The 144,179-nt window shown below is 36.6% G+C and overlaps 9 protein-coding genes across 12 annotated transcripts in view; 5 read left to right on the top strand and 4 right to left on the bottom strand.

Moving 5' to 3' along the window:
* Window positions 1–2,579: 2,579 nt before the first annotated feature.
* Window positions 2,580–31,858, top strand: LOC144350021 (uncharacterized). Of its 2 annotated transcripts, none has more exons than XM_085508663.1 (3): window positions 2,580–2,665; window positions 25,492–25,632; window positions 29,329–31,858. In XM_085508663.1, the coding sequence occupies exons 1-3, from the start codon at window positions 2,614–2,616 to the stop codon at window positions 29,571–29,573; spliced, it is 438 nt and encodes a 145-aa protein (XP_085364789.1). In that variant the 5' UTR covers window positions 2,580–2,613; the 3' UTR covers window positions 29,574–31,858. The 2 variants fall into 2 exon arrangements, with proteins under 2 accessions (XP_085364789.1, XP_085364790.1); XM_085508664.1 differs by lacking the exon at window positions 2,580–2,665 and adding an exon at window positions 18,620–18,796.
* On the top strand, window positions 7,753–10,970 carry LOC102806722 (uncharacterized). Its single transcript, XM_085508660.1, has 5 exons — window positions 7,753–7,993; window positions 8,725–8,788; window positions 9,515–9,843; window positions 10,025–10,264; window positions 10,603–10,970. The coding sequence occupies exons 1-5, from the start codon at window positions 7,973–7,975 to the stop codon at window positions 10,885–10,887; spliced, it is 939 nt and encodes a 312-aa protein (XP_085364786.1). The 5' UTR covers window positions 7,753–7,972; the 3' UTR covers window positions 10,888–10,970.
* Window positions 31,859–32,670: 812 nt separating the features above from the next.
* Window positions 32,671–33,739, top strand: LOC146733888 (uncharacterized). The gene is made up of 2 exons (XM_085508665.1): window positions 32,671–33,046; window positions 33,388–33,739. Exons 1-2 carry the CDS (start codon window positions 32,996–32,998, stop codon window positions 33,682–33,684), a joined length of 348 nt encoding a protein of 115 aa, XP_085364791.1. The 5' UTR covers window positions 32,671–32,995; the 3' UTR covers window positions 33,685–33,739.
* A 5,050-nt stretch (window positions 33,740–38,789) lies between these two features.
* LOC100371513 (uncharacterized) lies at window positions 38,790–51,389 on the top strand. The gene is made up of 3 exons (XM_002733758.3): window positions 38,790–38,917; window positions 50,110–50,256; window positions 50,976–51,389. Exons 1-3 carry the CDS (start codon window positions 38,863–38,865, stop codon window positions 51,215–51,217), a joined length of 444 nt encoding a protein of 147 aa, XP_002733804.1. The 5' UTR covers window positions 38,790–38,862; the 3' UTR covers window positions 51,218–51,389.
* An 11,334-nt stretch (window positions 51,390–62,723) lies between these two features.
* Window positions 62,724–66,838, bottom strand: LOC146733889 (CD59 glycoprotein-like). Its single transcript, XM_085508662.1, has 3 exons — window positions 66,582–66,838; window positions 64,434–64,574; window positions 62,724–63,268 (listed from the first exon to the last, which is right to left on the bottom strand). Exons 1-3 carry the CDS (start codon window positions 66,634–66,636, stop codon window positions 63,024–63,026), a joined length of 441 nt encoding a protein of 146 aa, XP_085364788.1. The 5' UTR covers window positions 66,637–66,838; the 3' UTR covers window positions 62,724–63,023.
* A 27,347-nt stretch (window positions 66,839–94,185) lies between these two features.
* Window positions 94,186–104,388, bottom strand: LOC100367366 (uncharacterized). The gene is made up of 5 exons (XM_085508666.1): window positions 98,841–104,388; window positions 97,720–97,948; window positions 97,372–97,562; window positions 97,040–97,273; window positions 94,186–95,686 (listed from the first exon to the last, which is right to left on the bottom strand). The coding sequence occupies exons 1-5, from the start codon at window positions 103,949–103,951 to the stop codon at window positions 94,786–94,788; spliced, it is 6,666 nt and encodes a 2,221-aa protein (XP_085364792.1). The 5' UTR covers window positions 103,952–104,388; the 3' UTR covers window positions 94,186–94,785.
* Window positions 104,389–112,063: 7,675 nt separating this feature from the next.
* Window positions 112,064–121,348, bottom strand: LOC100367521 (ubiquitin-conjugating enzyme E2 J2-like). Its single transcript, XM_002735232.4, has 5 exons — window positions 121,226–121,348; window positions 119,197–119,315; window positions 116,606–116,749; window positions 113,104–113,323; window positions 112,064–112,307 (listed from the first exon to the last, which is right to left on the bottom strand). Exons 2-5 carry the CDS (start codon window positions 119,313–119,315, stop codon window positions 112,077–112,079), a joined length of 714 nt encoding a protein of 237 aa, XP_002735278.1. The 5' UTR covers window positions 121,226–121,348; the 3' UTR covers window positions 112,064–112,076.
* A 266-nt stretch (window positions 121,349–121,614) lies between these two features.
* LOC100367674 (beta-1,3-galactosyltransferase 6-like) lies at window positions 121,615–133,112 on the top strand. Of its 3 annotated transcripts, none has more exons than XR_014931748.1 (2): window positions 121,615–121,728; window positions 124,183–124,314. XR_014931748.1 is itself a non-coding variant. In XM_078009652.2 (2 exons), exon 2 carries the CDS (start codon window positions 132,071–132,073, stop codon window positions 133,052–133,054), a length of 984 nt encoding a protein of 327 aa, XP_077865778.1. In that variant the 5' UTR covers window positions 121,625–121,728; window positions 132,046–132,070; the 3' UTR covers window positions 133,055–133,112. The 3 variants fall into 3 exon arrangements, 2 of the variants coding, with proteins under 2 accessions (XP_077865778.1, XP_085364793.1); XM_078009652.2 differs by lacking the exon at window positions 124,183–124,314 and adding an exon at window positions 132,046–133,112 and having other exon boundaries at window positions 121,625–121,728; XM_085508667.1 differs by lacking the exon at window positions 121,615–121,728 and adding an exon at window positions 132,046–133,112 and having other exon boundaries at window positions 124,202–124,337.
* A 1,990-nt stretch (window positions 133,113–135,102) lies between these two features.
* LOC102809757 (uncharacterized) overlaps window positions 135,103–144,179 on the bottom strand; it is an 11,003-nt gene continuing 1,926 nt past the window's right edge. Inside the window, exons 2-12 of the mRNA XM_085508668.1 lie at window positions 143,743–143,844; window positions 143,285–143,339; window positions 142,075–142,103; window positions 141,780–141,807; window positions 141,316–141,344; window positions 140,755–140,782; window positions 140,518–140,546; window positions 140,014–140,041; window positions 139,781–139,809; window positions 136,091–136,123; window positions 135,103–135,174 (exon numbers count right to left, since the gene is read on the bottom strand). Coding sequence (XP_085364794.1) covers window positions 136,091–136,123; window positions 139,781–139,809; window positions 140,014–140,041; window positions 140,518–140,546; window positions 140,755–140,782; window positions 141,316–141,344; window positions 141,780–141,807; window positions 142,075–142,103; window positions 143,285–143,339; window positions 143,743–143,829 — 375 coding nt within the window. The 5' untranslated portion in view covers window positions 143,830–143,844 and the 3' untranslated portion in view covers window positions 135,103–135,174. The remainder of the gene's footprint in view (window positions 135,175–136,090; window positions 136,124–139,780; window positions 139,810–140,013; window positions 140,042–140,517; window positions 140,547–140,754; window positions 140,783–141,315; window positions 141,345–141,779; window positions 141,808–142,074; window positions 142,104–143,284; window positions 143,340–143,742; window positions 143,845–144,179) is intronic.

Consider the following 144,179-nt stretch of genomic DNA (forward strand, 5'->3'; position numbering starts at 1 on the left):
GTTTTCTATGAAGCTGCAAGATTGGCTGGAAAATGTTCGTGAAACTACCAAATCGTCTGCAAAGTAGTACATTTGGCTAAAAACCAAAAACGTTGTCTGGAAGGTAATGGCAGTTGGTTTGAAGTTGGTAAAAGTCTGTAGAAGAGTAATAAAAGCTGTCTGAAAGCAGAAAAGTTGTTTAAAACTAAATATTCTCTGGAAAATTCTTAACGTTGGCTGCAAAATAATAAAATGTGGTTAGGAAGATTGTAAGATGGATATTGAGTAGAAAATGTGTTCAAAGCCTCCTAAACAGTTGATTGAAAAAGAGTGAAAAACGACTCGAAAGTAGTAAACTTGGTTAGAAAGTAGTGAAAGTTTGTAGGAAAACTATAAACGTTGTATGCAAAGTAGTCAAGTTGCAATTGACTGCTAAGTACTAAAAGTTCTCTGAAAGTTAGGGAAAATTGTATTGAAAGAGGTTAAAATCAGTACAATTTATGTGGACATCAATAGAATGCTGGAATGAAGCAAAAAATAGTATGGAATAAAAGATGTCAGCAGTTAACCTTTTTAGAAATTAGTAAAGATTGTATGGACAGTAGTCAACCCCTTTTTTGGAAATTAGTAAAGAATTTTTGGGAAGTAGTTAACCTTTTTTTGGAAATTGGTAAAAACTGTATGAACAGTAGTAAACCTTTTTTGGAAATTAGTAAGAATGTTTGGTAATTAGTAAAGATTATTTAGAAAGTAGTAAAAGTTACTCGTGAAGTAGTAAATGACAGCAGAAATGTGTGAAAGATTGTTTTAAAATAATATTTCATAAAAAATAAATAGTACTCGCTAGAATTTCTCAGTAATTCGGGACAACCCAATCTAATGTTTGTCGCAATAGTGAGTAACAGAACGTCTGCTGTAGCCTGTATGGAAATTCTAAAGACTGTTATTGACACAAACATGTGCAAATTTACGATAGAACATGAATTTTAGCCTGCAAGGGCAAGTGAAAAAAATTGACCGAAGTCGCTAACCACCCTTTCCTAGTATAGCCAAACTTTGATTGAGATAACTGTCTTCAAACCCACAAATGAAACCCACGCCACGAAAACCGATCTTATTTCTCGTACATTGTTACAGTAAATGTTTGTTAATTAATGTGTCCCGTGAGCGTGGCTGTCGGTCAATTTTAAAAGCCAGCTGTGATTAGCTGTGCGAGATTTGAACGGGATTTCTATTGACATTGTGTCAGATCTTTGTGGGCTTTCCAAAACTTTGAAAAAAATGTTCAGAGTAACACACCAGTACAATTCTACTGTATGTTATAAATATAGCACATGACGTCATTATAGATTATAAAACATTAATACATGCTGACAGTATGACACCTATTGATGAATGAAGGTCAAATTTATGAGTTTTTCACTGTTGGAAGAAGTCATGCAGATGGTATATTACAGAAACGGAATCTAGCTCTAAATGTAGGTGATCCTACGAAGTAAACAACACACACAACAACAGATTCAATATAAACGCTCACATGTCCTGTACATAGAATTAATTTTTACATGTAATTTTGTTACTGTTTTTTGTTTTTTTGTCAGGCAGATTTTTCATATAGGAACTTCGTAAACCTACGAAACCCTCAGATTTAGTGGTCAAAGGTTCGGATTAACCCGCTTCAAATGCTGAAAAGTACACACACGGGGTCAGTTCGTGACTATGACGTCATATCAGTAGTTTATACGTGCTATATTTGATAAAACTAAAAATAATTTGATAATAAAAATAATTTGATAATAAAAATAATTTGATAATAGCATGAGTCAAGTTTAATTAAATTGGTTCATGTCTAATTCATCACAAAATATGAATGTGTATTGTTTATCTTTATGTATTCAAATTTGCATATTGACGAATGTTATGATTGTTATATTGGTAGAAAATATTTCATTTCTGTGCTTTTATTTTATTTATTTTCTTAAAGGTGCAAACTTCACTGATGTGTATCAGTAATATAAATAACCCTGATTGCAAGCAACATGGTAATTATGCATGAATATATATCTCTGTGTTTATACAATAATCTTGGTATTAAGCTGAAACACGTTTTTCAAAATAGACATGCTTAAAAATAAACAAATAAGCATTAAAAGTAGTTCCGGTGATATGCGCTGGGAGGTGGACTAACACGTTGTCGAGAATATCACATTTTGGGCATTAATACAAGTTGGAATATCTTACTAATATTTGAATATTGCGTTCTTTGATTTACATTCACGCATCAAAACATTTTGTAATTAAATTTAATTATTAGTGTTTGAAAGAAAGACGTTTTAGTATCTTTGCGAATTGATAAGAGAGAAGTCAGTCAGACTTACGATTAGCAACATTGTTTATTTAGATCGGCGTCGACGACACCGTTAACGTCATATTTATTCTGTACTCTCCGAAATGTAGTTGTTTGATGAAACATGATAGAATGGTCACGTAAAACAAAGCATATGATCTATTTTATAATTGTTTCAATGTAAGGATACAATGTTATATTAGGGTGTAAACCATCACCAATATAAAGTCACGTACAGTTCGTTGGACTATATCAACGGGCGATGTACTCTTTCACTCGTTCATAAAATGTCACAGGCAATATTCGGTTGTTTACTGGTGCTTTTATTTACCACTGGTGGTGAGTACATAACAAGTTGTATGTTCTCTCCCATCTTGATGTTCTATACTACATATTTAGTTGCATTTCTTGTTCGATAGCTGAGTAAGACCAGTTGAGACGGTTCGAGGTGGTCGGGAATTTTGTGTAATCGATTGCTATGTACAGTATGCGTGTAGCAAAAGATCTCACTAACGACTCTATATGATTAACCACATTTCTATGGATCATCGTATGTATTGTTAAATAGTAGTCCAACATTAAATATTACGTTTTTTTTTTAAGTTTTATAAACTACGTCATTTCTACATCACGTGGTAAATCGTTCACGTCTTGCCTCCCATGATGTCACCGTATAGCAAATGTCGGCCCGGTCTCAAAAGCGAGTTTCACATGCTTTGGCAATATATTCACAGATTTAATGCAATTTCAAAACCAATTGAAAAAAAAGGCCAGATAGTGTTACATGGTACAGCTGATTGGGCGATAAATGTAATCGGGGTGTCGCATTTGAGGACTTTGCGCCGATTTATTCAATTTTGAAATAGTACCTCTACCACCGGTTATCTTCAATTTCGTGGTCAATCTCCCTACTATAATTTTTTCAGCAGTTATTTTACCTGAAAACATCCTACAACGGGTAAAACAACCAGAAATGCTTAATTTAATCCGACTACGTTGTGCAAGGTGACGTTACTGAAACGAAATTGTGAACTCTCGGCGCCGTGGCAACAAAGACATTACAAATAAATATTTATATTCTAACTGAAACGTGAGGTTCCCATTGGCAGATCTAGATTGAATAGTATTGGAACGTTTTTAAGGGACTCCGTTTGGCTGATTGTAATCAACTGCCATTGAAATTTGTAAATAAAGATGAAGGAAATGCTTTTGTTACGATGAGAGTACTTATTCAGCCACCTGTTGCTATGTACATATAGATGGGAAAGACTGATTTCACATTAATGGATTTCTGAACATCCCCGTTTGTCTTGTTTTCTAATAAATATTTTAAAACTATTTTGGGCTTGAACTGATTTGATTTTTCGCATCTGACAGCCATATACACAGAGCTTCTAGTCAATCTATAGAGTTAGCAATTTATTACATAAACTAATGCCTTGACAACTTTGAAAGAAATTAACTTCTCTGACGCAAATAAATGAAATTTTAATTTTTCGGTAAAATACTATATATATGTATTAAACAATTGAACCTAGTATTCATATTTAAAAAAAAACGCATCCACATCATGCAGCCCAGGGAACCCGATTTTTTTCAAACGTTATCCCGATCTCTAAACTACGAAAACTAGGAATCCTGAAAGGTTTGTCGTCTGTAAATATTGATACACGCAATTTCGTATCCTTGAGTGACAAGCCAATCTAGGGGATACTTTATTTGTGTCGTGTCTTGTCATCCTTCAATAACCCTTGATCATTGAGTGTCAATTATACGAACTATGACCAGTACTCCGTCTACTACATAGAAAGATGAGCGTGATAAGGCATATTTTCTGTCCTGGCTAGACAATTGCGTACTTGCCAGTTAGTGTTAAAGAATGTCGCTCTCCTTGAAAACCGTTAATTAGGTCGAATTTTTATTTTGTAGGATTTCGCCGTGTAACCAGTTTTATTTATCAGATATTTTCATAAAGCAATAGAGATTTCTACAACATAATTTCTACCAGTTTTTTGTCAAGTGATTTTAAATATGTTTTTTTTTTCGTCCATAAATGTATATTCAACACTTCCAAAGATACTGGACCAGAGAGATAATTATTAAACATTTACGTGATCAAAATGTGTATATATAGTCCCCGGGATATAGTCATGCATCATTCTGTTATAGTTTCCTATGTGTCGGCAACTACCTGATTATGCAGGCACGCGGGAATTGCCAATCCTGTTCGAAACTTTGTCGGAATTTCATCATTTTGTTGTTGACTGCACTTCAGCAGACCGGTTTGGTTTTACCAAGTAACCTCTGAATGCCTACAAAAAAAATGAAAAAAAGGTTAATATTTGCAGCAATTATCACGCAGTTTCAATCTCTTGCCGCTACTGTGGCTCATCCTCGGGCGCCCGATCGCCTCCCTGTGTATAATAAAACAAGTACCGTTGAGGGCAGTACAACACACTAATATGAACACTCCACTCGCCATTAATCTGATGTACCCACGCATTTTTTTAAGCGACGCAGTACGGACAGTCAAAACTCATACATGTGATTTCCATTACAGGAGCGCATTGGATTGTTGGAAAATCAATGTTTATCAACACAATGTCGTAAATGCGCAGCGTGATGGACGACCACCATCCTTTATGATGTTTGTACGGACTTCTTTAAAACAGGGCTATACATGTATTATAAAGAATCACATTCAATATTTAGTATGCTGGTCAATATTTACTTGATATATTGTGATTTTACTACCAGAAAACTGTACTCTGTTAATATTGAGGATTTATTGAGGATTTAAGTCTACGTCATGTTGTCCAATTTACATTCACATTAATTATTGACCATTTGCACCCATGAAGATTTATAATCTGTTTTATCATATACCTCGTATTTCCCAGCCTCGTAGCGCTATGGGAAGTCCTCCCACCAGGGCAATAATTTCCTGTATCACGTCTGGCCCAGTGCGCCCAGCTTTCATAATTCAAAACAAAATGCGTCATTCTAAATTAAGTCATGTGTTTAAGGTCACGCCGTCGTAAAATTGTAATTACATTTATAAAACCATTTATGGACTGGATACGGTTTTTGTGGCCCGATGTCGTGCGGCGGGGCGCCTGAGCGTGCGAAGGCGTATAAAGATGTCTCAGTTTGTACTTGTCGATCTGCGCAACAGTCAAAGACGCCATCCTTTTTTTCATATGAGACCCATACCTCATACGCATGCGTGGCGCGACGACCACTGCCCTTTAAATCCAATATATTGTCGCACCATACTTGTTTTATTTATGTATTTATTTATTCTATTAAACTATGACCACCCAATAAAAAGCCTGGTACTAAGACTTTACATAAGCGCCATAATGCTTAGTGACGTCACTTGTCAACTGTACTATTGAACCCACACCCACACTCACCAAACATTCAAATGGTGTTGCAAGCAATGTTATTAGCATTGTAAATATAGATCACAGTCCATAGAGGGACTGTGTATAGATATATGAATGTACTGAATGTGTCGCTTTGTATAGCGTTTGAAATCTGATCTTGTGTCCACATTTAACCTGTTATTGACGCAGTGATAGTAGTTTCAGACCGTTTTACATTACGAAATCCTCAGCAATACAAGGCATTAGTGAAGCGAAGAATATTTCATCAATAAAACTATTATAAAATAAATTCTTTGCTAAATTACTTTTATTTGTTATCTTTGAATGTCATTTGTTATCTCTTTTTTATTGGGTGAGAATACCGCCAAAATTATCTCGATCAGTTATTATTTCATTATTTCGTACTTATGTGTTATGTCAATACTAATGTAATTACATTATTTTTATATTTTTATCACATTATTTTGCAATGATTTACTTATTTCAACATTATTAGATTATTGTGTCATTATTTACATTGTTGGTCTTTATTTCAACATTATTATTACATTATTTCACTGTGAAAGGAACGTTGTGGCTTCGACGATGGCCTACAGACGGCTAACTTTGTAACGTTCCATCTAGATCAGACGGCGCCCTCTCGTGCTACAATTAAGCGTATCAGTGAGACAACACAATGAATTGCATGTGTGACCAATCACAGCACCGACCAATCACAGCACCGACCAATCAAATCCGTGTCACATATAGCTTTAACAGTTTATTTTGTCACTTTATAAAAATCTTGATAAGCACGACAGTCTTAAGATCACCCACAACAATAACATGAATGACAATGAAAAATTATACAATTTTCTCGCCAAAATTAAAGATTAATAATCAATGTTAATTATCTGATAATTCATTGAATTCAAATGATTGACGATAAAAAAAATGTAATTATATAATTCGAAATCTTACTCAACGGCGAAATTGGAAATCTTACTAAACTTAGTAGTTAACGGTTACCAAGCAGAGTGAATGAAAATTATATAGTCTTAATATATATTTATATAAAGTCCACAATTCAAACTGACATAAGATGTTTCTATTGGGCGATGGAATAATATTGGAACATTTTCAGATGACGTCATTGCGCACTGTGTCCGTTGATTGTCCGATTAGGCTGAACTGCCAATTTATAAATATTTATAAAGATAAAGGAATAGCTTTGTTGTGCCTAGAGTATACAACGGAAGGAACAATATCAAGGCAGGGCTGCAACATGGAAAATTCAAGAACTTTGCGAGACGATATCGCACACGTGATCTGAGACTGACCCAACCGTGACAATTTTATAATTTTTTCTTAAGGTAGAAAGCCTACCCATAAATAAAAATACCTAGAATTTATTCATTTTCCAATAAATTGTAATTCCGGGCAAAATAAGAATACTTAGTTAGTTGGGGTCACCAGCTTATTTTTTGAGAAAATGGTGGTTGTATTTTAAGTGGATATTGGTCATTTTGTCAGTATTATAGCGCTTTTAGCATAGGTTCATACGACACAAATATTATGCCATATCTCAGACTGGTGACATAGGTTGAAAAAATTATATATTGTGGATAATGTGGTACTTTATGTTCACCTCAATAATTTCAAAAAAGTGCCCAAAAATGCAATTTTTCCTTAATATTATGGGATAGTTCTAAAAATAGAATCTTGGTCCGAAAAGAAATTACCAATTTCGCGTCAACGCATGAGATTCTACGAACTCGCTCTTCGAAGAATTATCTTAAAAACCATAAAATTGACACAACTGTGCCAATAGCCTAACGGGATTCCGCGATAAATAATGATCCATATTCAAGCATCGTACATGGTGTCCCCGGACAGTGTCCTGACTGGTCACGTTAGTCAGTCATGTGAGGTAACATTGGTCGAGGTAACATTTTGTTATCTGAATTCGATATTTTATATACTTCCTTTACAATGAGAAAAGCAATGACGGATCTGCATGTTAGTAAAGGAAGTAAGCTTTAAAGTTGTATTGTCTCCAAAATATTATAGAAATGTATTGATGTGCTTATTTCAATGACCTATGTTAAAATCTTCCCACCTAAGTTGAAAGCGTGAAAATTTCGCTTTATTTCTCGCTCCTTCTTCCGAAAATTTCCGACCGTATCCGGACATTTGTTTATGGTTCCACATTCAACAGCTTAGGGAGCTTCATTATACAGTTGCCCGGGACACGGATTTGTGTAGCAGACGATAAGATATGGCTTCCGTAAAACAGTTGGTAAGTTTCCGTTCTGTTAACATGTTTTCTCGACGAAATTGTAGTTTGATTTAACTGTTCATTATATTAATCGGCAGTACCGCGATGGAAAAGATCTGAACGTAAAATTAAGGTTATTATAAAATTTGACTTGTCGAACGATCGCTGACGCGACTCGGTTCAGTTGTTACATTCCCTGTAAATTGTATTTCTAGGATGCTCAATCTTTATCGTGATAATGTTTTTTATATATTTCTCACAACATTTATGGCGTGGGTAATGATTATAGGCAGACACGGAGTTTTTTTTCTGGGTCTTGTACACGGGATGGTCCATTTCCGGCCCGGGATTTCCTGTCAACTTCGCCGTGAAGACGTAGTCATTTATTGAAAACGCAGTGTATTTCCGGCCTTTCACTGATCGTCGTAATTCTGGGTTAAAATAAAATTATTAAAAGTCAAGATTCAGTTTTCTTTTTGTGTGTACTTTTTGTATGAGAATCACCGCCCTGTCCTGTTTACTAAAAACTCTATGACTGCGCCGATCGAGATCATTTTTTGCATGGTGTCCGTGTTGGTAATTTTTTTTAAACGTCGAAGGCATATAACATTAGTCATGAACTGGGGATCATAGAATATAACTCTTTTCATTGTTCACGTCAACTAATCATTAGTACTGCCGAAATGTTTTCAGTTGAACCATGTTTTGTATTATAGGTTTCCACATCTAACACTTGAACATTTTATTTTCAGAATTTCAGAGAAGTTAGCGACGTTCCTTTTGAACCCGGCCATTTTTTTGAGATAAACAGGCGAGGTAAGTTCAGTGTGTCCAATATTATTTTTTTTTTACCCGATACCTTCCCACCAACTTCTAGGGGTTGTATTTAAAATAGGTCAGTCAGTCTGAAAACTAGATATTATGTTTAGTGCAAGTTATTGAAAAATAATGTTTGCAAGTAATGTCCGTGTCTGTGTTTTCATTTCTTACTTTATTTTACTTTTGCAAAAGAATCTAGCAGAAACATATGAAACATAATACTGGTTCATAGCTCAAGACTGATTGATCCAACCACTGAGGTGTGAAGTGCTCATTCCAGCTGAGTTTATAACATAACATAACTTATCTTTCACACCTCTATTTTGTACTAATGGTACACAGGATACACTATTGAAATTTTTTAATTGACTACTGTAAATGAATAATTTTTTTATTTTTACCAAAGCATAATCAATATGGTAAAATAAAAACTTTAGTTTACATGCAGGTTTTTTTGAACTCGGAAAATTATATTTTTGCCAGCATTTCTTATTTATTTCAATAATGATTATGATTTTCTACTCAACAGACTGAAGACTGATTTCATTGCCATATGAGTTAAATTTTGTTTCTCTAACGGTTCCCAGCAACTATAAATCTGATTGCTTTGTCATTTGATTAGTACATTTTCGAATTTATACACGATTCTTTTCTCCAATATTTTTTCTTGTTACTATTGAGATGACTTACAAATCAAATAACATTTATTACTCCTCCTTGCAGAAAGAGAACAGCAGCAGGTAATAGATGAAAGAGCAACAAGAGGGAGGGCATCAGGTGGAAGGAGAGGAAAGTCATGTACAGCAAGAGGAAGAAGAGGTGGAGCAACAACTAAAAGGAAGAGAGGCAAAGAGGATGATAGTGCAGTGACAGAAACAGGGGAAGAAAGTTATGGTAGAGGACGTGGAAAAAAGAGGAGTGATGGTGGAACAGAAAGAGGAAGGAGAAATGGTAGCACAGCAGCAAGAGGGAGGGGTAGGCATAGGCGAGAACACACTGATATTGAATCCAGATACGAGAGATTATGCGAGGATCGACAACTCCATTTGTCTGTGAGTTTTTTCCTGGGTTTTGCATTAGTCTGTGCTTCCTAAATTCTGGAATTTTATTAATCATACATATTTTCAATGTGTGTATAATACATTATTCTACAATAAAGCACAATATACAATTTTTTTTTGGGCTGCTTTAAAAATATTTAATATGAATTTTTTTTCTGTTGCCTTCAATCAGACAAAAATATCTGAAATGAACACAGATGAATTAAAGTCCTTATGTTTAAGTATGGTGGAGCGACAGCCTGGTTTAGTGTTCAATGTGATGAAGGAGATAGATAACAATGGAGACAGTCAAAGGACTACTAGAGACGACGTACCATCCTGGTGTGTATGCCAGTACTGCCAAGAAATGCCCACAGAGGCCGAAAGACAGTGCTGCGGATATACACCAAATGGTTGTGTGACAAAATGGCCAGTAAGTGAAAATATGGTCACTCGTATACAATTGTTGGCAATTCAGGGCCATGTAATCACCAAGAATTCAAGGATGGTGAGCTAATATTCATGTACTAGTACTTCAAGTTTAAACCAAAACACAATACCAGATTTTTCAGGATAGTAGTGAGCAAGTGTTTTCCTGTTATTAAATACAGATTTTGGATCATAATTATTTAGTCTTAGCTATACCAAAATTGCATTTTAGTCAACCATAGAACAATGAATGCAGTGCAGTTTTAATCCCAATATGCTACCAAAATAGCTTATTCTGCAACTGGTCACTAACATTGAATTACATTGTATATACAATTTCAGGAAATGCAATTGTATTGTCTGGACAATGGTGTATTGTCACTTTGTCGAGGATACAGGCGATCTGTATTTGGGTTAACTATTGCTGGAGAGGATAGAGATGAAATTGATGATCCAAATAAATCCTGGCGACATGCAGCATATAGGCAGTTTATTCTTTGGCGGCATGGAAAGATTGGGAGAGACGACAGAAGGGTGATTCCCAGTTGTTGTGTGTGGGAAATTAGGAAAAAATTTCCCAATCCACATGGACAGTATGTTGGTTTTTTAGCCAGCAGGCTACGTTAACATTTACATTCATGATTGTATTGTTGCACTGCACAATATTCCTCTGCACCTAGTTACCAATAAAATATAGTTGAAATATTTAACTGTTTTGTATATTCTTTGTGTATTTTTTGGTGAGCAATAATGTCAGTGGCTACAATATGAAATAAAGCAACTTCAAAAGAAAAATATAAAAATCCCAGTTTTAATTTTTATTTACAAAGTTACAATACTATATTCCAGAGATCTATTGACTTTTAAATCTGGACTTTTGGTTTTGAACAATATTGCTGGTGGTTGGTGGTGGAATGGGTGCAAGCGTTGCTTGAATATGCCGGGGATCACTTTCACCTAAAAAAGATCTTCTGTTCATGGGAAGTTTGTCTTTCATTCTGGCTTGGAGTATCATGCTGACAATGTCTTTTATATAAAAAAATGATTTTTCAGTCTTCCGATGAGTGACAGTCCACCTTTGAGATTTCTTGCAATATTGCCTCTGCCAACTGCAAACAAACATAAATAAAATGTGTAAATTAACACTAAAACTAAACTCACTGATTAGTGAGTTTGTTCAAAAATTCTTATATTCTCAGTTCATTTTGAACAGTGTAGATTTTGTTGTTGATTGCAAGTCTTGATCCACATTTTTGTGATGGGTATTTATGCAACTTGGGTAAATTAATACAATAATTAAGCTCAGCTCGCTGAACCAATGAAAAAGCTGTTTACTTTTTCATTAGTAACAATGAAAACAAACATACTTCAGAAAACTGAAACCTGCCAGACACTGCTCGCTACAAAGTTACGAAATCATACTCAGTTGCTGTAAGTTTTGTTCAACTGAAGCTTAGGAACTATACCTGCTACACTGCAACAATGAATCAAACTGGTGACAATAATTAAAAATATCACTGTCTTGATGGTGACTAAACCCTGCCATCTCTTGCCATGGTTAATTAGACACATGCACACAATGTGGAATCTTTGAATCAAAGCCTATCCAGAATAAAAACTGAACATGCACACTGCATCAACTTGTTCAGAATGATTAAGATTGGATCAGTTGAGGTGTTACAGAATGTGAACAATTCCGCATTGTGCAGTGATAAATTACTCACATTGGATTGCCAGCTTTATCATATCTGTGTTCCCGGTTTTTGTGTTGCTGGTAATCTATAGCGGCTAAATAGCACCTGGCTGCATACGCTGGGTAGCTATGAGATAACGGAAATTAGTTTTGATCATACATTCTGTGGTTATAAGTCAGCAAAAATCACCAATCAGACCGTGTTATTCATAAATACATGACCAATTTAGTCTACATATAGGTATGTCCATAAAAGGCTATTTATATATATAGAGGTTAGTGAATGTCATATTCACATAGAAATCATAATATATTGTTGTACTGTAAATTATCATGTCAAAGGTCTAATTGCTGCCTACTTTGGTTTTTAGAAATACCAAGCATTATATAAAAGGAAGTATTATGCCTCTTACTCAACCCCTGGTCCATGGATACTCTATACGTGTAGCTTTAGAATCAATAAAATAAGTGCTTTTCTTACCTGAATGAATACCTCTTAGCTGAATAAACTAAAATTAGTTCTTGGAAATTCTCTAATTCAGCAGTTGTTCTAAAAGGAGATAGAGAACATAAATTAAAACTGAATGGTTTCCCAAATAATACATTATCTACTGACAATTTTAACAGCAAAACCATTAATCATGACAGCAAAACTATATTATTACAACAGAAACAAACGATAATCTGGGTTTACATGTACTTCTATTGGTGGAGGGGCAATCTGATTAAAATCTGATGTAGTGTACGGGCTTTAATTATTTTGGCTATAAACTTATTTTTATTTTATTTTTTATTATATTTGTTATTAATGCCCTTTTATTTTATTATTTTACTTTGATTTTGATTTTGTGATTTTTTTTTAATTCCGCCCTACCTACATCTGAGCCGATGCCTATGTAACGAGATTTCAACGAGACCCACTATCGACGATTTTAGTCAACGAATCACAGACCTCCTTCTATAGTGCACATGATGACGTCAGGTAGCAAACAGACTCAAATAAAATGGCGGATTATATAGACGTTAGCGACCGAGAATGACACCCGGGGAATGACACGGCTTTTTCGGTAAGTTTATCATTGTAAAATGCAACGAAAGTCATTTTTATGTTAATATTGTGGCTCGAATGGTTCGATCCTTATTTTGCATAGTTATTCTGGGAGTGACGATTTTGTTTCCACCGGTTCGACCGAACACCGGTGTCTTTTTTCAGTCGCCTGCCCTGGAGACAGGTGATGTTTTGTTGACGATCGGGCCAAAATCGTCTCCGGTATTGAAGCCGTAGCTGTAAATATTCATCAAATTGTATCAATGTTTTGTACATTATACAATAACTCTTTATTAAAGTAATTGAGCTGATTTGGACTGGAATAAAATATTTTTTTTATTTGGAACACATCGCATTTGATCAGGAAATATTATTTTGCTCCAATTTTCTGCGTCGATGCCGTGGGCCGGTGACCGCTATACAATTTAAAATCAGTTTGCATTGTTTACTATAGCTGTTTACAGTGTTCTAATCATTACGATTTACTTATTTTTTTGCTTCCATTCTAGATAATTATGCTCAGTGATGTAAAATTGAAGCGATGACTGAATGAACGAACCTTGGCTGGCGAAGATGTATCTGGAAGTGTACACATTTGTTGGAAGTGAAAAACATATTCAATGTAATGACAAAAATTGTAAAATGCTGTGGAATTTCTTTTGCAAATAAAAATATACTAGCAATTTTCTATTAATGGTTTATTCAAGTGGGCAAAATATAATGTATAGATAGATTGCCCGTATACACTGAAAAGTAAGCAACCGACAGCCTGTATAAAAGGGGGTCTGTGATTGGCTGTTACTTACGCGAGATTTGAACGGGACTTACATAGGCGTCGGATCAGATGTAGGTAGGGCGGAATTTTAAAAAAATCAAAGTAAAATAATAAATAAAAAGGGCATTAATAACAAAAGTAATGAAAAATAAAATTAAAATAAGTTTATAGCTAAAATAATTAAAGCCCGCACACTACATCAGATTTTAATCAGATTGGTGGAGGGGGTGCTTGAAATAGAGAAAATACGATATTTGAATTTTCAATTATACAAGTTACATATTCATACTTTACCTGAAGTTGACATAATAAGGAATCTTCTGAAGAAGATAGTTGTCATATATCAGCTTCCTCAATGCTACATGAGGCTTAGAACTGGGTGTCAACCAATCCTTTTCTCGTGTCCCTTCTGTTATTGGCCCATGTGCACAGCATCCAGTATCATCATGTTCCAGGGCTGGCCACTCATGTTGATTCGTAATGTGAAATAAAACACTTTTCCACTTTGACTGAAAAAATATGAAACTAGGTGAAACTATATATACTTTTAAATTTAAGAAAAAATGTTTATAGTTCAAAATCAAGAATAAAAGTTTTGTAAAAATGTGCAAGAAAAAATATACTTACAAGAAAGCTCAGTGGAGAACCACTACATTCCCTTGAACAAAACCAAAAATGGTTTACAATGTCTTTTGACCAGGCCAATAAAATGTTGTTTCCTTTCTCCTGTCCGACCTGCCAAAAGAAACAGGATAGGTTAAAATATGAAACTAACATGTATTAACACAAACCGGTAGGCTGGTTGGCATCAAAATCAGTTTTTGGCTGTTGCCATGGCAGCAGTGGGCCAAAATTCTTTTTTTAGATTTTTCCTCATTACTAGGTTGAAGGTGTGACCAACCCGCCAAGTTTGAGCGAAATCAGTTAAGCAGAAATAATCACAAGAAATAATATGTGAAAACACTAAATATCACGGACACACACAAAGCCACAAAAGTGATTATAAGGGCAATCCTAGCGGAACGAGCGGATCGCCAACACATATCATTCCACAAGAAACAATAAAAAATACTTACTTTGTTAATCTTCTTTCCTAGATTTTTTGCTGCATGCCAAATATCATAGCTGTGTTTCACTTCAGGGTAAACCCTTTCTGTGAATAAACACAGTACAAAGACAGTAAATCATAATGAAATAGTTATCACTGAATAGTAGACAAAGAAGCTATAAGGGTTTACCAATTAGATACAAGAAAATGTATAGAATTGTAAGTGGCTCAATGAACATAAAAAACAAGTTCTCTGGTTTTGGGAAAGCACATCCATAGTTCCTTGTGTTTTCCAATTGAAAATAATACAGCAGGGTATTTACAAACAATTGTTTTTCAAATGTTCAGTTAGGCTGGTTGCAACTTAATACTTACTCATAAAAGCAGTTACTTGGGGATGTGCATCACTGATAACTTCTTTTACTTTTATCCCCTTTTCTTTCAAAAAATCCATAGCTCTTTTAAAGGCTTCTTTCTCCATGTTGGTGGACTTCAATTCTGTCTCTCTTTTATCTATTATTATGACTGCCACAATATCCAGGGTTTCATATTCCATTACGGTATATGTACAAAACTGAGCATTGTACCCTGGAGAATCCATTCTACCATCACCTAAGCAGCAAAAAAGTATTATGTTATTTTTTGGCTGTTTTGGGGAATGTTTATTTACAACTTATAATCGTGTTGAAGTGTTATACAAGTGATATTACAGTAAAGATGGGTATTGCCTTTGTGTTGAAGAAAAAAAAGAAAGAGTGGTCTTTAACTTCTTGTAGGCTACTCTGCTATAAAATACTAGTATTATTATATAATAAACTGTATTGTAATTTACAGTTATACTTTCCAATGATTGAATAAATGTTATCAAAACTACATATTTATGACCAACTTACCTGCTATAATAACTTCTTGATCTTTGATATTTTCTAAGACTTTGTTCTGTAAATCTTCCCAGTATTTTTTTATTTCAGGAATACAATAATGTTTTTGAATTCGGTGATGCGTGGACTCATTCACACATCCTACATTCATGAAGTCTAATAATCGTTTTGTCTTTGAATAATTGTTGCCAGACAATACTATGCAAGATGACAAAATGAAATCAGCAGCATTGACCTTGTTCAACAGCGGTTGTGACAACCATTTATGTCCAATGTGGCCATCAGTACATACCTAAAATTTATAAAAATATAAAATAATTCATTTACTTCACAATAAAAAAACTGATGAACAAAAAATAGTTGTGGGGCTCAAGTTAAATTTTTATCTTTAGTAGCCCAAGTGAGCTACTGTCTATCTGAATAGTTGTCATCTGTATAATTCTGTTCTGGGAAATCTAAATTATAATCCTGACTGACCCTTGCATTGAAATGTGGGCTACCAACTGTAAAATATGGGAACCCCCCACACGAAAATTTTTAATCTGTGGAATAATAGCAATATGCTATTTCATAAATCACATATTATATTACATGTACCATTTACAATGCATATTACATATATATTTACATACCCACTCCATGGTGAGGGAAGTCCCTATTTTGGTAAAGTCTATTTCATACGGTTTCTTGCAACCTGGCTCTGGACATTTCTCTGGAATCTTCATCTCCACTAACTGTTTCAGACACGATTCGTACACAATTCCAGCTTTCTGACTGATAATAATCTCTGGATTGTTTATCTTAATGCAATGAGTCTCTGTCATCTTAGAGGGTTGTGCATGACAAATATCTTGCTCATCACTGTCAGAAACTTCTGAACTACTGTCATCTTCATTCCCTATAACCTGAGATGCATCTATACCATTCTGACTAGAAAAAATGTAACGCAACAAAATATTATCTGTAGGACCAGGAAAAATACATTATAATGACACATCAATCAAGATATGAGATTATAGTAACTACCACTTACTTCATTGACAAATCCATCAGAAATTCAGAGTGATCCAAGTCACTGTCATCCAAGTCACTGTCCTCACTCTCCTCTGTGCTACTAGGATGATACGTCTCATCATGCCTATCATCTTGAAAGGTTAGCGACATACTAGATGGGACAAATAAACAGATGTAATAAATAAAATACCAGTACTGTAAAATACTTTATTTTTACTGGGATTTTAGGCATTGTGTGTGGATCTAATTTTCACTGTGTTTTACCAAAACATAACGTAAAGAAAGTAATTTGATTTAGCAGAAAATGCCTCCAGTCAAAATAGTGAAAATAAGTACAATCAATGAAAAACTCAACAGTTATAAAACACACCATTAACTGAAAATAAATTTAAAGGGTAGACTCTAAAAAACTAATAAATAATACTTTCAACATGGGAACTTACTCAGAAACATTATGGCAAAAATCTTCATCATAAGACAGGTTCTCAGGTGCTGTCTTTCTTGAACATATACTACCGGAATCCCTACAAAAAAATTCCAAGCTGTAACATCAAACTATATCAACAAATTATAATTTATTAACTCGTCAAATATCTCCAGTGAATGGACAATAACTTTAATACTTGCCCTTGAGGAAATTCTTTTAAATACTCAATTCCTGACAGACATTCATAATCGTCACTGAAATAAATAAATAAATAAATAAATGGTCAGTAAAATAAAACATGTATTGCATTGTACACGCCATCATTAAACTCCTCGCTTTCCAAAATGACCACGAATGTGAAAAAAATTAATTTATTAAATATTTACGAAAAACCTACAGCGCACGTTTCTTTTCAATTGTACTCCTGCAATGCACGGAAAAATTGCATGGAAGCCCATCACATGTGTAACTCGGGAAACAACACATATCCGGTAGAATTGTTGTGAATCGTCCTATTCAAAAAACAAAACAGCTGGGTACAATCCTTTCGTAACAAACACTATTTCCTTGCCTGATGATATATTTACCTTTGACGTGAAATTGTTGACGCGTCTAGGTCGAACGCGAGACAAGCTGCATGAGGAGGAACCGGTGTAGACAACATGAATCTAAGACAAAAATCAAGAAACAAAAATAACATGTCGCCATCGATTGAAAAAAAAAATCGGCTACGAGTGATACTGACTGACGTTGGCTAAAATCACGCTGTACTCTGCAAAACATCAGCTGAGCTTTCCTCGGAAGCGTTCTTCATATTGTAAACCAAAAATAAAACATTAAAAGTACAATAAAAACTTACCTTTCGTTCCGATCAAGTAGATACTTAGCAACGTCGCGGTGATCGACGACATGACATCCACTTCCCTGGCTTGCAAGCTGAAGCCGTAACGACTCCCATCGATCAAATTGATTTCCAATTTGCACTCGACTTTGCCGGTTGTTTTTTTGGATTTCACTCCGACGTCTTTTCTTCGCCGAATCAGTTTTATTAAATGGTGGCCTGCCTCTCTTCATAATTGCAGTTGCACGTGAATTTTGAACCAGATTAGATTTTCCCGCAAGACGTGCACAATACAATGGCCGACAGCAAAATGTAGTACTCCCTAGGTTCGCGTGACTGCTCACTCACCCGAAGCAGTACACTAAGCAGCATTGCATCATGGGATTTATAGTCTCGAGACTAAAAATGACTTAGGCTCTGAGCATCATTTTTCGCAAGAAAGAAAATGCGATTTTACGCGAACGCCGCGCGTGTTTTAATTGGTTGATGTAGCAAATTGACACATTTTCAAAGGCCTTCAAATTAAAATAAGAGACAATACAACTTTAAATGTGTCGTTCTATGACTCTTGTGTTACGAATGTGTACGATAGTCAGCTATAAACCGCCCTCAGTGCTGTAAACTGGGTAGGAAAACCAGTGTTCCTAAGCACATCATTGGCCGGTTCCCGCCTTTAGCGTCACCTGTTACTAAACCCTACGAGCTATATTCGCAAAGGCGTCGTGAACCAGCGAAACCACACGTTCACTGTGAATGCAGGATGTTGTTCTTGGTGCTCGGGATTTTGTTGACCATTTTTGTACAAAATGGTGAGTATTTATTGTTTTAAACATGAAACTGTCCATCCCCCGGGGCCATCTAACGACTGGAAGTATGTATGACCTCGACCATGCTTTGACCATGAAAATCTATTTTTACCTTAATGCCTCGCCCAACATCGTACACAAACAAAAATGATCTCATGAAAATTATGTACACAATCTCTTTCACTTTCTACAGTAGTAATTTGTCCATTCCAGTCAAAACCCGGGCCAAAGTCGGAGTTTAGGCTACGTTTGGGCATGGAACTATAGTTCCATGGTTTGGGAGAGCTCGTTCCACTGTCACTTGTTGATTCTAAAACCTAGCGCACACAGAGCTGTCATATCAGCCAAATTCATTCGTGTAGTTGTTTGCTTACGCGGTTACCGCAGAAACCTTCCGTGTCCGCACAACTTTACGCGTAATTTTGGCCGCTCGTGGCGAAAAGGTGAATATATTATATCGTGTTTGATATTTTTAATGTACTAGTATTTTCAATATTCTCAACACGAAGTTCTTTCTAAGCTTTCTTTCTTCTGATTTTTTTTTATATTAGTAACCATTTCTCTTTTTCTGAGGATTGAGTTCAGGGTTAATAAAAATTTACTATGATTGAAAAATGTATTTGTCATATCATCTGTGCACATTTAAATTAATTAATTTAAATCATTGTTTTGATTTGCAAAATCTTAGTTAATTTACAGTTTAGAACCCGCCTGATGGTTGAAAATCAATGACACTAAAACTGACACACCTTTCATTGACACATTTAAATAGGTCATGTTTTTGTCTGCAATTGCATGGAATTTGTCTTTTTGACACATAATCCTACCCTACCTTTGGGTTGTCTGGTGTTTTTCACAGTTAACTTTGAAAAAGTATCAATGACATTTTCAATGACCTTTGTGTGTTTGTGTGTGTTGGGGGGGGGGGGGTATTTTTTGAGCACACCTTGTATTTATTGGCTATTAACTAATCACCAGAGCATCACAGAACTCTCAAATGGAATCTTCATCTCTTACTGTATATCATAATTCAATAAAAAGTTAGGAAAAAATATAGGTGCCTGGGAACACAAGCCGATATGTAATTTTCCTTGTGTATGTGTACTATATTTAATTTTAGGCAGTTGAAACAGCATGGAAAACTAGTATAAATGGGTTGATATGTTAAATGATTCTTTTTTTTCTCATTCCTTACTATCAGAAAGGGTGCAATTAGACCTGTTTTTTGTGAGAAAAATAAATAAAAACATTACTAAAATACATTTTCCTTTTTTAGACAAATGAAATGGCAACTTCAATCAAGTTTTTATGATACATTTAAACTGAATTTTTCAAGTTGACTATGTTCTTTCTTTCTAGAAAAATAATTAGCAAAAAAATAATTGCTCTATTAGTAGTAAATTTATAGTAAAGTTTCAGTAATGTAGTGAAGGGCAGAAAAATAAATGTTAGAATTCAAATTGACCTCTCCAGAAATGCAATTGTGACGTCATGTTAGTTCTTAATTAATATTGAAGAGTTAGTTTAAGACTATCCAATCAACAAGTGCCTCATTTTGAAGTGGGTGGTTGTAGTTGCTATGTTTACGTAAAGGCATGCACATACATTATGGACATAGACAATGTTCACCCCACCCGCATTGAATATTTGAATATGAATAAAAGGTATTTAGAATTTTTTATAATTACGTTCATTAGCAAAACCGTGGCTTTGCGTCTTTCATTGTGTAACAAGTGTAATGTTTGGTATTATATGCGCTTCTATTGGAGATGCACTTCAAATAGAGCAAATACAATCGCTGTTCCTTGCAAATGATCTTGCTTTATTAGGCATGTGTCGTCAATACAATGAATGTCACGTTTCACTTCAAACCATGGAAACAAAGGAAAACCCAGACTGTATTAGACAAAATAAAATAAATTTTGTGTTTCCAGTAAGCGGTTAAAATAATATTGGGTTGGTAGTTTTTTTTTTAATTTTAATAGTGCTTGACAATAACATCAGAAATGTGTGTTGCTTATATGCATACTATAGTATGTAATTTGATTACTACATGTATTTAGTTGTCAGATAAGAAATTTTACTTGTCCCGGGCTGTAAGACTAGCTTTGATGTAGGTTTTCTTGATAAATTTGTTTCATTCACAAAATAAAATCAATGGGATTATCAATTAATTAAATAATTTGCATAAACATAAATTTTTGGCTCATTCGCATACATATTGGCGGGTAAGGTAACTGGAAACACCACATTTATATTGTTTGTCCTTATGTACGCATACATACCTAATAATCTGCTTTGTAAACACAGTTGTTATGCCTTCACTTATGTAAATATTTGCCTTGAAAAATGTATTCAAATCTGTGCATTTCTATCCTCACTTACTGCAGAAGATTACAAATCCATCAATCAAATTTTCTAAAAAAATTTCATATTGTCTCATTTTGTATACCTTTTTTTAATGGCGCTGAGTTTTACGTCATTCATAAAATACTGTATATGCATATTGTATGCATATTTTGAAGGAATTTATTTATAAATTATTATTTTGGTGTTATTATGTAGCTATGTAGTATGTAATAATCTTAAAAATTCAGTTGAGCGGAGCTCATCATATTTATAATGATTGTCAGTTGTCGGAATTCATCGTCCGTGTCAACTTTTTACCTTTTCGAATTCTTGAAAACTACAAGCCTTATTGCTTTGATATTTAGTGGACCTCTCTCAGATTTTCTTTAAATTCTCTAATTTAGATAAAAACCGCAAGTCTGATTGCTTTGATATTATACACAAAGGTACTACATGTGGACCTCTCAGATTTGTTCATTTCATAATGATATCTTTAATTCTCTAATATTTATGAATATTTTTGTCATATTTGGTAAAAAGTGATATTTTTGACTTCTTGTTGAAAACCACAAGTCTGATTGCTTTGATATTATACATAAAGGTACTAAAGTTGGACCTCTCAGATTTGTTTATTTTGTGATGATATCTTCAATTCTTTAATTGAAATGTGCATTGCTAACAGCAGAGCTATCTCAGCTGAAAGGCTGCTTATTACAATTTGAATTATATGCATTCACATGTATGGTTACTGAGACCAAGTTATTTTACTGTGATATAGATGAGGATCGAGAAAAAGGAGAAGAATATTGTTGCTATTGAAGCTTGTGCAGACTTTGATTTTGAAGTGGATTGTTTGTACCATTGAACTTGAATCAACTGACCAATTAAATGTACAACTAGTGTTGTTGTTGTTGTGCTTGGATAAATTTGTAAATCACCAAGTGAAAGTAATAGAATATTAATTAAATAATTTATGATTTATATATATCAATCATGCTATTTAAAGCAATCATAGTATAAACAAAACATTACAAAAATAGGCTTAGGCCAGCTTTCAGGGCCAGTGATTTTTTTTTTAAATTACTGACCCACTTTCCCAGCAGTGACTTTACTTGAGTTTTATACACTGTATGTTTTGTTTCATGACTTGACCATGCACTAACAATGCACACAGCCTGACAGAAAGATTGAGTACCTATGCTATGACTGATTTAAGGGTCAACTGCACTTTTTAAAAAACACAAGGTCAACTTTAGTCTACTTTCACTTAATAGTGGTTTTGGAAGAAACATTTTGTTAAACCAGTGGAAAATTGTCTCTACGGTATTTGGAAAGAAAGAAAAACATATTAATTAAAAAAATTTACACCAATATTTCACATGGGAAAATTTTATATTGTTTTGCTCTGAGTTCATTAGACTACCAATAATAGAATAGATCTGAAGTGTTATGGACTGACCTCACCTACTGATAAATCTACTCATGTATATTTGCATGGAGTCAGCCATTCAGTGATGACTACATATATAGTTGCATAGCGATTCAGAAGGCCATTTTAGGCTGGACGCCAAATTACAAGTTTATTGAATTAAAATGAAAATGAATGTTTATCAGTAATTTTTTCATGGACAATGCATCTTCAGTTAATAGCTTGTGTAAATTAGATAGTGATTTCAAATTTACTCTGGTCAGCTAGGCTTCAAAAAGAAAAATTATGTGACTTGCACGAAATTGAACCCCATTGTGCGTCCATGTGTCCGTACGTGTGTGCCAACCTGAATCTTGGACATTCCTGGACCAATCACAATCAAACTTCACACATACATCATACATTATATTTATACATATGCACATCAATTTGTTCCACAATCTGATTCATTTTGTTTTAATTAATGCTGTTCCAGAGTAATATTCCTCAATATTGACAATCAAATACAAGATGTCATCATAATCAAGCATCATCTTGTTGAACCATACTTCTGACATGTCTATGTTCAAAATATTACTATAAACGAAACTATATATATCTTAAATTTGATAACTAAAGGGGATTGTGCCATGCATGGTTTATTTTCCTAGTTTTCAAATAATTCACTCAATTATAACAATTTTTCCTTCATTATCATCTTGTGACAGAGATGAGCCTTAAATGGCTTGTTTAAATTATAAATTAGCACAGACAGCTCTATATAAATAACAAGATACTGCAATGAAAACCTAGTCTGTAAATAATAAATGAAATTGTTATTAAATTATTTTATTACAAATAAATGCGATGACCTAGATCTCATTGTGAGTACAAAGATAACAATATCTTGAATAATTGAAACTATTGAAAACATGTCGCCTGGTTTTTTGCTCAAAAGACCTTAGGTCTGCTGAGTTGTACCAATGGTGCTCTTTCCAGCATCATGTGTCTGCATGGGTGGATGCCGGTGATTTCTCAAAAACCATTTAACTTGAAATTTGTACATGAGAAGTTGATCTGTCCAAAACAACAACTATACAAGTTATAGATGCAGGGGTGTGGGCACTTAGGAGTGAATTTTTTTTTTTTCTTTTTATTATCCAAACAGTTTTGGCTATAGACTGTTAATATTTCATAGCATTATGAATAGTGGAACATACTCATAAAACGATTTTAATATATAGAAAACAGGTACAAACCATTCTTTTTTTGAATGCTTAGCCAGATTTAGCAATGCTGTACATAAATAATCCAAAAGAAACATATTGAAAAAAAGTAATGACGGAATCTCCATATTATGCACTATATTTAACTTTTTACAAAACGATAATAGGTTTAAATTTGGAACTGTTACAGCCATTTTATTAATTATGAGCATTAGCAACCTTCTTACTGAGTTAATGGCTATGCAAATTAGCCATTATCTCCACTTGTGTTTTTCAGTTTACCAGGGACATTCAAATCTAAATAGCTCTCACAATTCTTGTTAGTCCTCGTTCAGACGTAGTCCCAAAACGGGGACTTATGTTTTGCCCTGTGTGCGTCCTTGCATCAGTCATCACCTGTATTTCGAACCTGCAATGACGAATTAAGTTCAAACTTCACTCGTACATCACACATTATATGGGACATATATACATGCATTTTTTCCATGATCCGATTAACGATAGCCGAATAGCGGCCATTTTAAGGCCGAAAATGCATCAAAATCGCACATTTTCAACATTCCGGACCCGGATCTCAGTTATGCATGGACGGATTTTGTTCAAATTTGGACATACATTAAACATAATAGGACCTTGATGCACGTCATTTTTGTTTTTGAATCGGGTTTGAAATGGCCGACTGGCGGCCATTTTGTTTTAAAGAATTAAGTTCTGGATCCGTATCTGAGACATGCCTGGATTGATCGAGTTCAAACTTCACACACACAAGGTACATCATGTCACAAATATGTATGTGCATTTGTTCCATGATCTCATTAACGATAGCCAAATGGCGGCCGCTTTAAGGCCGAAAATGCATTGAAATCGCACATTTTCACCATTCCAGACCCAGATCTCAGTTATATGCATGGACGGATTTTGTTCAAAATTGGTACATACATTAAACAAAATAGAACCATTTTGTTTTAAAGAATTCAGTTCTAGCTGGATCCGTATCCAAGACATGTCTGGATTGATCAAGTTCAAACTTTATACACACATGGTACATCATGTCACAAATAGATATGTGCATTTGTTAAGGCCGAAAATGCATCAAAATCACGTATTTTCACAATTCCGGAACCGGATCTCAGTCATGCATGGATGGATTTTGTTCAGATTTAGTACAATGTGTTGTACATATGCAGGTGCATTTCGGATTATTGTTTACCATATTTTCATAACAAGACTCTACAACATTATTAGTCCCCATTTGGATACAGTTCGAAAACGGGGTATTATGGATTGACCCTTGTGTGTTCGTGCGTGCGTGCGTGTGTCCGAACCTGTATCTTAGATATGCCCGAACCAATCACATTTAAAGTTCACACATACATCATGCATATTATTATACATATGCACATCAATTTGTGTCACAATCTCATTCAAAATGGCCGAATGGTGGTCATTTTTGTGCTAAAAAATCATCAAAATCAATGGATTTTGTTCAAACTTAGTACATAAGTGGATGTTTGAACAATACAAATCTAGGTTTCACATAACTTGTATGGTCATTTTTGTAAGTTCTTTTGTTCGTAAGATGTTTTTAGCACAAACACTTCATCATCTTGTATGTACACTCGCTTTGTTTTAAAATTGAACGACATATTGACATCTGCCATTCTGGTGTGATTACAGTATGTGACCCTTTAACTCGAGTCAATAATATTTTTCAGCTCATGCCCTGGACTGCTACTACTGCACTAACATAATAGACAATAATAATGAAGACTGTATGAATCCATATACCTGTGATGACAATGACCTTCCAAACAATGGTTCTTATGAAGCCTGTGCTACATTGACTTATTACGCTGGTGAGTAATATCAATCTTATCCAAACTCATTTTTTATACGTGGTATCAAATACTGTTAAGGTAAAAATGACTTGCATGTATAAACAGGTGAATAGAAATGCGAGTCTGGAACCAAAACTAGTGTGTCTTTCTATTATGTGATCAGAATTATATATACCATATTTTCTCCATTAGTCGTGCTTGCGCGTAACATAATGAGATGTGTTTGTAGCAACTAATAATATAATACCAGGGGTTCTTCCAAACATGGGAACAGTAGCGCAGCTTCCTCATACCCCACGTTTGCGCCCTCTTACCAAACCTGGAACAGTCAGTAAATTATGATCAGTTATAACAAATATAGAGTGTTACCGATGGTAACAAAAATGTACTCCCTCTTAAAAAAAAATTTCTAAAAAAAACCTGAAATACCAACCGTTAATAATAATAATCTTTATTGCATAATCATATCTTTATTTGGATATTGACTCAGAAAAAGAAAATTCCAATAAAGACAGAAAGCTGAGGAAGTTAAAAAATGGAAGCACTAAAATTGAAAAGAATAAAAAAAAAAGGAGATAGTTCATTTATTTAGGGGCAGCTGGTAGTTTTTTGAAATGATTTTCTCTGGCACTGAAACAATTATAGATGTAGCTTGCTATTTTTTTTATTTTTTGGCTGTTATTGCTTGTTAGCATTGTAATCAATTTATTGGTATTTGTGTTGTTGCAATGTATTTCCTTCAACATTTCAGTTCTCTCATTTTCATACAGCTTGCATTCAAGTAAGAAATGCATTTCGTCTTCAATCTCATTTTGGTCGCAAGCAGTGCACTTTCTACCACTGCAAGTAATTTTATTGTATTCTCCTTTCTCTACTTCTCAATTATGGGCACTAATTCTCAATTTTGTCAATGCTGCTCTGTTTTCCATTTGTTACTGTTGTTAGATAATTTTCATACTGGCAATTCTTCTTCAGCAGTCTATATGTTCGCAGCTTATTCTTTTGGTTTTTGTTTTTATTATCATCATGCATTTGTTTTTGGCTCTTGTTTTTGAATACTTTTTTGAGTTTAATGCAAATTGTGTTAGACAATATTTAATCATTTGTTTTATACTAGTCAGTAAAATAGGTCTACCTAATTGTAAAATACATGCCAAATTACTGGCCTCACAGTTGTAATAATGTAATAAAATTTTAACCAATAATGTGATAAAAATTCAACTGATAATGTAATAACAAATTACCAGTAATGTAATAAATAAAACCACAAAATAAGACAACAACTTTTACCGATAATGTAATAACAAATTTAGATATTGTAATGCTACACCACTGGTGCAAGCCAAGTGTACTCCTGCCTACCCCCCCCCCTACCCCCCAGTGTTGACTGTTGCAACCTCGCAATACACCTGTCTATCCCAGTGTTGAAGATAATATTTGGTAATCGTAGTCCTAAATAACTATTAAAAATAGCTAGACGTTTCGAGCAATGGCTCTTTATCGATAGCATAGAAGATCGATAAAGAGCCATTGCTCGAAACGTCTAGCTATTTTTAATAGTTATTTAGGACTACGATTACCAAATATTATCTTCAATATATCATACTTATCAGTCCGAGCAGCGTTTATTTATTTATAAACTACCCCCAGTGTTGACTATTACAACCTCACAATACACCTGTCTACCCCAGTGTTGACTGTTGCAACCTCGCAATACACCTGTCTACCCCCAGTGTTGACTGTTGCAACCTCACAATACACCTGTCTACCCCACTGTTGACTGTTACAACCTCACAATACACCTGTCTACCCCCAGTGTTGACTGTTACAATCTTGCAATACACATGTCTACCCCAGTGTTGACTGTTACAACCTCACAATACACCTGTCTACCACCAGTGTTGACTGTTACAACCTCACAATACACCTGTCTACCCCCAGTGTTGACTGTTACAATCTTACAATACACCTGTCTACCCCAGTGTTGACTGTTACAACCTCACAATACACCTGTCTACCCCCAGTGTTGACTGTTACAATCTTGCAATACACCTGTCTACCCCAGTGTTGACTGTTACAACCTCACAATACACCTGTCTACCCCAGTGTTGACTGTTACAACCTCACAATACACCTGTCTACCCCAGTGTTGACTGTTACAATCTTGCAATACACCTGTCTACCCCAGTGTTGACTGTTACAACCTCACAATACACCTGTCTACCACCAATGTTGACTGTTACAACCTCACAATACACCTGTCTACCCCAGTGTTGACTGTTACAACCTCACAATACACCTGTCTACCCCAGTGTTGACTGTTACAACCTCACAATACACCTGTATACCCCAGTGTTGACTGTTACAACCTCACAATACACCTGTCTACCCCAGTGTTGACTGTTACAACCTCACAATACACCTGTCTCCTCCAGTGTTGACTGTTACAACCTCACAATACACCTGTCTACCACCAGTGTTGACTGTTACAACCTCACAATACACCTGTCTACCCCAGTGTTGACTGTTACAACCTCACAATACACCTGTCTACCACCAGTGTTGACTGTTACAACCTCACAATACACCTGTCTACCCCAGTGTTGACTGTTACAACCTCACAATACACCTGTCTCCTCCAGTGTTGACTGTTACAACCTCACAATACATCTGTCTCCTCCATTGTTGACTGTTACAACCTCACAATACACCTGTCTACCACCAGTGTTGACTGTTACAACCTCACAATACACCTGTCTACCCCAGTGTTGACTGTTACAACCTCACAATACACCTGTCTCCTCCAGTGTTGACTGTTACAACCTCACAATACATCTGTCTCCTCCATTGTTGACTGTTACAACCTCACAATACACCTGTCTACCACCAGTGTTGACTGTTACAACCTCACAATACACCTGTCTCCTCCAGTGTTGACTGTTACAACCTCACAATACACCTGTCTACCCCAGTGTTGACTGTTACAACCTCACAATACACCTGTCTACCACCAGTGTTGACTGTTGCAACCTCACAATACACCTGTCTCCTCCAGTGTTGACTGTTACAACCTCACAATACACCTGTCTACCCCAGTGTTGACTGTTACAACCTCACAATACACCTGTCTACCCCAGTGTTGACTGTTACAACCTCACAATACACCTGTCTCCTCCAGTGTTGAGTGTTACAGCCTTGCAATACATCTGTCTACCTTTTGTCTTGACCGTTGTAATCTCGCAATACACCCGATTCATGTCATTTTGTTTTTCACATTTGATTCAAAATGGCCAACTGGTGTTGATTTTTCTTTAATGATTGCTGTTCAGGCTATATCTCTGATATGCCTTGACCAAATATTATATATGTATATATATTGTACATCATTTTGTTGTTTGATGATCAGTGTTAGGATGGCCGAATAACAGTTATTTTAATGTTTAAAATTTGTCAAAATCAAGTATTTCTGCCATTCCGAAACCGAATCTTGCTATATTATCAACAAATGTCATACAAATTTGATACAGATACTGGACATATGGCTTTGATTCATGTTTGTGTCAATAATTGCTATTTTAGTGACATATCTCTGTGATGCCTTGGCTATTTTTAGTCAAACTTTTTTATATTTCATAAACTTGATAACTCTTAGGAACTACTAGGTTGCAATTACTTGTTGAACTTGATTCTACTAGGACTTATTTGATTTTTCAGAGGGTCTGTACATTGTAAAAGGATGTTACCGAAGTACTGAAAATACTGATCTTTGGACCTACAGTGATTGTATTGGAGAGAGAATTGCGTTATTGGCTTACGAATGTAATCTGGAACATGATGGGTGGCGATGTCTTGAATGCTGTACAGAAGATCTTTGCAATGAGAGTGGTGTTTCCATGACAACCTACAGTGTAACAACCCTTCTTTTCAGTTTGGCAGTATATTTAAAACTACATGCATAAATGATGTATCGTTCATGTCAGTTCACATCGTTTGTAAAGTTTATATAAGTTAAGACTACTCTAATTAGTAGCTGTAAGGCTCAGAAGAAAAATTTCTATATATCTGGTTGTCATGCATTTTGAATGATAATTGTATGTGCCTTTCTGTAATTTTTTTCGGCAAAATTTCAGGAAAAATTTGCAAATTTATGACAATTTTAAAATAAAATAAAATTATTTTGGCAAACAAATTGAGCAGAAATTTTCTCATTTTTCATTTTTGCCTAACTATTTAACTAAGTGTTATCTTTTGATAATGCAGACCAAACTTTGGTTTTGCCTTGTATTTAAAATAGTGCCCTTTAGGCTGCTTTTACCGATGCCACTAAATTGAATGCCATCGGGGCAGAAAATTGTTGTCGTGTTGCTAAAAACACGCCTATGCTTCCAGAAGTGTCGGTAAGCCAGGCCCCCTAACTCCACCTCTAAGATATTGTTTAACTGTGCCACACGTTCGTTAAAGTTACTTCGAGCTGCTGTGACGCGAGGGAAAACCTGACACACGATAATGACCTTGACGTTTATGCGATCATGCAAATGACGCACCAAGTTAATTAAACGTGACCCTACATTGGATGCAGACAGTGATGCTAAATCATTTGTACCCAACTATAAAATAACCACGTCTGGGTTGAAATCCTGAACGACGTGTAAATCGAAACGCCGTATCTTTTCCACTATACGCCCTCCGACATCATGTAGTTTTATTTCTGCCGAATTACTCAAATTGAACGAAAGCGGCAAAGCGCGTGCGTTGCGTCCACTTGACATGGACGTACTCAATCGCGCCACAAAAGAATGACCCAAAATTAAAACTTTAGGCTTCATGATGACTTAAACAAATGTGTGAAAGAATGCCTGAAACCTCAACGGTGGAACGATAACCCCAGGTAAACCAGAACTTGCCTTAACAATGTCGAAAATACGGCTAAAATTGTAGAAGAAACAACTGCAAGCCGGCAAGTCGACGGTGTAGTTCAAAAGAGGTAGATCAATGTTGCTGCCCCCCTCTAAGGCACAATTAAACAAGAATGCGCCAGCCATAGAGGGCGCTCTCCAACTGGTATTAAAATACAATTGCATGTATATAAATCTGATTATCTGTCTATAATCTATGCTATATTTATAGACATACTTTATTGTAAATGTGTGGCATGATTTCAATGTGTTTTAATTAAAAAAATTGTATTTTAATTAAAAAAACATCTTTTTAATAGTGTAATTTTCTGCTAGATGATCATTAGGAAATGGTTTAATTTAAAAAAAAGAAATGCACACTGACACACTGAAGATTAAAAGGATTATAGTTGTGTTCACGTTACACAACTAAGATTTGAGCTGATTTAGGCTTATCTAGCATATTTGCATTTCGGATAGACCTAATTACGTCCACGCACAGGGAGGGCCAGTCGCTAGCACGGTTTAAGAGGCGCCAACAGTCGGTGACCTTTGGCAAGCCACTATTTACAAACAAAAATGGATGACACGCGCGAGGTTCTATTTCTGCTGCTGACATGTTTCGTTCTAATTTTGAAGCGACGTGCACAGGAACGCGAGATAAGACGGACCCAACTTACTTGGATGTACAGAAACAGTATACAACGGCGTAACAGAATACAGATGTCGGATAAAAAACTTAATTCCTTTAGTTTTTTTCCAAACCCCCCTACCCCCCCACTGAAACTTAATTGATAAATATTGGTCATGGAGTCAGACTACATTCACCATTAAATACAAATTGATAATTGGACAGTAGTATTGCATAGCAGTTGGCTGTCGGGTGGGTGTAAAAAGATTTTACAAATGCACCTCATTTGACGCACAGATTTACACTCGAACCAAACCATTTTTCTGTTTTTTTTCCCCTTTTCGGTTACTTCTGTCCATGATTGGATAGAAAAAAAACGAACTACAAATACTCTAAGATTTTTTTGACTTCATTAAAAAATAAAATCGTTTTTGTAGGATGGAAACTTTTTGAGGTCAAAACCCCCCACCCCCAAACTAAAGGAAATAAGTTTTTTATCCGACATCAATCTTTTGACGTCGTCCCTTAGCCCGTGCTAAGCGTTCACGCACGTTTTCTTGGCACGGGCTAAGGAATTTGACCTCTTAGCCCGTGCTAAGGAGCTGTGCGCGAACGCAATTAATACGAGAGACTGGCTCTGTTGTATTATTATATTGTAACTCAACTGATCTTTGTTGTTACTACACTTGAATAAACATTTTCAATACATAAATCTCAATTCAATGCTACATGTCAGGTTTTGTCGTTAATTCCCAACCGGTGGAGAAGCAGTTGGAAAGCACTCGTTCTCGTGAAACACCTCCGAGATGAGGGTTCAACTCCTTATGAGCATCTCCAAATCCCTTGGATTTTCACTTTATACTCTGATTGGTTTCCCTTCCCATATCATGATCAAATTCAGAAATGTGTAACTGTGTCGTTTGTTTTGCGCCTTCGTCAGAAATGGACTTGGCTTGTTGATAAGAGAGCGTGTGTTTCAGTAGGTAATTTGAGCACCCTAATAAAATCGAAATACAATGAACAGAAAAACGCTCCAGTCATGACACTGAATTTCTGTCAATACATAGAAGTGGAGACTGATTTTATTTGACACACAGAATATTTATATTTTATAATAATAGAATAAAGTGCTATAACAGGGAAGCAAATAGATATGATTTTATACAATTGTATTAAACAATTGTAGAACTGTGGAAAGTTGGTATCTGACCGAGAGACGAACTTATTTATTTTTGTCTATGCTCATGGAAACATTTTAAAAGGAGGCGCCATTAAAAAGTAAAAAAAATGTTTTTCAGCAGCAGAACACAACATTACCAGCAGTTTCTCTTGTTACAAATAACAGAAAACAGTGAACAGATACAAGACTGAGTGGGCTGGGCTATTCCATTTTTAAAAGAAGCACTATTAAAAAGCGCGGCATTTACTCAGCAGAGTTTGTTTTGTTTAACAATAGAATCCACCAACAGTTGGACTTTATTGTATTACCATAACCAACACTGATTGGACCACGTAGAATTGAATATAAAACATTCGATCACGTGAATTTGGTGCTTATTTGTGAGAACAGTGTAGCACGTTGTTGGGTGAACTCCAGAGATCCGCCAGAATAATTAATCATGTCCGCTCAAGAATTTGCTGCTCCGGAAATTGACTGGGATTTGGAAAACTGGTTGTCCCAAATTGATGTGGACGACGCCGAGGACTTTAAACTGAGCGATATTCAAAAAGAATTCCGTTTTTTTGCCTCCAGTTGACAGCAAACAAGTCACCGAATACCAGCAGACAACCAGACAACTCGCAGCGCTACAAAATGGGGCGTCAAAACATGGAATGAGTGGAAAGAGCAAAGCAGATGACTGATCTCGCTGGGATAAAAGGTTATCATACTGGGCATTCAGGAAAGGTACGTATTAGAATTTGCACTTTAGTAATGCAATGTCGATTTCCCCGCTGACGAGAAATAGTCATAACTTTATGTCGAAAATAATCACTACTCGTTAACTCCATTTTTTCATGCAAACTGTTTGGTGGAATACCATTTAAATATTATATTCACTGGCACGATATGTCGGATTCATTTCACGCGATAAAGATTTAATGCAAACGGCTTTGGCGTGTTTCAAAAAAGCTGAACGATTGAACGTACTATAACAATATATTGATATTTTACATTGCTATGAGGTGGACTGTTACAAGCTATTGTATTTTCATATTGATACATTGTATTTTATTTTAATTAAACAGGTTACACAGGCAACCACGCTGTTCCGGCAAAATTTCGACGAGCAGCTAATAGCAGAAAGAACGGGTCACTCCAGTCTAGCAATTAGAAGCTACAAGCGGACGAGCGACGAGCAGACGAAAGCGGTGTCAGACGCATTGCAGCCACCCAAACCGAAAACTGCGAAAGAAGCGAAAACGCATGACATATCCACCACCCCAACAGACGAGGACAAATATAATACCACTGTCATAACCGATTCTTCCCAAGTGTCCGTGAATTTTGTAAAAGGAAATATGAAACTTGAAATACGTTTTTAAAATGTATCGTATAATCGTCATTGCGTATTTAAATAATTAAATGAAAATTCCACCTTGTTCTTTGTTTTCATTCAGTGGCCACCTGTTATGTTAATCAGCTTTTCACTCCCGTTGTGCTCATGAATATTTAAATTAACCCATTCATTATTAACAGTCCCGGCTTGTTAATCTATTGATAAAACAGTACCGTTAACAAGAATGCATAATTAATTAGGTTGAAACTGTCCGCTAACGAAAGTAAGAAACATAGTTAGAACAATAGGGACGAGACAAAAAGTAGTATAACTTGAATAAGAACTATGGAATCCACCTCGTACGCTAACGCATTTGCACGTTAGCACTTTTGAAAATACAGTACATATTTTTCGGTATTTTTGTTTTCAAGATTTGCAAGTGCTGTCATTTAGCCACTGAAAAATCATTCCATATTATAGCATTTTTCAGAAATCTAAAACTTTAAAAAGTCCGAATTTGAACAAAATTCTGATTGCCTAAATCTTAGGGAAAATACTTCACCCAGTGGAAAAATAACTACAGCAAATTCATCATGGAAAAAATAGCACAAAACTAAAGGAAAGAAGAAAATATTGTGCACAGGTTTGCTGTGATCAACCTCAGAGCTGCTAATGGGTCAACCATAAATGCATGTAAATGCAGTTAGATATACAGATATATTTAAATACGGAAACTATGACATCCATGTCTTGTTGTATATGCTGTGTCACTGCAGTGTAATGAGAGTACACTGTTGTGTATATATATATATATATATATATATATCGAACTAGGCACAAATATAGAGTAGTGTTCCATATGTAACCATAGCAACACTACAAAAGCAAGATTTTCGGGTATTAAACTAAACAATGCTCCATAACATAAATGACAAAGGTTTTGAAATATCAATTATTTTAAAGAATATGACTACCACAACTAATACGACCAGAAAACCTGACATATATCATATCGTGTATAAAAATAGTAAAGTTTAACGTTATTCTGATATTATTTATCATAATATTAAAGACATGTTTTTCACAACAAAGGTTTGTCAATTTCTATCGAAATGCCATGTGTATAGGAGCAGTCAGTACACAATCATTGTGTTGCTGGTGCCAAAAGTTGGCCGCGGCAATGGCCGCCGCTCAAAGGGTTAAAACGATAATCTTCACTCGCATGCCCAAAATTCTACAAATGGTAGGCAGGTAAGGTCGAAAAACTGATTTTTTCCTCCGCTTTGAGCTAGCTTTTTTTACTCTCGTGTGCGAAGCACACAATGGGTCTTTGTGGTTAGTGCATCTGCGTGTGTGTGTGTGTGTGGGGGGGGGGAACAACGTTGTGTCGAATTCAATTTATCTTTACACCGACTTGTGACGACACTATTTTCATAATTGATATTAATATTTAATCGAATTTAAGTCAAGTTTGCGAAGCTTAGGTTTAGTAAAGTGGGATGGTATGGTTCAGTTTATATTTATATTAATATAATTGTACCATACCTTTCTACTAGACTTAAGCTTCGCAAACATGTTCAGTCACGTGATATTCAACTTTTAATTAATTAATTAAAACGCAATTCCACGTTGTATTGCATTTTAATTGAGTTTAATTAAACTTCAATTAAAACGCAACCCTATATAAGAACGCGTTTTAATCGAGTTCATATCGAAACTATATTAAAAGTTAATTCAACTATATTAAAAATTAATCCAATGTGTGTCGTTACAACGATGGTAAGACTTGTATGTGTGTGTGCGTGTCTGTCTGTTCAACTGATAACTCAAAAACCAATTATCATATTTCAATGAAACTTTGTAAATATATACTCTGGGGTAATGTGTAGACCTGTTTTTTTTAATTGAAATCCGTGCATACTGATTACATAATTCACATATTAATTAACCAAATTGAAGTATTTTCATTTGTTTTTCAGATTCCAATGAAACTTGGTATATAGATGTTCTGGCATAATACGCAGTGCTGATTTGCTTTGTTTGAACCACTTACATATTAATCATCTAATTTGCATATTAATTGGCCAGCATTTTCATTTTTTCCTCAAGAACCATTATCAGAATAAAACTTGATACATAGATGCTCTGTTATAATGCACAGTTTGTATTATTTTTGGATGAAGTTCATGTGTATTAATGACCTAATTTGCATAACAATTAGCAAATTTTAAGCATTTTCACTTGTTTCTCAGGTACCATTCAACAGATTTGACTAAAACATGGTACATATATGTTCTTGGATAATGCACAAACCTGATTAGTTTTTGGTTGAGATCCGTGTATATTAATAAACTAATTTGCATATAAATTAGCCAATATTTAACTATTCCACCAATATTCAACCACTTATCAGATTCAATAAAACATGATACGTACACATGTACATGCTTAGGGATAAGCCATATACATGTTAATTTGGGGTTAGATTTTGTGCTTACTAATCACCTAATTTGCATAAATTAACCAATTCATAGGTGCTCCATAGATATCTTGAGTACCAGTGATCAAATTTTAATGACACTGGGTACATAGGTGCTTTTAGATAATCAACAGTTCTGATTACTCCAGGGTTGAAATATATGCATATTAATTACCTGTTATTAGTTTAATGTGTATTTCTTGCTATGCATAACTGTATTGTACTAAGTACTGTTGCAGATAGGGACATAGCAACCGGTGCTTTACTTTTGTTGTATATGTATATGTATATGAAATAATATGTCATCATATATTGTCGTTATTTCATTAAATATTTATAATTGTTAAACCATAGCTGCTTGGAACCACCCTAATCATTTGCTTTATTAGAAGCACTTGCGCTTACTGTAAACATAAAGGACAAAGACAAATCTATGGTCAAAATAAGACATATTACAATGATTTTGCATTGCTTTTTATGTGTAATTAAGATGTGTTCCTAATAGTAAATATTCCTTAGTTGTACTTCATGCCTTCAATACTTTCAGCACAAGGGATTTCTTTCTAAGCTTTTTTTGATTTGTTTTAAGATGACGTTGTTGTACATGTTTTGCTCTGTGTGAGTTTTTTTGTTTTTCTATAGTTTGTTGTTTTCTTTTTTTACCTGATTAATTCTACCTGTATATAATTTGTAACTGCGCTGATTGTTTTTCCAAAACTAAGAGTGTCTAGTACTCTATCGCCATCAAACTAAAATAAAGTAAATACAAAAATTGCTGTATTCATGCCTGGGATCCATGGTAACCGTTGTTTCCCCCCCACAAAAGCTTACAAACAAGTGCATTGTGTGCCATTGTGTTCGCTTGCCATCATAGGATCAAGGTTCCATTCGCCACAATGACTCAACAAGTTACAGTCCGGTTTCATTCACCGTGACCCGACAAAAACATTTAGTATAATAATAGGATTTTTTTATTGTGTTTCGGTGCTGGGCTTTGTTGGAAAATTGGTCATAAAACATTTAAAAGGAAAAACAATCTTTTGTTGTTGCAATATTCGCACGTTATGCGTAGTGACTAGAGTCGGCGTGTGACGTTGTATTTGTGTGCGTAAACTATGTACTACTGTAGCAGTTTAAAGCGTTGACATAAATCTATCACAGATTTGTGTTGTTAGGACTCACAGTCACGGTACTCACGGGGTGAAGGCATCGGTAGTGAAATATGGAAGCGGGAGGGTCGTAACTTCCAAAGCAGCAGAAATGGTAGCAGTCCAATCTTTATAAATAATCTATTGAAGTGAAACAGTCCGATGATCTTGACTTTAAAGGTCGGCAGTCGTCGCGCTGCGCATGCGCAACATTTGTATTGATAATCATTGATTTTCCCACAATCCAATGCGGTATGAGGTTTGATCCGGGCGCGACTTCGACTTCGAATTCGACTCCTTCGATACCATCCAATCACCCAAAAAATACCTAATTAAAACTTGGTAACGTCCCAGTTTGTACTCATTGATCTGCACAACAGTCAAAGTCTCCATCTTTGTTTCAATGAGACCCATATATCTCTCACATGCGTGGTGCGACGACTACCGCCCTTTAACTCTGATATACAAAACAAAAATCTCAGCTGTAATGTCGATAATGACAAGAAAAAAATAGTGCTTTCGGGAACCGTACATGCATTTTATGTTTGGCAAATGTTATGCAAATTAGCCACATTCACCGAATTATTTTGTTTTATTTTGTACTTCCTGTACGTGAATAAACAAATAATCTATCACGATTCTCAATCTACCTATCATTTACGTCACATGACGTGATAGAGGGCGCTAAAAAGGAAAAGGTTTATATAATCATGGAGGTATATAAGGTTTATAACTCCATGATATAGTATAGGTCATGAAGGAGATTTGATGATTTAATGTCCATCAACTTAATACCTCCGAACATTTCATTCACTGCAAAGCCAGCTAGCTACACGCATGAATCCCCATGCTACAAACAACAGTGACCCCAAAATAACTGCCTAATGAAGGGCAGGCAGAGACAAAGATTTTCACATTTCCCCCGTTTTTGAAGTAACTCACTGTTTTATGTGGCTTTTTCTGCTGTTACATATCCATGAACATAATACCTTGTCCGTATGTATATAAACTTTTGTACAAAGTCAGCTTGTGAGGATTGGGGGGGGGGGGCTTAGCACCGTGACTGATCGATGGTTCGTTCACTAGTGGATGTCAGCTTGTGAGCATTGGGGGGGGGGGGGCTTAGCACTGATCGATGATTCGTTCACTAGTGGATGTCAGCTTGTGAGCATTGGGGGGGGGGCTTAGCACTGATCGATGATTCGTTCACTAGTGGATGTCAGCTTGTGAGCATTGGGGGGGGGGGGCTTAGCACTGATCGATGGTTCGTTCACTGGTGGATTTCTTGTTTGTGAGCATTGGGGGGGGGGGGCTTAGCACTGGTCGATGGTTCGTTCACTAGTGGATTTCTTGTTTGTTTGCTTACGGTTTTATCATGCTTGACACAGAATAAATCTAGCTTCGTGAAAACATTAACATACGCCGTTGTTAGGGGCGTATCCTAGTCCTTGCTTTTCCAATACTGAACTAATCACTGTCGCTTGGAGGCGTGCTCAAAATAACACCTAAGTGAGTATAAAAACCGGGGGTAACTATACAATGCACAGTTATCTCGCGCTGTGACCTGAAGATTACATTCCCCTAACCAGTGTGCAAGATGTCGACGTCACGTGTATTGAGACTTCTAATGGTTGCAGTTTTTGTAACATCCGGTGAGTAAAGTGTATGATCCTGTATTGTTTGTTTCAACGTCATGTTCACATCACAAAGCCACATTACGAAATGTAGCTTGTCGCACAAAAACTGTTACATGTACATGGATTTCCCTTGGTCTCTATATACCAATTTCCTCTCGTAGATCAATCACGAAAGGAAGCCACATTACGCAAATTGCTAATTGAATGGAGAAATTGATATAAACGTGTTTGAGAATATCAATCACTATGCTCGTGAGTTTCTCCGAGAATCTGAAATACAACCTACAATACGAGCTCCCACTGCTTCGTGTGACAAGGTTTCCAAGTAAACATAAATGTTTCACGTAAATCAACATCAAGTCGCGTTACTTGTTCGTTATTTACATTGAATTGAATAGATTGACCTTAAATGGAACTTGTCATACACACTAGCTATTATTAGCTAGTATTTACCCCGTTGCCATGTGAACAGGTGCCATTGTGCGCAATAATCTCCCAAGAGCAATATCAGTAAAACGGTAAAAAGTGACACGTGATTTCAAGCGCTGCATATTTTGTAGCTGCCCCAGTAACCAACGCAAAATACTGATGTAACCTTCACTTTATTTATGACGAACAATATTGAGAAGATTGTAACACCGTCAAAACTGTGAAATACAAGAGTATACGTTCAGAAAATAATAACATGAACTTGCGTATTCGTATTGTAATAAGTACCAGTGCTACTATGCAAATAGATAGGCAATGATATACAGCATAGTGCGCCACCTAGTGGTGAGACTAGACGAATCTATCGTACATGTACACACAGAATATGGTAAAGTTATACATGAATCTGAGCTCATACGAATAGATCACAAACTGTACATGGAATGTGACTTGCATAATCGTATAGAAAACGACTGAGAATCTTAGATGAGTGTCAACTCAACTACACAACTGACGGCGACTCGGCATGTAAACTACGCCAACGTAAATCAACTAAATCGATAAGGCTACCAAATTAAGCCTAAACATAACAAAAGTCTTCTTAAGTAATTCTCTAGTAACTCCTCAAACGTTACCTACCTCGTTGGCAGCATAAACGATACTTGGGCAGCGAAAAAGACAAAAACTAGATGCAGTGAAACGAGCGTTTCACTTCCAGTGAAAGCGAAAAATGGCGTCTGCCCCAATCCTCGTACAGAGCACGCACAACACCAAAAACTGCAGTGAGATAAATAAACGAGTGGGAGTACTAAAAGAATCAGGAACAAGTCTAAACAACAAAACTACAGTACCTATTAGTATAACCTGTAGTAAAATTCGGAAGAAGACGTCTTTCACGTGTACATAGCACGCCAACAAGTGAACGAGGCTAAACAAAGCGCGGGAACGCAGCAAAGTTTCGGTTGCTCGGGCAACGGCAGCCACACTCCCACCCAAATCATCCAAGATGATTTCTAAAAAGAGGAGGTATTCGGAATAAACAAATATCGCCTTATTAATGTAAAACATGTAAACGATCATGGTCAACTACTGTGTCTACTCAGTAGAAGAAGTAACATCATTTCAATCCTTCATGACAGGAAATGAGAAGAATCAGCTTATGAATTGGACGGTCTAAAAATGTTCTATTGTAAACTGGCTTACCTGTTTTATCTAAGTTCGGAGTGGCCATTAGTAGCTTTACCTTTCTCACAAGACCATCACTAGAGGGATAGGTCTCTACCACTTTAGCTAATCTCCAATCAGAGCGAAAGATGTTCTCGTCCTTTTAGCATAACTATATCACCAACTCTGGTATTTTCTTTGGTACCTTGCCAGGTTTTCCTTGACTGAAGATTGTACAAATATTCTTTTTCCCACCTTGTCCAGAACAGATTAGCAAGATATTGGACTCTGCGCCACCTCTTTCTCGCATATATATCTTCCCTCACAAAATCTCCAGGAGGTGGAGGGGTGACAATTCCAGACTTCATTGTGAGAATATTGTTTGGCGATAGAGGAAGGAGTCCATTAGGGTCTTCCAAATCATCCACCGTCAGTGGTCTGCTGTTGATTATGGCCATTGTCTCATACAGGAATGTACGCAAAGCTGATGTGTTCAGCTGGGTTCCATTCTGGATCAGGATTCCATCTAAGACACTTCTGATAGTCCGGATCTGCCTCTCCCATACTCCGCCCATGTGGCTTGATGAAGGAGTGTTAAATAAGAACTCACAATTTTGGGGGAGAAGTTTTCTTGCGATACTATCAATGTTTAACTTGTTAAGATTCTCCTTCAATTCATGACTCGCACCAACAAAGTTGGTTCCTTGGTCACAGCGAATCATGAGGACCTTTCCTCGAATGGCAATAAGGCATCTCAATGCATTGATGAACGAATCCGTAGACATATCATCTAAGACCTCAATATGAACAGCTCTTGATGCGAGACACGTGAAGATTAACCCATACCTCTTCAGCTCCTTTCGTCCTTCTTTGATCATAAACGGTCCAAAACAGTCCAGTCCACAGTGGGTAAATGGTGGAGAGGGTTCTGTCCTGTCTTCTGGGAGGTTTGCCATTTTTTGTGTCACTCTTCTTCCTCTCAGTTTTTTGCACGTAACACAGTTTTGGATCAGGGACGACACTGTTGAACGACACCCAACAATCCAGTATCCATGATTCCGAATCTCGTTGATAGTCATGCCTCAACCTTGATGACCTATGCGGTCATGATAATGACTTGCAACCAATGTTGAGAAATGGTTTCTCTTTGGCAACAAAATTGGATGCTTCACTCCATATAAGAAGGCTGACCTTTTCAATCTGCCTCCCACCCGTAGCAAACCATTCTCATCGAGAAAGGGGTCCAGGTTCTTTAGAGGATCTACTCTACGACTAGAAGTGTATCTCTTCTGGAGATTCTGTATACTGTCTTTGAATGCTTCTTGCTGTATAACTCTGATAAGGTTTGTCTCTGCTAAGTTTCTAACCTGTATTTTGGAGAATAGCTTTCCCCGTTTCTTAAGTGAACATTCAACAATGACTGCCACTGCTGTCACTGCCTTTGAATAGCTAGAAAATCTGCTCATCCTCTCTGTGAAGCTAGTGAACTTCATTCTCTGTACAATATGTACAACTGTTGGTTTGACCTCTACATCATCTGGTGGGATTTCCAAGTCAATGTCTGCAGTCTGAGGTGAAGCCTCCGTTTCCCACAAAAACTTAGGGCCTGTAAGCCAGTTGGATTTGGCGATTTCATCAGCTGTTAGACCACGTGTGGCATGATCTGCAGGGTTATCAGTGGTTGGAACATATTTCCACTGTGCTGGCTGGGAAACTTCTCTAATTCGTTGAACCCTGTTCGCGACAAACATCTTGAGTCTCTTTGTATCATTCTTTATATATCCCAAGACTACCTTGGAATCCGTCCAAAAATGATGTGACATGTCTTTATAGCCCATTTCTGTCTCGAGAACCTTAGAAACCTTTGCTGAAATTGTTGCAGCTTGTAATTCCAGTCTAGGTATAGTTACAGGCTTCAATGGGGCAACTCTGGCCTTCGCCATGACTAAGGCACAGTGTACCTTTTCATCTGTGGTCTTCAGACGCACATATGAACATTGTCCATAACCAGAAAACGATGCGTCAGAAAAGTGGTGAAGTTGTACTGAGACTGCTTGACCCAAACCATCTGGAATGAAGCATCGCGGAATTTTGATCTCACTCAGTTTCAACAGCTCGGCTTTCCAGCGTTCCCAATCTGGACGAAGATCATCTGGCAATGGGTCATCCCAATCTGATCTGTCCTGGCACATTCTTTGAAGTATCATCTTCCCAACTAAGACTAAAGGCGAAATAAGACCTAAGGGGTCGTAAATTGAGGCAACTGTTGCTAGAATCCCACGACGAGTCAAGGGGTGATCCTTTAATGTCAACTTAAAACAAAAGGTATCTGATTCGATGCACCACTGTATACCTAAAACCTTCTCTGGCGAAAAACTCTTCTGACTGGGTTCAAGGTCAGTCTGTGTTATAGTCGCTCTTTCGGACTCTGGAAGACTTAACATTACCTCAGAATTATTACAACTAATTTTGTGTAGCCGCAAGTTACCTTTTTCACAGATCTCAACAGCATTGTGAATGAGATCCTTCATAGCTTCTACACTTTGTTCCGACTTCAACCCATCATCAACATAGAAGTTGTTTTTCAAGAATTCTGAAGCGTTCTCTCCAATGTGCTTGTAGTCCTTGGCAAGTTGTTTTAAGCCGAAGTTCGCACATGCTGGCGATGAAACAGCTCCAAACAAATGGACTTTCATCCTAAAGTCAACTGGGGGTTGTGTGAAGTCTTCGTCTTCCCACCACAAAAACCTGAGAAAGTCTTGGTGTTCGGGCTTCACACGAAACTGATGGAACATTTTCTCCACATCACATGTCAAGGCAATTGGGTGTTCACGAAACCTGCAGAGTACTCCAATTAAGGGGTTGATCAAGTCTGGACCTGACAAAAGGTGGTCATTCAAGCTTGAACCCTGGTAACGAGCGCTGCAATCAAAGACAACTCTTACTTTATTTGGTTTTCTGGGATGGTATACTCCATGATGAGGTATATACCATGGTGTTGATGTCAGTGGCTCATCATGTGGGACCATTACTGCATCACCTCTCTTTAGTATCTCTCTCATGAAAGTGGTGTAATGATTTTGATATTCTGGTTTTCTCTGGAATTGTTTCAACAAGCCTATGGCACGATGCATGGCTGCTTGACGATTATTTGGTAACTGTGGAGGTTTTCCATTCCTAAATGGTAGCGGCATCTCATAATACCCATCTTCTCTCTGCCGAATACCATTTGATACGATTTCTATAAACTTCATGTCTTCTTGAGACATAGTCTTATAATCTTCATCTCTGAAGTCTCTTTCTACGATACTCAGCAAATCAGCAATGGTGACTTCTTTGATTGGAGTCTTATATACATACATCATGTTTGATTGCTCGTCAGGCTTGATGGGGGCATGTATGGTTCTGCTAACAACCGTGTGGGTGTGACCAAATGCATCAAATTCCTCTGAAAGTTGAGTCTGAGATCCACCAACAATGCTCCAACCGAGTTTAGTTTCTACACCATATGGTTGGTTGCCACTACCTAAGACGCAATTCTGGGGTGCTAAAGCACTTGGGCAGTTGTATCCAATTAACAAACCAACTGGGCAGTCCTGCTTAGGAGTCAGCAGATCTGCAATCCTACAAAGGTGAGACCATTCACGAGCAGTTTCAGGTGTTGGGATGTGGGACCTGTCCAGTGGGATATGATCTCTGGAATATGTTGTTGGAAAAGGAATCCCTGAAGTAGAGTTAAATCCTCTCACCACAAGATTTTCATATTTATGACTTTCTACAAGGTCTCCCTTTGAAGTCATCGTTGACAAACGTAGCTTTGCTGGGCTAGAGTGTGCTTGTAGGTCCTCCCCGATCTGGTCCAATATAAATGTGACATCTGACATAGTGTCGAGCAGAGCATAGACCAGCATCTCACTGCCTGGGTTTTCCTTGCACGATACCCATACTGGCACTACCATGGAGGAAACTGATTCTTTGTTACCGCTTAACACTTTGTGGCAGGTAGCTTCTTTTTGTTCAATCTCATGGGTTTCAGATGTCTTGTTACCTGATTTAGAGTATTTATCTCTGTCATGTAAACTAGTAGGGTGTTTCTTATGGCAAACCTTGCACTCACACCTGTTGGTGCACTGTCTTGACATGTGGCCTTCTCCAAAACAACCAAAACAGAGGCCTTTCTTCATTATAAAGTCTCTTCTTTCGTCCATGGTTCTTCGGGAAAAGTTTCGACAATCTTGAACAGTGTGATTTCCCTTATCACAGAATATGCATTCATTTGATTTATCAACTGTTTGAACCGTAGTTGCTAATGACCTTTTCGAAGGTTGCGAACGAGAGTAATTATTCGACTTCCTGTAAGTATGATTACCATCTGATTCCATTGCATTAAATTGCTTTGGTTCAAAAACTACAACAGGATCATTTAATATTTCTGACTCCTCCATAACAAAGGTAGCGAAGTCTCGAAACAACGGGTAACATCCACGCTCTCTTTTTTTTCTAGCAATAAGACGATTCCACCTATGACCTAACCATTCTGGTAGTTTAGATACTAATCTCCTGTTCTCTCTCATGTCATCAAGTATATGGAGTTCTCGGATTTCAGTAGCAGCCACAACACACTGTTGTAGAAAGTCTGCATATCTTCGTAAACCTGTTTTGTCCCTGGTTTGAATCTTTTGCCACAAATCAAGCTTTGATCTGAAGGCTTCCGCAATGACGAAGGGATTGCCAAATCTCTTTTCAAGAACACATTTTGCTTCCTCAAAGGCATTTTGGCTCCGTAGAAGAAAGAATCCACTCACTGCCTCCCTTGCCTGGCCTCCTAAATAACGTTTCAGATAATGAATTTTCTCACCCTGTGGAATGCCTCTACTTCCGATCAAGGTGGTGAATGACGATATCCAATCTGGGTATTGAAGTGGGTCTCCAGTAAAGACTTGTGGTTCAGGAGTAGGTAGACGACTCATAGCAATTGTCCGGGCAAATATTTCTGCTGTCAACTCTGAAGATGGTAGGTGAGCTTGAGTGTCTGTGTTCATGTTCTTGGTGTATGGCGTTGGAGGAGCACATTTCTCAGGAGGTACCATTTCCTTATTTACAGTTGGACTTGTGAACAAGTGCTTAAGATCAGGCACTTTCTTTGACAGTTGAGATGTGCTGCGAATTGAATCAGAGTCATCTTCATCGCTATACACTTTCAGTCTTGCTTCTTCTGCCTTCAACTCGGCAGCTAGTTTCTGTTCTTCTAATTCCCGTCTCAAATTAGACATTTTCCTTTCAGTTTGTAAACTCCTTCGTTTTTCTTCCAAACTTCTTTGGTTTTCTTCAAACTCAATTTGTTCTATCATTTCTTGTTTCTTGTTAAGGAGTACTTGGGCTTCCAACTTAGTTTTCAAGGCAGCTGCCTCTGCTGCGGCTTCTCGACGTCGGTATGAACTGCTTGAAGCTTTGGAATATCTGGAGACTGAAGATGCTTTTGATCCCTCATGCTTGATATGCAACCTTGACATGAGGTCTTTGTTGTTGTTAAATACTATTTGAGCTTTATCAAGTTGATTGATGGCCTGTCTGGAGCTTTCAGAAATCTTGTCGAGAGCCTTTCCTAACACTGTACTCTCTTCGCCGGGCAGGACACAAAGATGCTCTTCAACCACATCTTGCAATACTTTTAAGCAGTTTTCAATATCCAATTTGACTGCTGTCAATTTCTCTTCGTCTATGGTTGGCTCAGTTACAAGTTTTTGTGCATTATCTATAATGGTTATTAGATCAAAATGATTTTCCCAGAATTTACCTGTTAGTACTTCACTTCTATACTGTATTGCTTTTTCTGTAAGTTTCCGTGTTCTTTCTGACCTCCGCAGTTGACTTGTCTCTTTCTCAGTTTGACTTTCAACGGGAATTCCACTCAATCCCATCTGTGCCTCTGGTGGCACTTCATTGTCATGTGGACTAATGTCTGTTGGTGTGATGGCCTCATCAGCCATATCTGAAAAGAGACTATTAAACTGTATGGTTAAATTGAATCAAAATTGACTAAACACTAATTCACAATCTATTTCAAAAGGCAGATACGCTCACTATTTGGCTGGGAGTGTGGTAAACAAACAATCGCGACTACAATGGAAAAGCACAGAGCGCAAGAGTAAGCCAAGTACAGATGTCGAGCTTGCTAATAGCACAGATCCTAAATATGACACTAAAATTACACCAAGTTCAACAAATATTTGAATTATAAATGCAGAGTATCCTCAGTATGCAGATTGAGTCTTATTCTATATCACAATTCTCATTGGCTGCGACACCTGAGAGCTATACTGAATTCAAGCAAGTAACTCAATGTCCAACACAGTTCAACACAGTTCAAGTTTGATAATTAAATCAATGACATTCACTGTCTGCTTGTGTACACAAATGTCAAATGTTATATACAACATGCATGTTTCATACAATGTTCAAATGTACTGGATCTTGCAATCTTGTGTCTATATGTAACAGTCTTCTGTTGTCAACGGTATTCTGAAGAATAGCTGTATCCTCCATCTGCTGTATACAGTGCTTTCGAGTGTCCACTGATTGTCTTGATAGTAGCGAAACCTATCCGAGTGACATCTGGACGTTCAGCTTAGTATACGATACGATGCAGTGGATAGTGCAGGCAATTCCTTTCTTTGACCTCACAGCAATGACTATAGTTTCGACCAGAAATTGTTGACTGTCGAGTTTTGACTGTAGCTGCCCCAGTAACCAACGCAAAATACTGATGTAACCTTCACTTTATTTATGACGAACAATATTGAGAAGATTGTAACACCGTCAAAACTGTGAAATACAAGAGTATACGTTCAGAAAATAATAACATGAACTTGCGTATTCGTATTGTAATAAGTACCAGTGCTACTATGCAAATAGATAGGCAATGATATACAGCATAGTGCGCCACCTAGTGGTGAGACTAGACGAATCTATCGTACATGTACACACAGAATATGGTAAAGTTATACATGAATCTGAGCTCATACGAATAGATCACAAACTGTACATGGAATGTGACTTGCATAATCGTATAGAAAACGACTGAGAATCTTAGATGAGTGTCAACTCAACTACACAACTGACGGCGACTCGGCATGTAAACTACGCCAACGTAAATCAACTAAATCGATAAGGCTACCAAATTAAGCCTAAACATAACAAAAGTCTTCTTAAGTAATTCTCTAGTAACTCCTCAAACGTTACCTACCTCGTTGGCAGCATAAACGATACTTGGGCAGCGAAAAAGACAAAAACTAGATGCAGTGAAACGAGCGTTTCACTTCCAGTGAAAGCGAAAAATGGCGTCTGCCCCAATCCTCGTACAGAGCACGCACAACACCAAAAACTGCAGTGAGATAAATAAACGAGTGGGAGTACTAAAAGAATCAGGAACAAGTCTAAACAACAAAACTACAGTACCTATTAGTATAACCTGTAGTAAAATTCGGAAGAAGACGTCTTTCACGTGTACATAGCACGCCAACAAGTGAACGAGGCTAAACAAAGCGCGGGAACGCAGCAAAGTTTCGGTTGCTCGGGCAACGGCAGCCACATATTTAAATAAGTAAAGCATGTCTTATAGAGATAGCATTGCAACGAAAAACACTACGAGAAAGTAAATATTTTTTCATTTCGCCATTTCTTCCCGAGGGATGACGGCTGAGCTTATTCACATTAAAAACTACCTATACGAACGTTTGCAACTATGTTCATTGTCTGTATAGTGCGTGCATTCTTTTAAGAGCCGAGAAGTATAACGCAGTGAAGTGTAGCGTGGCATAGCGGAATACAGTACAGTGATGTTTAGAACCGTGTGGTGGAGTGTAGGGCAGGGCAGGGCAGGGTAGTGGGGGGTAGGGAAGTGTAGAGTGATGTAGGGTAGTGTAGAGTAGTTGTTCAGGGTGGGGTAGTATGGTGGGATATGGTATGGCAGGGTATGGTAGTAGTAGGGTGCAGACAATTCCCACAATTGTGTGTGACCACAGATAAAAGTACAGTACTCCGAGTTATAACCGAACTCCATGGTTTAACCAAACATCCATCATTGTTAGGAACACAATAGACCTTAACACACGGTTCAAATGTTGACACATAGTCCGATTTCAAACGCTATAAGAAGAATAGAATAGAGCCTTGAAAATTACAACAAAGTAAAACATTCTGTTGAAAAAAGGATACTAACAATAAAAACTTGAAAAAGACGCTCGAATGTCTAAGCAAAAAAAAGGTTAAATTTTATTTTCTGAAGTTGCAGCTGGTTTTTGCATTTCATTTTTAATTGAATGTTCTTGTATATTAAAACAGTTATAAATTTGTTATCTTTATCTACTTTGGCACTGACGTAATGTTAAACATGAGAACACTTATTACCGGAACAAACATATTGACCATGGTTAATGTATTCCCAATTCATTAATTTGAGTCAAATAAAATATACTATTAATTATCGACCAAATTCTAACTATTGCCATGCACTCTCTCTTTAAGAGATGGTGCTAAAATAAATGCCACCCAAGAACGAATTTTGCTTTTTTTATGTCCCAGCTCAAAACAACCATTGATAATGAACAACATCTAAATTATGAAAAGGCAAGTAACAGCATCATTAATTGATACGGTTGAACCCGTATAATACTTTTTTCTGCAGTGTATACAATATTATTATTTAAGTAATGTATTAAACTGATATGACGGTAATAAAGTTATAAATTTGTTTCGCCCTCACATTTATAATATTTTATCCTTATAAAATATTCTTAACTTCTTTTATCTGATATATATCTATATTTAACCTCACAAATTTTCTATCTGATATTGGTACAGTATTGTACCTTCCCATTTCAATCTTTAAGCGATGGGCACTTATCCTCTGTTTGGTCATTGCAAAGCGATAGTGCAGTTTTTATTTAATTATTTGCAACTTTTTCTCTAGCGAAAAATCTGTTATTAATTTGTTGTAAGTTCTCAGATTATTTTTATGATTTGTGCCTTTTTTGCCATTGTGCATGAATTATGTTCATCTTTTCTGGCATACCAGTGTCACAGATGTCTTTCATTAAGCCTTCACTGTATTTTGATTCATTTTTTTCCAAATATTCAGTTTAAATAATCTAATAATTGAATAACACCCGCTACCCAATTTGGCGTACCTAAGTTGTGCCAAGTTTATATACTATGTATATAGATAAAAATAGTTGTTGCCAAGACAAATTCAATCATTATCGCCACAACTGTTCCACCACACGTGTTATGCCTTTAGCGAAAATGGTATAATAAAAAGCAATTCCATCTGAATTTGAACAGGATTTTCTATGTATATATGTACGTAATGAATGGGAGACACATTGGGATTTTCTTAAGGTCATTTCATTATATCGTGTTTTATACTGGTGTCTCGGCCGTATTTTTTGGGGTGTATCTTCGTCGATTAAATATGTAATTACTGATGTAGCTGGATCTGTGTTTGCTGGTTGTTTTCTTAATTGAGATTTAATAACATTGTATGTAAACATTGCACGGAGCCCATCTAACTGTCATCTAAATCGGTCTCTATTATACACATTTTATTATAACAGTTGCAGCTCTGGATTGCTATTACTGTAAAGAAGATGGCACACCAGCCAATGATTTTGACGACTGTCTGAATGTATATACGTGCAATGATACTGACCTGCCAGACGGCGGTTCGTACGAGGCTTGTACTACCTACTCCTATTACACAGGTGAGGCATGGCGCTAAACGAGGCATTTTTTATATTATGCATGACCAGTAAGACGCGAGTTGCAATACATTCTATGTCGCTACTATATTTTGTATATGGATAAACAATTCAAGAATATGATATGATAATGAGTGCGATATCATGAACGAACTATACATGTAGCCACTGCCACCATTTATGCTGGTATGTTGTGCTACTTTTTATACTATTCCTGTAGATAGCGCCCTCTAGTGAAAGAGCACTTCTGTGACGTCAAAATGACGTATTGGGTGAAGACATTTCGTGAAATCGACAACTTCTTTTATTCGTTTGTCGTCTAGAACACAGTAAAACCTCTCAAAAATGTAATCTTTATTGATGGACGGCTATGTACAAAACTATAAAGACGATTTGAACGACCTTTGTGTCACTCATCACGTCATGGAAGCGTTTCATCACTAGAGGGCGTAAGATTGCTTCAAATTGTTAAGCTGAATCGCTGAGGTCACATGCAACTACATACATATAAAGCTAAGTAGTCATGCTCAGTGCGACCTACCTAGTTAAGATTTATCTTGGATATGACTGCCACCGATACAACGCATATGATTGCAACTAAAATAAATTGGCGTAATAATTTTAATAATAAACATGACAAATACAAAAGGAAAAGTTTTTTGAGTTTCGGTAATTATTGTGATATGAACTCCAAACTTAAAACTATAATTATTCTTTTACAGATCAGCTGTATGTATTAAAGGGTTGTTACCGCAGTGCCGTCGACACCGACGAATATAGTTATGAATTCTGCCTCTCTGAGCAGATGGATGTATACTGTCATTCCGACGAAGATACCTGGAACTGTCTTGACTGCTGCACAACGGATCTCTGCAATGATGCGATGAGTGCTGTTACCATGGCAACATGCAATTTATCTGGCATTGTTTTCGGATTGGTTGCATATTTTCTACTATTTGTTTAAGTATGTTTTATACGTGATATCACATCTTGATTTGAATTTAATATAAATGATGGCGAAATAGTTTTCCCTACTACTTTTCTACGCCGCAGTTTATTTGCTAATCAGTTGTGTAACACATGTCTGAAATGAACTTCATTATCTTTTGTATTAAATTGGATACTTTGCATTGTAATGGATTTTTTGATGCTGAATCCTCATTCAGTCGACGTGTGTATCGCCTTACACAAAATTAACGGGAAGCTCGGAAACTTGAACATTTTCGGATACCACAAACTCACGTTTTTCCCCACTGGTTAAATAGGTACTCTTCCGATAAAACTACATTAAACAAAATCGTACGTTACCCGTTTCACATGAGTTTTTTTCTCAATAAACGAATAATAGAATATAGAGGAGCTGTGGCGATACCAAAGATAGCTTTGCTGTTTCCAGCATAATACCGCCGCTTTCCCATTCAGCCAATGAGCGCACCGCTTACAATTTCAGAAGACAACTTCTATGGGTCGATGCATAATGCAAGTAGTATAAATACCCATGATGTATCTGTGGAAATATACCCACTAATGAATGTGTACAGAATAGTGTTATAGTTGGTCCAGTGGTTTTGGGTTGTTTGTAAAAATTAATTATATGCGTATAGCTAGCTGACTTGGACATAAATGAAATGCTTGACCTTTAACCTTTTCTAAGAGTTAACATCAAGTGAGAAGGATATTCTAAGAAATATAACCTAATTACGTTGTTGCATAATGAATGAGATCTAAAATTAGATACTGTAGTATGAATACTCTTCATGTGATTTTAAGTATTGTGTGTCGTTAATATTTATTCTAGGTTTACACAGATTCCCATTAACACAGTGGCTAACTCGAAAATCCGTTGTAAAGAATACTAGTATTCTAAGAAATATAAGCGAATGACCTTATTACACAATTAATGAGATTGCTTCAATACATTTGTAATATAGTGAAACAAAAAAGCTCGAATGAAAAAAATAATGTTATCAGATATCCCATGTGAGACGAGACTGGTCATTTAGGAAAAGATTCGTCTCATTGTTTCAAATGATGGCATTTTAATGCGATTTTAATAGCTAAAATGGTCGTTAATAAGAACTTCTCATTACTGCTGAAGGTCAGTTGTTCAACCTGCTATGCATCTTAGTCTGCGCAAGACGAGCATTTTACCACGCCAATATAACTTGTACGACTCAATTCCAATTTATCAACAACAATTCCAGTGAATAACCACCATTACACAAATATAAAATAAAATGTTACACCACCATCGGGACTTCAAAACCGTGCATAAAGATTGTGTCGTGTTATAATCTTAACATACGCGGCTTTGTTGTCCTGTCATGGGAGTTTAGATATCCATTGGGTAATTACATTATTAATTCAACAGAATTCAGACATACGTCTTGTTTATACAGGAGTTGTAATGTATACAATTTAGTTAATTGCGACCCACTCGTTGTTAGTCAAAAAATCGGTTAGTCATGGGTCATGGATCTAAATACTGCTCGCCGTGAATGTTAACAACATTTCGCTAATCAGACCTCTAATCAGCTACCTTATGTGATCCATCAACTTCCAACATTGCTGTCACAGTGCCATCGGTGTTACAGTAATAGAAAAGGAGGCCAATTTAGATGACAATTGGATGGGACCCGTACACATACCAGACCTTCATCTCAGATAAAATGTGTTTATAGTAATTTCATGAGCAAATATTCAGAATTTCAGTTATGTAAAAGAAGTAACCACAGTTACCATTGTGGATGAAAGTGGTCAGGATATATCTTTATATTTTCTATAACGTTTCACACTCCCCGAAATAAAGTGTTTTAATGAATGTAATGGCACAGGTGGTGTGCTGAACATGTGATGAATGAAAAGCATTCTGAACGTGAACACATATACCATTACATTCGTTTTACTGATAGTGTACACGTTATTTATGACATGTGTGCTTCTTCTAGTGTTGTTAGGGACGCTATGCAATCCCCGTTGTCATTCCAATATAAAATAATATTAGGGTAAATTAGTTTGTTTATAGAGGAAGTGAACTTTAAGTTACGCTGCGACTAGTATTGTATTTGTCTAATAATGCGATATTATTTTCAATACGTTTTTAAGTTTTTAAAGTTTAGTCGACAAGTTGGATTAATACTGCGGGATACAATCGAACTGTGTCAAAGACCACTTGTTGACAATCAACAGAAAGATGAACCAAAAAAGAAAGTCATTTGACTAATTTGAAAATCTTGACGCCCGATTCTCTGTTGATACACCACACATTGACGCAAATGTAACAAAAAAAAATGTTCATAAAAGTTTTGAATATTCCAATTTTGTGATGGTGTAAGTCAGATTGGTGGAATGTCACTTGCGGTAAATATGTTCCCTATGCAGTCATCACACGGAGATCTGCTGGAGTGACACCATCATGATAAAAGCAGCCAAGAGAAGAGAAGCGATGCAACCTGCGCGTGTTAGATACAACTTTTCCATCAATATCTAGGAGTTGCTGCTGTCTAGATTCAACAGCTCTCTGAATCGCAACTATTGGCCTAAAGTGATTAAATATTGTCAAATCTGAATTTGTCACCATGGGTTTGTTATTCAAATTTGTGGCTATTTCCCTTGTTTCCGTGAACAGAATGTTTTTGTGTTGGGCATAGACAGGGCAAGACATCACAAAATGTTGTTCATTTTCAATTTCAATTTCAATTTGCGTTACAGAGAAAGCATACTATTTCACTTGCTGGCAACTGAGTATGACGTCACTTTTTAATACTCAGTGAATAGTTATTTACATGAAACTTAATGCAGTTTAATATTTTTAATGTTTTTTAAAAAAAATTAGTTCTTAGTTATTTGCATAATTAATGATGGATTTCATTTTTTATGTACTATTTGCTCGTCAGTTTCATGTTGTCTTATGTAGGATTATGTTACTGAAGTTGGATATTCTGCTCATATATTTAATTGCCTTTTTGGAATGAAGCAATGAATTGAATAATTAGACAATTCACTGTAAATAGCCATTTTAGTTATTTTTTTAAATATTCAGAAGAAAGCGGCAGAATGTGAGGTGCACATCCTCGATGGAGGAACCGATTAAGCATACGCCACGGCCTTCGGAATTTTAAATCAGCAGGTGAAACGAAAATCACAAAATGGACCAGACAGAAGCTCGTGCTGTGGTCACGTATCTCTAAAAAAAAAGGATGACTCCCAAAGAATTCTACGAAGACATGGTCACGACACTTGGAAGTACATGAAGTACGGAGCAATTCCGTCATAAAGGGTGACATTCAAATGTTGATACTGCACCCAAACGTCTTTGTAATCAAATAGCCCCCGCAAATAACAAAGAATAACATGATAGGCTCAATTTTCTTGGGTATTTAAAACCCTTTCTAAGTGGATGGGGGTATGTTTTTAGTGTTAATGAATATCTTTTTTTTTTCACTTAAAGCGCGGTGGTCGTCGCGCAGCGCATGTTCGAATTTCATGTAAATAAACAATGTATTTTATACGCGTTGTATACGTCGCTATGAGTCCCATATCGAACAGGACGCGGCACGACGCCTGTGAAATGGCTGCTATTTTCACGTCTAAAATTATCAATTAATACATAAATATTATTAATTTTTATGTTTCTAAGCATGAATTATTTTTTTAAGTGAAAAAATGTGTTTTAAACTCAGTCTACGGCAACTTTATTTTTGTGTATTTTAAAACGAGGCTCCTCATTAGCTTCTCATTTGCATACAGAAATTCCCCTTGTGACGTCAGAAGGGGAAGTCGCATGGCAGCTTGCATTGCCGATACGTGTAAATAAAGCAAATTTCTTGTGCAGTTTTCTCGTCTTTGACTATATTGTCACTTATGTACTTGTTCGTCGAGGAAGAATGGACCATAATGAACACATAGTATCAATTTTTGTTGCATGGGGTTGAGTTAGATGCGAAATATGTCCGTTCTGGTGTAGCTGGTCACCGTGATCGTCATCGACACCGGCGCACGTTTGTACATTGTTGCTGGGCAAAATAGAATTTGACGTCGGAATTACCTCGTTATTTAGCAGGTTACTAGGCACGTCACTACACTGTTTTATTTCATCGATCGTCTGAGTAAAACTTTCAAAATTAAAACAAAAGAGAACATATTTTGACATTCTAAACATTAGACTATAGTGATCACTATAAAATAATTTAAAAAACGACAAATCACAGTTACTAAATAAATGACAGCCGCGTGGAAATAAATTGACATTTTGTTGAAATAGGTGAACACGTCGGGTCACGGCGAGGGCAAGTGCGTTAAAAGCGGCGTTTAATTGGTTAACAAAAATAATCGAGATCGACACACATACAGATAAATTCAGAGTGGATTCGAGTTAGCTTGATCCATGGCGTGATTGTCATAATTATAACATCGTATTAAAACTTTATTTGGTGGAAACACAATGACCAAGCCCGGATTCTTATTTCATAAATTATTACGCAGATCAAGCTGCAAGCATGGAAGTAAAAAAAGAACAGAGGTGTGAATTCGACATTCAACACCAATCACCAAACAATTCAGAAACTTTTAGCCTTCGAAAATGAAAACAATTAGCAGTGTGTAAGGGCTGTGTAATTTCCTGTTTGTCCGACGCTTCGTTTTCGTGTCACTGTCAAAATTATTGCTACCTTACTTAACAGGGACTAAATGGTCTCTATAAAACGATAATCAGGATCGCAAAAAAGACAATTGATTTGAAACACTTGCCGGACGTCTCTCTCTCTTCTGAAATCCGCCTCGGTGATCATGGGCTGATCCGGAATCTATTTCTTTCTAAAGTGTTGCGCCAGGTTTACGTTGTCGGCGTTTCTCTTTAAACCTAGTCGTTTTTTATGGACGAGGACAGTTGAATGAATCTAAGGTTAAGTGATGTCGCATCTTCGGATCGATTAGAAACGTGTGAATACATACACTATGGCTATACGTTTCACTGCAACTGCCCACAACACAACCTCTAAAACCTCTCTCTCAAAAAAAATAAAATAGACAAAAGAAAAAAACGCCCACCGAAAAATGTATATCGTTTAAAAGTATACTGAACGACCAGTGTTATTACGGCTCAGGAGTATGACTTCCTCTCACATTTTGTCATTTGGTGGCGCACTTTCGGCGAGAGTCGGAAATCCGGAAACAGTCGAACGTTTCATGATAGGTGGGCGTGGCTACAACACGAGAAATATCCCAAATTTACTTCGATACGAGTAATCATTTTCAGCAAAAAAAATCAATAACTACCCTTTTCAGTGGGACACAGATCTAAAATGGGAAACGTGAGGGTGGGCATTGCACAAGCACTTTAATTGTGTCGTCAATAAGGGCCAGGGTTATAAATGTAATGGCCTTCCCACATGTGAGGGGTTAATTTGAGTGAGGGCCGGGTCTTTCAGCTCTTGCTTTCTTAGTTTAGTTTTCTGGATTTTCTGCCCTGTATTCATGCTAAAGTCACTCGGAGCTGAAGATAAAATTGCGTAAAATTGATGGAATAAGAATCCTGGCAGTTGTTTGACCGGTCGCTGGTTGTCGCACCAGACTCAAGACCCAAGTTCAAATCCTACCTTAGGCTGAACATCAAAAGGGTCGACCCCTACCCTGGATGAGTGCACCACAGACTCAATGGGAAGGCAAATTCCACTGGCCGAGATTCATTCACTAACGAATGCGACTTTGGGGGGAACCTTTGTTAATGTCCGCAGGTGTTTGTGTTCGACCGAGCCTGGTTGACGTCAGGATAGCGCATTAAAATTGCCATTTGATAGAGAGATAGCCACATAGCCCTGTCATGTAGTCCCAGACTACACCACTATTGTGGTGGGTGGTAGAGCCACAGGAGTGGTATATGGGCGTATGGTTTAGGTGGGGGTATACTTCACCTTAAATTATTGTTTCCTGTGTTTAAAAAACGATGGTCGTGGCACAGCGAATTCCAAATGGACCTTATCAAACGGCTCGGCGACCACTGCCGTTGAATGACACAGAATAAGAAAGTAAGAGTAAGCTCGATGTTATTATAGCTTTGTTTTGACCTGCTATCATATCAACAATGTCGTCGCGAAGAGCACAGTGACCTCTTTATAGTATTGTCACATGATCACATGACACTACTGACGTGTAGATTGTTTATGACAGAGAGTATTGGAAATAAACCTCACTGAATTCGCTAGACCTGTAGGTCCGTGACAAGACAATGTATTTTTTTGAATTCTCCGTTATTTGCAAACATCGTTATGGGGATATATAATGTGCGAACACCTTTTCACCACCGCTGGGAACATGTCTGAGATTATGTAAACTCGAATTCAATAATTATTGTCTGTGTGAACATATATCAATAATAAATATGCATGGTATGTATTCGGTTAGAGTAGTGGGAAACGTTCCACCTTCAAAATGTCACACTTTGGCAAACTCATTCAACCAAAGACACTAGAGAAGAAGAGACATTGCACGGAACTTCCGTTACTTTCCTTTCATGTTTGCCGCAGTTGCATGTCCCTCTTCTCTAGTGTCTTTGATTCAACCAATCATTGTTTAATATGAAAATGTGTGCTTACAACTCTTTCTAGGGGATTTGGATTATAACACAATCTAAATCCAACGTTAAGCCTATAAACGTTCCATTGTTTTTAGTGCCAAACCCCTTTGTTAAGTACAACAACAAATATTTCTTTGGTGTTTGTGAGCTCTTGTGTGATTGGTCAATGCATGGACAGCTCTTCCACTGCAGTGTTTTACTCCCTATCAATTTGGGACCTGTTTAACCATAGACAGTATAGTAGTATAGTAACACCATTGATGTACATCCATGGTAACACCAAAGTCAAACGCCGTATGCTCAACGCAAGCTGGGCTGGAATATTATAATGAGCAAGTAAACAATGACGTCATATTTACTTTGATGCGATGTCACTACTTTCGTATCGAACTACAAGTATCTTTCCCCAAACGAGTCGTTTTCTTTCCGCAATACGCATCTTTTGAACACACAATAGTTACTAGTATCTGATGTTCTCGTGAACGTGGTTCACTAGTAAATATTACTTTTAATATATATGTTCCTGTTTAATTGAATAAAATTAAAAGTTAGTTTCAGACGACAGTAATGTTTCCGTACATGCTATATTCAGTTTGTACCCCGTTTTCGACAAAATATTTGAATATTTTTGTTTTCATGATGCATGAATCTTCTTATTATGTTATTGTTTACCGACTATGCTCGTTTTTCATTGTTCTCTGCCACGCATTTTTTTGTCAAACAGACTTTGAATCCGTATGTTCTCTCGTCTGTCACCATCTTGACTATAGCTCACACTCTTTCAACCGGAATTCATGTCCATGGTTGTACCCCGTTTTCCACAAAATACTCGAATATTTTAGTTTTCATGATGCATGAATCTTCTTATTATGTTATTTTCCACCGACTGTGCTCGTTTTTTGTTGTTCTCTGTCTTGCACTTTTTTTGAAATTAACTTTCAATCCGTCCGTTTTTATGTCTGTCGTCATCTTGACTACCTATTCACACTCTTTCAAACGGAATGTATGTGTAAGTTTGTACCCCGTATTCGACTAAATACACGAATATTGTTGTTTTCATGTTGCATGAATCGTCAAATTTTGTTATTTTCACTGACTACGCTTGTTTTTTCTTGTTCTGTCTCGCATTTTTTAATAGACTTTCATTCCGTCTTCCGTTTTCACGTCTGTCGCCATCTGGACCACACGTCCAGTCTTTCAGCCTAAATGCACCTCTACCTACGTTATACCCTGTTTTTATTAATAATTTCAACAAAATAACTCGAATACTTGTGTATAAGTTATTATTTTATTTCCACTATTCTCGGTTTTTTGTTACCGTTTCAAAGGGTTTCTTTTACGTGACAATCAAGAAAACGCAAATCTTCGCTATTTTTGATGTTGATGCCGGGGCTCTGAATCACACACACAGAGTTGTTAACATGAATTGCTGTGTCTATTGCGTTTGGATCTTCTTCACTATCATTTCCACCGTCATCAAAATCCGAAAAAAACCTCAAGCAAATCATCTACACACGGGAACTCGTGATCAGCAACGGCCATTTTAAAACACCCATGGAATACCGTAGGCGACTCTCGTCAACAAAATTACGCATTTCGCGAGAGTTCACGACTCTCGCCGCCTATAAACAGACAGTTTTCAAGACGGCACTTTCTTCATAGTAAACAGATGTGCCCGTAAACCAATTTTGACAGGAAACAGAAGCATGGTTTAGAAGCTAATTTTTTAAAATCACTTTTGACCAAAAATACACATTTTTGTGCATATTTCAAACTACAGTGTCCATAAAAAATACTTACAACATTTTAAAATTCATACAATAAGCTTTCCAAAAATATATAGTTTTGTGGACAAGGGAGGTCATCTTGGTTGCCTAATTAACTAATTAAAATACTAATTAAAATACCTGTCAGGTAAACTGCATCTCTACATTAACGAGGAATCGAAATAAACATTTAGTTTATGTTAACGGTTAGTTTAAATTAGCTTAACTTTTTTCCAGTCTAACCTGCTACAATAGAATCGCTGGAGTTGCTTGTCCTTCCTACTATATCCTACTATATACGTCCAAACGCCACCCTCTTGACTGGAGATCTGTGTTGAAAAATAACCCTTTGTTGTTGCGGTGTATGCAAGAAGATGAACTACTTATGTTTTTAACATCACTTCACCTATTAACAATTCACCCCTAGACGTGATAATTTCATTTCAATAGTAAAAATCCGTTCTCAAAAATCCAAATAATCACAACCTCACCAAAACTCATTTTCTATTCTTACCCACAAGCCACACCCAGACCATTCACCAAAACGAGTGGTCTGGGGTATACTAGTACTCTGACCCATGCCGAGGACTTCCTGTTTGTAATGCTATATGATAAATCTGATTAACTATCATGTGAAACCAAATGAAAATCATTCTAAAATAACGTATTTATACCCAATTGATTCTGAATTCATTGACCAGGGAGAAAGAAATGACATTTGCAATAACGAGCAGGTCCGGGTAGTAACGTCCGATTGACGAAATATACCTACATTGAATGCTAATCCATTTCCAATAACCAAATGTTGTTGTTTTTTTGCTGTCGTACATTATCTTCGGTAATAACTCCGAAAGTGAAGGCTTATCTCTTCAGCAGAACGTAGCCGTTTAAACTTGCAAAACGTGTCTGTTTCGACCGATCATCGCTTAAGCAGCATACAATTTATTTATTTTTTGACTCATTTATTTAAAAAATACGAACGGTGTCAATATTTAAAACTGCATTTTGTCTGTCTCTGGCGTGCTTCAAAATGATATAGATCTTGGCCGATCGTATTTTTTACAAAGGACATGAATGTACAGCACTAATTTCACCCAACCTCCCGCTCGCCTCTGCTTTTTGGTCATTTTTTTACTCGCTTTTGCAACCGCATGTTGAACAATTTCCGCTTAATTTTTCCAGCGCGCGAACCCAGAAATATCGCCCGTCTGCACGCTCGCATTTTAAATACATGGCCGTGGCATCAATATGTTCCTGCTGTCTTAGCATTACCTGTACCACGTAATTGTCTCGATAATCATATTGTTGAAACGAGGTAGCAGCCCAGGATTCAAACTGAACACAGTCTCGCTCTGTCAGCTGGTTGTGGAACGTGTGTATAACAAAAGGTCATAGTTCAAGTTACGTTCGAGAACGAAACAAAGTATGATGGTTTGAAAGTGTCGTTCGAAATTAAATAATAGTTAATACTCGTTGAATCCTCAAACTTTGCACTAAAACAACCATTTTGACAACTCATGTGCCAGTGTTCAGTGTTTGAACAAGCGGTCAGTGTTTTTAATAAGCGAGTGAGAAAAACAAGGGATAAAACATGGTCGTTTTCCGGTCGGAAATTAAGCGATATGCTGTTGATTAAAATGTTATAAAAGCGAAATATTGGGCGAATTAAGTATTGATGCCCATTTATAGCTTGACATGCTTCACCAAATGGGGACATGGTTAGAGTTAGTAGTACCATGGAAGGTACTAATCCATGGTAGTACCAGTACTAGTATACGCGGGGAGGGAGTCCAGAGAGGGAACAGCCAGCATCCCTTTTACGTGAAAACGTGAAATCTCGACGGATTTGTTTCGTTCACACATGTAATATTAAGTTTTGCGGGCTTCTGAGTTCAAAAAAGATGACTAAATCAACCAAAAAGCAAGCGTTTAGAGACATGTCTATGCAGAAGTTGGTGTGCCAGTACTTAATTCATTTTAACACCTAGGCTACTCTATTGACATTGGATGTTTATTTCATGGATTTGGCACTTGAGGTGGCTGATAAACCGTGTCGAAAACACGGATTAAAAACCAGTTGTAAGCACGTTTTCGACACGGATTAAAAACCAGTTGTAAGGACAAATTTTCTTATGCAGTGGGCACCACGTGCTAATTAATGAATACCTAAATTTGCATTTCTATAGGTAGTGACATTATGCGTGTTGCTGTTATAGTGTCAGAATTAATGTAATGTAACTTCTTTCGGTGTGTATCGTCGTATTTGTGTGCCTAACCAAGAAAGACGCATTGTTGTTAATATGTATTATTAATTATTTTACCGCCGTAATATGCCAATGGTGGTTTACACAAGTACTGTATAGTGTCAACTATAAATCGCATATTAAAAACAAAGAATGCCTGTCGTTATGCGATGTATTACAATTGTCGTATTTCAGAAAACATTTTTCAAATTGTTAAATGCCGCCATATACGTCTGGGGTATTTTCTTCAATGAACTCCACTAAGAAAACATACCGAATCCCAATAACTCAATAATTAATGCTAACGATGACCAGAATTATATTACGCAGTCTGATTTCCAACTTATAAAACCACGGTTACTAGAAGCTGGTATAATTTTGTAGAGAGGATTCGTCGTCAAAAAGATGGCGCGTATTTATTAAGATGGAATGCTACTCGTGGGTTTTTATCCACATGTGGATATCCACAGCCGTCGGGCTACGCATGTGCGAGATATATGGGTCTCATATAAACAAAGATGGCGACTTTGACTGTTGTGCAGATCAACGAGTACGAACTGAGACGTTTCCAAGCTTTAATTAAGTAATTTTCATGTATTTAACCGATAGCTGACTTACGTTCTGACGAGTCAAGCAATGAAATATTAAAGTCGGCTTTGTATACCAAACTTGCCGAGTTCCATAAAAAAAACTAATTTTTTCTCGGGTTTAGCACAGTAATGACTCCGCTGATACTATTTTAGTTTATTTACATTGCAGTTTTTTTTTGTAGTCAATAAATAATATAGACATAGCACAATTACTTTCTATTATGGATGTTTTGGAGGTAACACACACGTAATGTGAATTTGAGTAGAGCACCGTAATGCAAAGACACACATTGCACCATTGTGTTTGCTTTCATATAATCAGACATAACTCACGTTTATTTTAGATTGTTAAAAGCACTTGTGGTAAATTTTAAAAAAGTCTATCGGCACAGAGTTTAGCTCGAAAATTACTGGAAAAAAACTCACATTTGATAGAGAATACAATAATTACATGTACAGTAACAAAAAGTTAGCTCAATAATCAATTTGGTTTCCATTTTATCTCACGCGTGTAATGACTACAAACATATATATATATATATATTTGTCTAGACCTTAGTTACTCCAACGATGTGAACTGACATGAACGATACATCATTTATGTATGTAGTTTTAAATATACCGCCAAACTGAAAAGAAGGGTTGTTACACTGTAGGTTGTCATGGAAACACCACTCTCATTGCAAAGATCTTCTGTACAGCATTCAAGACATCGCCATCCATCGTGTTCTAGATTACATTCGTAAGCTAATAACGCAATTCTCTCTCCAATACAATCACTGTAGGTCCAAAGATCAGTGTCTTCAGTACTTCGGTAACATCCTTTTACAATGTACAGACCATCTGAAAAATCAAATAAGTCCTAGTAGAATCAAGTTCAGCAAGTAATTGTAACCTTGTAGACTCTATGAGTTATCAAGTTTATGAAATATATTTTTGTTATTAAGAATAGTAAAGGCATTTCAGAAATATTGCTCTGGAGGATCAATTATTAAAACAAAAATGCCACTAGTCGGCCATTTTGAATTCGATGTGAAAAAAACAAAACAATATGAAGGCCATATAATTTTGAATATAAGTACTACGTTTGATTAAAATTACCTATACTCGACAAGACTCGGTTACGTAATGGCAGAAATGCCTTTGACCCATTTTCAACATTAAAATGGCGGTCATTCAACCATCATGAAACTAATAAATCCAGCTAGAATTAGGTTCACAAATGACCATTAAAATGTTGACCTGCTGACAAATTTGGCATTTTTATTTTCATCTAGTAAACACCTATCGATATAACTTTCCGATTAGTAATGGACCTCCTTTAAGGTAGAATGCAACTCATTAGAAAAAAAATAACGTCAATTTCCTTATGTTCACATAATGTTATAGTTCATGCCAGGAAGACGAAGAAAGGAAAAGAAAACTATCAGATAATCGCTATGAGCCGGAGGAAGCATCAACAATTATTTAGCTGCATCAGATTTGTTTGTCATTCAAATTAATTTCATGTACATGTAAAGGACAACTATTCACTACTTAATTTTAGTGATTTTGCCGTTTCACTAAATTTTCAAATTGTGAATAAACATGGTGATCGCTTTGCATATTCAGTAGGCTTCAATATTATAACAAATTTAATAGCTGTCATTGAAATAAGTGAAAATGTACTACGTAATAATTGCCACCTGCGCACGCGTGGGAATTGAGTCCTAAGCGACGATGACAACGCAAGCTAAACACGCAAAGGCTCATGGGTAGACGCTTATTTGTAAACAATGACACGCGAAGGCCATCTGACGCATGCGCAAGTACTGACTCTCCCCGCTTTAAGCTCTATGCTATTTTTGAAGAGAGTTTCCATACTCTTTCTGAGCGCATGATACACGAGTTGTGGATCAAGGCTCCCATTACATTTCACATATCTATCATTTTTACCTCAGAATTTTACCATAGCAGTATACAACATCGCTTATAGAAAATGAGTTTGGATAAGATTGATATTACTCACCAGCGTAATAAGTCAATGTAGCACAGGCTTCATAAGAACCATTGTTTGGAAGGTCATTGTCATCACAGGTATATGGATTCATACAGTCTTCATTATTATTGTCTATTATGTTAGTGCAGTAATAGCAGTCCAGGGCATGACCTGAAAAATAATACAGACTTTACTTTAGTTGTCCGATAAAGCTTTTAAAAGGTGGTGGTCTACGCGCCGCGTCCTGTTCGATATGGGGAAAAAATACCAATCTTTCACAGCCAAATGATCCGTTGGGGTAATATTTAGCAAACCGCCAACAAAATTGAATCGATTTCATCGTTTTTGTGTGGACAAAAACCTTGAATACGAACACCTAATTACACGAAGAACATAGAACACTTTCTTGGAGTATTTGAAACCAAAAATTGTCATTCCAACTCAGCAGCCAATCATCGACGGCCTTGCAGTTGGTTGATAATTTCGGTTTCAAATACCCCGGGAAAGTGTTCGAGTGGAGGTCGATGCGACGGCGTACTATCTTAGTTCATACTTTGAGATATTCTCGCAATAACATTATTATTATTATTATTATTATTATTATTATTATTATTATTATTATTATTATTATTATTATTATTATTATTAAAAATCTTTTCTTTCCAAGGATACATCATGGGAATGCGGAAAACCAACAAGTTTAGAACAAAATCAGCGAACTTCTTTGTGTGGTGTCCGGTCAAACCCTTGGCCTGGTGGCATCATTCCGTATATGAAATTCAAATTTCTTTAGCATGAAAATACACCGTAAAATACCGCAAAATTACGACACGCTGTAACTTATGGCGTTACGGTGACAGATGTATAACAATCATTCATAACTCTCGTTTGTATATTTCCAGTCACCCCTGAACGTATTGAATTTCTGTTGTGTGCTTGGTCACGCGGTAACCAGTACCAACACAAAAGGGTGAACAAACGTTTTGGCGTCTTTATATTTTGGAACCTCTTGATCTTAACACACAGTATTAGATACAAGGACTTTGATGAATATTACTTTTCGATACAAACAACTTTAATTTTTTAACCCCTGCCTATGATTTCTTTGTTTTAAGTGGTGAACCAAATAGAAAACGTTTTCTATTGGTTAATGAAAACAAAATGCTTTAACCGAATATGAAAACAATTATGAAAGGTTATTTATGCAAAATTACTAGTAGGCAACATTCTCGAGATTTCATGACCAAATGTTGAAGTTGACCTCAAATCAGTCCAGCGTAGGTATTGTATTGTTAGTGGTAGTCATTCATATAGGGTCATGCATTGTGTTTGAGTCGCCCGATTTAAAGTCGTTATAACATATATTAACCGCATGTGTATCTTTTAAGGTATATATGTAGTTTTTTGGGCACTCACAACCACAAACACTGTTAAAGGCGACACGTCTTGAAAAACGATGACAAATATAAAAAAGTGTCTATTTGATCAATAATGTCACATTTTATCGGTATTTATCTAGAGAAGAGCGTCCTGGCACTTCAAATGCCTGTCCAAGCTACAGTTTTAATTAAAACAAAATTAAACCACTGCAATATTATTTCGAATACAGTTTAGAATATACACAACTATAAATTAAGGCCGCATTTAGGTTCGCTTTAATTATATACAGCAAACGTATTTTTACAAGGTAATCGTTATAAACCACATTTTAGATAAATAAGACACCAACGTACTTTTCATAATTTAGGAGTCTTTCAAATTCAAATTGCCTTCATTTTAATGTTCACTCAATTTCAATAACATATTGTTGATTGTAGTCGACAACGGTGGTTCTAATATGTTGAGAAGAACGTGCAAAGTTGTGTAAAGCGATTAAAAATTAGTTAGATTTGTTTGCACATTTGACCTAAGTGGTTGTCCTACCGAACAACGTGATCGGCCAGTGAGAAGTGTTAATGAGTCGCAAGTACTTGCTTGGGAGTTAAATGATTGCATTTCCAAAAACCCTACTTGCGTATGTTTTTGGTGAACTTAAACTTTGTGCAAATTAGTCTGTGCATGGAAACCCATGGAAAAGAATTGTAATTAGTGCGCGATATTTCGAATTATGTAATTACATCTTAAACAACAGAGGGGCTGAAAATTACATTACAATACAGGATCACATAATGTACTCACCGGATGCTACAAAAACTGCAACCATTAGAAGACTTAACACACGTGACGTCGACATCTTGCACACTGGTTAGGGGAATGTAATCTTCAGGTGACTGCGCGAGATAAATGCGCATTGCATGGCAACGCCCGGATTTTATACCCACTCAGGTGTTATTTTGAGCACGCCCTCGTGATTCTTAGTCATAAGACACGTGATAAGCGAGATACATTTTGTATTTGATACGTCCAGGTATTTGGGCCAACGTTCTAAATTGTGATTTTCTTTACGCTTACAAATATTGCGTCAAACACACACCGTAGTCACTACAGATGACGTCATAAACCATTACACCAATAACAATCCAGCAATAGCAATATACCTCAGACAATAGTTTGTTTGTTTGTTTGTTTGTTTTTATACTAAAGTTACCATCAGATCCACTTCAGTCAGCACACTCATGACACTAGGAGCACATTTGTAGAACCACTATAGGGACTTTTCAACGATTTCTAATCAGCATAAATAATTTCAGCCGTGTACACCGTCTACACAGTGTTTTTGAACTCCAGCAACGTACCTAGGGGTCTAGGCTGCACACACCCATAGAAAATTTAGCGTACATTTGATATGCAGTCACGTTACTAGACAGTCAGTCAGTCAGTTTGGAGTCGTCATGCGCATGCTCACACAGTCGGATCCATTGAGGTCAGCAAACTCATGATGCGAGATGTACAAATGCACGACTTGTTCAGACCTCTGTGATGTCGACGAGTTATAATATAGCCGTGTTTACAACGTTTTCAGCACACCAATAATGTAACTTGGGTTTTAAAGCACCCTTACCCCAGCATAGCCTCCTTCTCGCAAAAAATAAATATTCCTCCACTGTGGGCAACAAACTCGCTAGGTGTACATTTGTAGATATGGGGGATTTGTGAACAATTCATCATATATATAGCATCTTCGTTCACACATCACAGCGGGACAGGCTTAGTACCGCACCAAACTTCCTCGTTGTCTGGTCTTGTTCGGTTCGGGGGAACCTAACTCTTTATTGACTCGTTCCTTTGTAACATTGCGGCGAATTGTTGTTTATAACAGTATGTATTGTCACTACGCACCATGCTTGATTTCAATGGACTTTGTAAGTCACCGTCAATTGGGTATTGGAAGGCATGTGTCGTATTCACTCTCACTATAACAATACAACGACGTATACGTATAAATTATAATGGTTTTTCATTTATATTTCATTTTAAAGTTTGACCCCCCCCCCCACTATAAAACAATCCTGTATTCGCCCATGGGAAACGTGTACATTTGTATTGCATTCGGTAGTTTTGTCTGTGATGTGGGCAACTTTGTGAGCATTTTAAAATAATTTTGTTTGATACTGCTGTTCGATAAATCTTTAGGGTATAAAACATATTGTACATGTAGGTAAATCCAGGACTTACATTAGAGGTTTCCTGTGCGTTCACGGACAACATGCTATCAAAAATAGTTTTTATATTATGAACAATTATTTGGCTTTGAAGTTTTTAATACAGTAGCCTGAATGCTATGTTTGGAAAAATATACCTTAAACGATTCTAAAGTTTGAGTATTTTTAGGTAAAAAATGATATTTTCGACTTCTTCTCCGAAACTACTACTCACAATTGTTTCAATTTGGTTATGCACGGTATCTCGGACGGTTCTCACCCAGTTTTGTCCACTTTGCGGCAATACTTCATTCTCTAATTTAAGCGGAGATTTATTTTCTGAAAAGTATAGTTCCGACTTCTTCAAGTTGAGTTGAAAACTACCAGCTCAATTCTTTATTTTCAATAAAAAAAATACACTCTTTTATCAAACTACCTGCTCAGATAAATTGGTGTTTGGAGTGTTTGTGTTCCAAGTGGACTGTCAGATTGTTTAGTTTGTGACAAAATCTTTAACTTTCTGTTTTCGTTTTCTGTAATTTTTGATAACGAATTATTTTAGGGACTTCTTGAAAACTATCAGTGCGATTAATTCTTGAATTGTAGGAACTGTGGTTATAGGCTGACACACATGTTTACTTTGTGTGCGCGTGTGCAGTGAATGGTTGCCAAGAACGGGTCGTTCTCATTGCAAGATACATGAGCGGCGTTGCTGTATTGAATGTACATGCACGTGTTTCTATCGACATTAAAACAACTTGTCGACAATGTTGAAGCAGATCGCGAGCCTGTGTTAAACAGCGAGCGACATTCAAGTTTGTTATTACACTTTCATGCTGGTTGACAAAAATCTAAACATTTCATTCCAATACCAGCGAAACTGACGTAATTTGCAAACCACTGCAGAATTTGTTATATCCCTACAGTTTTATTAAATTGATTGAAATCGATGCATGATTTTTTTTAGTTATGATTAGTTTAACTGTTTTAGCGTGTTTCCATGTATCGTTGCATGTGTAGATGTACATTTAATAAGTTTCTCAAGTTTATACATGTTAATTAGCTAATTAGAATACTAATTTACATATTAGGTACCGTATATCATAACGATGGTTTGCCCAAAGAATTGAAACTTTGTACATTATTCCTAAATATGTTTTCCATTATAATTAACATATCACAGACTACACGGGCTTCAAAAACATATGACACTGGTGTAATTGCCGTTTAATTGTTCTAAAACGTCCTGTTTAATCAGGTAGAGGTAGTAAAAAGTTGATATTTTGTTTCAACCCGGTTAACAACTTGATTTTTATAGATAGCCCTCGCATATTATCAACTACTTCATTTCAATCTAGGTACCATTCATTCTAAAAACGACGCCAAGTCTATAGTTCATGTACTACAATTAGCGAGCAATAGAACACCGTGACACAAATTTAGGTTACTGTACTTTGTGGAGAAGGTCAGAGGTCAAAGTCTATTAAAACTATTATAATGCTATACAAAATGGACACAATGACGTGCTCATATCATTACACTGGGTGTGCAGGTGAATCATACTGCAATGCATTGTGCAGCGGAGAATGAAAACCAGATACTAAAATATGTCAAGGATTTCTTCTTCTGTTGATGCCTCATTCTTTCTGTCCAAAATCTCAATTCATTATATAGACTGCCATGGACAATCAGCTGCAGGGAAACCGTGCTAGTCTGACGAGGCATATTTTTTATCCAAGGCTTTCTATATTTTTAAAAAATTCAGATTTTGCATGTTAGGTGACATAGATATTCTGCAAAGTTATAGTTAGCGAAAAACGTCTTACGCATGCGTACACAATGGTAAAATATGGTACTTCTGAACACTGCTTGTTATGATAGTGTGTACTACGTCGACGTCACTACTGATAATATAATCCATCCGATTCCCATTTCCCCCGTTTTGTGGTTTGACAATGTACAATGATGGGTTATTTGGTATAATAGAAAGGGAAATATGAATGCATCACAGGGGGTCTAAGATTCACATTGCGACCAATCGTTAAAGGATTCTCAAACTTTTATGTACTTTGCCGATACATGCCGAAATCACTGAGACATCGCCCGTCTTTGCTTCATTGATCAGTTGAGTAGACTGTGGTCTAGGGGTTAGCATGTTCGTCTTGCATACTGAATTTCAAACATTTTGTAAATTATTATTTATATAGCAACAAGTCACGTGACGTGATATACTATGTATTGGTGATATACTGTAAAGGGGGTAATTATTCACTGGGTTTTAATTTAGCTTATTTCGCTGACTGGAAAAATGCGCTAAATTAAAACACAGTGAATATGTAAAATTTAGCATGGAACACATTATCTAAATGATGAAACCGTGAATTTAAAACCCACTGAATATGCCTGAAATGATAAATCAGTGAAATTTAAACCCAGTGAATATTAGTCATTTTACAGTATATGGTGCTTATGCTGATGATGCTACAAGTAAAAATATCCCTGAGAATGTGTTACACTTCGCTATTTTGAAAGTCGGGTGCACCAGTTCATATTTATATCTGTCATCACAGAAACAAATGATAGCATTCTGTTCAGCGGTTTTACGTACGGTATCACTAAAAATACGGCCGAAGAAAAAAAAGGAAATTCAGAACGATAAAAATAGGGCTTGGACCCCTAAGCCCGCGGGTCCCACTGTTCACCACCATATATTCCGTAGTATAACAACCAGGTAACAAAAAAAAGCACACCGACCTCAAGATGACCCTATTGAAAACTCATGTATTCACCGTGTACTTTTATTTCGCCAATGACACACACTAAATAGTGTTGTTGTTCATATATTTTGTCCAAACATGTTACGGAGTTTGTTGTCATGGCAACGGTACGGTAGTAGCGGTAAAATATCCAATACCTGCACAAAATTATGGCATAAATCGCTGCGGGGTTGAAAGTATTAACGTTTTTACTGGTCTTACACTTAAAAAAAACATTAAAAAATCCAACGTACAGTTCGAAAGTCACCGGTGTAACGCGATATTCACTGAGACGTGTATTTCTTCACGACATAGTAAGCGTGTTTGCCTTCGGTGGTCTACCTTTCGGGAAAAGTTTTGTACTGTGTGACGTCATGCATAACAACGCTTTCGCTGACTCATGCTTGCATTTACAATGTTCAAAGAATGGAAAACTATTGAAAATTTGTTGATGTAGCAATGAGTAGTACCAGTGTTCTGTTTTGTTTGGTTTGTATTATTTCCATATTAACATCACTGTGGTAGTGGTGGTTGTTATAAAAGTGTTATTGACATTATACGCCAGACAAGTGAATGACAGCGCGATTGGCAAATCAGCGTCCACTTTACAGCTCTTGATCTCGTGCTTTCAGGAGCGACAACTTGAAGCAATGGCGTTACTGACCATAATTCCCCGATACAAACTTAAAAGCAGCTGACCTGCTGAGATGATAGTTATTTTAAGAAGTCGTGAAGCAGGTGTGGTCTTGGCTTCCGAGTGGTTGGTCTCCACAAATGGTGGAAATTAGAGAATGATTTGTTGATGGGGGAAATTAAGTTGACCTTGCCTAGTACGTAAATGGAAAGTCAGTTGATGAACATGTTAGGGGTTGTGCACTGACTGAAGGTTCAGCAGTGAATGACTTGATTGTTTGTTCATAGTACTCGACGCGCTGCGCATGTGCGAGATATATGGCTCTCATGTAAACAAAGATGGCGACTTTGACTGTTGCGCAGATCAACGAGTACGAACTGACACGTTTCCAAGCTTTAATTAGGCAATTTCCATGTGATTGGAAGGTATCGAAAGAGTCACCGGCGGTAATCAGTGCAAGTCGCGCCCAGGTCAGACCTCATACTTGTGATTTTCATTTGAAGAGCACATTGGATTGTGAGAAAATCAATGTTTATCAACACAAATGTCGAACATGCGCAGCGCGACGACTGCCGCGCTTTAAATCAGCCAGTTATAAGCAGCACGGAACATTAGTGATTGTTTTGCCCACGCCCTCACAACACCCTCTGTCCCGGGATGTCTCCTACACTAATTATTAAATTTTGGAAATAATTACCAACTTTTTGTTGTTGTTTGCGACCCAGTACGAACTTTTTGTTTCGAAGAAGTGTCTGCAAAATACAAAAATGAACAATAGTGGTGCAATACTAGTATTTGTACATGCACATGCTTTTTAGGCCTAGGTATATTTACAATAGGATTCGATAAAACCCAGTTTTAAATAGCGCAAATATGCAAAAAATGAATTGATTAATTGGTTAATTAGTTTCCTGGTTTCCTATGTTTTGAACAGACTCTTCGTGGACTGCCATTATTTGCTGATTTTACAAACTATCGAAATTTATTAATGGTTGGTTAATATCACAGTCACGTGGCGCACACGTGATAATAAAATAAATGCGATGAATTAACCTACATGGGGTATCCTTCTCCAATACCGTGACGGCTTGAAATTAAATAAAGAGACAAGTTAAGAAACACGTTTTTCAGATTCTACAAAACAGAAAAAAATGACAAAATTTCACAGCCAAACACTCCGTTTGGGTTACATAAAGCCAACGCTAACAAAATTCGGCCGAATTCGTCGTTTTTTGTGTGGAAAAATTCCTTGCATACAAACATAGAACACTTTCTCGGGTTTTTTGAAAACGAAATCGTCATCCAACTCATAAGCTAATTAGTGACGGCCTTACAGTTAGACGGCGATTTCGGTTTCGATTACCCAGGATTGGCGTTAATTCTACCCCAACTGACCGTTTGTCCGTCAAAGGGCGGCAGTCGTCGTGCCGCGTCCTGTTCGATATGGGACTCATGGCGACGTATACAACGCGTGTAAAATACATTGTTTATTTACATGAAATTCGAACACGCGCTGCGCGACGAAAACCGCGCTTTAAAGTTAGGTATTTTTTCCCGATCTGATCTCCATATGATTAATATCGGTAGATTAATCGAATTATTTTATTATCATGTGAACGCCAGCTGACTGTAGTTAAAATGTAAAATTTGGTGGAAATACGTAACTCTAGTCTTAACGTGTCACACAAGCTGGATAAGTTATCAAAAATGATGTCCTCGACGAAATTAGAATTACAATCTTTCACTTGAAAGCAAACCATTCGCATGTTAGAATATTTGCATGTTCAAAATCACAATTTTATAATAAATTGTGACAACTATACTCATATTATAACTGATTATGATTTGTCACTCTACTGACCTAATGTAATTGAGATATGAGAACGTGTTACCATAGAAACACACGATGGAGTGCTCAACAAATCGACATTTTCGTGAATGGTTGACTCGTTTTCTGTGCAATTCAATGGCCATAATTATTCACGTTTTTCTCTGAGATTTGTCAAACTTCCAGGACGAGGATGTATTCAAGACGTAACATGAAATTGTTAACAGTTATACGTGATAACTAATCAACGGCAGTTGCAGAACCCGGGAGTCGGGTGCGTGTACGTCGTAGGAGGGCGCAATTAACTGAACTAAAAAAGTTTCAAGGGCTGCCGTTGGTGGCAATAGTCCCGAACTGTAATTTAGTCAGCCAAGGTGTGCGTTATTGTCTCTATTTATATATGCATATATTTGTATTGAATTGAATTGAATTTATTTCACAACAAACAAACAATTACAAAGTCAGTATTACATTACTGCGTTACTAATAAAAGAAGGAATTTGTGGTAGGATCACTGAAATAGTTCTACTGAACTAGTCGGCCAGTGACCCATTTTAAAATAAACAAACTAGCAAATTAAAAATATAAATCATTAAATAAATAATATGTACTTGAAGGCACTAATAACAGTAACTGTAAGGAAAAAAATGGAAAAGCGTCTGCCCAACAAGTGGCAGAATTATTTGTCAATAATACAGAAAAATAAACATATTGACAGATTTAATAATACATTTAATAATAAATTAATATCGCAAGTATGAATATAGTGGCGGTGAAAGAGAGATGAACATGGAAGGTAAGCAATAAGTTGACTGAATTATTAAATCAGGGTAAAGTATAAGAACATAAAAAAAGAAAATCTATATTAATTATTTAATAGGAGGTGGGATATTCATTTTTATTTGAACTATATCTGCGTGTTTCATTTTTTACTTCATTGGTGTTCATCAATCTGATTTATTCCTGCTTTATCAGAATTGTTTAATTTTAAATTGGGACCCGCACTAAGGTGGTAAACATTTTAAATACAATAGGGTGTTTTGGGTTATCATTTGACCTACTCTGAAACACGTAACGAACACGTCACGGCGCGAAAGCTATGTCGCTACAACGCGTCATGTTCGATATGGGTCCCATGCTACGCATACAACACATGTAAAATACATTGATTATTTGTCTGTTTATAGACCCCTAAAAAAATATGAAATTGCGTTAAAACGTTGTTTTGTTGGCACGTTGTGAAATTGATAGAGGGCGGTGTACGCATAAGTCTGCTTGATGGGTACATTGTTATGAATGGACAGAAGTTGGTATGGTATACGTTGACTGCTCCACGGGGAACTATACTAATGTGCACTGGAGTAAGGAAACCAATAGTTAATTCAATGCCCTAGTTTCTAAGAGGTCAGCTAATTTTTCGTTTTCCGAGTCGCATAAACCCTTTTTTTCATTCATCCACATTTATCAAGATGATAGACGTGAAACAACATAATTTTCGAAAATAAATCAAGAACAGCGCCGAAGAAAGCATCATTTATATCAGACAGTAGAACGATTGCAGCCAAGAGGCAGAACGAGAGACGTCTGCCAATTGTGTGAGAAAGCTGGAGCAGCAATTGACATCTGGTAACGAGAAGTGAATTATGGTGGCTCCCCAAAACAAGTCACCGGCACATCAGGTCTAACATCCACATGAACATTAAGAGAGTGCCTTGGAATTTGAAAAAAAAGTATCACGATTTTAGTTTATTTTAGAGCTTGTTGGTTATCTGTACTCGTTCATGAAACCTAACTCGGTCCACCGGCCGCATCTAAACTACGGGGCTAGCCTGGGGAAGGAAACGCGCTTCGCCGAGTAAGAATATAGAGCGTTAACGTTGTTACTGAAATCTCGTGAGATGCGTATTAATTGTGGATTTCGGGACCCTCTCCAGCGATAGATGAGTCGGGCGCAACGACAAAAAGAACTTGTACCACCGAAGTCTTGTATTTGCTGAAAACTAAATATTCTCTCAATATGAATGAATGACCAAATTATCCCGACAGCCCCATCCACAGTTCAAACAAGAGAAACCTTTATATTTATGTAGTAAAACTGCCCGGTTAACTCTTGGCGGCTTATAATTAACTTGACAGTCACATTCGAGTAGGTAATTTTACGCGTAACCCCATTTGGTTGCCTAACGTGGGTGACATTTCAACTGAAATTCATAATCTTGAGTCCAATATCTTTTGCCGGGTTGCGTTCAAAATCAAAGCCCAGAATGCAATATCCAGTCAAGTTTAATACGAGAAGTATATTACAACAGAATCGATGCTTTTAATTTAGACCGGATCTCAAGTTTTCGCGAACTTAAAATAAACACACTGCGCTACGAACCTGAGGGTGATTCTACTGCGAGACTTATGCCTGAAAACAACAATCTGAGTTGGAGCAGGACATAACAACATGAAAAAAGGACGCACTTTAAAACACACTCTCCGAACAAGGAATCTCTCCAGTTAGGAGGGTGATGGTCGAATAAGCAGACCTTGGCAAGCGAAGATAATTGAGTATATTCTGTTTATTTCATAATACAAGTGGTTGCAGTCCACAATACAGTGAAACAAACGCATTCATCTGGACTCGTAGTGAGATGTTTACAAAAAAGTTAAATGCAATGCAGAGAGCAGAACGCAAATAAGCTTTCACACGTACGGTGATCACCTGCATGATATGCGCGATAAATATGATAAATAAAAGCAACATCGGAACCTGGATAAGGCAAATATATTTCCTCAATTCCAAACTAAAATTGCTATACAATCAACTATAATAACCAAAATATCACTTTTTAGTAAAAAGTGGTAGATAGTCATTCATATAAAGACAGTCACAAAAAATTCTCCACCAGCTTCCATACTTTATAATTATGTAAAATCTTTTAAAATTTAACAAAATTGGGTCAAATTTTAGCATTATATTACACGTAATACGACTTGGTGGATCTATGGTTTTAACAATGGACAAAACAACTGTTTCGTTCAAAACAATTAAAACACGTGTACAGTATCAATAGTCTAAGAGCTACGTCACATAACGGTCTATGTTGCTAAGCTACAACCTGGAACGGTCTATGTTGCTAAGCTACGTCATAGAACAGTCTATGTTACTAAGCCACGTCGTAGAACTGTCTATGTTGGTAAGCCACGTCACAGAACGGCCTATGTTGCTAAGCTACGTCATAGAACGGTCTATGTTGCTAACTACGTCATACAATTTAAAATTTGCATTGTTTACTATAGCTGTTTACAGTGTTCTAATCATTACGATTTACTTATTTTTTTGCTTCCATTCTAGATAATTATGCTCAGTGTTTGATGTAAAATTGAAGCGATGACTGAATAAACGAACCTTGGCTGGCGAAGATGTATCAGGAAGTGTACACATTTGTTGGAAGTGAACAAAATATTCAATGTAATGACAAAAATTGTAAAATGCTGTGGAATTTCTTTTGTAAATAAAAATATACTAGCAATTTTCTATTAATGGTTTATTCAAGTGGGTAAAATATAATTTACAGAAAGATTGCCCGTGGAGTATCGCTACCCTGAAAAGTAAGCAACCGACAGCCTATATAAAAGGGGGCCTGTGATTGGCTGTTACTTACGCGAGATTTGAACGGGACTTACGTAGGCGTCGGATCAGATGTATGTAGGGCGGAATTAAAAAAATCAAAATCAAAGTAAAATAATAAAATAAAAGGGCATTAATAATAAAAGTAATAAAAAATAAAATTAAAATAAGTTTATAGCCAAAATAATTAAAGCCTGTACACTACATCAGATTTTAATCAGATTGATGCATAACAAGTGCTGCCAAATTTTTGCATATTCGCAATGTTAGATTTTTCTCCGGTGAATGACTGAAATGGGGTAGTCTCTGTTCTTGAGTTGTAACAACGATTTCGAGTATAGGCTGAAGCCATAACTGCATAGGGCCACAACACTTTTGGTAACCCTGATTGTAACAATAGGCATCTTGCCATCTCAAAAATAGAACGCCATGATCGCTCCACTGTACCGTTTTGGTGAGGAGAATATGGAGCAGATCGCTCATGTTTAATGTGATTGCTTATTAGAAGAGACTCAAATGCGTCAGACATAAACTCTCCTCCCTGATCACTTCTAATACATTTCACTGTTCCAAACGGGCTTACATCCGCAAGAAACTTCTCAGTTGCTCGTATTGTGTCGCTTTTACGCTTCAAAAAGTAAATTATGATGACACCTGAATAGTCATCAACACAACTCAATGCATATCGAAAACCATCTTTTGCAGTTGGCTCAATGGGGCCTGCCAAATCGAAATGAACCAGATCTAATGCTGATGTAGCTCGTTTGTCAGGTTTTCGGTTTCTATACTGGGTCATTTTACCCTGCACACACACTCCACAATCAAACTGTTTTCTATCAAGTATTTCCATTCCTTCAACTACACTTTCTAATTTCAAAACATCTTTAACATTACAATGGCCCATAATGTCATGCCACTCTTTTAGTGAATGACGAGCTTTCCCATGATTTTTAGAGATCATGCTATTCAAATAGTACAAATTCTCTATTTTGCGAATATTGAATATTGTGCCTTTTGCACGTAATTGCGCAGAATTTGGTCTAAACTCAACACAAGCTCCCCTCTTGGTTGCTGCTTGTACAGAAAAAATATTCTGAGCAAAAGTAGGCACATACAAGGCACCTTTAAGAATGACACTCTGACTATCACCCTTTGAATCTATTAAATTAACACAAGCATCACCTCGCTTAAGTGCAAGACCATTTGACCTGCTGCCATCGGCAAGTTCAATAAAATGATGTGAAGCATCAAAATCACTATCAAATCTAACAAACTTTGACTCATCATTTACAATGTGAGTAGTTGCACCGCAATCAACTAGCAACCCAATCACATCGCCAATGTTAGTCGACTCAATTTTACCTAAACCTATTTTGAAACAGAATGAATGATTTTCACTAGCTTCACTGTCCAGATGTGGAGAATGTTCTGTTTCGCTATGGTCAACAGATTTTACAGTGTCTCTTGACTTTAACTTCCTGCAAAAGTTTGTGTCATGTGAAGAATTTCTGCACACCTCACACCAACGGTCATGTTGTTCCCGTTTTCCATATTCATTATTTTTAGTTCTGCAGTCCGAAGATTTGTATCCTTGTTTACCGCATGAGAAACATTTCCCGCGGAATCAAGCTGTATGATTTTCATTTTGTTTTCCTCGGTATCCATTGCCCTTTGAACTCGTGCTGTTCATTTTCATTACTGAATTACTGCCAGTACTCTCTCCATGAGCTTTTTCAGTGTCCTCGAAGTTTCGCAACAACACTTTAAAATCAGAGAAAGTTAATGTCTTTTCCCTTTGAGTTATCACAGTTGTAAAGGGTTTGAACTCGGCTGGTAATCCCTTCAATACCATGGCTACGAGTAAACCGTCACTAATGGTTTCATCTACATCGTTCAAGGATGCTGCTTCAGTTTCTGCACGTATCATATAATCAGTAACGGACTCCGATGGGTCATTCACCAACGATGTCAATTCCGTGTACAAGGCAATTATTCTAGGCTTACCTTTCGAAAGATAGTGTTCACAAAGTAGTTTTAGGGCTTTACGACCATCGTCCTTAGCGTCTCGAAACACAAGTGACAAACTTCTGTCATCCAAATACTGTACCAGTTCAGCAAAAGCCTCGGCGTTCTTGACAGAATCAACTTTGCCATCCTTTGTCAGCGTTTCGTACAATTTCTGGATGCGCATGTATCCCATAAATTTTACCTCCCAAAGTTCGTATTTCCGCTCATCCCGATCAAAAAGAAGTCGATTCCTGAGCCCATAACCTGTTGAGCTACTCATCCTTGATTATTCACGAAGTTACTCGCGTCGATGGGGAAATAAGAAGAGGATACTATACAATAACAATAACACGAGCCATCTTGACGGTTAACGGAATACAGGAATATTCACTAATTTATTATGCACGCATGCGCAAATGCAAAAAGTGAACTTACAAAAACTCATGGACCAATAGAATGCGGTCTTTCACTAACACTGGAGTTTACAGCCTAACACGCAACCCGAGGACACCCTAAAGTGCGTTCCTGTGTTCTTGTAAAGTGTGACGTGGCAATCTCTGTTAACTCTCGACTCAGTTCAAAATGGCTTACGCTTATGGGCAGATAGCTCTAGCTGAAGAAGATTATACAAGACGAAAAGAAAATCTTGACAAAGTTAAAGCACTCCGTTGTGATAGTGGTTCATCGACAGCACAGTACCTTATTGAACGTGGAGGGAGTGTGCCTCTTTCCGAGCTGGGGGCTGGAACAACTATGTTATCAGAGACGCAATTCATGTCAACAACAACAACAGAAGGTGGGTTAACATATATCAGTCTGTTGCTAAGAATAAGCTTGTGTTATCATTACAGTCGCAAAGGGAAATGTACCAAGTCGCCCAAATGTGACAAATTACATATATGTAGATATTACATCTGTGGATTGTGTAAAAGTGAAGGCAATTGCAGACAGTCCCATAGCTTCTACACTGAAAACAACAAGCACATCTTAAAGCAACTAAATTTGACAGGACAAAGGGATGATATTATCAAGAGCTTGATTGTCCACTCTCTTCCCAAACTGTGTAGGAATTACAATTTGGGAAAAAATGCAAAAAATCTTTCTGTCAATATTTACATCTTTGCCAAGATTTTGTTGAAGAACAATGTTCTCCAGAATGCCAACTTTCCCATCAAGTTAAAGACTCGCACAATAAAAATATCTGTCTGAAATATAATCTACATTACGCCTCAAACATAAAGTACCTGTTGGCAATGATTTTGCTACCTTGTGATAGCCTGCGTGATGAGGATCCAACTAATGGACTTAATGTAGATGATGATGTTGATGATGATGATGATGATAGATACTGTTCAGTAAGATTGTTTTATTCTTCAACACACATAGATAGTTCTACTGGTCTGCCTCTAAACCACATATCAACCATGTTGGACAACAATCGAATAAGAAAATCACAGACGTATTGTCCGGTTGATTGCGACAATACTAAAAGACAGAAACACTCTTCAACAAAAAGAAAACCGGAGAGAGATGAGGGGAGAAAGCAATATGCAGGGAGTGAAACAAATCAGTTGCCAAGTAACCCTGAAAAGGAAATGCCACTGGTTATTGAACCTGCCATGTCTGACGTTTTCCGGATAATAGTAAGAGAATTCAAAGGAAAAGCTTTAATAAGTGAACTAAAAAGTCACAAGGATTTGTTGAAATATAGTTTCAACATTAAAGAATGGTTTCAGAGACACTCAACTAATTTTATTTTGTTAGAGAATGTGTCACACGAGATAGAAGAGATGGCTGTTGAATATAGATTCAGGATTTGCTTCAACTTTTGCAGTCCACGAGGATGCAATAAAACTATCTGTAATTATTCACATATTTGTAGAAAATATGTCTGCGGGCTCTGTCATCTTGGTGATAGGTGCAAGTATTCTCACAGTTTCGATGACCTCGTTACACAAAATAATGTGGAGAACTTAAATTTAGGACATTTTAGTGATGATGAGCTGTTGGTTGTAATGAGGAACTCTACTCCCTTCGTTTGTGAAAAGTACAACAAAAATGGGTGTCAGGATGATAACTGTTCAGAACTGCATATTTGTAAAGGCTACATTAAGAATGACAAAGACTTGTGTAGTATATCAACATCAATGCACAGTAAAGAAAAATGTGAGCGCTCTCACAGTTTTAACACAAGTCAAACTCGGAATATACTGAGAACATACTGTTTAGATCACGTGGACGAAGGTACGCTTAGAAAATTTGTTCTGTTTCATGCTCCAAAAGTAAGTGTTAAAGTAAAGAAGCACCATTTGTTTAGACCTAGTGATTCTCCCAAAAGCCTCAACGTTCCATTTGGAAAGCCTAAAACATCTCAAATAAATGTGACAAACCATTTTTTCATTACCGGGAACGGATGCTGTCGCAGCTCCTATTAAAAGAAATAAAGCAGTGTTGCAAAATATAACAGCTTCAGATGTTCACATTCATCCCAATGATGCTTTAATCTGTATAGACAATCTATATGGCGAGTGTAAACAAGGGACAATCTGCAAATTTCATCATTGTACCATGCCATACCAGTGGATCTACTCTTCTGTTTGGGATGAACGTCACGCATTGCCGGATAACATCAATAGGAAAATTGAAAAGGCCTATTGTGATGTAAACCAGCATGGTTTCCATATGTGGCAGGGGTGAGTAGAAATACACTGACCATTGCAACTACATTGAGTTCATTGGCTGTCTGTCGAAATAATGATACTCACTAACTTACCTATATATATTTCTATTCTAACCAGTGCTGAATTGCTTATTGACATATACTTTAATGAAATGAATGGATGTGTTCGGCTAAATTCTGGGGCAGCAACCAACACAATACAGTCAATTGAACGCCTCTCTACTGTATCATACATGAGCAATATACACCAACACAGTGCCAGTGATATTTCAACAAAGTGGATTTGGTATTGGAAAAACAATGGTGATGTTTGGACACCTGACAGTAATAACCAGGTTAGTTGTGATTTTATTGCAATGCATATTTGAAGTGTATGAAACAGAATCAAAATATCCAAATCATATTGGCAACTCAATGATTTTAGTCGCTTAAGAGCAAATGTCTGTATAGATCAAACAATGATGACAGGGGTCAAAAAATAGATTTGGCTCATATTTTGCACAGTGATAGTACTTGGCCCACAACCCCTCAAAATAGCTTTCTTTTAGATCAAAACTCTTTGTTGCCATGGTAACGGGCAAACAAAGTTTTCTTGCCATTTTACCCAATTTTCGCATCTCAAAAACACGGAAAATCAGCATATTTTACGGCACTGTCTCGGCAACACCTTTAAACCTATCATAAAAACAAAACAAGATCTGAATAGACCAACATTTTGGCTTTTTCAAAACTGTTGTGAAATTTCCAAAGACGTACATTTTAGTTCTTGGGCAGCCTGAAAACAAATCGATGTTTCAGCTTCAAAAAAAAATATTTTTTACGCCCAACTTTGTAACGCTTTAAGTGCATTGTTGCAAAATTTGGTATCTTGTTTGGTTGTCACGTGACTGTCCCTTAAAGTAGGCCACTTTTTGTGTTTGGCGAAAATTGTGAACTTTAGCCATATTCAAAGTACGCTACATGACGAAGTAAAATATATTTCTAATTCAACTTATTATCAAAGGTGAATCTATGTATTGCCTATCAAATGAATGCTTGCAGAGTTTCGGGTCATGACGTTCGGTCACGTGGATGTCCCTGAAAGTAGGCCATTTTTTGCTTTTGACGAAAATTGGGAATTTTAGCTTTGTTCAACGTACCTACGTGATGAAGTGAACAATAATTCTAATTCAATTACTATTAGTGATCTAATATTTTGAATTGTCGAACTGTGAATGCATAATAAAAATGACAGTTTTGTCGACAATGATTTCCTTATTTCACTTTCCGTTGATAGATTTTTGGTGTGGCAAATAATGATGAGATTGAAGCAGCCATGTTGAGAGGAGAGAAATACTACAGGTTTTCCACTGGACAGTTTCATTACATTTTGAACTTCATCACCATGAAACAACAAAACCAAGATCAGCTCTATAAGACAACCAGAGATGTAAGGCGCCGACCTTTGTATGTTAGTGGAGATGCTGTAAAGCAGAGTAAGAGGTATATATATATATTGTAATTGCCCGCATTTTTTAATCTGAAAATATCATCCTTTCTTATTAACACGTGTATAATTTTTACCCAATACTTATTTACACGAATCACAAATTACATCCTTGTAGTACAAATGAAAACTTTTTAATCTCTTCTGGTTCTAAAGGCACAAACTACCTACACAAATGGAAAGGATTGGTTTAGTATCACCTGAATGGGAAACGATGCCTGAAGGGAATGATTGTATTTTATGTCGTCTTAGTCCAAGTTCAAGTGGCTTCAAAACTGTGGAAATGTTATTCAGAAAGACCATGCCTTATTCAATACTTATAAGTATAGAAAGGATACAGAATGTGAAGCTTTGGGAACATTATCAAAGGTAGGTTCTCACGTAACACGTGTACACGTGGGATAAGCAATACAATGTATAAAATCCAAATGCCGAGAATCAAATATTTCTTTAAACCAATTTCAAATACCTCAATATGTGTAATAGCATTGTGATGTCGATTGGAATTCCAACTAAGAACGCATTCTAGCTTAGATTTCCCGTGTATTCAATATTCTAATTTAACTGTCATTATTATATTTTAACAGAAAGAAAAAATACATGGAACGGAAACAACCGCGACGAGAAATTGAAGAACAACTCTTCCATGGAACAGAGAAATCTTCAGTTCAGAAGATTTGTCACCAGAACTTTGATTTCAGAGTTTCTGGAAAAAAATGCAACACTTTATGAACACGGCGCGTATTTTGCGCGTGATGCAAGTTATAGCGATAATTATAGTCGTAAAGATGATAGTGGATATCAATATATGTTTGTAGCTAAAGTACTGGTTGGGCGATATACCAAAGGGAATAGTTCTTATAAGAGACCCCCTGAAATTGACAGTACATCGGGGTAATGATATGACTCCTGTGTAAACAACACTGATAAACCATCTGTCTTTGTGGTTTTCAATTTGTATCAGTGTTATCCAGAATATTTGATTACATACAGAAAACCTGTGTTAGGTCCGCTTAGGACAGCCTTAATAAGCCATCCACAGAATTCCACACATAGATTATCATCACTAACAACTCTTCAAACTCAACATTCAACCGTTGATCTCAGTTCGTCAAATACAGATCGTGTACATCATTCTATCAGAGCCCAATACACTAATCACACTGGGCATTCTACTCGTGCAAATATTGGTTCAACGACACCAAGTACAGACCCAGAACAATCTACCACTAGAACCAAATCCTTGTCATCAACTAGCAGTAAATTACGGCAATCTACCACAAATATTGGTTCAACTTCACTAAGTACTAGTCAGTCAGATCAATCTACCACTGGGAACACATCCTCGTCATTAACTAGCAGTAACTTACGGCAGTCTACTATCAGGGGGAAAATTCTTTCTCTCTCTGGGTTCTCCACACGTGTCAGGGGGGAATCTCGTCTCGTCTCTCTATCTCGTCCCCTTGAGGTACGGGATCGGGAAAGTCACTTTAACTTTACAGTCAAATAAGGCACACACAACGAAATACGTTTCAGCTCTCGTCTTAGTCGGTCAATCAAGCACTCTATAAGACACAGCGCCCTGGGGAAAAATCCCCAAGACTCTCACAAGGCTGAACCAAGACTCGCCCAAGACTGGACTGCCTCAAGGCTCGCCCCTGGACTGGACTCTCGACTCCCCCCCTGGACTGCTCTCTCTCTCTACTGCGTCTATCGTGCTGTGCTCTTCAAGACCAACTCAAACTCTCTTTATTCATTTTCAAAACTCTAACCAATTACAAAACAGTAAAAAGACTCTAGGGCGTAACCTTCAATCATAAAGCCAATCACACTAAGTACTGAATACGTCATATCTTTTGATTAATCGTTCACTACATTAATAACTCTGAATATAAACTGTCAGAATGGCGACGATTATCTCGTAATTAGTTCCAAATCACTGAGCCAAGTTCCGTCCAAAACTTCAAATAGGCCTGAACGATGACAGACATAACACAGCAATTCAGCTAATAATCAACTAATTAAGTCGGTCAACAGATACGCAAAAACAAATTCATGACACTACCACAAAAATTAGTTCAACCTTACCAAGTACTAGTCAGCCAGTACAATCTACAACTTGAAACAAATCTTCGTCTCCAAGTAGCAGTAAATTACGACAAACCACCGCAAATATGAGTTCAACATCACTAATTACCAGTCAGCCAGAACAATCTACCACTGGAAACAAATCCTCGTCATCAACTAGCAGTAAATTACACCAAACTACCACAAATATCAGTTCAACATCACCAATTACTAGTCATCTAGAACAATCTACCACGGGAAACAAATCCTCGTCATCAACTAGAAGTAAATTACAGCAATCTACCACAAATATTGGCTCAACGACATCAAGTACCAGTCATCTAGAACAATCTACCACTGGAAACAAATCCTCGTCATCAACTAGCAGTGAATTACACCAAACTACCACAAATATCAGTTCAACTTCACCAACTACTAGTCAGCCAGAACAATCTATCACTGGAAACAAATCCTCTTCATCAACTAGCAGTAAATTACACAAATCTACCACAAATATCGATTCAACACGAAGTACTAGTCGGCCAGAACAATCTACAACTGGAAACAAATCTTCGTCTCCAAGTAGCAGGAAATTACAACAAACCACCGCAAATATTGGCTCAACGACATCAAGTACTAGTCATCTAGAACAATCTACCACTGGAAACAAATCCTCGTCATCAATTAGCAATAAAATGCAACAATCTACCACAAATATTGGTTCAACTTCACCAACTACTAGTCAGCCAAAACAATCTACCACTGGAAACAAATCCTCATCAACAAGCAGTAAAATGCAGCAAACTACCACGAATATCAGTTCAACATCACCAATTACAAGTCAGCCAAAACAACCTACCACTGGAATAATTTCTCCATCATTGGCCAATCTACCAAATCTCATCCCCAGCGATAGTTGGCCAGAACAATGTAAAACTAGTCTGATGTCTCCATCATCAAGTGTAAGTCAATTAGACATTTCTAATATGAGAATGTGTACTTCATCACTAAGTACGAGTGAGGAGCTATACCTTACTTCCACTAATTACACTTTTGTAAGTGTAGATAGACCTAACCCTGGTAATCATACATCTAGTAGGGGTACTCAGCAATCTTTTATTGACGAAAAATCCGCGACACGAAAATCCGCCTTAAATGACAAACAGTCATCAGTGGTGAATAGCACATCTAAAAATAAATCATGCATTATTATGTGAATGCATTCTTTGATCTGTCATTGTTGTGTTTTGTTGAAATTTGAGTACTGAGTGAAATTAACAAAATATATCCAAGCAAAAGTATGAGCAAGTGCGTCGTATGATGATGACATATGCAGCAGTATATATATGTATGCTTAATACAAGTATTTTTATGCATCAGATGTTGCTGTAGAATTTACAATGGGAAATAAACATATGATGTATAATGCCTGAAAGTATAATATGATTACACAGCTCATGTATAAACATCAACAATTATTTCTCCAATGCAAGTCACGTGAGATATAAATACTATGGACTTTAAAGCGGGGGAGTCGCCACCTGCGCATGCGTCAGATGGCCATAACGTGTCATTGTTTACAAACAAGCGCCTACTCATGAGCCTTTGCGTTTTTAGCGTGTGCTGTTGTCGTCGCTTGGTGCACAGGTGACGACCCTCCCGCTTTAAGTGGAATTTGAATTTAAAAAAAATGAAGAGCAAGTACATTCGAATTAATTTATAACATTACAAATACTAATTAATGATTAAAGATTACATTACAGTGTTTTTTCTGAAAATTTTTCTTGTCATTTTACTTATCAAGACACGTGTGATAGTACACAAGAAAACTGTTTAAACATACTCAGCAATGTTTTTTTTTATTTCATTGTTTTTACTAATAATATAACATAGATAACACGGGTGTTGTATAGCCTCTTTATGACCAGATATTTCTGACTGTATGTGCAATCGGAGAGTAATATGAGTTATTTATGAAATTTAATAAAATAAATATTAATGTTTATAACACAGTGTAACCATAGTATCTGTCATGTTGTATTTTATGTTAATCAGTATTGAACTGTCCATGGTTTATATGTGCACCACATTTAAAACAGTGTATTCCGTCGTACTTTGTGGGTATTAGAATTTTGATATTGACTGCCTTCATTCATAACGGCATACGTATATTGCCCTTTGGATATTGAGTCACCCACAAAAGCAGTATACACACTGATTAGATTAAGAATGTTGTGTCTGTCAATGTGACGACTGTCACGCGAACATCGGAAGCCTAACCCATTCTTAATTCAAGAAAATAATATTATTTAGTCAGCATCAGCACAAATATTGACCAACTCCCAAACAGTTAGACATGGTAATAAATACACAATTAATCTTTATTATAATACGTAAAGCTGACAATTGCAAAGTACATCATAAATTTGGTATACCTTTATGTCTATACAGTGTACATTATACAGATATTCATATCCACAATATTATATATTAGTCTCATTTTCAACATGTTATTTGCATTCAATGAAATAAATATTGCTTGTTAATTTTCTAACTGGATTTCAATTTCTTGGCAGCGAAACGTCAGTGGTAGCTAGCATAGACGGAACTACGTTTTATTTTTATGTAGTATTTTCCATTTATTTTAATAGGGCTAGAATGATCTGGATAACTTCCACTTACTGAACTGCATTAGCATTTATGCTGATAAGATGTGAAATATAAGCACATCTGCGAACTCCCAAATTGCAGTTACAGCTGCAAGAAATATTACCCTTCTGAACGATATGTTTTTAAAACAAAATTTCGGACTAATTGCTGATAGTAATTATTAATTCTCATATCACAATGATAAATATGATGCGATCGCATTGTTCAAGCACACACAGACATGATGACCTTTTGCGTGCATATTTATGTAGAAGCAATTCCGTGCTCATCCTCGTGCTCATTTATGAATTCATGATATGGCTCTATGTTCACAACATGAATTGCATATCACAGTGTAGTGCAACAACAAATAAAGCATAGCTAATCAACATGTTATCAACAATTCATGTTATTTGCAATCATTCAAATTCAACAGCGGTCTACACATTGAGATACATGTATATATTTCGGTCGAGATATTGTATCTTGTATACAGCGGAAATAAATTTACTACCACTGGAACTGCTTGCAATATTGTTGTTTTTACTGAGACAATATTTGAACGTTTATCAACCGGTACAGTATTGTATTAATAAGGAGATGTCGTCAAATGGGTGGCGCGTCTTTATCAACACCGGCGATGACCAGTGCGACATTAAGAGTTTTTTATCACCGTCGACACAGGGACAAACTTATGTATTTTAATAAATTTTTAAATAATAAATTGTTATATAACTTTTCTTTTACCCCTTCCTGGTCTTTTACCCCCTTTGTTTATATCACTCTTTCCTTTATCATAACTTAGTTACGCGCTAATGTTATATGCAAATTTTAACGCGCGATGTAGACACGCCCTATTATAGTAAAATATCCTATAATAGGGCGTGTCTACATCGCGCGTTAAAATTTGCATATAACATTAGCGCGTAACAAAGTTGTGATAAAGAAAAGAGTGGTATAAACAAGGATCAGTGATTACTTGAAATCGATACCAGGAAGGGGGGTAAAAGAAAAGTTATATAACAATTTATTATTTAATAATTTATTAAAATACATAAGTTTGTCCAACTCCCTGTGCCGTTGACCATGTTTATAATAATCATCGGCTACAATGTATTTGATTATCTTTGAGTCAGTGTTTGTTGGGTTCTAGAAACTACTTTATGTTGACTCACTCAAAACGACAAAAGTCAGTATCCAATCGTTGAACTGCACTAATTGTTGTTGTATTCCCGTTTGATATTAGTCCTAGCTGTATTGTGAAGTATTTTGGAATACAAATGAGACAAAGTATGTGTTATGACGCGTCTCACTCCAAACTGGTTATATTAGTGGGACCCGACACGACTATACACTGTACAAACTTCACATGATTTTACGTAATGATACACACTGTGTGTGCGTGGCCTAAGTCGTATAATACCTTGTTCTATTATTATCGCAAACTATGTCGGTAAGTTTGTTTAGCACTCAGACACTGTGGAATTGCCAGACTTATAATAACACCCATGATAGTCAACATACATACATGGTGAAAAGAATAGCTAGTTGTTTTATTATGTTTAGCTGATAATAAAATACTCTTATTAACTGTGTACAAGTGTGTGTACGTCGGTGGGCGAAATTGTTTACGAGTTGTTTTCGTGTCCCCATCAACTGCCCTTTTACATTTTTGTTTTCTGTCGGCTTTTCATCAAATTCCAATATACTTTAAACGCAAATGGCCGAAAAAGATATATATATTTTGCCCGCAGTAGTGTTACCTTCTCTCCTATATTAGTGTCCGATTTTCCAATTACCATGGTCACACAGTCCACTCAAATAGTGGACGTGAGGAAATAACAAGTCTCGTGCAAGTGGTTTTTGGCTCTCAACGATATTTCGGTGGCCATCCGCATGTTTCCATAGAGATGAACAATCTAAATAAATCTTTTGCGAAGTTCCTTTTGTGGCCAATCACGTGAAATTTGGTCACGAAGTAATAGGCTGATATCGATTTGACGAGTGGTGACACTATGAACTGACAAGCAAGGCCGTGATGTCATGAACTATGAACCAATTTATACGTTTGCCTAGTCATTTTACTTATCGGGACACGGTACGGTATCTGTCAGGTCATGAACCTGGAGCACGAACACCCTATCCATATATGCTATTCCATATGTTCATAACCCCAGCACTACCGTATCAAGACATACACATCTAGCTCTAGCACTGCAAAACATAGAAATAATCCGTACCATCTTTTTTAAACCGGCGCATCGCCTATGCTGCTATGCTATATTCATTGTCATATACAACAAAGGCAAGGCAGGTGTGCATAATTTGCAGAAGTTGTGATGGACGTGCGACTTCACGCAACGTTCGATTACGGCAGCAACAATGTATAATACCGGCGAGCGGGCTGATTTATGTGGTGCCTCGCCGTAGGCACTGAACGCACTTCTCTTTTATACCATTTTCAGACGTGTGCCACAGAGCCGGGTTGACTAACTTGGTAAACAACTAAGACTGAGTTGCTATCGGCCGACTTAAAGGGCGGTAGTCGTCGCGCCACGCATGCGCGAGATATATGGGTCTCATATAAACAAAGATGGCGACTTTGACTGTTGCGCAGATCAACGAGTATAAACTGAGACGTTACCAAGCTTTAATTAGGTATTTTTAGGTGTTTGGAAAGTATCGATGGAGTCAAGGAGGGTAATTAGGCCAGACTTGTATTATCCCTTGTTTCGCGAACCCGCCGAATGAACAAGAGCCGAAAATGAAATAAAATATAATTTTATTTCAGCGTAATTTCTCGCGCCCGCCTGTAAGCGCAAAAAAATGCTAAAAAAATATTATTTTTATCTTAATTTTCTTACCGCCCGCTGCATAACAAATCCAAGTTGCATTTTTCTGGGAGCATCATGATCAAAGTACCGAAGTCTCGCACAGATGAGAAACAAGGTTATACATGGAATACAATTTTATTTCATTTCTTCTCTCTGATCAATGATCTCACTTACAATTCTTTGAGAATCACACTAAATCTAATGGAAAAAAAGAATTAATTTTATTTTTTTCCTCCCTCATCAAAAAAATTGCCTTATAAAAATCGCGAAACAAGGAATAATAATAGTCTGGCCTTAGTGCTAGTCGCGCCCAGATTGAACCTCTACTTGTGATTACCATTAAGAGCGCATTGGATTGTGGGAAAATCAATGTTTATCAACACAGATATCGCACATGCGCAGCGCGACTACCGCCCTTTAAACGAAATCGGCGTGTCGCCGGCTTATCTTATTCATACGTGTTTCAACGCCGGCTAAACTATAGAGCTGATTTCCTAACCGGCTTTTTGGCACACGTGTGAACACGGTATCAGTCAGGTCTACATTCCACATGAACGCACAGTTGTATCATAACGTATTCAAGATGGCGGCCCCATATTTTTATATAATTTGTGCGCCAGCTGACATAATACAATGTAGAGTAAAAATGAATATAAACGCTCGTCAACGTGTTCATGAATCTTGCAAACGTTTGAGCAAAGACCTTACAGGCTGGTAGTAGCTGAGTGAATCAAGTTACAGGCATCCAACTGTTGCAGTTGAGCACTTCACTTGTTATGAAAGGACTGTCTGAGTTCAGTTTTCTCAGTGTTTTGTACATCTAGATAATACAATTTCAGTAATTTGCCCTATGCTAACACATGGGTAAAATAACATAAAAACTCCTCCTGTTCACCTCGGACCCACCACATTCAGGAAACTGCATTGTACAAACTTAACAGAACTCTCACAAGTTGTGCATCTCTCCAATCCTTGTCGGCATGGTAGTATCAGGAGGAAAATCTTCTTCTCTGGGTTCTCCACACGTGTAAGGGGAGAATATCTCGTCTTGTCTCTCTATCGCGTCCCCTTGAGGTACGGGATCGGGAAAGTCACTTAAACCTTTTAGTCAAATAGAGGCACACAACAAAATACGTTTCAACTCTCGTATTTAGTCGGTCAGTCGAGTACTCTATAAGACACAGCGCCCTGGGGAAAAGTCCCCACGACTATCGCAAGGCTGACCCAAGACTCTCCTAGACTGCGTCTGTCCTCGTGTATTCGCCAAGACCAACTAAAACAACTTTATTCACTTTCAAAACCTTAACCATTTACAAAGCAGTTAAAAGACTCTGAGGAGTAACCTTCACACATTCAACCAATCACACTAAGTACTGAACACGTCATATCTTTTGATTAATCGTTCACTACATTACTAACTGCGAATACCAACTGTCAGAAATAGTAGTCCGAATAGCGACGGTTATATCGTAATTAGTTCCAAATCACTAAGTCGAGTTCCATCCAGGACCTCGCATGGGCCTAAACGATGACAGACATAACACAGCCATTCGCTAGTAATCAACTAAATAAGTCTATCAACAGATACGTGCAAACAATTTCATCATAGTAGTGTCTCCCAACTGTATGTACACTCCAAAGACGCAGGGATTAATCTGATTGACACGATATTTACAAACGTTCTAAAAAGCAAACTTGCATTCCATTTGTTGTAATTTAATGGACACATGTAAAGATATCATTTTTTGACCAAAGACACTTAGCACTAGTTTTTGAAACCATCCCAAAACACATCCCCACATTGTTCCAAAGTAGGTTAGTACAAGACTGTATTGGATGTGTTTCAATGTCTCTAAATACCGACTTGATAGCTGGGTTCATGTGAATAGCTGGTTAATATCATTCAACACTTTCCCATAACAACCTGTTCCCATTTAGGCTTATACGACGTGCTAGGCGGTAGCAGAGTCAGTGATTAGAACTAATTGCGATATAAACGTCGCCAATCTGACTGCTATTCCTGGCAGTTTGGTATGTGTAGTCTCTTAATATAGCGGACAATTAATCAAATATATATGACGTCTTAAGTACTTCGTGTGATAGGCTACATGCGAGTTGAATGTGTGGAGGCCACGCCTCCAAATCTTGAACTTCCATGTGATAGGTTAAAGTTTGGAGAAGTGAATAAAGCTAGTGTTAGTTAGACATGGCGAAGACTCCAAGAGGCAGAGAGAGTTTTGGGGAGTTCTCGGCAGGCGAGCCAGCCTTGGCGGGCTCTCCAAAGGAGGACTGAGATTAGAAGTTGACACGATCCAATCTGTTTGTGTCTTTGCTTAGTCGAGAAGCTTGCGAACGTAACGATCCCCTGGTATCTGACATGAGGTTTAATAAGACGATAATTAAGCCATCATAGTATACTAGGCAATGTTCATGGCCTTCAATATACTATACAAATATGCTTGTATGCTATACAAATAAGTAATGCCTTAATAAGTGGTTCTGACTTCCTTTTTGGGGCAGATACCGAGTTAATACAACAAAACCAGTGTTCGTCGCCATACAAAATTATTTCATGTGAATCCTGTTTTGCAGTTTCATATATGTCACGTTCAGAATATAACAAAACACAAAAACACAACTCGAGTTTACGCGAACCAATGACTATTATACAATATACACACATTAAAGGGACAGTGGTCGTCGCACAGTGCGTGTCCGAATTTCACGTTAACGCCCACCGCCTTTTAAATAAACAATACCATATCTCCTACTAATACACCATAATTAATAACAATATAATGATACACTAAATATTTATTTGAGGTCACATACAATCACGATTACGGTAAGAGGTAATCATTCCAAATCGCAATGTCAAAATTGTCGCCACAAATAATTGACGAACAAAACCAAAGTTATGAACAGTCCAATTTCTGTTCGTTAACGCAATCCAGAGCAATATTGATTTTATTTTTATTTCCCAAAGATGGCTGCTCGTGAATATAAGAAAACAAACTCACAATATTGTTCAAAAACAATATTGCTGAATCATTATATCCTTTATATCCTCATTTCAGACAATAAACGATGCTTTATTATTTTTATGGCTCAACAAAACTAAAAGTAGTCCGCTAAAACTAAACTACAACTCACGCAGTTCACTGAATGAGAGTTGTAACTAACCCAAACAAAGTACTGGTAATGCTAAATTGCAAGACTTGTGTGGCTGACTTGTACTTAATGAAATTTAGGCTGCAGTGCTGACGGGTACCGCGACTAGATATCGTTTTCAATATCTTTTTTCATTACCCAGTAACTTTTCACTGGGAACAGCTTTTCAACTCTTCTTTGATATTTTTGTCTGGGCCGCTTTCGTTCTTGCTCGGTAGGAATGTTATACCTTCAGTCTAGTTAGGTGGTAAAATCTGGGGGGAAAATCTGGCCCACGGTTACCATGACAACAGCCCCAAACTGATTTTTGATATTTCTTGCCAAATGTATCTGCACTTCCTGTCAGTCTTGTAATAGCAATGTTCAAATGATCATGCTTTTTTGATATTGGCTAAGTTACACACATACGAGGGTCTATCAGATCAACGAGAATTGTTACACTGTATCAAGGAAAGTCCCCACGCAACTTTGAATGAACTGTAAATGCTGCGTTTAATCAAAGAATCTAGAAAATACAATCACAAATAGGTTGTAAATAAAAAGTGTGTCATTTAATCGAAATCTAGGTTAAAGGGCGAATATAATAAAGATAACGATCGCCAATTAGTCTACCGGCTTGTTCAAAGTACCAATTATAACTATCGATGTACACACGTTAACACAATTGTGTATCATGTACAAAGGTTACATATATTATATAGATTACGTATATATTGAGAAGAATTAATGAGATTTTTGTCAAAATCACTATGTATAATGTTTGAGCAAAGAATTGAGAAAGAATAGTAAACAAGGGAGAGTATTTCTGTAATACATGAATTAATTACAACAAAATAATACAGAAAATATTGGATATTACATGTCAACTGACATATTTAATGGAAACCTCAATTCACTAACAAATTAAAAACCAGAATAATTGGTAAACAAGTTATCAAGAAAGAAGCAGAAACAGAATGTTCAACCAAAACAGATTATGCTAGCTCAATATGAATGAGATCACTCTAAGGCATCAAAACATGTAATCTGAATTAAATCATTAGCATATTCGCCAATATAATAAAAACGTTCATCTACATGACACTGCATGGAGACGCACGCTCATTGGTGTGAGATTGTTTTGGATTATCTCCACGTGGTAAACTATGTATAGTTATAGATCCATGAGACTGTCTTGAATCATTTACACATAGTGACGTTTCATCTGTACAGGACTGAATCGACTGACTTGCAGTTAGGTTATCAGTACTGGGCGACTGTTGTTGACTTACGATTGATGGATCATACTCAGTGCCGCATTGATGTGATGTACTCGTAATTAATATAACAGAACCAGAGGATGAATGCTGTGGTTCACCTGCTCTTGTCTGGTGTTGCATCTGAATATGGTGGCGCTGGTCTGAAATATCACAGACAATGCTAGACTGTTGCGGTGGACAGTCACTACTGATGGGATGTTGAGGACCTGTCTGTGGTGATTTGCTTTTGGTACCAGCATTTGATAGTCCTGGTGAGCACATCAAGTTGCCGTCATCAACTTTCACATCATTTTTCTCACAACTCACTTTCGTATATGTTATTAGATATTCTGGGTAACACTGATAACGATCGAATATGACAAACCTGGATGGCTTATTTAGACTATTTACACACGAATCATACAAATCACCTTTCGAATTTTCTATCTCTGGTGGCCTTTTATATGATGGATCTCCTTTAGCTGAACGACCTACTAATACCTTAGCCAAAAACATGAATTGATAACCAGATTTATCTGTAACGCTATATTTATCACTAAAACTTGCCTTCTTGGCAAAATATGTTCCTTGTCCAAAGAGTGTTCCATTTTTTCCAGATACCCTAAAATCGAAATTATGTTTGCAAATGTGTTGAATGGATTCCATCTCAGTCCCATGGAATAACTGTTTCTCCATTTCGCAGCCTGGTCGTTTACGCTCCATATGTTTTTTCATTCTGTGTGAGAAGGAAAGAAAATGTAATTAGTACAACCTAAAAAAAAAAAAAAAAAAAAAAAAAAACCTGGGCACATCATAACGTTAATAACATGACATAGAGGTATGTATCAGATACAGTGCGGTTTATATAGCACGTGCGGAATGTGGATGTGATGTTGAATTATTACGTTAATATACTGTTGTGTGTTTCAGTCTATTCCCAGATTGTATTAGTCTGGCCACTATTCTAGAAACTATAAATCATAAGGTGACAGGCAAATCTTCGCCACGAAGTTCTGCTGACTCATGAAAGACGAAGAACACCGAGGGTATTTCAACTCCCTATTATAGACAATAGAAGCAAATGGCAGTAGAGATCTTGCTGATAGCTAAGGAGTCCACTGTTCACGCGTCACACGTGACACGTGACGTATTCTATGTACAGGAAATATAAGAGTCAAATTATGTTTAGAAAAATGGGGTATCCAAAAAAAGATACTTATTTTTAATGATTTTCGGTCTTAAATCCAGTTATAATGATTTTATTCACATTACAGCGGGAGAGTCGTCACCTGCGCACGCGCGGGAATTGATTCCCAAGCGACGATAAACACACGCTAAAAACGCAAAGGCTCATGAGTAGACGCTTGTTTGTAAACAATGACACGCTATGGCCATCTGGCGCATGCGTAGGTGACGACTCCCCCGCTTTAAGTTTTCAAGGATAACTACTAACATGGACTTTTTATATTTAATCTTATTGCGCTTAATGTTACTTTCGCTAATTAAAATGTTCAGTATACCAAAATACTCACATTTATTGTGAGTTTGTATTTCAAAATACGGCAAATCCTAATAAATTCACATAAAACGCTGATGCAGCAATCACTTTATAACCACTATATAACGCTGGTATGATTTGAATACATAAACAAGTGTACAAAATAAATTGTAACCAACAGTTTTTAAAATTGAAATTTTAATGAAATCGTCGACATATTGAACACGAATCACACATACATACGACTATTGCATCACTAACCAACATATGTTGTATACAGATTTTGTAACAGTATGATAACTTACACAAGACGTAAGAGACCTAAATTTGTTTGCCCAACATATTTTCAGTGAGTTATAGGAAATAAATAACAATCAATCAACACATTTTGCTGTGGGATAGAAAACATGTTTTGGATGTTTAATAGATAATGGATTTAAACAGCTTTTAAAATCATTAAACACATATTTTTTTCCGACATTAGCCTAACTCAGCATGGTGTGGTGTCATGAGTTTACTACTTATATATGTACAAATTCTCATTACTCCCAGATGTGTACCATTTCACGTGAGAAACAGTTGAGTACCTACCCTTGATAATGTTCCCAAAGTTCAACATTTTGTACCCGTTCTATTCTTATAATTGCTGCTGTTGATGGTGGAATGGTGTTTCTGAATAGCTGTTTCACGGATGTAAATTCAGCCGATTGAGTACTCAATCTTCTTCTAATAAAATCTTTGCCAGCAGGTACCACATCCCATACAGTTGGTGCTATGAAGCTATCGCTTCTTTTTTTGAAAAATACTGGATGTGAAGTCAGAGCTCTAGAGAATTGAAACATATGATTTTTTTTTCAGTTTTCAGAAATATAAAATATTTATATACAATATAAATAAAAAAATATAATAAAAGTTGTCAATACCTGTAAACAGCGCTCCTTCCAACAAATTGTGGTCGTCTTCTCACGTCCATTGTTGTCTGCTCATTTGTGCTTTTTAATTGCATTGTAGTGAAGTCTAACACATACTGAGATCGACCAGATGCAAACTTATACTCTTTTTCTTCTTCTAATAGAGCAGACTCAATGTCATCACTATTTGCTTTACCCGGTAGCTATGGAAACAAACAGTATATAAGTGAGCTAAAAATGACAATGGGATAAACATTGACTTACTAAAAGCATCAATTATTTGCGTAAAAAGACTATACAAAACAAAATAAACTTTCCAACAGTTTAACAGATAGTTCAAAATATATTATTGAAACTGACCTCGCTAAAACCGAATTGTTTCCATATATTGTTTTTGTCTTTCCAGTGCCAACGCCACTTAGTTGAAAGGTCACTGACATCTGTTATTTCTTTTGCCTTGTACGATGATGTAGACAGTCGACGAATAGTAACGCAGTGCCCAGAGGTAGACGCGGGTACAATCTCATTAAGACCCTTCAAAAACCCAATCATCTTATCAAAATCAATGGCAATATGAATATTATAGAAACTGTAGAAAATAGAAATAACTGAGGGTTAGTGATTTAATGAATATACTATAACTCCTATATTTTTTTATATTTCGTGAAATTTGTCAACGTTGCACACACTATGCATAAACCTGATTAACACTTTGAGCGCCATTGTAAAATTGTTGCATTCTCTACAAAATTATTTTGCATAGTCTACTCATTCCCACTTAAAATGTTGATAAAATTGACAAACCCGTTAATCAAAACCAAAAACAATATCTGAAACGATCTGTATAGTTAAAAATTTAGTGAAAATACTTGAACTGAATTTCGGACGGCAAAAATACACTCAAAGGGTTAAACTGACTTTGTATTTATGTTCATTCATTCTTAGCGAGTGGTCTCTGTGGTATGTGTTACATACAAGTATATAAACTTGGACGTGTGGTAACCCTTACTCTCATAATTTGCTTTGATTTGTCCACATGAATTCGAAGTATGTATTATTCAGAGACAATGTTGGAAGATAACATTTATACTAAACCAATGAATAATAACTTAAACATATTGTTAAATAAAACATTCTATACCATTGGCTAACGACTTTTATCACTATTAATCAATACTTTACTTGTAGTGAAATTTCAGATACATGTGCAGTTTTCTTGTATATTTAAATAACACTAACTAAAATTTGAATGCAACCCACTGATCATTACACTTTTGAACTATAATACACGTCATTCAGTGTATACTTCTTTGGAGGTCGACTGCTTATAACCAATGGTATACATAATCTCACATGTACAGTATTGTTAATGTCTGATAAATTTCATGGAGCAATTTACGTGAACCATATTCATGACCAGTGCAATCATTGTTTTACAATGGTATTGCTATGTTATAGTATCAGCAACAAATAAAACATACCTTTCAATTATTTGAAAAAATCGTTGACTTCCAATGCAGTACGCCCGCTCAATAATATCATTGGTATCTCCAAAGAACTCATATGTCTCACCACTTGTTACTGTAAACATCCACTGATATGGCATAAAACAGTGATGGAATTCACACAGTTCACTCTCTCGGCAGTTCCCACGTATATTTGCCATACATATTACCATGTTACTGGTCACCTTGATATTCGTTTTTTCACAGATTTTGTGATTATTGTCACTAGGTAACGAGTATATTATTTCCCCACCATCTCTGTTGTTCTCACTTTCTGCCTTGCATGTATCATGATCTACTTGGTGTTCCGTGGGATTAAGTTTTACTGGTACGAAAGAAGAAGATACTGGCACATCATGTTGATCTGTCCCACTTTTGCTACTCTGTGTTGATTGTGTTATATCATTAACCTGGCCCTCAACTGACTTTGCTTTCTTCATTTTCTTTTTCTTCTCATTCTGTCCCATCTTCACTTCTTTTTTCGGACCAGTGGGCACATCGCATTTATTTTTCTGTTCATTTTTCTGTTTACTTGTTATTTGTTTGCCTTGTTTCTGCTTCTGGCTTATTGTGGTTGTTTTTCCTTTATTGTCTTTTGTAGCATCATGTTGATTTGTCCCACCCGTGTTTAAAAGTTTCATTTTACTCTGTGTTGATTGTGTAATATCATTAACCTGGCTGACAACTGACTTTGCTTTCTTCTTTTTCTTTTTCGTCTCATTCTGTCCCATCTGCACTTGTGTTTTCGGACCAGTGGGTCCATCACATTTATTTTTCTGTTCACTTTTCTTTTTTGTCTCCTGTTTACTTATTATTTGTTCGCCTTGCTTCTGAATTGTTGTGGTTGTATTTTCTTTATTATCTTTGATAGCATTATGTTGATTTGTCCCACTCGTGTTATAAAGTTTCATTTTACCCTGTGTTGATTGTGTAATATCATTAACAAGGCTGACAACTGATTTTGCTTTCTTCTTTTTCTTTTTCGTCTCATTCTGTCCCATCTGCACTTCTGTTTTCAGACCAGTGGGTCCATCACATTTATTTTTCTGTTCACTTTTCTTTTTTGTCTCCTGTTTACTTATTATTTGTTCGCCTTGCTTCTGAATTGTTGTGGTTGTATTTTCTTTATTATTTTTGATAGCATCATGTTGATTTGTCCCACTCGTGTTTAAAAGTTTCATTTTACTCTGCGTTGATTGTGTAATATCATTAACCTGGCTGACAACTGACTTTGCTTTCTTCTTTTTCTTTTTCGTCTCATTCTGTCCCATCTTCACTTCTGTTTTCGGACCAGTGTGTCCATCACATTTATTTTTCTGTTCACTTTTCTTTTTTGTCTCCTGAGTACTTATTATTTGTTCGCCTTGCTTCTGAATTGTTGTGGTTGTTTTTTCTTTATTATCTTTGGTAGCATCATGTTGATTTGTCCCACCCGTGTTTAAAAGTTTCATTTTACTCTGTGTTGATTGTGTTATATCATTAACCTGGCTGACAACTGACTTTGCTTTCTTCTTTTTCTTCTCATTCTGTCCTATCTGCACTTCTTTTTTCGGACCAGTGGGTCCATCACATTTATTTTTCTGTTCACTTCTCCTTTTTGTCTTCTGTTTACTTATTATTTGTTCGCCTTGCCTCTGCTTCTGAATTGTTGTGGTTGTTTTTTCTTTATTATCTTTGGTTACCAACAATTTGTCTTGATTTGAAGTAATGGATGTAACAGCTAAGTCATGTTGATCCTGGAGGCCTCCTTTACTTATCTTTTTGTCAGGTTCAGATGACTGCTTTGGGATTGTTGATTTTTCATTATGTTCTTGACCATTGTTTTTCTTCTTTTTATTTTTCCCTGTTTGAACTTTATTTAAATAGAGAGCTTCAACATCTCCACCAACTTCAGCTAAACTACTTTGAGGTGCATTTTGCAGGTTATTATTTGGTTGGTGGTTACCAGAATTACCTATCTCTTTTTGTTTTGATACTATTTGATCTTCATCATTTGAATTATACTCAACCGAGTACTCTTCAAGTCCATCTTTACTGTGACCCATTTCACAACAGGTCGAATGCTGACAACTCGTATACTCTGCAATATAATTTGTGGCTTTGTGTGCATTGGAAGAAATACTAGACTTCATATGGCAAAAATCATCAACAGTGTCAGAGATGGTGGAATTTTCATCAGCATGACCAGTCGCACTCAATTCAGGTATCTCGTCCAGAGTATCTTTTGGATTTACAATGCTGTCTGCTTTTAGTAATTCTAACAGCTTTAGTGGTTCATTCATTTGTACAATTGTAATTTCATCAGCAATATCTACACCAATATTTCCACTGTTGATTTGTTTCGTCTTCTTCTTCCCTGTTTTATTCTTTTCATTATTTGATGTTTGGTCTTTATTTAAATGGACTCCTGCATCTTCACTATATTTGACTAACCTAATCACAGGTACATCTTCCAGACTATCATTGGTTACTGGTTGTCCTTGATTTGAATCATTTTCTTTCTTTTTCTTTTTCTTTTTCTTTTTCTTTTTCTTTGTTGTTGTTGTTGTTGTAGTTATAGGATCTTGATTTGAATCAGCAGATGAATTCTTCACAGTGTTCTTTACCATATTTTCGCAATCGTCTTTGATCTCAGTGTGTTCTCTCTCACAATCACTAGAATCATGTGAATAAGTAGCGTTTTCAGTAATATCATTTTTAGATTTAGCTCCTTGGGAAATAATACAGCATGTTTGGCTACAATCATTCCACAGGTCATTACTGAGGTTGTTTATATTGCCATTGTTACTTTCAAGTCTATTTGTATTTGCATTATTTTCTTCTTCATAAAGAACTGGAGCTAGATCATGTGAACCATTTACTCCAGTGCTATTTGACAAATCCAGTTTTGGTTTATTTTCCAGATTATCTAGGCAATTGTTTGCCCAGTTTTCACTAGTGATCTGTGTAAACAATATGTTATCATTAACAGACAAACCCATGGTATGGTGTTCCTGCCACCTTGAAGAAACACAATCACCGTCTGGGACCTCACTGAAAGTGCTACATGTAGTCAGGCAAGAGGCATGAGCACCTTCTTCTTCACTTGCACATCCTTCACTAAAATAATCTTGTGTTTTTTTATCACTCAGTGTATGAATGCAATCATCCAGGATTGGCACTACAGAAGATGTCTTATAGACATCATTTAATTCCATCTTGACATATCCACTATTTACTTGGGAAGAAATGCCAGGTGTTATTTGGCAAATATCGTCTCCAGTATCAGCGCTGTTGTTTTTCAGATTGTTGTGTTCACTTGCCCTTGTATCTGTGCAGATGTTTTTCAGTTTTTCAGAAATCAATTGCATTTGAGGTAATTCATGTGACATATATTCGCCTATGCCATTTGATAAATTCAGTTCAGATACATCTTCCAGATCAATTAGCCCACTTGACGTTTTTTGGCAAAACATATTCTCAATAGGATTTGTGTTTGCTGTTTGCACTTGCTGGTCATTGTTAGCTAAACTACTTCCGGGTACACATTCCTGGTTATCACTGCAACTGTTCGCTTTATGTTCTTTACTTGAATTCTTTTTCCTATTTTTCTTCTTTTTCTTCTTTTTCTTCTTTTCTTTTAATGTATGATCTTTATTATTTAAATGTTTTTTCTGGTTAAGTTCACCAGTAATCCCTGTAACATATCCCTTGGGAGAAATGCATGAATCGCGCTCAGAGTCCATGATGGTGTTGTTGTTTTGATTGTCATGTCTGCTTTCATTTGCATCGTTCTGTTTTTCAGAAAGCATTTGAGGTTCAGGTAGTTCTGGTGATATAATTTCTGCTACGTCATTAGACGAATTCAGTTCAGATATATCTTTCATATTATCTAGGAATTCTAGGTACTCAATTGAATGAACGACAGATGTACCATGACTGTTGAGTTGTTCTTCAGGCATGAGAAAGGCATTATTGCTTTTGTTTTGAAGATGACTTTCGGTCTTTTTCTTTTTCTTTGTCTTCCTCTCCTCCCTTTTCTCCTGTTGTTTTGTGGTTACTAGATGATCTTGGTTCACTTTCATTGACATAAACTCATATTCAGTTGACATCCCAGTAATCAACAGTGACATAGTTCCATCGCTATCAAATGCACTCTGACATTGTTTTCCAATATTTAAGACATTTGTGCTATCAACTGCAGTATCAACTAATGTACTTGATTTCATTGTATTACTGTATTCTGTTTGGTACCTAGTTGACACAGCTGACCCATATTCACTACATTCCATGATGCATTCAACATCTTCCTGTTCCTTAGTTTCCAAAATCAAAGTGCTATCCTCATGCTCAATTTCATCATCACTAAGCGGATCTTCGATAACATGTTCCATACATTTATACTTGGATACAGCATTTTGGTGAATTGTACAGTTCAAGGTATGTCCATCACTATGACCGTGGTAACCAAGGTTATCCATGGCACAAAAATTCTCATAGTCTTCGTCTTCATCTGTACATGTGTTAATCGCAACATATTCCACTGTGCTAGAAACAGAACTTGTTTTCTCGCCGTCTCCCGATTCTATTTTTATTTTGTTTGTCGTCATTGGAATAGAGTGATATTTATTTTCAAGTGGAAAAACACAATTATAATGTTCAATATCTGTATCAATGGCATTGCTGTTTATCTGTAGCAGGTCATTTTCCCTAATGAAATGGTTAACTGTGGCATCGGCATATGGGAATTCACTAGCAAGGTGAGTTTCAACAGAGGAATTATTTTCTTCTTTAATGCAAGTCATCAGTTTACACTCAGGTCCTTGTTCGTGTACTTCGTCAAATACTAAGCTCTGCATGTAACACAGGTCCAGGTTTTCAAGAGTCGAATTGTTGGGGGTATTAGAATCAGACAGAACAGAATTGTTTTCAATTCCGTTTATATCATTTTCTAACTGTATTCCTATATTAACTTCTGAAGTTTTGTCATGATGAAACACATCATTGCATGGGATATCTTGATCTTCTTGCGATTTATAATTTATTAGTATCTTGTCCAGACAATCAGACGTGTCAATTTTCCCCCGAGAGTTGTCAGTCTCTGCCATGAATATTGAATATTTGTCTTGATTGTTGCCTCATATCATTGCTCAGCAAATCTAGCGCGATTTCCTTTGGTGTATAATCCATGCAATGTTATGTTTAGTTTAAGGTCTTGTTATTTGAGAGATGGCACTCAGAATGAAGTCACGTGACAAATGGTAGAGTTATAAAGAATACTAACTTGGCAGAGGGTGTTCAATTAAAGCACATACTGTTGTTATCTCCTGACTTGGCAGCAAGGTTTGTGTTCACCAAAAGGTCTCCACAGCTACACGGTTAACCCACCGTCGTCAGCATACTGTTAAAATGACACACTGTAGCATTTCTGTTCTCTTTAAATAGAGCGTTGTGTTGTCGTCTTATGGTGTTCAGGGATGATCACACATTTCGTCGTACAAGGGACCTCTATTGCCACTGTATCATGCACTGTTTTGTCCTGTCTTCTGTTTAACACGTCTGTTTCCACGTATCAAATGACAACCTGTTATATATAGAACACAGTCAGTACAAGGAATTAGCTTGATTTCCGCGAAGCCATAAATACTGTGGGTGGATATTTGCTCCATGACGGTATTATCAGATTAGATAGAAAGCGGACCCCCTAGCTTAGTACCCATATATCGAACATGATTCGGGACGGTTACTGCAGCTGTTTCAATATTGTCTTTAATGTAATTGGTTGACCTGTCTATTGCAACCAAATACTCAATCGAATATATATGTTCATTTGTGAAAGACGCAATAAATGTAAAGACATTACATTTCGGGTAGGACTGACAGCGAACACTGGACTTAATGTTGATTTTGATTTTCACATAAAGAAAATGTATTGAAATATTGTTTTAATATTTACCATTCTTGAACTGGCATAGTAAAAAACATAATTATGGTTACAGGTAACGACGCCATTTTGATTCTTGTATTATGTGGAACTGGTTTCTTATTCGTAATAGGTATTCCATGTCAAGTTCGCTGCATAAACTTGACTTCGAGACATTCAATAAGTGAACCAGCATTACAGTTCAATAACGTTAATATGACAGAAAGATGGTCATACCTGCCTTAAAGTTTTCTCAAAAAAAACGGAAACGATTACAGTCACAGCCAGAATGGAAAACGTTTTCAACTTCGACATTGCACAACATTCACAGTAGAATCTCAAATGTTTTACGTCGTGATTGGTAAATTTAGCATTTATTTTGAGGAAAACATAAAATAATTTCATAACTTGTCATTTCTACGCAATCCGTTATGAGGAAAGACCAAGTCCGTCGCCCAAATATGTTCATGCAGGGGAATAGCTGTGGAATCATAGCCCCCTGAGGGCCGTTTTTGGTCGTCGGTATCTGGCTGGCCCGGCCCGAATGTCAACACAAAACAAACAGAAAAGACGTCCAAATAAAATTTAAAACGCAGTAATCAGTTGACAGTCGCAACAGACTGCTACGAAACCACAGCTAGCAGGGGAACACAATCGCAGATTAGCCTTGAGAGGCCAAGTTGGGCAGTGCCATATTAGAACGCCCCTAAAATCGATAACTCAACATTTTGAAATATTCAGCTTTATGTATTCAAGTATTGTGGCCAAGCAGACAGAATTGTTTCATGGCAGCATGATCTAAATTCGCTTTACCTTTGTCTAGTATAGTATTATATTGGTATGAAACAGCCAGCCAGCTTTGGAATACACACATTATACGTCACAGTGCAGCAGTAAACATTGCTCTATGTTATAAACACCGTTTTTCCATAAATAGATATAATGCTTTGGGGTACATATTAGCCATTCATAATGATCAGAGTGTACATTAAGTAAAAAAAATAATTAAGTAATGATAATAAACTAATGAATTACTATATTTTTGAATACTCTAGTTAATTGAGGCTGCTTATCGCGAAAACGCGAGTGACTTTGAATGCATCATGGACATACATACTCTAGAATAAACAGCAGAGATGAAGAATCAAACCACTTTTGTTTTGTGACGATTCCTCGTTTGTCTTTCTTGTCTACTTTAACTCTAATTGTAGACGATGGAAAGTGACTTTTTGAGACACCAATCTATTGTGACTGAATAAGGGTAATGATCTTGATCTGCTTTGTGGCGTTTTGTCTGTTCACAGTCCCTCGTTGAGGGACTGTGGTCTGTTCAACTGTTAAAACAATATATATTTAATTGAATCGATTTAAATTGTAATTATAAGATATTTCTATACAAAATTGCAATTCAATTTAGTCGAATTAAATTGTAATTAAATTGCAGTCCTATATAGGGCTGTAGTTTACGTCGAAGTCGGTCTAGATGTGTATTTATCGGGGGTACGGGGGAGGGGAGGGGAGGCATAAACATCATTACGCGTGGCGCTACTTTAGGGAGGGTTATTCTATACTGTCAATGATATACAATAATATATCTCATGTGCAGTGTTAAACTTTTTTTTAATTTCAATGGCAACAGTATTGTTTTGGGAAATTCTCATTGATAGTTAGTATACAGTAGCCAGATGCATGACCTCTTTTATGGTAATATCTAAAGCTTGTTATACATATTTCTAGATTTTAAAATATTTCCCAGTAATTATGTGTCAAAATATCCATTATGATTTGACATCGTTTTCCACGTATCTAATAGTATATACAGAATATGCAGTCAGTACTAGGAATTACCTAGGCTTACACGGTATAGTCCTTATCTGGTAAGTACAGTACTGTTGATACCCACAGAATCAAAGTCCACTATTATACGATATCAACACAAGGAGGGCCAAGTCATTGCGCTTCGCGATCATTGTTAACGATGTGTTTGGGTGGACTTGACAGCTCAAGTTAAATTATTGGCTCAGTATTTTGTTCAGCAGGATTTGGCGAGCCACTAACATTGCCTACACAGTAAGCTGGCGTACAAGTGACAATCAAATAAACGCGATACCGATATCTACAATATGGAGGCGGCCATCTTGAATCCGGCGCAAGTTGAGAAACGTGTTTCTCAGATTCCTACAAATCAGTGAAAAAAATACCAAACTTTTACAGCTTCCTGAATGGTTTGAATGTGAAAGTTAGGTATTTTTTTGGATATGAAGGAATCAGAAAAAACAGATAAAGGAAGAACGAAATGCTTTCTTCCATCCTATGGCATTACGAACGTGCTGTACATTTCACACGTCGGTCGTCTTAAAAAATGTTATCGTTAGACGGTATAATTAAAAAGGACAATGGCTTAATTGTCCTTCAGGTAAACTCGTCATTCAATCTGTGTCATTTTGAAGTGTCCATGCATGTATTTATAACATTATATATTTACGCAAGCATATATGTGATTGATTAACAAATGACATGTGACCTACTTAGCAGTGAGGTAGGAATCACACCACGTTTTTTACGTGTCCTGCTTGTCAGTATATGTCAGCTAATGCTGCCATCTCCCCACGAGTTTATCGAGCCTCCTATTGGACGAGCGGTCACCACGTGATGCGAGAAAATTCTTTCTTGATGTTCCTCTCCAAGTGATGTCCATCCCCGCAATGACGTCATACGCCTATGTCCTCTGCAAGTGGCAGCCGCCGACATTCCGACTAAATTCTGCCAAATTGGGCAAGAATTTGTAGGTATTACTATATCAAGTGCAATATTATGTATTGCATCTTTTGAAGGATACTTAGGTAATACAGCTTTTTGTGAACACAATACTTTAATAAAAAAAAAGGAATTACGAGTTCTTCAGTTAGTGTATGATTTACTCCAAAGTTGGAGATGACAAAATAAATATTAACCACAATTTGTTTTAGTTCGTTTCAATTAATCTCCTCAGTGCAAATGTGGGTGATATTTCTATACTGTTGCACCAAATGCTTATTCGACTGGTTTCAATGGTATAATGCACAATATATATCGAGGACTAGACTGGCGCAGTAATTTGTTTTTGTAGTTTAAATAAAAAATAATAATTGCAAAATGGAGGTGTTAGCGCGAAATCCCCTGTAACTGCGAAATCTGGTTTATTCTGCATGGCCCTCTATCGACACTACAGGAACCAGTCGATTTTTCAACGGGTAATTATGTTAATGAGTGTTCTAATTGACAATCATCTAAGCCAATCACAACGTCTCTTCAACTGACCTCTGACCGAGAAGGCGTCGGCTGATTGTAGCAGCCAATTTTTTTTTCAATTCCACGACAGTACGAGTTACTTTATTTACACATAGTGATGAATTAGAAACGACGACTACGACAAACTCGAATTTTAACGTGCCCCGCCAAGTTGGGTCTGCACTGTGACCTTTACCATGTTGACCTCATTGTGCACGTATTTCCGCGCCCACCTCATTATAATAAGTGCTCATGAATATTTAATAGCAATGAATTTCCTGCAGAATAAACCAGTCGGGATGATTTCGTGCTAACACCTCCATTTCGCGATTTTATTAGTCCCCGTTTGGACGGAGTCCGAAAACGGGGACTTATGTTTTGCCCTGTGTGCGTCCGTCCGTCCGTCCGTGATCACCTGTATCTCGAACATGCATGGACCGATTATGTTCAAACTTCACTCATACATCACACATTATATGGGACATATGCACATGCATTTTTTTCATGATAGCCGAATAGCGGCCATTTTATGGACGAAAATGCATCAAAATCGCACATTTTCACCATTCCGGACCCGGATCTCAGTTATGCATGGACGGATTTCGTTCAAATTTGGTACATACATTAAACATAATAGGACCTTGATGCACGTCATTTTTTTTTCGGATCAAGTTTGAAATGGCCGACTGGCGGCCATTTTGTTTTAAAGAATTCAGTTCTGGATCCGTATCCGAGACATGTCTGGATTGATCAAGTTCAAACTTCACACACACAAGGTACATCATGTCACAAATATGTATGTGCATTTGTTTCATGATCCCATTAACGATAGCCAAATGGCGGCCGCTTTAAGGCCGAAAATGCATTGAAATCGCACATTTTCACCATTCCGAACCCGGATCTCAGTTATGCATGGACGGATTTCGTTCAAATTTGGTACTTACATTAAACATAATAGGACCTTGATGCACGTCATTTTTTTCCCCGGATCAAGTTGAAATGGCCGACTGGCGGCCATTTTCTTAAAGAATTCAGTTCTGGATCCGTATCCGAGACATGTCTGGATTGATCAAGTTCAAACTTCACACACACAAGGTGCATCATGTCACAAATAGATATGTGCATTTGTTTCATGATCCGCTTAACAATAGCTGAATGATGGCCATTTTAAGACCGAAAATGCATTAAAATCACGTATTTTCACAATTCCGGAACCAGATCTCAGTCATGCATGGATGGATTTTGTTCAGATTTAGTACAATGTGTTGTACATATGCAGGTGCATTTCGGTCATGATCTGCTTTGAATGTATATTGTCACTCAAATATGAACGGAACGGGGACGTGTCATTGACAATGACTTGTTTTATTTTATTTAAACTACAAAAAACAAATTAATCGCTCCGACTGCGCCAGTCTAATCGAGGACCAAAATGGGCGCCATACTTGATGAAATAGTATTGAAAATGTATGTGCATACAAATCATTATACATGGCATGCGTGCTAAGTTACAACAGTCAAAACAAGTCTGAGAAGTGTCTCTTAGATGGATGGACAGACAGAACACAAATTAATGGATTTCGGACTAAAAACTGTGGTGATTACTATTCGACATTGAAACAAAAGAGCAGAAATAGACGGACAGAACAAATACGTCTTTGGGTGATTAATTGCTGTAAACAAACAATCAATGAATAAGGAATATTTTGCTTGTTCTGGTTTTAGTGAAACCAGTGCACGGTGAGTGACATTTGAATAATTTGCATAATGCCAAGCCAATTATATAAATGGGCAAATGTTCCTTGGTCAAAGTAAGAAATTGGGGATTAACACCAGTTGTCATAAACTGGTCATCTACGCTATGAAAATACGTAGAGGTCTTTGAGACCATGGAAAACGCCATTCTCCTTTGCAGAGACAATGGGTCTTTTATCACTAAGCTAGATAGTCACCAGGGAACACCCCACTATTCTCTGCAACAGGCTAATTTAAATATTAATGACCAGATCTACTTTTTGCTTTGCCATAAATGCGTTTGAGTCGCTCCCTGTGCTTCAAGCAACGTGGCAGTAATGAACCGTGGCAACAAAGGGCCTCCTTGAGGAAGTAGATGTATTGGTCTGTATAAAATTTATTTTAAAATCATTCCCAGTTGCATTTTATGTCTGAGAAAATTTACGTAAATATCTTTTTACCTATCGATTTTGTCACTTGCTATCTTTTTCCTAAACTTCCTCAGCAGCAAGCATATGTGGTAGGTCACCCAGTTGTGACGTCACATAGCAACTCGCACGAAAACTTGGCAGGAACGAGGCGCCTGCATCACCAGGAGGTGACGACACAAACGCACTCCATGTTGAATCGATGATTCACATCTACGTCTCCTACCTCAGGATCTACTTTTTAATTATTTTAACATTTTGAAAAGATTTAGCACTGAATGTAAAACTATTTGATATATTTATTTTAAATAACAAACAATTTTTCCAACAGAAACTTAGGATACAAGAAACAAATGAATTTAAAAATGACGCGGAATACAATTTTGGTGTAAAATGTCGCCTGTGGCAGAATCTAGTTGCGACTCTCTGTGGCTCCCTACGGAGAGTGGGGAAAACTCTAGGCTAACATATCAAAGATTGATCAGAAAGGGCAAGGTACTAAGATATTTAGAATAGTTGTTGATTCATGTCTCCCAAGTCTCTATAATTTTCAAAACACATTTTATTTTGAAAATATCACTTGTCAAATTATAAAAAAAACTTCATCCTGATTTTTAGACTCACACAAATAAACTCAAAGTGGTTGACTTGTGTTTATACATGTAAATGATCTCAACCACGATTCAGGTTTGATATTCAGTTCTAATTGTGAGATTTGCTGTCACTGCATCCTATGCTTTCTTTGAAAGAGAAACGAGGCAAAAATAAAGTAACTTGTTAGGCGATGTACATTTACTCAAATCAAAAATACATAAAATGTACATTGTGTCTAATGGATACATTTCAGGAAATTAAATATGTATAATCAGTTACTTTAACAGTCATATACTGTAGTTGTGGCTTGGTGGCATATACTTGGCTAATTTACATATTCAAATTCCATAATTTATATTACATCAATCACATACAGCGTAATGATTATATACATAGTTTTCAATATGGATGTGGACAAGCCTCTAGAAGTAACTCACTCTTTTTTGAAAGATTTCCCTGGAACGAGTTTCATATATACAAAGAGAAATCATGATACTGTGGTTAGACAGCTCTGACAGCATACATCTATTTCGGTTTTTTTAGCACCCCCTTTCCCCCCAACAAATGCACGCTAACATTAATATTAAAGTCCCCCTGCAAACGTTCTGAGATGAAAAAAATAGAGTTCAGTATTTGTTTCAAGATTATCGTACAGTTGTCAACTTTAGTCAATTAGATTAAAAAGTGAACTTACCGATTTGAAATACACAATGAGAAATTAAAAACAAAAGAAGGGACCAGAACTGACTATGGACTACGAGGGCAGTGTTGACTATACAAATCAGTTCTCAAACATAATATATAAAAAGGGATGGTCTCACATTGTCAAAGAAGCTCCGAAAATATATTTTTATTTACTTTTTTTCTGCAACCCCTCCTATAAACAAAATTTTAACAGTGTGAAAAATTCAACAGTTTTCACAATGTGTTCAATAGTACACTTCATCTATCAATGTGCTAGGCAATTTTGAAGTTGTTTGAGTCCACTGTCAGTCAAGTGGTTAAGGTCACATATTTAACAAATAACCTGGCAGCTATTGCTGCAATGTTGATTTCAACTAATGTAAATTACAAAGGAATTTTCACGCTGTGTGTTTTCTATGAGGTTTTCATAATATTGACAACTGTGAAATTCAGCAAATGGAATCAGCTAAAACCCTTTTTCCTTAGAAAAAATATGTTTTTTGAGTTTCTCTGACAATACAAGACCTTCCCTAAAGTGACAGGAGGTTCACATTTACAGCTGTACATGCAAATTAAACAAAACAAAGAATTGTTAACTGTTTATCCTTGTGCTATAGTCTTTAAAACATATTTGACGGTGTATGCGAACGCTGCAAATCCAATAATTACAAATATATTTGCAATAGTGCTGCCAACAAAACCATTCTCCACGTTATTCTGTCCGATTCCTGTTGCAGCTCCGGATGGTGATGTCGTCAGTGGACTCCCCGTCCGTGATTCTAAACTTCTTTTCATTTCCTCCTCTTCTTGGCGGAGTCTTTCGTTTACCTCCTGTTAAAACGTAATGAGAGAATAGTTTGTTATTAGTTTATACATCCAAACCAAGAACTTTGTCTATTTCTTGATGCAACTTCACTTTATCAAAAGGGGCCTGGTTAATCTGCTGAAATATAACATCAAATGAACTGGGCATCCAATCAACAAAGCAGCTTATGATGATAATTTTCTTTTATATAATCTTCTGTGTGGTGAAAATATTTAAATACGAATAATGTAGCACTGAACAAAATGGGCAATACCACAAAAAATGGGCATATAATTTTTACACACGGCAAGACTGATATAGGGTTTTGAGAGGAAGCCCCCAATAGCAAACTTGAAGAATGATCTGAAAGTAAGTAACTTGAGGCTTTTTTATCTCGCCTTCCCATTTGATAATTGTTCAAATTTCATTTTAAATATGTACAATGCACACGAAAACTAGGTTAAATAAATAAATATATCAATACATGTACCATTAAAATGGTCTTTATAGACAGGTGGTCTTTATATGGGAGGTTCATATATTTTATATAAATTTGTTCAGAAAATATTGAGATGGTACATTGTAACAAAAAACATTTATTTAATAAACAATATGATAATTAATATTTTGGGGTCGTCATAAAAGACAGTTGGTCTTTATACACAGGTAACTCATACATGTATGTTATGTCTTGGGACTGTCTAAAAGTGGTCATTATAGGCAGGTGGTCTTTATATAGAGGTGGTCACTAACACAGGTTTGAATATAGTCTCTAAACACTAATAAAGATATGGATACACTTCAAAAAGTTTTCATACTTACTTCAGCTATGTCTGGGAAGATTTCAGAAAATATAGAGCTCTTTAAATTAAAACTACCACTCTGTGCAGCAAGTTGTCTTTTGGTGTGATCTGATGTCTCTATACTACCTAGAGTGGGGTTCTTTTCCACCATGAAGCTAAGGAGTCCAGTAAGGATTGTTGACACTGACCATGCTGGATTCCATGTGTCTGGGTGAAAATCACTTATCGATAGGCACAGCCTGACAACACAAAGAAATTATAAAGTGAGTTTCTTTAATGCATGTATTAATGTAATTTATAGGTTATTAACACCATCAGTAAGTTTTCGTGTGAGAATAGATAGTTGTTGATATGATTATGAGCTCCAACCTCCAGCCATGTTGATGTGGACATTTTCCAACACATTGGAAAACAAATCTTGTTAATTTTGCTCATTTTTTTGTAATAGTGTTGAAACCTTCTTACAAAAATGTAATTTATTGTAAGTTGTGACGTCCAGAAAAATAGTTATCCTCAGGGATGGAGCTATGTCACAAGACATTCCAAGGTGCCAAGATGCGCACCACCATTTCTATGGGCTCTGCTGCTGAGGAACGCCGAGCAACGGGCTGGTGAAAATTTGAGAAAACAACAGGAATTCAACTTTGAAGTAATCCTGAACAACCACACTTATATGCGTTACACACACAGGGGTAATCTTGTTACACTGTTCAAGGGAGTCTCAACAACCATCCCAAAGTAACGTTTTCTGCAAGTTTTTGGCCTTTGTTTTCACCGTGATAGTTGCAATGCGGTGAAAATGCCTGGATGTTCGTCCCAGAGAATAGGCTATGGAGACTATAACTACATGTACTGTGCATTGTTTTTCTTGGTCACTAACTAAAGTTCTTGTTTATAGCACTTTGTAAGTAAGGCAAGGAAGGGATTTTGATATTTGTTCTCTTATTTACCTTAAGCCTACTCATAATTTTTAGAAAGTTGGTCATGAATCACATGATATTGTTCATTGTGTAAAATGATGAAGCAATGAAATAGCATTTTTTTGTGCGTTACAGTGTCATATCTTGAAAAACTTGTCCTAATATTTTTAAAATAGAGTTATTCCATAGAGCACAATGTTAATGAAAAATTTAATTTGTTGACATTTTTCAAAACCCAGAACAAAAAGTATCCCCTCATGCACAATATACAATGTATGATTTTTTCAGCTTATGTCACCAGATTACAATTTGAGATATGGCATACTATCTCTGCCATAGAAACTTATAGAAAAAGCATTATTATAATACTGTCACAATAGTCTCTTTTCTCAAAAATAATGCCAGGAAGTACAATTTATTAGAAAATGAATAAATTCTGGGTATTTGCATATTCATGAGTAGGCTTCTACCTTAACATTCAACTAGCTTTACAGCTAATCATGCTTTCAAAATTGCCATACATCTATAACTGCTCCATGGGATTTGTCTAAATATATTAGAAATATACTAATTAGATAAATACCACAATGAATAAGTTGAAATTATTGAGGACAATGATACTCACTTTAAAGGCAGAGTCAGCTGTAGACTGTAGTGTATACAGTAAAACCTGTCAAAACCGACCATGACTGGGACTGGGATCTATGGTCGGTTTTCAGAGGGAGTCGGTTTATTCAGGGTGGGCATAACTTCGATTGAAACAACAATTACATGTGCTGTAAACACGGGACAAATGAAAGACACCGGAGTTTGCCTCCGGTGATTATACATGTATTTACATTTATTGTATTGTTTCAATAAAATAATTTACCAAACAAGACAAGAATATTATGGTATGTACATGAAATCAATAAACATTAAAATAACTGTTGGAACAGACCGGGTAAGTATCGCGTATCGTAACTGAAGGCGTCCATTTTGAATGACATCACAACGTAAGTTCACGTGAGCTACATGTAATTATTATAATTTATGCAGACAGTTGATTTTGCTGTTAAGTCAATGAATCAAATTACGATGTAAAAAAATCATCAAGTTTTCACCGCTTTAAAGAACATCTTTTTTCAACGATTTTGTTCGTTCGAATTATGAAATTTTGGATATCTGTCAAGTAGCTGGAGTCTTTGTTTATTGCGAAGTTTTGTAATCTTGTTAACATGTCTAGCACATCGCCATGCGTCTGTTGCTCCCACTCGTCGTCATACATTGCTTCAGTCGGTATACGTTCATCAAAGTGGAGGTATTCTACAACGCTACACTGTGTTTGCGGCTCTGCAACATGCTAAATAAGGTTTCCGAATTCTTTGTCATCGTCTGCTTCTTCGTCATCATAAATTTTAATCTTGAAGCCCCCTTTACGGAAACATTCGAAAGCACAAAATTGTCGATCAGAATCGTTATGGAAAGAAGAAAACTCAATGTTTTGATCGTTGAAGAAGTGATAATGCAGTGTGCTTCACCGCAATTGAAGTTGATGACCCCGATCATTTGTTTATATCCGGGGTCATTACACTGTCCAGACATCACGCGATGCGATGGCGTGTGGTGTGAAAAACTTAATCAGTTGCTATTGTTTTACACGGGACGTTACTTGTAGTGTGAGATTTGATATTGTTTCTGTGACGTTCACGGTAAATTCAACACAATGCACACTTTTTAGGTCGGGCAGACCGGATTACTAGACAGCGGACGTGGTGCAACTGGTCGGATGGTCGATGTATTCAGTGTGAATATTGGACTTGGGGCCGATCAATGCGGTCGGTGTTCGGAGTAGACAGTGGTCGGATTTCACAGGTTGTTTTAACATAGGCGTCTATGGAGAAATTTCGGGACTACATAAATCGGTCGGTTCTGACAGTAGGTCGGTTTATCCAGGGGTCGGTTTTGACAGGTTTTACTGTACTACTAAAACATTTTATGTTTTCCTGGTGATCAATTTACCACTTAATGTGATCAGATATATTTTCGTTCAACCTGTCAAACACGTTATTGTAATTGCACCACCTACTTGTTGCACTTGTATCACATTGTTGTACATTGGGTAACGAATAGACTGGCTCAGTCTCAGTAATCTCAGTTTTATTATATGATTTCATAAAAAAAATTACCTCAATGATATAGGCGATGTTTGTGTTTTCATAGTATAACTTGAGATTACTGCTGTAGCTATACTGTATGTGCAATGCAAATATGCAATGCAAAACATAATGGACAGCCAATAAATGCATAATAAGATATATTTGACAGACAAAGCAACAAATATGCATATATAAAGTAAGAATGTAATTGACAGGAAAAGCAAATGCAACTAAATGTCTGACATTCCCAATGCGATCAACGTACAAACAATAATGACAGGTTATTGTGAATGATATCCATTTTCTCAGAACAACCATGGTTTAAAACTAGTCTCACATGATGAAAGCAACATCAAATGTATTTTAGAAATTAATGGAAATGTGATTTGTCATGTGCTACTTGTGAAAAAAAAGAGCATAGAAAAGAAAAAAGCAGACAATGAATAAAAATATTCCAGCATACCTTGTATTGCACTTGAATCTACCATTAGGTGTTATCATGTATATACTAGGGGGTTTGAATGGAAACTCTCTTGGGAATACAAGTTTACCATGATAATAACCACCTTCATAAGGGGTACCCTCAGGACCTCTCACAACATAGTGCCTGTAATAATAACAATCTTCATTAAAGCTATTTCCCAGGGCAAGATCTTGGTAGGAATACAATAGTTAAAGGGGAGAAAAAATACACGATCATGAACAGCACTAAAAGAATGGGGAAAAACATGTGCATGTATAAGATGAAATAAATAATGAATAAAACAAAATGACTTTATTGATAGATTGCATGTCAAGACTTTATTTCATCTCAATCTGAAACAAGTGTACATTTTGCTATTTCAATGATTATTTTATATCACATCTGCTGGAAATTTTGATTTTACTATAATTAATGTTTTTTAATATGTGTTTTCATTCCTCTATAAAGGTTGCAATTGAGAAGATGTTTTTGTTCACAATTTCCTGTTGGTCAGTCACAAACTTGACAAACAAAATATTAAACTCAATTAGAGAAGACTGCTCTATGTGATGGTACTGATACGTGTAGATTCCATGATTTTTAAGAAAAACAAACAAACTTGTCAGTCAACCATTAGGAGTCAAATCGTGTAATAAAGATCAGTACGCCACCAAGGGTGATTTTAAGTTTTAATGAAATTAGCACAGATATGCTTTGAAATAAGATGACATGATTTTTGTTTTGAGGACAGAAATGGCTGTCAGTCGGCTGAAAGAACAAAGAACAAATCATGACAGAATCGATCTAGGCATTTCTGAGAAATTACGTTGAACAAACTGACACAGGTACTGACAAGAAAGCAGTGTGCCCTCTAAACTGATATGACGTGCCACTGATACACAAAGAGGACACTGATTGTGCTAATTCACTAGTGTGTCATTGATGCGAAAGAAAAACATACAATGATTTTTGTTTGTGGCTCAAATCACCTACCGTAAAAACTCCAAAATTTCGACCGGATTTAAATAATTTGTGTTGGAAATGTGACGTGTTTTAGAGTCAAAATTAAGGTGCATTTTCGGACGGTCGAATTTTTCAGAATAGAAATCAGCAAATGAAAAAAATGGGGATGATAGACAGTGTGCTTCGTTAGTTTTTAAAAAATGCAATGTTCGTCAATTGACGTAAACTTCCCCATGTTTCACAGTAAAAGCAAAGGTCGTGGCCAAATTGTAGGATGAACAACTCAAAATTAAAACAAAGTCATCAATCAGTGAGTATTATGACAAGGAAAACAAAACAAAGACGCGGAGAAGAGGTCAGCACAAAACTAATAGGTCAAAAAACAAAGCTGTCTTGCACTACACCTAGGAAAACTTGCGAATGTTCGAAGTACAGGTACCCATTGGACAAAAGATACATGGAAGTTTAGCAAACTATCTCCCCGACCCAGTGCAATGTATCCGGTTAGAATCAAAGCTCACGTGTCCCTTATTTGAGGGACCAGATTCTGCCATAAATTCGCCCTTGGATTAAAAAATAAAATGGGATTTAAGAAAATAAAATGGAACTTTTAAGGTGTATTTTGGCGTCATTTTTCGGACATTTCAATCATTCCTGAGGGCTAAAATAGAGTCTAAGTTTTACCGTAGTCATTGACGTCTATTCAAGAGTATGATTTTTATCGTGACTAGCGCGAACGGGTAAGCTTCGTTTCGACAATGAGCTGTTATCACTGTGAACAATGTTAAATTATTTTTCAAATGCCCAATTTATTTTTTTAAAACTAATTTTTTGATTTAATAAAAAAAACCATGCCGTTTTCGCATCAAAATCCAAGCCAAAAGATCGTACTACAACATCAATCTCTTCCGCATTGCGTTCAATAACATTAACATATTTAAATAAGCTATGGTGATTTGAACATGTTGGCATCATCCAGCTTTTTGATTGGTTAATTAGCGATTTGACCTATTTGACCTAAGAGAACATGGCGGATATCCTACAGCATCGAACGTTTATATGAGACCGGAATCATTCGCTTACGATGAAACTAAGTTGACTTTTATTTGTATTTCATAACAATTCAACGAATTTATTTTGTGTACATTATTATAATCACTACTGAGTAATAATCAACAATTCAAAAACGCAGCATGACCGGATTTTGCAACCATGATCATTTGCTTCTATGTAGAAGATGTGTGTTGTGTTCATTTTTATTTGAAACTTCGTTTGGAATATACTTTCGTTACCAATAAAATAAAAATCTCTCAGTCAATCAGAAACCCGGATTCATGCCTTCGGGAAAAGTCCCGTTTGGACGCTCACATCGTTTTGTTTTTTTCGTTTGGGGGAAAACCAAAACTGGTCGCAGTTTTTACGGTATACCTTGTAGACAGCCCCAGCAGTTAACAAGCTGACTTTGATTTTGTGGTATTCCATTTTGACTTGAAGATTTCTACAATATTAGTCCAGTTAAAGTACACACTGCAAGGCAGTTACTGTTGTCTCAGAGTTCTCTGATAACAACACATCGATTCTAAGCTACACATTTGAAGTCACAGTGATATAAAGATGTGTAACCTTACCATTCTAGTATATTTGAATGCAAGGGAGCAGCTGTCACATAAGGTACAGGATCTTTCATAATCCTTATGTAATCTTGCTTTAGCCGAGCTGTAGCAGTGGTGTTGGTTCGTTTACTCATCTAGTATATGAAAATATAAATATTATTATTAGTATCACATATATGCACTATTCATTTTTATGTTTTGAGAAAAATAATGTTATAGAGATTTATTATATGCATATTTATCTATATGCATATTTTCATTCAATTTTTTTTTTTTTAATTTTGATGATTAAGATCAAATTAACAAACTCGATCCCTACAAGAATGTTTTCCTGAAACTAATTTTTCAGATTGTACCAATCATGGTTTATGCATAAACCCCAGAAAGTCCTGGTACAATCTAGGGGCCCCTTTGAATATTAATGAGCTCATGAATCGCCCAGCACTCTGAAAAGAACCCTGTATATATACATGTAGAATATTTACTTAATTATTTTTCACACAAAATACGAGTCATTTCAGTGTCAGTGAAATTCCCATCTACACATTTATGATTTTGGTTTCGGTTGACCTGAAATGGACATGTTTAAAAAACTAAAAATTAAAATAATAAATCGTCTTCAAGTAAAATATCCCCTGCCACCGTTGGCTATTTCCAGCTTTCTGACTTCTCCTGAAGTGAAACCAAACATCAGACAAAGAGCCAAGCATTGAATACTCATAGTTGTTAAACTACTTGTTTTACGAGTGTGTGATAACTAATGAAAGCTGTGATTTTGTTGTCTGGGAATTAATAGAATATTTGAAAATCGATTGAATGTGAAGTAAATGTCTTTTATTTAATTTTATTGCCTAGAAGTGGGTGCAAAATATTATCAAACAATTGGTCTTCTGACAACATTACATGTGTACTGCACACATACAGTATGCACGGACAGTATCCAATTATGCAATCATTAACATACGATCACTATAAATTTCTGTCTTAAAAATATCTGTTCTGGATCTACAGAATTGTCAGAATGGGTACTATTTATATTTGGTCAGCAGCTGCCCATTCAACACAACCATGGATTCTGCTATAGCAAAATGAGGAGAACCATGATAATATATACTAAGAGAAAACTGTATGAAGAAAACTGTTGCAATAATGAATAATTAACATTTCCACTAAAAATCAACTTAGTTGTCAATCAGAATTATTCAAATTCCAGTCTTGTTTTTTTTTGTAATAATCACCCAAACATTGATTTTACACTCACAGTGGCCTTAAAAGTCAGTCGTAAAAATACTGCAGATGCAAAATGATTTATTTTAGTTTGTTAATATTACATCAAATATAAAAGATAGGGTTTCTGGTAACCCAAAGTTGCTTAAATTTTAAATGCTGACTAAGTATCTTTTTATGACTAAACTGGAAATGTGCTACTGGAGGTGCTCACTTCATCTTTCTAGCTGCATGCTAGACAAAATTGTCAAACAAAAAATGTCAGGTCGTAAGTACACATCAGCAATTTTCTAGTATTGTTTTCAAAATATCCTGAGCTTTGTTAATTTTAGTGTTTTCTGTTAAATTTACTGTTTTACGCGCAAACAAAGCAAACAATTGAAAATTTCCCATTACAATGGTTGCCATTATGACAAAATGTAATAAGTAGTTTTGGGATAAATTTAAGGTGGCGAGAAAGTCGTTTTTTCTAAAATATTTAGGTATTTTATGATATTTATTATTATTTTTAAGGACTGCTATTTATTTTTGTTTACTGTGACGTAACATTTTTAATTCTCTGGATGCATTCACAATTATGTGAAGGGCTCATTTGTTAACAAATGAATTGGGTAACTGGGAGTGAGCGTTAGGCTTAGTGTTAGAGATTGGAGGTACAAAAGGAACTCTTGCCTGCAGAAAATTAACATCATCTACCCTCCCGCAAGTTAAACACGGGCACTCGTGTTTTCCTTGGAATCTACGAAAGTAACTTAAATATGGGACACATTTACTCGAGTTCTAGGCAAAATATTCATAATTATAAACAATACATTACCTTTGCTGTTTTCTGCTTTAAACAGGAGGCCAAAGTATAAGTGGAACACCCCACAAATTCGGGGAAAGGGGGAAATACTACACTCAGTATTACGACGTATTTTCACGCAACCGGAACCGTATTTCCCAAATTCGTCATAGAGCCCTCTAACTAAGCACAATTGAATTTTATATCTATTTGCACATTTTTGCAGTTTCGTAATTTCATTATACAATATAAATAATAAACAACTTTTATTGTTTTTTAATCTTGATAAATATTTTATTTTGCTCAGTCCACTAAACTGTATACCAATTGGTGCAATTAACGTATTTTTTAGGAACGTTATATTAATAAGTGCACGTTTTTTGTGTAAGTTAGGTGGCTCTGCCGAATTGAATACTGGGAAAAAAACAAAATGGAAGCTAAAATACACGTACATGAACTTTACGACAATAATCGGTTTATCCAGCATGACGGTTTCCGTTATCGTAAGACAGTACTTTCATCTATGAAGAGATAAGGTAATTTATTTTATTAGGTTTAGGGAAAATCATGTTGGCCAATGTTCTAATAAACCTGTTCCATCAACTGTCATAGTTTCCAATAAGACCACCCGAGGGCGCTCTTTCCAATCATTTGTTTTATTATGATGATCGAACGGAAACTAAATTATGTAGGGTAATACCCCGGGGTAATACAAATAATTAGTAGCATAGGTACATACTACAAAGAGTAAGTTGAAATCATTGATGTCTATAATATTCACTTTAATTAATTAAATATTGTGAGTTTTTATGAAAAGGCTAAGTCAGCTGATAGCCAGCATAGAAGTTAAAGGGCGGTGGTCATCACTCTGCGCATGTACGACATTTGTGTTGATGAACATTTATTTTCCCACAATCCAATGTGTTATTCTAATGGAAATCACAAGTTTAATGTTTGACCTGGGCGAGATTTGCACTAATTACTGCTGGTGACTTCTTTGATACCTTCCAATCACCTAAAAAATACCTACTTGTTGATCTGCGCAACAGTCAAAGTCTCCATCTTTGTTTATATGAGACCCATATATCTTGCGCATACGTGGCGCGATGACTGCCGCCTTTTAAATAACATCTGACTTTTACTGTAGATAGGTGGCTCAAAAAATGTTGATTACATTAAGATATACTGTGGAATACTTTATTTTCGCTGGAATTAATTTTCGCTGAAAAGGCTTTTTGGACGTTTTGTATGGAATATATTTTCACTGATTTTTGATGAGTTTATATAGAAATATAGGACAAAATGTATATTCGCTGGATTTTATTTTCACGGAATTATCCTTTCAGCGAAAATAGCGAAAATAAATTCCAAGCGAAAATAAAGTATTCTACAGTATATATGGGGACTCATTCTGAAAAGCCTCCTAGAAATTGACAATTTGTTGCACCTCATCTGTGAAAAAAGGTTTGGTAATGAGACTACTGTAGAATACTTATTTTTGCTTGGAATTTATTTTAGCTATTTTCGCTGAAGAGATGATTTCGTGAAAATAAAATCCAGTGAATATACTTTTTTTCCTGTATTTCACATTAAACTCATCAAAAATCAGTGAAAATAAATTCCAAGCAAAACACACTGTCAAGGCAATTAAACAAAACAATGTTTGCTCCTGTGTCTATGGTAAATGAAACAAGAATTCAAGTATTGTGATGCGTTTCCATAGGAAATGGAACATGAAGTCACCTGATTTTGGCAGTACTATAAAGCTATGACATGATAAGATTGGTTCAAATTTGAAATTGATGAAACTTGTTGTTATGTAGTAATGCTGATTACTTCAATTTAACTGTTTAACATTATAATGCATGGGTTCATGAGGACTGCCATGGAAGGCCGGTTTTAGTGAAACTGTACGAACTGGATGATGCTATGATTGCATTTAAGGTGGATGTGGTGTGTCACAGGGATGACTTATAAATATTGATGATTTACTGATTCCTGTCATACTGTACATAAAACAACTCAACAAAAATAATGAAATATTTGGTCTTGTGTATAATCAAAATAATCGTACACTGTCTTGATAATACGTAATGATATATCATTAGAAATGGTAATGATCTTTGTGGTCTAGAAAACATAGTGAAATTATAGAAGCCTTGCTAGATGGTAAATTATATGAACACATTGGTGTGTTTGAAGGGCCAGCGTGACACATTTTTAAATATTCTTCTTTGGAATTAGTTACTGCTTTGAGAGAAATATTATTTAGACAAACTATTGTTTTAAAAGAACTGTGTTTTCTCAATTACATGTATCATTTGCATAATTATATTTTACAGCATTTATTTTTGAAATCTCCACGTCTCTCACACATGCTTGGGCCGATTGAGTTAAGACTACACACTCACATCTGATTGAAGATGGCTGAATGGGAGTCATTTTGAAGCCTAAAATTCATCAAAATCACATATTTTCATTATTTTGAAACCAGATGTCAGGCTAACTGGTGTCCATATTGTTTTAAAGAATGCAATTCCTGATCCATATATCTGACATGTCTGGACCGATCAAGTTCAAACACATACTGTAGATAAACATGCATTTTTGTCACCATCAAATCCAAAATGGCTAACTGACATCTTGTTTAAACCAATGTAGTTCCACCTAACTATATCTTAATTTCAAAGAATGCTTCAAACAAAACTCTATTAATACTCTGTTCTTAAAGTTTCAGCACTTGGACATATTTAATTTAATTTAATTTAATTTAATTTTATTTTATTTTATTTTATTTTATTTTATTTTAATACCAAGAAAATGTTCCATTTAATTATATACAAGAAGTCAAATCTTATACCCACATACTGTAAATTACTTTCTTGGAATTTATTTTCGCTGAAGGTATGATTCTATGTCTCGTTTTCAGCGACTTTCAACATTCATGGAAAATAATAATTTACACTCATGTGACCCATTATTTTCAATAGACACCCAACTAAAATAAAGTACAGTACAGTACTGATTTCTACTGGTACATAGAAACAAAAATTACATGGATTATCTAGTGGCATCAGAAACCAGTCTCTAATATCACAGTATGCCAGACCAATAAAGAAGGCACTCCCTGCATCCAGATTCACATGTAAGCTATTTGTGCTATTTTATACATTCTCAAGGTAATTTAGTGCAATGTATCAGTTAAGCAACTGATTTTAATAATTTGCCTTAAAATGTGTTTTGGTCAACATTACAGAACAGGTCTGACACCACAGTCTATTGAGAGAGATGTCTGTGTGATATGTTTTAAATACAATACAATGTCATATCATTCCTTTTCTACAATGAATTTTGACAAGTAATGTTATATAAATAGCCAACATGTAGCGTGAAATATATATTTTGGGAACACTTTTGTATCTGAATGAATATCAGTATTATCATGGACAATATTTATAATTATATTATAGCATTATCAATACCAGTGGATTTTATGACGTCATTGCAGCAGATTATTCGTGATAATGTACATTGTATCCCATTATTGAGCTTCAAGGCCCTGTCCCATTGATATGAATACAATGTTATTTTCGAAAACGAATAAAGAAGAAACTATTGAAAAAGAAGAGGAATTGTTGGATAACAAGTATTTAATACCAAAAATAGCGCGTTCGGACGAAGCGTTCCATCTAGTACGTGCGCTTCTAGATTCCGCGACTGATGCCGCTGTCCTTGTGGCCTCCTGATTAGTTCGCCCTATCGTGTTGATGAAGTTAGGTTAATCAAGGATAATTTATCCAAGCAAATGCGATAAACGAAATGGGGGTACAATGTATGTCTACCAATACAGAGAGATGAATTTGTTCTGTTTTTGTAGTGAGTAGTACTACAAAATTTGCTAAACAAGATCGACAAAAGACCAACGTGACTTGTATTTCCTCAGTGTCAACTCCCGGTAAATGTAACAGTTTGCATAAATAAATGAAAGTATCCTTGTTCCCAGGTGTGTATCTGTTTATTTATACAGTGAGATTAAAATCACTGTTCTCTTTTTAGGATGGCTAACACCCACTAGCCGTCCGGTCATGTTCGTTCGCCCGCTTCAAAGTATTTGTCAAATCCCCGCCCTAAAATAACTATTACACAGAAAGGACAGTTGCCAATAATATCTACCTTGATGGTTTGAAAACACTAGTGAGATGGGGTAACGATGCAACTACGTGCATGTACCCCGGATACGCACCCCTACGAACAGTCGATCCAGCTGGACCACTGTAACGATCTAGCGTAGCGTAGTGCAAGGCCGCGGTGGACACCAATATGGCGTACCAGTCACGGCGTGCCGTTCGCTCGGGCGATCACTGCAATGCTACTCCACACCACACATCACTCACTCATTCACTCGCAATGTAAATGAGTTCAATACAATAATATTTGATGGATTAAAACTAGTTTCTTTCTTAGTTGCCCATGGAACTATAGGTTTATAGTTCCATGGTTTGCTATACGAAATTGTGGAAATAATTTCCAGAAAGACATTTTAAATTATTCAGATTCACAGGCCAGCGACTGTGAAACTATTTTGTTCACTGTAGCTATTTCTCCAATTTCTTCCGCTTTTTAGAGCCAGCAAATCCACTGGTAATGACAATGCTTATTATGGGTTGGTGGGTCGTTCATTATTGTTTAAATATTTATTCATTAAACCTATGTATGTACTGTAACCAACATGCATATGTATGAATCTTAGAAAAACCATTCAGGATTATATTTTTTGGTATAGGATAGGATAGGGTAGGTAATTATTTTCACCGATAAATGACAAATTAAGAAACTACATTTTGGAATTATGTTTGTAAGTGTTTTTTTTAAGAAACAGTGTAACGTGTGAAAGCAAATTATTAAAATGTAGAATATAATATTTTACATTATTTTAAATTGGCAAAAGTAATTTCAATAAAAAAAATAATATTGTTAGGGGAATAATTCTTTGAAGTGAATGAAAACTGTTCATATTAATCAAAGACTGAAGAAGGGGTGTAATCGCTGATGTTATTTTTGTGTAAAAACTATACATGTAGCCTAATTCCCTGTTCGGTGATATAGTTCAAAGAAAATAGCATCAGAATTTTAGACAGATTGGCGCAGACGACTCTTCAATGCAATACATTTTTTTTTATTTGTTGACTGAAGTACTCATGACAAATTTTCCTGGCTAGATAACAACAAATTTTTCTCTGTGGATTTTAAAATATACTAGCAAAATACCATATAGGTAGTTGATTTTGAACATTCAGTGTAATATTACTTTAGTCTTTTTTTTTTTACACAAGTTCAGCTTTTCCAATATATTTCCTTTGAGTTATATATGGTAAAATTTAATAATAACATAATCTGCTTGCATGCTACACCAACCAATTTAAAAATAAATGTACTGAATAGAAAAATATATACCAAATGAATACATTTGTTCACTTACAGGTATTTTAATAACTTATTGTATTTTTAATTAAGGCCTTTAAGAGATGAAATAAGTTGGGTTATGAACCAAGCTTATTTGGCATGTGATTGATTTTGATTTATGATTTAGATGCGTACTATGTACATATTAGACAATTTACAGTATAGACAACTAAACTAGGAAGTATGAAATCCAGTTTACTCTGAATGGCAGAGGATCCATTTCTAATATGAAACAACTTGAATTTAATGGAATTTGGTTCACATAAAATTATAATTTTGTGATCAGGTTTACAAGTCCCACATGCAATTTGGTGCCTTTATGATGCTATTTTGTGCTGGAAACAAACTAACTTAAAAGGTGGTGGTCATTGCATTCATATTCCATGTAAACAATGTATTTTACACACGTATACATTGCTATGAGTCTCATATCAATGCAGCATGATGATCCCCTACCCTTTAAAAAACTGTGGTAATCCTTGGAACACTTTAAACTTTGGATGAGAAGCTTCTATCTTGCGAACACTCTGTTGTATTTTGTTTTTTTAGCTTCCAATAAAATATAGGTGATTTTAAATACACATTTCATGTCAGTCAATACAATCAAGTTTTTTGATTAATTATTCCTGTGCCTTTATTCTTTTGATATGAATTTAAGTCACTCTTTCAAACATATTTTGTTCATTAAACTAATGTACTGATCTTTTATTATGCCATAATAGCTTATGACAGTGATACATGTATGTATTCATTACATAGAATTGTACTGACTACACTAAATTACATGGTTAGGCTATGGAAAATGAAAATTATCTGAAACACAACAATTGAAGAATACTTTTATTTGTTATAAAATTAAAGTCTAATATATGAAAAGGTATGAAATTCAAAAAATATTTCTGAATTCTGCAGTTTGAAGCCATTTGTTGATTACTTGTACAGGCCTTTTACATGTTGATAACTAAGATGATCTTGTAATCATTAATAAATTCAAAATGTATTCTGATTTCCTAGTCAAAAAGGATGATTAAATTGCTATTTTCTTTTATCTGTTTGTGTGAGTTTGGCTAATCTTAAATGAAAACAAAATTGGTTCTAAATAATAAAAATTCTAAAATTGAATGAGCTTTAGATCTTCAGAAAGCATCAGAATGGCTAGGAAGGTTCTTCGTTGATTAGTTGTCCAATCAACATTTTGTAAATCTTAACTCATTTGTAAATTGTATTTTTATGATTCTCGCACAATATACTTGAATCGTGTATACAGTTTGTGAAAATGAAAAACAGAACAATTTTGTTTGGCTGTTTCAGAATGCTGTGAAAGTATATACATGTGCCATATTTCCTATATTGGTGTAGGACATGTGTTTTTATACATAATGTTTGTCTATAGACAAAATACCTAGTACAGTTCAGTTTGAACATAATTTACATGTACTGAGTAACTCCCAACTGACTATCAGCTAGCTTCGTTTTTTCATACAAATATATGCAATTGAGTATCATTGACATCAATAATTTCAACTTGTTCTTCAAAGTATCTGATTGATAGACTTTTTTTCTTTTACTGTGAGATCCTGTGTTATGCAGGTAATAGCGTCATAGTGGCATCCAATCTCCCAAGCAGAGTTCCATTCCATGAATATATCTCTGCCACCACACGATCTTATGCTTGTCGTTGATCGGTCGATGCGTCACAGTGGTACTACTTTCAAAGACGCTCACCAAAACATTGCCATGCAAGTGTTCTATTTTCGAACCTGACGAATGTGTACGCGTTGTTTTGGCTGTTTTCAAAGTTAGAAGCTTCTTTTTTTCTTACTGTAACACGAACAGTGTGGCAGAAGGACTATTTAGTCGTTAATACTAGGAAGTGCTTTCGTTAGTTTGTAATTCTTCGCCTGGCAATCGACAGGATGGTCAGTTTGATGAACCAAGTAACACCTTGGTAACGGTTATCATGCAATGGAATTATTTTCTTTTGTAAATTATAACTATTTCACTGTTTTCAGTGCGTTCACAAAAAAATCATTATCAGCTATTGATGAAACATTTTAAAACTTGTTTATCAGTAGGAATAAATCAACACGAAATCCCTCTAATAACAAAAATACGCATATAATTGGCGTAGTAAAAGTCTTGTGGTGTTTCACCACAAAATGGTGGTGTGTGGTGGCAGAAATACTTTCGGTGATCTAATCGCACAGAACTCTGGAAAGGAGCATGAGTGTCATCAAAATATCACGTGAGATTCAACAAACATGGAAGTATATTTTGGGTACCGGTATACACACCTAATAATGTGCTATAGACATTTGGTGATGTTAAAGTTTGATGAAGTAAAGGTACATTGTATCTCATCGCTATAATCCCCTCTAAAAGATCGGCCATGAAATGATTTAAAGTTAAAAACCAAATCATTCAATTTATGCAGTTTGTTCGGCCCTTGCCTTTTATGCAATACACAAGATAGTTGCAGTAAAAAGAGAAAACACCTATTGTAGAATACTCATTTGTACTGAGTTTTTGTAAAATCAAAATCTAAAATATGAGAAATGTCTGATATTTCAGGAATTAAACCTCAGATCATAATGAACATTTCTTTGTTCATTGCTGGTTGCCATAGCAACAGTGATAACCGTACATTAGGACCAGCCTCATGCACATTTAAGTAAATCAAAATTCCAGTAGCAGTCTATCTTGACGAGTTGTGATTTAATAAATGTACCAGTCACCATAGCAACAGATGTTTTAATTTGTTCAAGTGGATGATGAGTTTTTTCAATTACACGTGTATGTGTAAATTTTAAATAAGTTTTGACACTTTTGGACATGCACAATTTTGTTGTTGTTGAACCATTCGTAATTTATAACCTTTTTATATTTTTGTTATTAATATTACCTGTGATCTTTCTCATTAACCTGTTTCATTTTCACAGATCTTACCTTGTCAGACTATTTTGTATCACTTTATTACTCTCTCATAACTCAAAATATCAAAATTCAAAATAATTGATCAGGAGTAGTATTTTCATGTACATGTTGAATGCATTACATACATTAGTGATTAGAAATGTTGAAATCAAAACACAATTAAAATCACAGTGAAATTAAAGTATAATAGCATGAGACTAGATATACTTACAAATTGTCTGTTGTAATTTCCTGATTGCTGGGTCAGTAAACAAATATTCCTTTTAGTGTGGCTGTACTTGTATGTGCATTTCAAGTCAATTGGTAAAGTGCAATTATATATACGGTATAAATTGCATGTGTTTGTCATCTGCTATCATAACCGGTTTTCCGCATTGACGACACACACTTTGTTCAGAAGGTCGGATATTTAGTAAGTATTATTAAACTTTCTCAGGTGATTTTGGGTTTAAATTGTCAAATTTCAGTAGTTTGAAATTGGGTATCAACAATTTGGCACCAATTTTGAAACTTTAGTAATTTTAAAATCATCAAATTTACATTTTTGACATTTCGTAATTCTCCCATCCTTTTTCATCAGAAATATTAATTATTTTTTGCCAAGACTAGGGAAAGTACATGTATAGTGTATATATGCAGAACTTTAACTCCACAGACTCAGTATGTCTGTGTGTCCTTCAAAAAATTACAAAGTACATTAATTGCATTTTTATCAAATTTTGCATTGAAAATGTTAGTACAAGTCCAGCCACTAGTGAGTGTGGTAATATTCATCACAGATAGCAATATTCATTAAACAAATTTATGTGGGTAATTCTGGTAGCAGCATTTTGAGACTGGGCTAACATTTGCTTGCTTGGCATCTTTTACAAAACAGTGCATTATTGATCAAAAACATATTAATTAAAATCTGTTATTTTGGTTCATATTTGTGTAGAAAATATTAGCTGAATGTAGATACATCTAGCAATGTAATTGTATTACTGTGTTACACAATTAAGTTTACATTCTTTGCGTGCCACGTTTCTTGTTCTACCTAAAATTCAGTGCAAATATTTTCACATTGTGTAAAATTTTCAGTAATTTTCATTTTAGCCATACAGACAATTTCAAATATTGCTTTTGGTTTTTTGATCAAAAGCTTTGTCAATTTTAATCAACATTTCATGTGGGAAGGAGCAGACTGTACGAAACCATTTTGTAGACAGTTGTCAAAATGTTAACATGCCATTTTGAATTCTGATAATAGCATGCGGCATATTGTAAAATGTAGCACTTATTTACCTCTCACAGATTTAGTTGGAATAATTTTTCATTTTCTGTAATTTATTCAGCACAGTATTGTTTTATTTAAAAAATGAAGAAATTTTAGCAGTGTCAGTGACTCTCTTTCTGAAAAAAATTACACAAATTTTCACTCTCACAAAACCTACATCAATTAATTGTGTTTTATTTCCATCAATTTTCAGTTATCACAAATTGTTTTAGGTTAAACACTAACTGTAAACCTAGGACTGAGAACTGTCAGAAAGCTGAATTGTAAAGAAAGCTGGTGACATAAATGAATATTGTACAAGCCCCAAAATAACCCCCCTCCTATTGTTTATTTATTTTTATTTATTTTGAGTTCAAAGGTCATATACATAACAATCACCCTATTATTAATAATCCAAGATACCTAATTATAAATAAACAAGTGTTAATGCTACAATCTTAATAGAGCAGCTAAGATCATTTCCTTCTAATGCCAGATAGCATTGGCATATACCATACATTGTAGCTCTGCAAATCAGCCATTTTTACTTTACAGTGAGTGGGTGTAATTTGACTGAATACATGAATTAATCAGAATCTTAATTTAGGCATTTTGCCAACAATCTCATTGTTAGCATGTAACTTTTTTTTTTAAATTAGTAACATCTTGAATTAGCGAAAGTACTAACTATGTAAACATAAAATAAGTTTACAGTAAATTTTTCTGACATATATTAACCATATTCTCAAGTCCAAATTTCCAATTAGAAGTTTGTGATTCTTAGAAACTGAAGCTCGTTGCATTTCCTTATCTGAAAAGATTTTATGGTTGTTGAGTGCATACTTAATGGTTAATGATGCAATGCTTTCTAAGTTGGTTTCTAGGGGGAAATTATTCGTTCTTCGTTTCGTACCTTTAGTTTGAAAATGATATTAAAATTGATATTATTCTTAATATTGCTGAAACATTTCCACAAATATATTTAATTTTATAGTGAGTTTCCAGCATGATAATAGTTTTTCATTATATAGATTGGGAAATTCTCTCCCATAATGCATTGCATATATGGGCAGTCACCTGATGAGTGAGGGAACATTATCTGTTTTAGCCCAAACTGAAGAGCAACTGGAAAAGTGTATACGAAAACTTTGTGACAATTCTATTAAAATCATGCTGACATTTTCTGTTTTATCTTTGACAGAAGTGGACATTTGAGCATTTAAATAATGCCTCGGATACACCCTGGTACTTTGCTGAAAGTTCTTCCACTCATCTGCTTCTTTGTATTTCTGATTTACATGTCTGCCTGCAACATTGAGCAATATTGTCCTCCTTGTTCAAGAGCAGAGTCTGATAACCAGATGAAGAAAGAACCTCCAAAATCGATGTCAAAGCGTCAAGAGACGTTTCTTGCAGTTATGATAATGACAGGGCCAAAGAATATTGAACGCAGAAATACGATTCGTCAAACATGGTTACTAAATCACCGCCGTGATGTCATGCCGAGATTTGTGATTGGAATTGAGGGGTTAAATTTGATGGAACGAGAACAGCTTGAAATTGAGCAGTCTGAGCATGGTGATTTGTTGCTCTTACCAACATTGCAAGATGCTTACAACAAACTAACTGAGAAACTACTTAAAATGTACATATGGCTGGACCAAAATGTCAATTTTACTTTTGTTTTAAAGGCAGATGATGATACGTTTGCACGACTTGATATTATCGTCAGTGAGTTGCACACAATGCATCCTGCAGTGGTGTATTGGGGCTTTTTTGATGGACGAGCAATGGCTAAAAAACGAGGCAAATGGGCAGAAGAAGATTGGAAGCTTTGTGATCGTTATTTGCCATATGCCCTCGGTGGTGGATACATTTTATCACATGATTTGGTTCACTTTGTTGCGAGAAATTCAGATTATCTTAAACTTTATAATAATGAAGATGTATCTCTCGGTGTCTGGCTCGCACCAGTCGAGATAAACCGGATCCATGACACAAGGTTTAATACCGAGTACCTTTCACGTGGATGTAATAACGGATACATTGTAACACATAAACAGACGATACAAGATATGTTCGAAAATCAAAAACAGTTGACAATGCATAACCGACTTTGTGAACGTGAAGTACAGTTGCGAAAATCTTATTTATATAACTGGGACAAGTTACCATCCGCGTGCTGCCCTAGAGAAGTTGGCATACCTTAAGCTTGGCCTTTATTTTTATTTTTTAAATTATGTAAAATAATATATTTACTAAGTTAAAGAGACTTATTACTATGAACTCTTATGATCATAGAATCACTAACTTAGAGGGCATCTGATTAGAAGTGGGAGGCAATCACAAATTCAAACAATGAATGCAGGTGAATTAGATGAAAAAAGCACACCCAAGCCCATAACTGTATGAATTGATGTCTTATTTTGAATAGCAAATACTGGTACATGTAGGAAATGACCAAACCACCCCCCTCACCCTTCCGATTATGATAATCTAGAAACTCCTTCGTTGAGGTAAAGACACTTTAATGAATTTATTACATTACACTGATTATGTATGACTGTATATACCTCAAAAATGGATATATAATTTCTATCATTTTGGATTTTTAATATAGTTCATGTCTGAATAACTATTTAAAGGCCCTTCTATATCTTGTGACTAGTCTACTAAATAATCATTATTGGGCTATTCAACTTTCTTTCTACACTTTGGTTGACAAGTATATATGGATGTCTGACACTGATACAGAAATATATCCTCTGATAACCTACAGCATAATAATAACAGAACCCCACACCCTCTCCGTGGCTTTCGTTGCATATGGAAGTTATTTTCACTCGAGATGCGGTGTATTCTGCTGCACTTTCACTCGCTTCGCTCGTGAAAGTACGGCCGCAGGATACACCGCATCACTCGTGAAAATAACTTCCATACGCAACGAAAGCCATGGGAAGGGTGTGGGGTTCTGTTATTATTACATATGTTACATACTTGATTATTTCGTATTAAAGAAAGAACGTGAAAACTGTGATGGAAATTAGGTCGGGGAACCCCATTGCCCATTAATATGTTCCAATATAAGTGTTACGCCCTAGCAGCGCGTGTCAGTGTAGAACGCGCCCGGAGAACGCGAGTCACTGTTTGTTTGAAATTAAAATAATCAGACGTCTAATCTGAGTCACTGTCCGAATAAATAACTCATTGACGTTTAGTTGGGACCACGGCAGAACCAGAACTTGAACTGGACGACTATGATACACAGTTTATGTTGAAGTTAAAATGCATGACTATATATTGCATGGGACCCATGTTGTATGTATTATTATGATTACACCTGTCCTACTCTTGTGAAATTGATTAGCAAAGTTTAATCATTTAATGTTTTCTATTTTGTGATTCCTGCTGCCCATAATATTCAAAGTCAAACTTTTACACAACCTATCTAAAATCTGGGTCTTCCTAAATTTCATTCTAAAATTTGAATTATTATTAAATATCTGCTATTTTTCAAACATCCTGTAATTTTATATGTAATATTGTTGATCGTCAGTAATTGTATCATGTAATTATTTATATTATTCTATATAATGATGAATCATTACATTTTTTCTGTGTAAATAAATTGGATTACAAGCAATGAAATAAGACTGTATTTTCTCTAATAGAAATGACTTTAAGTAAAAATTGCATTTCTATATGCATTTCTATATCCAAATACGACTCATTTTACTCACAAATGGTCATTTACATATTAAGTATATATGCTATTAAAGAAAATGCAGTATAATGTAATTTTGGTTCCAAATACTAAATTGCATGGTTTGTAAATTATGTAAGCTAATAGTCTGAGGTGTTTCTGTGTTCAAAATAAGTTGTATTTCAAAGATTCTGCAAACACAAAGTGCAAGTTTTTGTTTATATTGGAGATGTGCTTCTAATAGAATAAATACAGTATACCTTCTTTTCTGAAGTGTTATTTTATAATGCAATACACTGTACTATTTTTCAACCAATTTGTTTGCTTAATAACAGCCCATTGTCATAATAGGTATTAAATTGAAATGTGGATGAAACGTCTGTTACATTTAGTACATAGAAAGCAACTTGGGTCTATGTTGGTGATTTGGATCCCCTGACCCTACAGCACTTAATGTAGGGTTGTTAATTTTGATCTGAACCGATCCAAAACCGATCTCCCAAGTGAATGCAGATCAGCAGGAAAAAAAAATGTGATGATATTACAAAGTAAAAGTTATGTGAGTTTTTAAATCTTTATTGAGATTGTTATAATCTTGTGAGTTTATCCAGTCAACATGAAGGAGACCTGTAAGAAATGAATAAATATTAATTTCAGTACTATGTAATTTATTGTGAAGCGGTCAGAAAAATCTGGGAAGGGTGGGCAGGAGATGTCAAAGTTTATATCTTGGAGATACAGAAATATGTGGAAGCACATGTTTTTGCAAATGACATTTTTAATAATTTGATATAGAAAATATCTTTGGTTTTTGTGTGCTTTATTTGAGATGCTTTTCTAATGGAGGAACTGGGAAAAATAGAATATGTGGGGGGGGGGGGGGGGCTGCACAAATATTGGTGTACATGGTGTACATCATTCCATTTGATAATTGGTGATACTTGTACATTAATTGGTTCATCCCATGATTATGACTACCTAGTAAATCAGATTAGTATGTGTGTTACAACTGGACACTTCTACTAGTAGATCATTTTCAGTAACCCTGATTTGAAAGAACCATCAGTGTAATTTAAATTAAACATCTGGAAAACCCTTTTCTTATCACAGTAACATATTAATACACAAATCAGAAATAAAATATAATAGTTGATAATGTTAAGTTTGGTCTTAGCAATATCTTAACAACTGAAGTCATGTGATTTCAATTTTGACACAAATTTTTAATCTTGTCCGCTAAAATGTAGCCATTTTCTTGAAATTGTCAAAAGTAGAATTGATAAAGTTAGTAGCTATTGAATATTTAGTTTAGTTCATGGGGGGGGGGCTAGCTGGATGAGGAACTGTGATAACTGTGTTGAGGCCACTGGTCCCTTACTCTTACCACATTGCCCCTTTCCCCATTGATTTTGGCATGTTCACCCAGCAGTGCTGTATACTAGTACACATAATGTGTTCATGACTAAAAAGTGGGAATTATAGCAACTGGAAATCAGTTCAATTTAATATTTTGCTCTGCAAAAGAATAATTAAATGAACTAACCTAGCGTGATCTCTTGCTATGATGTTCGGCTTGCTGCAATGTAGATACAAATATTTTGAAAGTAATACTGCAGTGTACCATCTCAGTGTAGAGAACTGTGTGTGTGTGAGACCTGAGTAGTAGATAGGACCTAAGTAGTGGATGTGGCCCAGTAAAGGAAAGTGGCTTTGTATGTGACCGAAGTAGTGGAAAGGGGCCTAAATAGTGAGTGTGGCCTAAGTAATGGGAAGGGGCCTAAATAGTGGGTGTGGCCCATGTAGTGGAAATGGGCCTAAGTAGTGGGTGTGGCCCATGTAGTGAAAAGGGGCCTAAGTAGTAGGTGTGGCCCATGTAGTGGAAAGGGGCCTAAGTAGTGGGTGTGGCCCATGTAGTTGAAGGGGGCCTAAGTAGTGGGTGTGGCCCATGTAGTGGATAAGGGCCTGAGTAGTGGGTGTGGCCCATGTAGTGGAAAGGGGCCTAAATAGTGGGTGTGGCCCATGTAGTGGATAAGGGCCTGAGTAGTGGGTGTGGCCCATGTAGTGGAAAGGGTCTAAGTAGTGGATGTGGCCCATGTAGTGGAAAGGGGCCCAAGTTGGGGGTGTGGCCCATGTAGTGGAAAGGGGCCTAAATAGTGGGTGTGGCCCATGTAGTGGATAAGGGCCTGAGTAGAGGTTGTGGTCCATGATGTGAAAAGGGTCTAAGTAGTGGTTGTGACCCAAGTACGTGTAGTGGGTGTGACCCATGTAGTGGAAATGGGCCTAAGTAGTGGGTGTGGCCCATGTAGTGGAAATGGGCCTGAGTAGTGGGTGTGGCCCAATTAGTGAAAAGGGCCTAAATAGTGGTTGTGGCCCATGTAGTGGAAAGGGTCTGAGTAGTGGTTGTGGCCCATGTAGTGGAAAGGGTCTGAGTAGTGGTTGTGGCCCAAGTACGTGTAGTGGGTGTGGCACATGTAGTGGAAAGGGGCCTAAGTAGTGGGTGTGGCCCATGTAGTTGAAAGGGGCCTAAGTAGTGGGTGTGGCCCAAGTAGTGGAAAGGGGCCTAAGTAGTGGGTGTGGCCCATGTAGTTGAAGGGGGCCTAAGTAGTGGGTGTGGCCCATGTAGTTGAAGGGGGCCTAAGTAGTGGGTGTGGCCCATGTAGTGGAAAGGGGCCTAAGTAGTGGGTGTGGCCCAAGTAGTGGAAAGGGGCCTAAGTAGTGGGTGTGGCCCATGTAGTTGAAGGGGGCCTAAGTAGTGGGTGTGGCCCATGTAGTTGAAGGGGGCCTAAGTAGTGGGTGTGGCCCATGTAGTGGAAAGGGGCCTAAGTAGTGGGTGTGGCCCAAGTAGTGGAAGGGGGCCTAAGTAGTGGGTGTGGCCCAAGTACGTGTAGTGGGTGTGACCCATGTAGTGGAAATGGGCCTAAGTAGTGGGTGTGGCCCAATTAGTGAAAAGGGTCTGAGTAGTGGTTTTGGCCCATGTAGTGGAAAGGGTCTGAGTAGTGGGTGTGGCCCATGTAGTTGAAGGGGGCCTAAGTAGTGGGTGTGGCCCATGTAGTTGAAGGGGCCTAAGTAGTGGGTGTGGCCCAAGTAGTGGAAAGGGGCCTAAGTAGTGGGTGTGGCCCAAGTAGTGGAAAGGGGCCTAAGTAGTGGGTGTGGCCCATGTAGTTGAAGGGGCCTAAGTAGTGGGTGTGGCCCATGTAGTGGAAAGGGGCCTAAGTAGTGGGTGTGGCCCATGTAGTTGAAGGGGGCCTAAGTAGTGGGTGTGGCCCAAGTAGTGGAAAGGGGCCTAAGTAGTGGGTGTGGCCCAAGTAGTGGAAAGGGGCCTAAATAGTGGGTGTGGCCCATGTAGTTGAAGGGGGCCTAAGTAGTGGGTGTGGCCCATGTAGTTGAAGGGGGCCTAAGTAGTGGGTGTGGCCCAAGTAGTGGAAAGGGGCCTAAGTAGTGGGTGTGGCTCAAGTAGTGGAAAGGGGCCTAAGTAGTGGGTGTGGCCCAATTAGTGAAAAGGGTCTGAGTAGTGGTTGTGGTCCATGTAGTGGAAAGGGTCTGAGTAGTGGGTGTGGCCCATGTAGTTGAAGGGGGCCTAAGTAGTGGGTGTGGCCCATGTAGTTGAAGGGGGCCTAAGTAGTGGGTGTGGCCCAAGTAGTGGAAAGGGGCCTAAGTAGTGGGTGTGGCCCAAGTAGTGGAAAGGGGCCTAAGTAGTGGGTGCGGCCCATGTAGTTGAAGGGGGCCTAAGTAGTGGGTGTGGCCCATGTAGTGGAAAGGGGCCTAAGTAGTGGGTGTGGCCCATGTAGTTGAAGGGGGCCTAAGTAGTGGGTGTGGCCCAAGTAGTGGAAAGGGGCCTAAGTAGTGGGTGTGGCCCAAGTAGTGGAAAGGGGCCTAAGTAGTGGGTGTGGCCCATGTAGTTGAAGGGGGCCTAAGTAGTGGGTGTGGCCCATGTAGTTGAAGGGGGCCTAAGTAGTGGGTGTGGCCCATGTAGTGGAAAGGGGCCTAAGTAGTGGGTGTGGCCCAAGTAGTGGAAAGGGGCCTAAGTAGTGGGTGTGGCCCATGTAGTTGAAGGGGGCCTAAGTAGTGGGTGTGGCCCATGTAGTGGAAAGGGGCCTAAGTAGTGGGTGTGGCCCATGTAGTTGAAGGGGGCCTAAGTAGTGGGTGTGGCCCAAGTAGTGGAAAGGGGCCTAAGTAGTGGGTGTGGCCCATGTAGTTGAAGGGGGCCTAAGTAGTGGGTGTGGCCCATGTAGTGGAAAGGGGCCTAAGTAGTGGGTGTGGCCCATGTAGTTGAAGGGGGCCTAAGTAGTGGGTGTGGCCCAAGTAGTGGAAAGGGGCCTAAGTAGTGGGCGAGGCCCATGTAGTTGAAAGGGGCCTAAGTAGTGGGTGTGGCCCATGTTGTTGAAGGGGGCCTAAGTAGTGGGTGTGGCCATGTAGTGGAAGGGGGCCTAAATAGTGGGTGTGGCCCATGTAGTTGAAGGGGGCCTAAGTAGTGGGTGTGGCCCATGTAGTTGAAGGGGGCCTAAGTAGTGGGTGTGGCCCAAGTATTGGAAAGGGGCCTAAGTAGTGGGTGTGGCCCATGTAGTTGAAGGGGGCCTAAGTAGTGGGTGTGGCCCATGTAGTGGAAAGGGGCCTAAGTAGTGGGTGAGGCCCAAGTAGTGGAAAGGGACCTAAGTAGTGGGTGTGGCCCATGTTATGGAAAGGGGCCTAAGTAGTGGGTGTGGCCCATGTAGTTGAAGGGGGCCTAAGTAGTGGGTGTGGCCCATGTAGTTGAAGGGGGCCTAAGTAGTGGGTGTGGCCCATGTAGTTGAAGGGGGCCTAAGTAGTGGGTGTGGCCCAAGTAGTGGAAAGGGGCCTAAGTAGTGGGTGTGGCCCATGTAGTGGAAAGGGGCCTAAGTAGTAGGTGTGGCCCATGTAGTGGAAAGGGGCCTAAGTAGTGGGTGTGGCCCATGTAGTTGAAGGGGGCCTAAGTAGTGGGTGTGGCCCATGTAGTGGAAGGGGGCCTAAATAGTGGGTGTGGCCCATGTAGTTGAAGGGGGCCTAAGTAGTGGGTGTGGCCCATGTAGTGGAAGGGGGCCTAAGTAGTGGGTGTGGCCCATGTAGTGGAAAGGGGCCTAAGTAGTGGGTGTGGCCCAAGTAGTGGAAAGGGGTCTAAGTAGTGGGTGTGACCTGGATTGTGGATTTGAGCCTAGTAGCGGCAGTTGTCTAGTAGTGGGTGCAAATCGTATTCTTTACTGTGTAAATTAAATATTACCTGCATGACATTGACAAAATCTTCTAGTCCTATAAACAATGAAAATAAAATGTTAGAAAATCTGAAAGTATACTATATATCTTGAAACTATCGAAGGACAATAGTAATCTATGTTTCAATGTCTGAGAAACTGTAGCTGTCGGTGTAGTGTCGAACAACAATGACATTTAAACACAGACACAATTCATTGTGGCATTATTTTTAGAATACGATAGAAATGTAATTCAACTAACCTTTTCCTTCGCCGGCATGAGGACTGCCCTATTTTGGAATGAATGGTAATTACATATTCTTAGCATAAGACAAATATATATGTGGATATAGTTATGTAGTTGGGAGTACTGATAGGGTTTCGGTGTGGAATGTCGAAGGCCAATTCTCCTTTTTTGTTAAAAATGTATAGGACAAAATGAATAAAAATATCGGACAGCTTCAATTTCATTCCTGACCCAAAACTAATTCACTGTTTTTCACGCCACGTAACAAAAGAAAGTTTTTTTAATATGTTAATTAATCCTAGCCAGAATTACGGAATTTATAGTTTCTTTTATTGTATTGTATTTATAAATCACTGGTCTGGAAGCTCCATGTATGAGTATGTATGAATACTGAAGCATTCCAGACAAATTCCCCTTCATTGTTTTTATCCACTTTCCAGTCACGGTGAGATTGTACTGCGAATGATATCTATCGGGGATATGTGTTGGGTATTGTGAAGGTTATATTTGAACTCTTACCTGCAGTACATGTTCAATACGAATCCAATCTACGAAATAAAACAGACTACAATAAAGTACATACGGTCAACAATAAAGTCAACACGGTAACTTACTTCCCGGCATGCATCAGTAGTATTTAGGATAATCTATAAATGGGCACCAGTCAAGATAAGGGGCGATACAGGATGTCGGGGGCACGCCTTTACAATAACGTCATATATATATATATATTAGCAATCAGAACTGAATACTGACCTTCCTTTTCCATATTCTTAACACGAATCTGTTGATACAAGAAAAACAAAGTGTTTGCGCCATCTTTTGTGGAATAATGAAATATTACGTTTGCCTTTGGTTGTGGCACTCCTTACGGGTAAACTTGAAATCAGCCATAACGAAATTTTCTGTTTTCTGGCTAACTGTTATACTGGCTTATATACCACAAGGTTTCGGCTCATGTGCCGCAACATCTAGCAGTTCGTGACAAAATTCAGAAGTCTGGTTGTCGAAAAATTTAGGCAATACGTCAGTCGTTCGTAGTGTTGAACGAGTATAGGAAAATCATTTGGCAAAATGTGATACAGTTTTACAGGTAGAACAGTAGCGGAAGTGTGTCTGTGAGTTCGGAGCGGGGTACTACGTGAGTGAGTGTATATGCAATAGCCAGCGTGACATATATAAGGTTACATCCACTTTGGCGCAAATGGACAATAAATTAATTCATTGTAACCACATACCAATACTCAATGTTATAATTGCCACTGACACAAAATACCATACAATAACGAATAAATAATGTAAACAAATATTACTTACGTCCATCGATTCAAATAATTCAGCTAGTTCTGAAAAGATTGCCAAGAAATAAGATTAGAGAAAATTTCTCATTCAAGCAAATAAAATTACAATGTATTTAGTGCCGTTTATGACAAGTTGTAAAATAATGACGCTGTTCCTATGTTCAAGAATTTGCACATCAAACATCAAAGTGATCAATTGTATTTGATTTAAAATATTGGGATTAACACAGTGATAGAATATATATATTTTAACTTAATTCACCTATAAACTATCTATCTTACATTATGTATATAATCCGATTAAAAACTTAAAATCTTATTTTTTTTTAATTTTCATATTTTTCAATTGTTATTTTGTTTATAATTCTAATATATATATATATATATATACATTACATGACGTTTCCATGTCATATTTCGTATCCGAGTTAGTAAAATGAAGACATTGTAAATGCAATTATGCTTTATACACAGACCTACCTTCTCCATGTCCCAAATTTGCGGCGTTCTATACATAAAAGACAGAACATAGTAAATAGTCAACGCTGTAAACTCTAAATATTATCTTTTGCAATCATACATGCAAATATTAATATTTCATATTAAATGATCTTTATGAACATATTCCGAATATTACATCTTCTTGTTAAACGATCGATTACAACACCTGGCCATAGAGGGCGTGTGTACTTGACTCGTTCTGTTGCTTGTTGCTTGTCTGATTATAATTTGAATGTTGCAATTTGCATATATAGATGTAACAGCTTTCACTTACATGCATTTTAACAGCCATTTTGTCCCAGGCTGAAAACAACATAATTGTATTATTTAGAAAACATAAGAACGCACTTGTTTACGCATTGCGCGCGTAGTCGTCCGCAGGAATGGATTCCTGGGCGGTTGACAAACACCGCGCCGTCTATCGCATCCTAAGATATATTTGTTTGCGTTCTTCCTTGCTACTGTTACTGCCGATGGTTAACAATGTCTAAGCAGATTGTGAGCCACCCCGGTTCGCGCTCAATAATTTTGTCAAACTTGTAGAAGCTGGTGGTCAATAATGTATAAATATAACGTCACAGCGTGTCTACCTACAGTTACACGTCTAAAACAAACGCTGAATACGAGCGCATGATTTACCCTTATAAGTAGCGCCTCTAGCGACGAGGACGAACGAATAATCGAAATTATTTGATTAAAAACGAGAATTCCAGTGAAATTCCACACATTGACGATGCAATATTGTGTGGTAATGGTAATAGTTCGGTAGATGTAAATTTCATATGCATGTGAGAAATAATGGGCATAATATTGACAGTTTTATGAAGTAGCAGCCCGTACTTCAATAAGAGTATGATAAACAACGTTCACAAATACATGCACATAGTATACACAGGAAATTGCTAGTTGTCTAAAAGCTATAGGAATTGCATTTCTGTTGAATTGTTCAATAATGAATTTATTGTTTATTACAAATGCACATGTTTTGCTTACGAACCCACTTTTCAGTAATTTTTGTGTTACCGGTATAGCAACTGGTGAATGGAACCTCAAGGTATTATAGCGGTAAATGAACACTGTTACTGTAAATATTGCTTTAAAGTCAATTTGAGGCGTACGAATTCAACTTTTCATTGTTTTTTCTAACTCAAAGAGAAAGAACAGATCCAGTATTTTTTACAAAGTAGAAAATAAAGTTATTCTTGAGCAAAGACAATACAACGATACTTTCAACCCGCGAGCTGTAACATATGTTATTTTAAATGCCTTTCCCTTATAGTTACGGCAAATGTATTTTACACCAAAGACCGTGACCATTCTACATAATTATGCTTAGCAAAGACCAACACAGCGAACACGTATTTTTTGTTCGTGATCCCATATATCACGCACATCATCAAACACATGCATTAATCTATCTATCGACCCATGTACAAACCCACCCGCCCATCCACCCATCAATCTCAGGTTATTGGCAAACTGACCGTTTTCTTTGCGCTGGTGTCCATGTCCATGTACATGCACATGTCTATGTCCATGCTGCGTGAATGTCAAATAAAAAACAATTAGCTTTGAATTATTTATATTTGAATATATACTAGTATTTGATTTTTTTTTCTCTACACAAAATTTGGTTGCAAACGTTGCACATCCGTCATCTTAATTCGATTATGCATCTGATTAAGAAAAGAAAAACAGCTGCCAGACTTTCGATAAAGACGTGGCCGGCATTCTTCAGTTTGTCATCACCAACCGATACAACTCCACTTTCTCAAGTACAATATCTCAGTAGAAGATATACATACTAAATCATTAATTGTGAAGTATTAGAATTGCGCCTCATTTGGACAAACATTCTATTACAATAAACTAAAAGTAGAAGTGTAGATGTGAGCAAAGTGGACCCAGGTTGATGAAATGTTTTCATGTGAACACGTTTTACCTTGTTGCTGTTGACGTGCATTGCAAATTCTAATAATAGGAATATTAGTAATGATGATGTAATAACAAAACTGCTTTGACGATTCATGATGATACCTTGACTCTGAAAGGAAAACAATCCAGTATAAATATAAAAGTGGTATACGATTAGTTTAAAAGACGGCTTCATTGGCCAACACACCATTCCTATAAATAGTGCCCTCTAGTGGTAGAGTTTTTCTGTGGTGCCAAAAAGGTCGAAGGCAAAGTCGTTTAAATGGAGAAATGTGTTTAATGGACGACTTCATATGAGCGGCCTTAGGAATCTCTCAGTTACTACTTCGAAGCCTTTGGTAACTCACGGGAAACGTTATGCTATTTATGAGAAAGTACACCATGTGTGATTCGAACTTGCAACTATGGCAACAATGGCTTCCACTCACTGCAGTCACCGGGCAA

The sequence above is a fragment of the Saccoglossus kowalevskii genome, chromosome 15 (genome assembly GCF_978046115.1).
Source record: "Saccoglossus kowalevskii chromosome 15, keSacKowa6.1, whole genome shotgun sequence".
NCBI lineage: Eukaryota > Metazoa > Hemichordata > Enteropneusta > Harrimaniidae > Saccoglossus > Saccoglossus kowalevskii.

Bases quoted from the DNA above. Each gene is read 5' to 3' on its own strand.
- LOC100367674 (XM_078009652.2), top strand. From the start codon at position 132,071: ATGCCTCGGATACACCCTGGTACTTTGCTGAAAGTTCTTCCACTCATC.
- LOC100371513 (XM_002733758.3), top strand. From the start codon at position 38,863: ATGTCGACGTCACGTGTATTGAGACTTCTAATGGTTGCAGTTTTTGTA. The intron at 38,918-50,109 runs GTGAGTAAAGTG...TTATTATAACAG, and splicing joins TGCAGTTTTTGTAACATCCG to TTGCAGCTCTGGATTGCTAT. The intron at 50,257-50,975 runs GTGAGGCATGGC...ATTCTTTTACAG, and splicing joins TACCTACTCCTATTACACAG to ATCAGCTGTATGTATTAAAG.
- LOC144350021 (XM_085508663.1), top strand. From the start codon at position 2,614: ATGTCACAGGCAATATTCGGTTGTTTACTGGTGCTTTTATTTACCACT. The intron at 2,666-25,491 runs GTGAGTACATAA...AATATTTTTCAG, and splicing joins GCTTTTATTTACCACTGGTG to CTCATGCCCTGGACTGCTAC. The intron at 25,633-29,328 runs GTGAGTAATATC...TTGATTTTTCAG, and splicing joins TACATTGACTTATTACGCTG to AGGGTCTGTACATTGTAAAA.
- LOC146733888 (XM_085508665.1), top strand. From the start codon at position 32,996: ATGACTGATCTCGCTGGGATAAAAGGTTATCATACTGGGCATTCAGGA. The intron at 33,047-33,387 runs GTACGTATTAGA...TTAATTAAACAG, and splicing joins ATACTGGGCATTCAGGAAAG to GTTACACAGGCAACCACGCT.
- LOC146733889 (XM_085508662.1), bottom strand. From the start codon at position 66,636: ATGTCGACGTCACGTGTGTTAAGTCTTCTAATGGTTGCAGTTTTTGTA. The intron at 64,575-66,581 runs GTGAGTACATTA...ATTATTTTTCAG, and splicing joins TGCAGTTTTTGTAGCATCCG to GTCATGCCCTGGACTGCTAT. The intron at 63,269-64,433 runs GTGAGTAATATC...TTGATTTTTCAG, and splicing joins TACATTGACTTATTACGCTG to ATGGTCTGTACATTGTAAAA.
- LOC100367366 (XM_085508666.1), bottom strand. From the start codon at position 103,951: ATGGCAGAGACTGACAACTCTCGGGGGAAAATTGACACGTCTGATTGT. The intron at 97,949-98,840 runs GTATGTTTTATT...TATTTTCTACAG, and splicing joins TTTTTTCAAATAATTGAAAG to TTTCTATAATATTCATATTG. The intron at 97,563-97,719 runs GTCAGTTTCAAT...TTGTTTCCATAG, and splicing joins AACAATTCGGTTTTAGCGAG to CTACCGGGTAAAGCAAATAG.
- LOC102806722 (XM_085508660.1), top strand. From the start codon at position 7,973: ATGGCTTCCGTAAAACAGTTG. The intron at 7,994-8,724 runs GTAAGTTTCCGT...TTTTATTTTCAG, and splicing joins TGGCTTCCGTAAAACAGTTG to AATTTCAGAGAAGTTAGCGA. The intron at 9,844-10,024 runs GTGAGTTTTTTC...GCCTTCAATCAG, and splicing joins ATCGACAACTCCATTTGTCT to ACAAAAATATCTGAAATGAA.
- LOC100367521 (XM_002735232.4), bottom strand. From the start codon at position 119,315: ATGAGTAAACGAACCAACACCACTGCTACAGCTCGGCTAAAGCAAGAT. The intron at 113,324-116,605 runs GTATGCTGGAAT...TTGTGTTGTCAG, and splicing joins AGATTCAAGTGCAATACAAG to GCTGTGCCTATCGATAAGTG. The intron at 112,308-113,103 runs GTAAGTATGAAA...ACGTTTTAACAG, and splicing joins TCTTCCCAGACATAGCTGAA to GAGGTAAACGAAAGACTCCG.